The 144,179-nt window shown below is 38.9% G+C and overlaps 6 protein-coding genes and 2 long non-coding RNA genes across 11 annotated transcripts; 3 read left to right on the forward strand and 5 right to left on the reverse strand.

Annotated features, from left to right (window-relative positions):
• Positions 1-7,592: 7,592 nt before the first annotated feature.
• LOC110921935 (putative F-box/FBD/LRR-repeat protein At5g22670) lies at positions 7,593-9,649 on the reverse strand. The gene is made up of 5 exons (XM_022166260.2): positions 9,502-9,649; positions 9,349-9,390; positions 8,406-9,275; positions 8,146-8,277; positions 7,593-8,046 (listed from the first exon to the last, which is right to left on the reverse strand). Exons 3-5 carry the CDS (start codon positions 9,264-9,266, stop codon positions 7,786-7,788), a joined length of 1,254 nt encoding a protein of 417 aa, XP_022021952.1. The 5' UTR covers positions 9,267-9,275; positions 9,349-9,390; positions 9,502-9,649; the 3' UTR covers positions 7,593-7,785.
• A 25,258-nt stretch (positions 9,650-34,907) lies between these two features.
• LOC110925186 (sufE-like protein 2, chloroplastic) lies at positions 34,908-38,563 on the reverse strand. Its single transcript, XM_022169155.1, has 3 exons — positions 38,545-38,563; positions 38,242-38,336; positions 34,908-35,432 (listed from the first exon to the last, which is right to left on the reverse strand). The coding sequence occupies exons 1-3, from the start codon at positions 38,561-38,563 to the stop codon at positions 34,908-34,910; spliced, it is 639 nt and encodes a 212-aa protein (XP_022024847.1).
• Positions 38,564-39,241: 678 nt separating this feature from the next.
• LOC110922104 (F-box/FBD/LRR-repeat protein At1g78750) lies at positions 39,242-93,841 on the reverse strand. 2 transcript variants are annotated; one of them, XM_022166437.2, is made up of 4 exons: positions 93,708-93,841; positions 40,037-40,926; positions 39,778-39,909; positions 39,242-39,676 (listed from the first exon to the last, which is right to left on the reverse strand). In XM_022166437.2, exons 2-4 carry the CDS (start codon positions 40,916-40,918, stop codon positions 39,416-39,418), a joined length of 1,275 nt encoding a protein of 424 aa, XP_022022129.1. In that variant the 5' UTR covers positions 40,919-40,926; positions 93,708-93,841; the 3' UTR covers positions 39,242-39,415. The 2 variants fall into 2 exon arrangements, with proteins under 2 accessions (XP_022022129.1, XP_035842819.1); XM_035986926.1 differs by lacking the exon at positions 93,708-93,841 and adding an exon at positions 41,129-41,243.
• On the forward strand, positions 62,713-65,964 carry LOC110925936. Of its 3 annotated transcripts, none has more exons than XR_002584868.2 (7): positions 62,713-63,318; positions 63,471-63,770; positions 63,864-63,962; positions 64,092-64,167; positions 64,879-64,944; positions 65,034-65,352; positions 65,687-65,964. It is a non-coding gene; the product is annotated as an uncharacterized LOC110925936 (long non-coding RNA). The 3 variants fall into 3 exon arrangements; XR_004886812.1 differs by having other exon boundaries at positions 64,888-64,944; XR_004886813.1 differs by having other exon boundaries at positions 64,888-64,944; positions 65,690-65,964.
• LOC110922603 (FBD-associated F-box protein At4g10400) lies at positions 91,584-93,209 on the reverse strand. Its single transcript, XM_022166870.2, has 3 exons — positions 92,358-93,209; positions 92,098-92,229; positions 91,584-91,999 (listed from the first exon to the last, which is right to left on the reverse strand). Exons 1-3 carry the CDS (start codon positions 93,204-93,206, stop codon positions 91,694-91,696), a joined length of 1,287 nt encoding a protein of 428 aa, XP_022022562.2. The 5' UTR covers positions 93,207-93,209; the 3' UTR covers positions 91,584-91,693.
• Positions 93,842-110,946: 17,105 nt separating the features above from the next.
• On the forward strand, positions 110,947-111,375 carry LOC110925185. The gene has a single exon (XM_022169154.1). It carries the CDS (start codon positions 110,947-110,949, stop codon positions 111,373-111,375), a length of 429 nt encoding a protein of 142 aa, XP_022024846.1.
• Positions 111,376-126,477: 15,102 nt separating this feature from the next.
• Positions 126,478-127,230, reverse strand: LOC118489225. Its single transcript, XR_004886814.1, has 2 exons — positions 127,005-127,230; positions 126,478-126,913 (listed from the first exon to the last, which is right to left on the reverse strand). It is a non-coding gene; the product is annotated as an uncharacterized LOC118489225 (long non-coding RNA).
• Positions 127,231-131,869: 4,639 nt separating this feature from the next.
• Positions 131,870-133,856, forward strand: LOC110922496 (F-box/FBD/LRR-repeat protein At4g00160). The gene is made up of 4 exons (XM_022166789.2): positions 131,870-131,998; positions 132,302-133,162; positions 133,257-133,388; positions 133,508-133,856. Exons 2-4 carry the CDS (start codon positions 132,320-132,322, stop codon positions 133,739-133,741), a joined length of 1,209 nt encoding a protein of 402 aa, XP_022022481.1. The 5' UTR covers positions 131,870-131,998; positions 132,302-132,319; the 3' UTR covers positions 133,742-133,856.
• The last annotated feature ends 10,323 nt before the right edge of the window (positions 133,857-144,179 follow it).

Below are 144,179 nucleotides of genomic sequence, written 5' to 3' on the forward strand. Positions count from 1 at the left end.
AAGCATGCCCCAAAGACTGCTACCCCCTCCCGGAGATAGACACCCAGGTGGACTCCCTGTCCCAGTATCCGCTGAAGTGCTTCCTAGACGCCTACAAGGGATACCACCAAATAAAGATGTCAATAGAAGATGAAGAAAAGACCGCTTTCATCACCGATGAGGGGACATTTTGCTATACCAAGATGCCCTTTGGTCTTAAAAACGTGGGGGCGACATATCAAAGGTATATGAACACCTTGTTTAGGGAACAAAGGGGAAGGAATTTAGAAGTGTATGTTGACGACATTGTCATCAAAAGTCTGACAGAAGCAGCCATGATAGACGACATAGCTGAGACTCTCAACACAATGCAGGATGTAAACATGAAGCTAAACCCCGGGAAGTGCTGTTTTGGGATGGAGGAAGGAAACTTCCTGGGGGTGGTGGTAACTAAAGGAGGGATAAAAGCAAACCCAGAAAAGACCCAGGCTGTAGCCGAAATGCGCTCTCCCAGGTCCCTGAAGGACATCCAGCAGTTAAACGGAAGGCTGATTGCGCTAAATCGCTTCTTATCAAAAGTGGCTGACAAAACCCTCCCCTTCATGAAAGTGTTAAAAGACTGCCTCCAGACCAGCAAGTTCAACTGGACCACCGAGGCCGAAGCCGCCTTTCAAGAAATGAAAACCTACATCTGCAAGCTCCCGACGTTAGCCACCCCGGTGCCCGGAGACCCACTGCTCCTTTACCTATCCGCCTCTAAGAAGACCATAAGCGCGGTCATGATGGTGGAACGGGAGGGGAAACAGATCCCCATATATTTCATCAGCAGAACACTTAAGGGGCCCGAGGAGCGGTACATGCCTTTAGAAAAACTTGCGTTGGCCCTGGTTTTTGCATCTCGGAGACTCAGAAGGTACTTCCAAGGGCATAAGGTCACCTTAGTAACTGATCAACCCCTCCAGAAAGTGTTTAGAAAACCGGAACAGTCAGGGCGACTGGCTAAATGGGCCGTAGAATTGGGAGAACATTCTCTAGAGTTCAAGCCCAGGACAGCCATGAAGGGACAAATACTGGCTGACTTCCTAGCAGAAATCCCCGAGGACGAAGAGAGGAAACTACTAAGGTGGGAAGCTTTGGAGAAAGAAGAAAAGGGAAGACGAGGCTGTGTGGAGGTTGTTCACTGATGGAGCATCTAGTGAAGAGGGGAATGGTGCAGGCATCACATTGGTAAGCCCCGAGGGGGTTGAACTGACGTATGCCATAAGATTGGATTTTGAAAACACCAACAATATCGCCGAGTATGAAGCCCTCTTAGCAGGGATGAGGTTGGCACAGAAGATGAAAGCAAAACACGTGGAGGCTAGTACCGATTCACAGTTGGTAGTAAAGCAGTATCAGGGGGAATATGAAGCCAAGGATAGCATCATGGCCCGATATGTGGCGAAGGTTAAGGAGACAGCTAAGGCATTCGGAACCTTTAAACTGGAATACATCCCTCGAGGGAGGAACAGGAAGTTTGATGCACTCAGCAAGTTAGCTTCAGTAGCATTCGACCACCTTGCGAAGGAGGTCAAAGTAGAGGTCCTGACATCCCCCTCCCTGGACGTAACGGAAGTGGCCACAATCGAAGGTTCCCAAGAAACATGGATGACCCCGATCATTAAATTCCTCCGGGACGGGACCTTACCCGAGGGGGAATGGGCGGCCAGAAAGGTAAGAGTTAAAGCCCTACAATATGAACTGATTGGGGAAGAGCTATACCGAAGGTCGTACCTGGGTCCGTCCCTAAAGTGCATAGACATGGAAGAGGCCGAATATGTGATCAGGGAAATGCACGAGGGGATCTGTGGAATGCACTCAGGACCAAGAACGGTTGTAAGAAGGGCAATGAACGCAGGATTCTACTGGCCGCGAATGTACGAGATGGCATCTGAAGAAATCAAGAAGTGTGATAACTGCCAAGTACATGCACCAATGACCCACCAGCATAAACACCCTATGGTCCCGGTCTCGACATCTTGGCCATTCCAAAAATGGGCCATTGACGTAATCGGGCCTTTTCCAGAGGGCCCCGAGTGGGTCAAATACGTGGTGGTGGCCATTGATTATTTCACTAAGTGGATCGAAGCGAAACCCCTGGCAAAGATCACCGGAGATCAGATGAGACGGTTCGTGTTGGATAACATCGTGTGCAGGTATGGGGTCCCGAAGGAACTAGTGAGTGACAACGGGGTGCAATTCGCCGGAAGACCCTTCAAGCCGTGGTGCGAGCAGATGAGGGTTCAACAAGTGTTCACCTCTGTAACCCATGCCCAGAGTAACGGGTTGGTAGAGAGAGCCAACCAAAGCGTTATCAAAGGAATGAAGGGCAGGCTTGGGAGGAAACAGAAGGGCTGGCTGGAGGAACTTCCATTTGTGTTATGGGCATACCGAACCACCCCCAAAAGTTGCAATTGGGAGACCCCATTCAGCCTTACCTACGGGACAGAGGCCATGATCCCTGCAGAGATCGGATCCCAAACTGCCCGGATGAAGCTGAGGGATGAGGAGAACGAGCAAGATCTAAGGACAAACCTGAACTTATTGGAAGAAAGAAGAGAGATAGCAGCGGTGAAGGAAGCTCACTACAAAAAACTCCTGGCAAGTTACTACAACACCCGAATGAAGAAGCTCAACCTCGTCCCAGGGGACCTGGTTCTTAGAGCCAATGAGGCCAGTCTGCAGGAAAACACCGGAAAATTGGGCCCCAACTGGGAAGGCCCATACAGAGTCACATGGGCAAACGGGAAGGGAACATGCAAGTTGGAGACATTAGAAGGAAAAGAGGTCCCCAGGACCTGGAACCTCATGCAGCTCAGAAAGTATTACATGTAAGGGGCATACCCCCAGGGGAAAACGGCCAAGAGCCACTTTTGTTGTAGGAAAACTATGTGTACGGGGATTTTTCCCCCAGAAAGTAAACCTTTTTTGTAAACAGTCTATGAAGGGAAGTATAAATCCCCCGAAGATTAAATGAAAGACGGACGAAAACGTCCCATTTTGAAAACTATGGGTAACTATACCTGGGCAGACTTGCATATGAACACCCTTTAAATCTAAAACTAGAACAAACGAACACACGTGTATGAGGCATTCAAGACATGCCCAGAGCCCGGCCGTGGGGCTAATAAAGGTCTAGCTAACCTAAGACGGACAAAAGCAAGTCGAAAAGCATAATACCGCATTATAAACTTGTCCACCGATTGGCCTCGAACAGAAAATCGCAGTTTAACGAAGCAAACAATAAAAAACAAATAATGCAAACACACTCGTATATAGAAAACTACGAAGGGGAATCTGCTTTATTTAATACAAAATATACATACAAAAAGAAGCCCCAGTAACTTGGGCAAAAACTAAACAATATACAAAATTACAAACACAGCGAGAGAAAGTGAAGACATAGCTCCTCACTAAAGCAGCTTGAAAGTCTCCAGGGAATCACCAAGCTAGCCTCCGATAAAAGCCCCTGCAAAAACAAAACAAGCAAGACAAGGAACAGGCAACAAAGCAAAGGAGGAGCTATACATAACCATAGGTCATACGATTAGCGGTCAAGGTGGTCCCCAACACAAAGGGCCATCCAAAACAAAGTCAAGCAAAGCATACAAATATCCCAAAGTAAGTTAGAGTTATTACAACCATATCGAAGTTTGTCAAGTGTTCAGAATTCACTGGGGATCACCCCCGGAAAGGGACGGCGGAGACGAAGGACCAGCGGAGGAGAACAGGGCCTTCAGTTCATCAATTGAAATCAAGGGATGCTCAAGGATCTTGGCAAGGACGGCCGGGGTTTTACGCCCAAACTCCTCGTTCAGTTTGGACAACCTCTTCTTCGCTTTGGAATTATAAAGAGGAGTCTCTTTTCTGCCCAGGCCTTGGGCAGAATAAGCATAACCGTCCTTCAATCCCGCCTGATAGCCGACATCCCTATAGGCCATATAAACCTCCTCCAAACCGCTTTTAAAGTCTTCTGATTGAGCAACAACAGTAAGGAAAGCCCCAAAACCTTCAGTAATCAACCAGTGCTTCTCCCCCGCCAATCGTTAATTATCATCTGAAGTTATCCCATAATCTGCATACATAGCATTAAGTTGCTCCTGGGAAACGGAACCGACTTCCCTCACATGCTTCAGCTCAGCAGCAAGCTCTTCTTTCTCCCCAATCAACGACGACATCTCCTGCTCCCAAGCCCGCTCCTTCCTCTCAAGCGTAGCCCCAGCTCCCTAGACAAAAGATCAGTAAATACGTATGTATGTATATATATATATATATATATATATATATATATATATATATATATATAAAGGGGGGGAGAAGACTATGCACCTTCTCCTCCTGTAATCTCCTCTCAGCATCAACCACCTGGCCTCTAAGCCCAGCAACAGCCGACTGGGAAGCTTTAAGCTCAGCCTTGAGTCCCTCGTTCGCTCTCCTCAAATCGTCAATCCTTTGCAGCATCCCAGCACCCCTAAAGAAGCTTTCACATAAAGACATCCCGTATTGATCTTCAAAGAGATCATCCCTCAGGGCAGAGTTTACAAATTTATGCGAGGGGGGACAGCATGACTCAGAAAGTCCCTGGCAGCTTCCGGAGTCCCTATCACGGAAGAACTAGTTACCTTCCATTTGGGAACATAAGTGGTGGGGATGGCATCAGCAAACAGAGGGGCAAGGGGGGATCGACAAGCAAGGCCTTCCTGAAAAGTAGGTTTGCTAGTCCCAGTAGCATGCAACGAAGAAAGTTCATAGGCCGAAGAAAAGCGAGCTACCCCCACCTCAGAGGCTTTGTCCCGGATGCGAGAAGGAGAAGGACCAGTTGGAATTTCTATAGGCTCCCGGGAGCTCCCTAAGAAGAAAGAAAAAAGAACAATCAGAAATGACACGGAAAGAAGAAGAAGAAAAGGGATAACTTACCAGTAACGGAGCACTCACTAAGCTTGAGGACTTTAAATGTTTGGACAGGGAACCTTTAACCCCGGCAGGAGGAAGGTCAGAGGCAGCCTTGGAAGAAGGAGGAAGTTTCTGACCACTAGCGCTCCGAAGCCTCTGGCGAATGTTGCGAGGCGCAGGAGCCGGCCGAGGGCTGACAGACTTCCTCTTACGAACTAACTGTATCTCCACCTCTTCATCGTCGCTCTGACCGGAGGGATGAACAGGAGGAAGGTTGGGAGAACTTTCCTCCCCACCAGAAGGATCCTCCTCAGATCCACCCAGGGCAACAGAGCCTCCTGCCTAGACGGATCCCCCCGCAACCTGTGCCTCCGCATTCAACCGGGGATCAACCTCATCATCAACCACATATTTCACATCCTTGGAATCACCTTGAAGAAGCCGCCACAAAGTTATCTCTGCACAAGGCACCAAAGATGACTACGGGTCCCCAAAAGCACAAAAGAAAACGGGGAAATGATTATAAGAAACAGACCCGGAACAAAAGAGTACCTTTCTTGCCAAAGAAGGCTCTTGGACGAACTGGGTAGGAAGGGCTCAAACCGCCCATAGCAAGCATCCCCTCAGAGAAAGTAAAAGCCCTTGTTGGATTATCACACATTCTTTTCCACTGAACAGTCTTGCTTGCAGAAAGGGTGGGGACAACATCCTCAATGACGGCGTCAAGATCCTTTGGCACAGGGGACTCCGGTAACATAGCCGCAGAAACAAATATGAACCTACACTTCCAGTCCTTTGGGTAGGTCGAAGTCGCATGAAGTTGTAGCAAGACCTCGAAACACTGTTTTGACGTTTAGCAAAGGTGAACCAGTCACCATCGGAAATCAGCCGGTAAAACATACAGAACAGAGGGACAGAGGGTTCCCCCGAGATAGCGGCACAGGATAGTTCGAAATGAACTACCCTCATGAACCCCAAAGGGTGAATCTGTGAGAAATGCACACCAAAATGACGAAGCAAGGAAATCTTGAAGGCCGAAAGGGGGTATCGGATCCCACAAGAAGAGAAGGCAAGAGTATAAATGGGTATCCTATCCGGCGTGCATTCCGCCGATTCATTGGGGCCGGGCAAGGAAGGGGAAAACCGATCCGGTATGTTATACGCCTCGATAAAAGACTTCAGGTCCTTCGCCGTTAAAACGGGCCTTATCGACGACCGGCCACCACGACTCATTGTGTGAAGAAATGGTGAGTGGAGAAAGTGATTACAGAGAAAAGAATGGAAGATGGGGGATTTTAGATGTGAAGACCCATGAAATGAAAAGAGGGATATTTAAAAGGGGTGACCGCTGACATGCAAGTAACTGTCACATCAGCGGTCTCTTCAAAATTCAAAAAGAAGGCACGTGCTACTAGGGCATTAATTCCCGCCCCAGTAGAATCGGCGATGCCATGATTAGCAAAACTGCAACAAATCAAGAGTGGGCCCACCAAAAAAGAAACCGTCACTCTTAAGCGGTTGTGATTCAGCCCCGGATCATGAGCCTCGGGTCTCAGAACCAGGGACTAAAGATGACTTGACGACGGGCCAGTGGGGAAGCCCACTTTACCCGCTTTGGGCCTTTCTCTTTAGGAAGCCCAACCATTCAAATACCCACTAAGTAAATTACCCTTGCTTACCAAGGTTCCTTCTTCATGTGAGCGGGAAAACAACTAAGAGATAACAGGCTCATTAAATGCCTGATAAGAGAAGCATCCGGTCACCATCATCGTACTTATCCGGCTATGCATTAATGAAGAAAGGCATCGCACCGTTGGGGGTCAGACACGTGTCTGACCTTCCCAAGGTATCACAGTTACCGTTAGATAACATGAGGGACATTTCTCTTTGAGATAGGGGCATGCCATTATATAAGGGAGAGAAAGGATAAGGCAAAGGCAGGTATGATCTCCGGCCAATCTCTCATTCACTACTCTCATTTATTTTCCTCTCATTAAAGTCCGACCAACATTCCTCGCATTTACTACACACATAGCACATTAATTAGATTCACACCAAGATAGGAACTTTCCGGTGAATATCTTCACCGGAAAACACTCCTTACCTTATCCGGCAAGTTTACTTATCCTCACGCCGGAGCTTGGTCACGGATCCCCCTCCTGGGGTCCCCCGTGGCGAGGCTAACGGTTTATTCTTTTGTAGCAAGCAAGGACAGGAGCTCTCAACGTCACCGAAGATCCAGCTAACGTCATCCGGTGGTTGGGTATTCGACAAATAGGAAAGTCGAGTTAAATTGTGCTCTCCAAAAGAGCCTTAATGGCACCCGCCAGCCATATTGCGCTGGCCAACCAACCAGTTATCACAAATTGGGTCTCTTGTAAATAAGATACATTTGATGGTTTGATTTTGAAAATAGTTAAAAACCTTAACTTTTAATAGAAATTATATCAAAATTAAACAAAAAAGTTAACAGCTTGTAAATGTGTCAATATTAAAAGAAAAAAAATATATAGCAGAAAACATAGAAGAATAAATAAAATACAAAATGAAATTTTAAAATATCGTAATGTAAATGATAAAAGTGATTAGGGTGGAAGATATGCAGAGAACCACTCTCCATCCTTAAAACACTAGTAAACATTATAAGCTATGATCATTTGTACTATTATTTGTCATATGAATTATGAAACCTCAAAGATCTCCCTTGGAGCTAGTTGCAATCGACTATCATGTTATAACACAAAAACATTCCATTACAGCAACTTATTAAATGATAATCCAAACACCCCTATCAATAGGCAACACAAAGTAGATGGTTCACAATCCGAAAATAAAAGCCTCAGTATATAGGCCATTGCATCATATAAACGATGTTCACTTCACAAAACGGATCTCACAATACCTTGAAACCCTTGAAAGCTTAAGCAACTTTGCACGCAACCAATTTTCTTCTTTTATGGGATAGATTTCGCAGGTGATTGTTACTGTCTTCAAAACCTTTGCATTCCCCAACATGTATTCCAGAAACTTTATTTCAGGCCTTCCCCCTTTGCAACTTGAAATTTTGATGGTTGTAAGGTTTGTAAGCAAACAAGCGGGAATCAACTTTGGTTTAATCCAACGTTCATTTGTAAGCTTTTGTTTTGTTTTAGCAAAAATCACAAAATCCAAATGTTAGCATGCAAGTAAACAGGTACAGAAGAAAGTCATCAAAGCTCTAAAACAGCTCAATACCTCTTCAATATACAAATGTTTCAACTCGGGACAACTTTCAAGGAATTCAAGAACTAGTCTAGAATACCAAAGACTTGTAAGCTGCAAATGCCTCACATGTGGAAAGATGGGCAGAGCTGAATTGAATGGGAACTTCAACAAAGTATAAAGTTACAGTTGGTACATGAAATTGTAAATAAAAATCAATGAAAGAGTAAAAACTAACTAACAAGTCAACAACATTACAACATATTGAAGTCAATAAGAAGCTGGAAACTTACTTTTTTAATTGAAAGGGATTTAACTCCACTTATTCCCTTCAGAAACTCCAGCCACATACCATCAGACCATAGACAACGAAATGAAGTTGATGCCTCAACCAATGACGACAAATCTTCCATGACAAAAAGCGAGCCCAACATACCGCCAACAAATAGGTAATCAAGATTTGGGACATTTAATACAACTTTTTTGGTAACCGACGAATATACTTTTTGCACTATTAGTTTCAGCCGTTTCAAAGTAGGGATATTGAATATGTAGTCTTCTTCTTCCTCCATCTGAATAAATACCTCCAAAGATAAACTTTCAAGGATCGGGCATCCACGGATGAGTTCAAATACATTGACAAAAGGATTGTGACGAACAGCGATGTCAAGAGTTTTCAGACAAGGAAGATTAACTGGACACGGACACTCCCAAACACGGTAAGTAGGATTTCCAGGATTTATTCTTAATTTTGTGAGCGTCTTGCAAGTGAAAAGGCTTATAGGCAACTCAAAAGAGTGCACCTGCATGTCAATTTCGGAAACATTTAACCTAACTGCCTTATCAATCCAACTTGATACGCTTTCCCTTTTAACCTGTTTATTAGAAAAAGGTAAGCGTAATAAGCCGAGTTGGGACGATTTGCAATTCTCCATCACCCGGTCCACAAATTTTGACAATATTTCCTTATCATAAAAGGGGTGAATATCATCAAAGTCAAGGTTGGTGACACCCATCCAACTATACCTCCATCTTTTGGCTAAAATGCTAGTTCGCACAGCGAATTTTGTAGGCATTAGAGAGAGTATATGTGAAATAGTGTCTTCAGGTAACCCGCTAAGCCTGTCATCTACATCCTCACTGATAGAACTCATTTTCACTTCCTAATAGTTATGAACAAACATATAATTAATAAAGAGAAACTAGGGTTCAATTATACAAGCTGAAAAGTCTCACCTGTAAATTTAAAGATGAAAACTCGATCGATCTAGTTTTTACCTGTACGTATGACAAACAAAAGCAGTTAGGGTTTGGGGTTTGAAACTAAAATCCATCGGCTGAAGCTCCAATAGCTAAAAGCAGAATACACAAACGGTTAGAAGGTTTTACCAAGTTAAAAACGCAAAAGGAACACTGGAATGACTGCCGGTGCCGGAGGAGAATACGAGGACGATCACATGATTTTCAGTCGTAAAATGGCTCTGTTGCTAGCTAGGGCACGGATCCTGCATGTCACCGCTTTCTCTATTTTCGTTTAGCTGGCCCCTACAAGCCTACACTACACTGTTTCTCTTAATATATTCTGGCCCAATACATAGAAGCAGCCCAAACAAATATAAAAAATTCAAAATACTTGGCATTATTCTTGGATAATTTTCCCGCGCTTCACGTCTGAGCTTTTCGTTGTGATTTCAGTGTCGATTCCATTATTTTTTTTTTATCAGTGTTGGTTCAATTCGTTACCATGCTGTAACAACACTCAAAAACACCGTATAAGGAACCCTAATTGAGACCCCAAATATGTACGGAATGAAAAAAACTGGAAACAGGGACTCAGGAGACACATGGGGGTGGGGGGGGGGGTGTGGGGGTGGTACCCCTAAACCTCACGTCGGAGCTTTTCGTTTTGATTTCTGTGTCGATTCCAATATTTTTTTATAAGTGTTGATTCAATTTGTTACCATACATTATGAACAAATCTAAATTATTAGGAACAAATCACAAAGAACCTAAATGAATTTCTAAAAAGCACAATAAGATTGAAAAGTTAAATGAAGTGAAAATTACTAAACAAAAGCACACGGTGTGGAGTTATGAGGCCGATTTGATGGTGGTCACTAATGATGGTAAATTCATGTCGTAATCCTCGATCCCAATTCTGATCTCCATGTGCCGAAAAATATGATGTTCGAATCTGAAATTGAAATTTGGCCTTCGTTGCAATTGCAAAGCATTTTCGTTCAAAGTAAGTTAACATTCAACCGTGCCAACCATAGCTCCAATCTTCAATTGGATTTCGCATTCTTCAGAAATGGATACCAGAATCGTGAGTTTCACATAGCACATACTCTTTAAATCTCCGGTTTACACCATTGTTCCCTAGCTTTAAGATCGATCATCACTATAACCCATTTCCAAACTTGGCCAACAACAAAAAGTATAATCAATTGTACAAATTTATTCGGAGTGACATAGCTAGCAACCCAAGTGTTACACTACAAGAAAAAGGATCAATAGCGGCGACACTATTAGCGGCGACAGCCAATATGTCGCCGCTATTGGCCTTATCCGCACCCGGTGTCCCACGTTAAACCCTAGCCACACGTTTCTATCATCATCCAACGGTTGGGGATTCTCCAGGTCAATAGCGGCGACGGGTTTTAACCAATAGCGGCGACACGTTGTCGCCCCTATTGGTCCGACGAATAAACATCTGGTTAGCGCCATTTCTTTCACTTCCCTCCTTCCACTTTCCCAAAACCTTTCATCTCTCTCACGGTTCTTCTCCAAATCGGCTTCATCTCTTCGTTTTTACCGATTTCTTCTTCAAATCGGTTAGTGTTGTTACTTTTATGTTCAGTTTCTTGTTTAATTTGTTATATATGTTGTTAATCGGTTAGTGTATGCTAGATAACATCACCACCGGCGCCACCTCGTCTCCACGGCCACCACCTAATCTCCACCGTCACCATCTTTTCTCCTCCTTCAAAATCAGTTAGTGCTCCTTCTCTTTTTGTGCCCACTGTAGCAGAATGTTGTTTAGTTTCATAGATCTAGTGTGGTGTGAGGGGTACACCACAGTTGCTTAGTTTCTTAAACCCCACTCTAATTTTACCTAAAAGTGTGTTAATACAAAAATTCCTTGCTTAACTAAGACATTAAAAGTCAATATTTCTGTTAAATAATTAAAAAGAATTTAGTTAGAGAAGTTGAAAAATAAAAAATTTTAGTTAGAAATTGTAGGTCCCGTTTTTCCGGTGGATCGATAACGTAAACCTATCCTTGTTTATCACAAACACGGTAACGGGTGCGGAATCCCCGTGACGGTGCAAACCAAACAAAGTGTAAAATAAGAACACGCGTAACCAAAAGATTCAATATCTATTGATTAGGGATGAGAACGATACAAACATATACAAACAATGTCTAAAGACTGTCTCTCAAAGTCTCACAGCTCTCGTGTCTCGTCCGAGTTTCACACAGAAACTATGGGAGCTATATATACTAACACAGACACATACATGACGAAACAAAAAAGGACTCGGGGAAACAACTTTGGGCCAAACCTTGGGCCTGAAGAAGCCCACAGGCAACGAAACAGGCCAAGGCCACTAAAGAGATGACGAAACACAATTTGTGTTTCGTCATATGGCTTCACATATTCATAATTTCCAACATAAGACAAAATAGGTGACATCATCGTGACATCACTAAGGTGATGTCATGGTGATGTGTCGGCGGGAAATGCCGCGGCGCTTCGTGCTTCGCGTGTCGAACTCTGGGGCGCACGACGGAGGAATGTCGTGACGTCGGGCTTGAGCCGGACCTAACCGTGTCAAAACCAAGTCGTACCGAGCCAAGTCGCGTCCACACAAAGTATATCAACAAACTCCCCCTTGGACGCTACTCGTGATGGTTCGTCTTCTGTGATTGTTCGTCTTCTGTGATTGTTCGTCTTCTGTGTCTTTCATGTCGGAGGATCTTCAAAGTCTTCACGCTTCGTAAGAAGAAAGTGTATCAACAAACTCCCCTTTTCATGTAGGAAGTGTGTTAACAAACTCCCTCTTAGAATGAACTCTCCATTGAGTTATGCTCGTGAATCTTTTGACTTGTCAATTCTTCGAATCCTTGTGGTGTTGATGAAGGGTCAACGACAACTCGATCATCCTTATCTTTGGAGTGCCTTCACGTTCTGTCTTCATTCCAAAGCTTGTCATCGAACATGTTCTCCTCGCATATAGCATCTGCACATGCAAAAAATCTAAACGCATAATGAGAACAACCGCTTGGAATATAGTTTCCATAAACAAACGACACATGTGTCACCATTTTACGATCAACTACCGGCCGACAACAGTTTGAAAGTTTAGAAAAAGATCAACTTTAATCTTTTAACTTTCAAAACTTGTTAACTTCGAACATTTATGAAGATGCAATTGTTTTCAGACTTACTATCAAGATTTTGGGTAGGATAGACTCGAGTTCCAACATCGGTCAATCAAAAATAAACTAGAAGCAAAATCTTTTTGGCTTTTATAAAGTTTATATTAAAACACACCTAAAATCTTTTTGGAATTTTTCATTTTTCAAGTGTAAAGACGGAAAGCAATAAATAAATATATACAGAAATATAGAAACCGAAAGCAGTAAACAAATGTTTACAGACATTCTTTTTGTGAGTTTCGAGGGTAAGAGAATCATATCAGTGTACGGTCATGCCAAAAAGCTCTTGTTGTTCAGTTAGTTAACATTTAGATAAGAATCCTATAACAATTATCGGTATTGTTGTCAACATAAGCTCAACTTATCAGATGTAATCATGTTTAGGGGATACGATAATGTATGATTTATACTTACCGACCGGTGTTCATCCACACATGACACATTCCCGTATCAAGGTATGCACGAGAGTTCATCTTATCGGTGAGTATACCGATTATCATCGGTTTGACCGTATATGATGTGAGATTCTCACTTATTTTGATTGAAAACAAGCCCTATGTGATAGAATCACTTATTGATGAGGAACTTGATTTTCGATGCATGAGGGCACAGGAGCAAGTCCGTGAACAGGTCAGTACTTTCGTACAGCAGAGAGACGAACTTGACTCCCGGAAAGATGTGATATTTTATCACTTATTTGTATGGACATGTGATTGTTTATCACTTAGTGAGGTCGAATGCAGTGTGTACACGTATGTATAGTATCATGGAAGATCTAGACTTGCGTCCCCGTTTTTTTTCGGGTAAAAGATACAACCATGATACCCAGATGATAAGCAACATAAAGACCGAATATCTCAGAACCTCGGCAATCTCTCAAACGAAATTTCGGTACTAAGACCATATGCCAATGAATGGTTCCCACACAGTCTTCAGTCGATTTAAGATTTATATCACCCTGCACACTTTAAAATGATTGTGAGCCTACCGATACATCTTATATAGAGCTGCTTATCGTTTTTCATTTTGAGTTCAGTTTAAAGATGTTTCAACAGACCACTGATGTACTATCATATTCTCTTTTTCTCGCCAAGAAACTCATTTTTGATTTTCTATTGTTTTTGTGTTTTTTTAAATTTTTCGATGTTTTTGGATTTTTAAAATTTGGATTTACTCCCCCTAAAATCAACAAACTATGATAAATTAAGAAAACACAAACAAATATTTACAAAAATGATTTTCCGATGTCGGATTAACTCATGTTTTACCTCCATGCCGTTTACCAAAATTAATTTTAATCAGAATTGATTTGATCGAATTTTGGGAAAATGAGTTGGCACGTCGGTAATGTGGACCATGACAACATTGACGAGTTTCATAGTGAAACAATCACGTGTGAGGTGATATTTAAGATCAACGTGTCTGGACAAAGAGTGTTATACGAGATAATAATTCGAAAAGCAACTTAAAAATCGACAAGTATAGGAGAGATTAGAAATTCAAAACCGTAATCCTGCAACTTCTTCGTGCATTGCCAGGAATTTGAGCGCTTTCCAAAACTGGATATCCATCCGGTGTGGATTTCAAAGTCGATTTTTGTAGCTACTGAGATATCTCTTGACAACAACAAGATCATCAACCTTTGGTTCCGGCTGGTCTTCCACATTGCACCAGCGAAGGTCATTGACTTTCTCTTTGAGAAGTAGTGTGCGGTTATTCAATCCAAGCCAATGCATCCGCACACCCGGTTGGTTTGTTCAACAACACATTTTCTTGAATTACACCGCGAAGAAATGTACACTGCACGTTTATCTTGTGAATTTTTGAACTTCAGACGTGCTGCAGGTGTGTACATTTTGATTGAATCTATCCCGGGGACCCGATCAAAGCCTTTAACAATCAAACTTTGGGATGATTTTCATTTTTTCAAAGTTATCAATTTCTATCAACAGCCAACTCTGTTTCCCTTTTCATCTTCTCTCCATCAAAGGCAACAATTTCTTCTGTCGCCTATCTTGTGCAAGGACATTCCACTATCAATAATCCTATGACTATTGATAGTTCCTCCTGGAACTTCCTGCACACTCACTCAGAGATTAGTTGGAGAGGGGGACCCAAGCCTTCATAGACTTATGTTGCCCCTGAGAATCAAGAAATGTAATTTCAATCTCTTGATGATTTTTAAACACAGCACCTCCCCCTGAACTTTCACCCGATTTAGGTTTCCAAGTTTGTTTTTGTCTGCCAGATTGAGTTTTGTAAACAGATTTTGAATCTTTTAGTTTTAATGGCTGTGAAGAACTTGGTTCCCCTTTGACCGTTTTGACTTCAGATTTTAAAGCCTTTTCAACAGCTTTGATGTTCTGACGTCGTTGTTTCGTTTCTTGTTCCTTAACAGTTCTTTTATCATGTTTTGGTGAAACGGGACGACGTTGAGGGTGAACCTTTTCAGGTGGGGTTCTTTCAACAAAATTTGGTTTGGGCGAGTTTGTGCAGTCTTTAATGATGTGCCCAAACTTCCCACATTTAAAACACGTTCTCCTTTCAACAAACTTAGGAGAATTTGATCGACTAGCAGATGTCGAACCTGTAGAACCTGAGGTACTTGCTCTTTCATCACACCCGTTTGTGTCTTGGGTGTAATTGTTATCGCTATTACGTTTCAAAATCTTGACTTGTTGTACAAAATCGGTGTTTGATTTGTTTTCAAAAGTCTCAATTTTATCCGTAACAATTGATGCTACAAATTTAACATCTTTTGCTTTCTTCTTGTAACGAGTTCCTTTTGATTCAACCTTAGCCTTTGGCTTTGGAGCTCGTTGTTGTTGTTTACCCTTAAAAGCAATGGGTTGTTGCTTTGTCGGTGATTTCTGTTTTCCAAATTGTTTTCTGATTTCAGCTGTTGGAATTGGGTCACATTGAGTTACAACGACTCCTTGAATTGTCTTTCCTAAAAACTGGTTTGTAGTATCTTCAAACACTTTGTCAATCAAAGATTGATTGACGTTTTTTATTGGAAAATCTTTGTCTGAATAAATTTTACTATCACCGACTAAATGTAGGTCCCTTTCCGGAGGATGACGAACCTAAACCTTGTTATACAAACCTACTAGCGAGTGCGGAATCCAAGCTAGCAAGCAAACCGGGATGAAGCAAGTAGAGAAACAAACACACAAGAGTTCACCGATTAACACCACTGTATTAATACGTATGAAGGTTCCAGTTACAAGCACAATGTTTACAAATCTAACTTGCAAACTCTCACTATGTGTGTGTGTGTTTCGGACAGAATGCTCTCAAGCTCTCTCTATCTCTTGTCTGTGTGCATCTCTATCTGTCCTCAACACACTGCATGGATATATATACCCAGCATCTGATGTCTGGTCCGAAGGATCCGACAGATGGTCCGAAGGATCATCTATCGAATACATGGCTTTCGAAGGATCAGCAGGTACCTCGAAAGGTGACCTTTCGAGGTCCATCACTCGAAACATATCGAAGCATATCTTTCGAGGAGATCGAAGGATCTACATCATCCTTTGATCTCTTATCCTTCGAGACAGACAAACAAACATATTCTAACTGTTGGCCAAGTCAATCCGGAGGATGGTTGACTTGGTCAACTTACAGACTACCAAGGACATCGTTTACATACAGACCGAATACAGACAAAGTACAGACACAAGTGCACCAACAAACTCCCCCTTGGCTGTAGCTTTGTCTTTATCTTCTATAGTTGTAGACTCGTCTCGAACTTCGATGGTCTTCGAGTTCTCAAAACTCTGATGTCCTTTCAAGTCTTCAATGTCGGAGGATCTTCAAAGTCTTCACGTCTTGAAAGCAGAGAGTGTATCAACAAACTACTCGTATCATGTAAGAAGTGTGTTGACAAACTCCCCCTTAACATAAGCTCCCCCTTGAGTTATGCTCGTGAATAACTTGATCTTTATGAATTGAGATCCTTGTGGTGTTGATGATGGCCAGCGGCAACTCGATCATCTTCATCTTTTGAGCGCCTTCACGTCGTGTCTTCATTCCAAAGCTTGTCATCGACCATGTTCTCCTAGCCTTTAGAATCTGCACATGCAAGAAATCTAAACGCGTAATGAGAACAACTGCTTGGAATATGGTAAACATAAACAAATGACACACAGATGACCATGTCACAATCAAACACCGTCCGACAGTTTGAAAGTTTAATAAATTTGTCAATTTTAGTCTTTAACTTTCAAAACATGCAAATTTCGACCGTTTATGAAGATTTAGTCAATTCGGTTTTTGTTCAGGTTTCAGGTAACGAAGACTCGAGCTCCAACATCGTACGATCGAAAATAAAGTAGAAATAAAATCTTTTTGGCTTTTATAAAGTTTATATTAAAACACGCCTAAAATCTTTTTGGTATTTTTTGAATAGATTAAAAGGCAACAATTTTAATATCCTTTGAGTGTTATCAAACGACATCACCGCTAATGTCGTGCTGATATGCACCAAACGACGAAACTGTTTAAAAGAAAACAATAAAAGTTAAGCAGTAAATAAATAAATATATACAAACATTCTTTTTGCGAGTTTCGAGGGTAAAAGAATCATATCAGTGTACGGTCATGCCAAAACACTCCTGTTGTTCAGTTAGTTAACATTAAGATAAGCATCCTATAACAATTATCGGTATTGTTGTCCACTTAAGCTCAACTTATCAGATGTAATCATGACGAGAGGATACGTTAATGTATGATTTATACTTACCGACCGGTGTTCATCCACATCACGACACATTCCCGTATCAAGGTATGCACGAGAGTTCATCTTACCGGTGAGTATACCGATTATCATCTGTTTGACCGTATAAGCTGTGAGATACTCACTTATTTTGATTTGAAAACAAGCCCTATGTGATATAATCACTTATTGATGAGGAACTTGATTTTCATATGCATGAGGGCACAGGTGCAAGTCCGTGAACAGGTCAGTACTTCCGTACAGCAGAGAGACGAACTTGACACCCGGATAAATGTGATATTTTATCACTTATTTGATTTGGACATGTGATTGTTTATCACTTATTGAGGTCGAATGCAGTATGTATTATGTACACGTATGTGTAGTATCATGGAAGATCTAGACTTGCGTCCCCGTTATTTTTCGGTAAAAGATACAACCATGATACCCAGATGATAAGCAGCATAAAGACCGAATATCTCAGAACCTCGGCAATCTATCAAACGAAATTTCGGTACTAAGACCATATGCCAATGAATGGTTCCCACCTGGTCTTCAGTCGATTAAGATTTATATCACCCTGCACACTTTAAAATGATTGTGAGCCTACCGATACATCTTATATAGAGCTGCTTATCGTTTTTCATTTAAGGTTTAAAGAGGTTTGGATAGACCACTGATGTACTATCATTTTCTCTTTTGCTCGCCAGGAAACTCATTTTTGTTTTTCTATTGTTTTTGTGTTTTTGAAATTTTTCGATGTTTTTGGATTTTCAGATCTTTGGATTTACTCCCCCTAAAATCAATAAACTAAGATAAATTTAAAAACACACAAAGATATTTACAAAAATGATTTTCCGATGTTGGTTTTACTCTTGCTTGACCTTAATGCCGTTTACCAATAATAAGAAGTCAAATCTAGATTTGTCAAAAGCTTTGGTAAATAAGTCGGCACGTTGGTCATCGGTGTGGACCTTAACAACATCGATTAGTCTTTTCTCAAAGCAATCACGTATGAAGTGATATTTGATTTCGATGTGTTTGGTCTTTGAATGCTGCACAGGATTTTTAGTGATATTTAAAGCAGCAGAATTATCAACGTAAATAGGAGTAGTTAGGAATTCAAAACCGTAGTCCCGCAATTGTTGTTGAATCCAAAGAACTTGGGAGCAACAACTTGAGGCAGCAATGTATTCAGCTTCACATGTTGATGTAGCGACGCATGTCTGCTTCTTGCACTGCCATGTGACTAGGCGATTTCCTAAAAACTGACATCCAGCCGTTGTGGATTTGCCGTCGATTTTGCATCCGCCAAAATCAGAATCACTGAAAGCTACCAATTCAAAGTTATTATCCCTAGGGTACCACAGACCGGTGTCAGGGTACGCCTTCAAATAACGAAAAATCCTTTTGACAGCTGCAAGATGTGAGGCCTTCGGGTTAACTTGATATCTGGAAAGCAGGCACGTTGGGTACATTATATCTGGCCTTGATGCTGTGAGGTACATAAGGGATCCGATCATTGCGCGGTAGTATGAAGGACTAACAGCTTCACCCTTCAAGTCAGGAGTAATTTCGTGATTAGTTGGCAATGGGGTACCAATGGGCATTGCATCGGACATCTGGAACCGGCTCAAGATGTCACCAACATATTTAGTCTGATGGATGAATATCCCAGACTCCGTTTGTAGCACTTGTAGGCCCAAGAAGAAATTCATTTCCCCCATAGCACTCATCTCGAATTTATCCTGCATGATGCGCTCGAAATTCCTACACAAAACATCATTAGTAGAACCAAAAATAATATCATCAACATATACCTGTACCAGAAGAAGATCTCCATCTTGTTCTTTGATGAAGAGAGTACAGTCGATAAGACCTCTTCGAAAACCATTCTCCAGCAGATATGTAGATAAGGTTGCATACCAAGCTCGTGGTGCTTGATGAAGACCATATAGAGCTTTGTTGAGCAACCAAACCCGATCGGGATGGACAGGATCTTCAAAACCTGGAGGCTGTTCGACATATACCTCTTCTTCAACCACACCATGTAAGAATGCACTTTTGACGTCCATCTGGTAAACCTTGAATCCTTTGAATGAGGCATAAGCCAGAAAGATCCGAATAGCTTCCAGACGTGCAACAGGTGCATAGACTTCGTTGTAGTCGATCCCTTCTATCTGACGAAAACCTTGAACGACTAAACGAGCTTTTTTTCGAATAACCACTCCACGGTCGTCTTTCTTGCATTTGAAGACCCATCGAGTGCCAATCTTCTTGTAGTTCTCAGGTCTTTCAACAAGCTTCCAAACACCAAGCTTGTGAAATTGCTGTAATTCTTCCTGCATGGCTTCAACCCAAGCACTGTCTTTCAATGCTTCTTTCCACGATTTTGGTTCTTCTTGTGACACGTAACACGCGAAGGACCAGTCATTTTGTTGACCAGATTCTCTTATAGTTGAATACAAACCAGCATTCCGGTTGTTTCTCAGCTGATTACGCGTCTGCACACCGCGATGGACATCTCCTATTATGTTCTGCTGGGGATGGGTATCGTGAATCCTCATTTCAGGATTATCTGGCACACGAGCATTGATACCCAAGTTGGTAAGATTAAGATCAACAACCAACTCCACACCAGGAATGTGGGTAGAGGTGGATGCATTCCCTTCAGCAGTATCTATATTCTGCGTATGAGGTGTATCACCAGAGGCACCTTGAATAGGAGCAGCTGGAGCTGAAGATCCTTCGGCTGCATCATGATATTCATCATCTTCAGAAGAGTCATTATAATCAGCAGCATCTTCATAAACCTCATTTTGAACCATATTGTTGACAGACGAAGAAGCTTGAGGGTCAACAACAATAGGTCTAACCAAAGACGAGACAGCAGCGTTGTCACTTTCCAACAACATCCTAGCCGCTGCTGATTCTTCGTCAAAGGTTGGCAGATTGAAGGAGTCAAATAGACCATCATAATCGAACATCCACGGATCACCCGGAGCCCTAACAGGACTCGTGTACCTTTGAACCCTAACTTCGCTCCAAAGCTCAATCTTTTTGGTAGCTAGATTCCAAACACGAAAATTCGGAGTAGCATATCCAAGGAAGAAACCCTCGATAGCTCTTGCACCAAACTTTCCATCCGGCTCAATCATAGTACATGGAGCACCAAACGGTTCAAGGTAAGAAAGATCCGGTTTCCTTTTCTGAAGGAGTTCGAAGCAAGTCTTGCCATGTCTCTTTACTGTAAGAACTCTGTTTAACGTGTAGCATGCAGCCAATACAGCCTCCCCCCAGAATTGAATAGGGAGTTCCGACTCTACTAACATTGTTCTTGCAGTTTCTATAATCGTCCGATTCTTCCTCTCAGCGACACCATTTTGTTGTGGAGTATAACGAGAACTGTACTCATGAAGAATGCCTTTAGAAGTACAAAACTCATCCATAACTTGATTCTTGAATTCGGTTCCATTGTCGCTTCGGATCCTCTTCACTTTCAACGAATAGAGATTCTCCAACATTGTAAGAAGATCCTTGAGGATGCCAGGAGTTTGACTTTTGTGTGCCATGAAGGATACCCAAGAAAATCTAGAGTAGTCATCAGTAACTACTAAACAATAGGCATCACCGAACGTTGTCTTGTGCTTCATAGGTCCAAACAGGTCCATATGAAGACGTTCGAGAGGCATGCTGACAGTGTTGATTTTCTTCAAAGGGTGAGACTTCTTTGTTTGCTTCCCCTTTTGGCACGAGACACAGATATCTTGTAGATGAAAACTTCTCACAGGCACACCATTCACAAGATTATTTTTCACCAAATGGTTCATCTTCCTCAAGTGAATGTGTCCCATTCTTCTGTGCCAAGATATAGACTCCTTTTCCGTGGCTTTTGAGACAAAGCAAGTGACTTGTGCAGATGTTGTAATCGCCTGGCTCATGTCGAGAATATAAAGATCATTAACTCTCGGAGCCGATAAGAGAATCCATTCTTGTGGAATTTTGAATCCAGGTTTCAGCACATAGCAGCCGACATCATCAAAATGCACGGTGAATTTCTTATCGCAGATTTGCGACACACTGAGAAGATTGTGATCAATTTGCTTCACATAATTGATCTTATCAAAGCACACGATGCCATTGGAGATACTTCCCTCTCCAGTGATAAAACCTCCTTTGTCACCCGCAAAAGCAACATACCCTCCTCTAATATTTCTCACGTCGTATAGGAGCCGTAAGTCGCCAGTCATGTGCCTGGATGCCCCACTATCAACAATCCAATGACTATTAATAGTCCCTCCTAGAACATCCTGCACATGTCATTTAAAACATCAGTTGAGAATGGGGACCCAAGCCTTAGTGGTCTTGGGTCGTCCCTGAGCATCACGAAACGTGATATCAATCTCTTGATGGTTTTCAAGAATAATTGCTCCCCCTGAATTGTCACCCGACTTAGGTAACCAAGTTCGTTTTTGCCTACCAGTTTTTGAAGATTCTGGTTTTACAGGTTGTGACACACTTGGTTCCTTTTGAACTATTTTAACTTCAGATTTTAAAGCTTTTTCAACAGTTTTCATGTTTTTACGTCGTTGTTTAGTTTCTTGTTCTTTTACAGTTCGTTTATCATGTTTAGGTGAAACTGACCGACGTTGAGGGTGAACTGCTTCAGGTGGAGCTTTCTCAACAAATTTGTTCTTTGGAGCATTTGGGCAGTTTCTGATGATGTGCCCAATTTCTCCACATTTGAAACAAGTTCTCCTTTCAACAGACTTAGGAGAACTTGATCGACTAGCAGATGTTGAACCTGTAGAACCTGAGGTACTTGCTTTTTCATCACACCCGTTTGTGTGTTGGGTGTAATTGTTATCACTGTTACGTTTCAAAATCTTGACTTGTTGTACAAAATCAGTGTTTGATTTGTTTTCCAAAGTCTCAATTTTATCTGTACCTTTTGATGCTACAAATTTAACATCTTTTGCTTTCTTCTTGTAACGAGCTCCTTTTGATTCAACCTTAGCCTTTGGCTTTGGAGCTCGTTGTTGTTGTTTACCCTTAGAAGCAGTAGGTTGTTGAGTGGTTGGAGATTCTTGATTACCAAACTGTTTTCTAATCTCAACCTTAGGAATTGGATCACATTGTGTTACCACAATTCCCGGAAGTGTTTTTGCCAAAAATTTATTTGTGTTGTCTTCAAAGACTTTGTCAACCAAAGATTTATTTACATTTTTAATTGGGAAAACATGATCTGAGTAGATTTTATTATCTCCAACCAATGTATACAACACATTACTGCTTTTAACAGTAGTCACACCTGCCTTATCAGCTTTGACAGGATCAATCACTTGCTTCTTAACGGATGGAACATCAGGAGTATCAAGATCACAAAGAATAATCAACTGATTGGTCTTATGATATATCTCAGTATCGAGGATGATACCCAAGATCTGTATTTGTTTATAAACTCTCCTGGCGGATGGGTAATACCGGGAGTGGCTCTTTATGATACTATGCAATTTGTGCAACCAGATGTACATACAATATGCATGGGATCAGCCGCTTCAATGGGATCTTTTATCCTGGTCGGAGGAGAAATTACCAAACGTCTGTGATTCTCTCGTGGAATAACTACTCCTTTCATCTTGTTAAGTGATTTATCCCGTTCACCTACATCCACTTCTGACTCATCATCCGATGTCTCATAGTCCTCGATAATTGGAGGACTTTGCTTCACGGATGATGAAGTTTCCGGTTGCTCAGAAGACGTGTTTGAAGAATTGTCCGGTTTGAACCCTAGGCCAGCAGCAAATTCCTCAACATCTAGAGGCACACTGGGTTCATACCGTGGCATTTCCTCCTCATCAGGCATCTTGGTATAATTGTTCATCAAAGGGGGCGGACATTTCTTATACCCTATGCCTTTCTGATTTCCCTTTGGTTGTTGAACATCGATGATGTGATCAAGCACAAATTGGGAGTTAGAATAACTATCCAATTTCTGTTTGATCGCATCATGCTCGCATTGGGCAATGGCTAATTGCTTTTTAGTTTCTTCCACAATGTTAATGTATTCGTTTATACTTACTTGCTTGTGGTAAACTACTTTATTAACCTCGGACACATTTTTCTTTAATGTTTCTATTACAAATTTAAATTCTTTTTCATTCCGGGTTAAAGCCATGTTTGCCTCTTTGCATTTCGACAGTTCAATAACCAAATTCTGGTTATGACTATGAAGCTTTTCTGATTCAAGCTTCATCTCAGCACATGATTTACAAATACTAGGAGCAGGAGGTTCAGAATTTACCTGACTAGAAGAGGCTGAACCGTTTGCCATAAAGGCAGTTTGAAAAGAAAAAGCTCCATCTTCAGAAAATAGCTTCTCCATTTCCTTTGATGCAGTAGCAGCCTTCCTAATCAGAATTGATTTCTGACACTTAAGCTCATCAGCTTCATTCAGAAGGTCCTGAATATCATCATCTCCTTCCTCCTTCTCATCAGGCTCTGAGTGATTATCCCCAGAAACAGAGCCTTCTTCATCTGAGCTTCCAGAATAACCAGAACTATCATCACTTCCAGAAGACTCTTCTTTATGAACATGCTCAATGATCTTTGCATAAAGAGCTGTTCCACTTCCCTGATCACCTTCACCAAACTGCACTGACCAGTCACATCCCTCATCAGCTTGTACAGCCAAGGCACGATTGGTATTTGAAGATCCAGGCTGGCCCTGATTGTTATTAACTGCCACCATCCTCCGTTCACGGTTTTCTTGTTGGGCATTCACATTCGTCTGGTTTCTGAAAGGGTTGTGATTGCCGTGTTTTGTTGGTAGAGTGCACTCACGTTTGAAGTGCCCTTTATTACCACAGTTGAAGCATGTAACGGCATTGATATCAAACCCATACTTCGTATCTTTCTTTCCTTCTAACGAAGTTCTACCAGTACGAGCCATGAAGTCTTTGGCCCTTCTAACCGCACTTGCAAAAGCCCACTTAATATCCATCAACTCCATTTCTTCCTTGTCGATCTGTTGGTAGTCTTCATTGGTCATATTGATGTTTCCAAGCTGACCTGCTACCAAACCACAGTAAGCACTGACCATGGTGTTGATAATTTCCATATGCTCCTTAGCAACTTCAATGCTAAGGTGTGAAAGATTTGAGTTGTCGACTCGGATTGTGTTAGGATTTTGGGGTTGAGGTTTAGGATTGCTTGCATAATGAGCTTGCTGTTGTTGTTGTTGTTGAGGTTGTGGTTGTGGCTGTGTTGGGACAGGAACGTAAGACCTCGGATCAAATTGAGGTTGTGGTGGAGCAGCTGTTGACTGAGGAAATGGAAAGGAACTTGTGTTGGAGACAAATGCAGTCTGCAGTTTAGGTTGCTGGGCTGCAGCTGCTCTTGCTAGAGCATCGAAACCCGGAAGATACATTTCTGTATTTTGAGGGGCGGGAGCTCTCTTGGCTTTCCTGATTTCTTCATCATTTTTGTGTTCCAGTTTCTGAATGAACTCATAGATGTTGACTTGATCTAGAGTTCCAGTATGCTTCAACAGCTCAATGAAAGAGCTCCACTTTGGAGGTAAGGCGTCAGCAAACCTACTCACCATGTCTTGTTGAGTAGAGACAACTCCATAAGCACACATTTCACTAATCAAATGATAGAAACGTGTGATCATATCATTCAGAGTCTCGTTTTCCAAAAACTGAAAAGATTCGAACTCTTTCTTCAACAAATCATGCCGAGACTTTCGAGCAGCTGCATTGCCTTCTCCTCTAGCAACTAAGGCATCCCACAATGTTTTCGTGGTCTTGCAATATGAGAACTGATGGTAGATGTCTTTGTTGAGTGCTTGAGTAAGTGTGGCAAAGGCCTTTTTCTCTAATTCATAAGCCTTCTTGTCATTTTCAAGCATATTGGCATAACCCTCAGAAGTGGACGCAGCAGTCTCCAGATTTTCATTGAATGCATTGATGAAACACGTCCAAAGATCGGTGCTTTGCCCTTGGACATACGTGTGAAAGCGGTTTTTCCATGATGGAAATTCATTCATATGATTTAACTTTGGTGGACGATTGTTACTGCCCGTTTCGCTTTCACTGATCAAAAGGTTTTGAATGCTTTGACTTTGATTAGATACCAAAGCCCATTGACTTGGACTGATTGATGCAGGAGGAAACATACTCTTTGCCCAAGCTGCAGCAGATGTTAGTTCTTGACTATTAGATTGTGAGTCCAAACTCCAATCCCAAGGACTTGTACAGCTCATTTTGATCAAATAATAATTGAGAACCTTCACAAACACAAACTGTTAAGTTTAAACAGACAAGAATTGAAAGATACTGACTTGTTCGAAAGATCGAGACTTGTTCGAAGGATCAACAGTGATCGAAAGATTACTGTTGAGTTTCGAGCAAAGTCTTCGAAAGATTCACAATGAAAGATCCTTATCCTTCGAGCAATTATCACGAAAGATTCACAATGAAAGATCCTTATCTTTCGAGATGAATCCTTATCTTTCAGACAACTAACTTTCGAAAAGATTCCAGAAACGAAAGATAATGCTTAGACTTCGAAAGACTACTCGAAAGATGCTAATCTGTCAAGCTGTCTCTGATCGAAAGATGATCTTTCGAAATCGAAGGATATCTTTCGGAAGCTTCTGACACACTAACACGATAGGACAGGTTGGTGAAAAGGTGATGGGTTGGTGAAGTCAACTTTCGGCAAAAGGAATGGTCAGACCTCACCTTTTCCCACCAACTCTGATTTTGAAATAAAATATTCCAAAAATGGAACACCTTATCCAGAACCAGTTACCGGAGATATGACCGGAATTTTCGCCGGAAAATACCAAGTTACTTAAAAACAAGTTTTCAAGTTACCCAACCCAACCTTGAACACTCCCGAAAGTTTAGAACTCGTTTTTCAGTTTTAAGATGCAAGAAAAACCACCAAAACGGGTGCAAAACCTAGTGTCCAAACACACCAAGAACTCGAACAACCCGGTTTTAAACAAGGTAAAGAGCCAAGCTCTGATACCACTTGTAGGTCCCTTTCCGGAGGATGACGAACCTAAACCTTGTTATACAAACCTACTAGCGAGTGCGGAATCCAAGCTAGCAAGCAAACCGGGATGAAGCAAGTAGAGAAACAAACACACAAGAGTTCACCGATTAACACCACTGTATTAATACGTATGAAGGTTCCAGTTACAAGCACAATGTTTACAAATCTAACTTGCAAACTCTCACTATGTGTGTGTGTGTTTCGGACAGAATGCTCTCAAGCTCTCTCTATCTCTTGTCTGTGTGCATCTCTATCTGTCCTCAACACACTGCATGGATATATATACCCAGCATCTGATGTCTGGTCCGAAGGATCCGACAGATGGTCCGAAGGATCATCTATCGAATACATGGCTTTCGAAGGATCAGCAGGTACCTCGAAAGGTGACCTTTCGAGGTCCATCACTCGAAACATATCGAAGCATATCTTTCGAGGAGATCGAAGGATCTACATCATCCTTTGATCTCTTATCCTTCGAGACAGACAAACAAACATATTCTAACTGTTGGCCAAGTCAATCCGGAGGATGGTTGACTTGGTCAACTTACAGACTACCAAGGACATCGTTTACATACAGACCGAATACAGACAAAGTACAGACACAAGTGCACCAACACTAAAGTATACAACAAGTTATTGCTCTTAACAGCAGACACACATTCTTTGTCATCCTTGACATTCTTGACAGGATCTATCACTTGCTTGGCAACAAGTTGCACAGTAGGAGTAGGAGGATCACACAGAATATGATTCTCAATTGGAATTTCTACTCCTTTCGTCTCATCAAGTGATTCATCCTGGTCACTTACATCTGATTCATCATCTGAAGAATCATAGTCCTCAATGGTTGGAGGACTTTGATTTGAAGCACATGATGACTTTTCTTTGTTATCAAATGAGCCCTCCGATGAATTGTCCGGTTTGAACCCTAGGCCAGTAGTAACTTCCTCATAATCAAGAGGCACACTGGGTTCATACCGAGGCATATCCTCTTCATCGGGCATTTTAGTATAGTTGTGTCTCAAAGGGGGCGGACACGACTTATACCCAACGCCTTTCTTGTTTCCTTTCAGTTGTTGAACATCGATGATGTGATCAAGCACAAATCGGGAGTTAGAATAACTCTCCAATTTTTGCTTGATAGCATCATGCTCGCATTTGGCAATGGCTAGTTCCTTTTTGGTTTCCTCAACAATGTTTATGTAATCGTTTATGCTAACTTGTTTATGATAAACCACTTTGTTAACTTCGGACACGCTTTTCTTTAATGTTTCGATTACAGATTTAAATTCCTTTTCGTTCCGAACTAAAGCCATATTTGCCTCTTTGCATTTAGATAGTTCAATAACCAAACTTTGATTATGACTATGAAGCTTTTCTGATTCAAGCTTCATATCTGCACAAGATTTACAAACACTAGGAGCAGGAGTTTCAGAATTACCTGACTCGAAGAGGCTGAGACATTTGCCATGAAGGCAGTTTGAAAAGAAAAAGATCCATCTTCAGAGAAGAACTTCTCCATTTCTTCTGATGTAACATCAGCTTTCTTGTTCAAGTCAGATTTCTCGTTAGCATCATTCGACAAATTATCAGCTTCAGAATCCATTCTCTCCTTCACGTCCGATTCTGAACTGTAATCACTCACACCTGAGCCATCTTCATCAGTACTGCCACTATATCCTGAACTGTCATCATTTCCCGAAGATTCACCATCATTGACATTCTTGACAATTTCAGCATAAAACGCAGTTCTTGTTTGATCACCGTTTCCCAACTGTATGGCCGGACCACAATCGACACTTGGATTGAATTGAGGTTGTGTTGTGGAAACTTGAGGTTGAGGTTGGGCTTGAGGAATGGAATTCATTAAATATGCGGCCATCGAAGTCTGATTTTGAGCTGGTCGTGGGTCCGTACTCCAATCCCACGGACTTGTGCAACTCATGATTGGTGTATAGAAGTGAAAAAAAAATCCTTTTTATTTTTTTTATGAAACCGTGATATGTAGAAGCGCGATTCAAATCAACTCCGCGAATACCCGACCCCACCTTTCAAAGCTCTTAGAATTCTTGGCTCAAATATAATCCAAGCTACTATAGTTTGTGGCCCAAAGCTGAATCAAAACATGTGGCCACCAATCTTGTCGTAAAAACCTTTGAATTTGGCCCAAATAAAAATTGTCATCATGCATTTGGCCCACTAAAAATCACGACCCATTTTATTAGATGGCATCTAATAAAATCCAAAAGTCAACATCAGATGACAAAACAGAAAGAGATTTATGAAGTGAACGACGAAACAGGTTTGAAACCACTTATGCGACGAAACAGATTTATGATTGCTGATCGACGAAACAGGTTTGTGTGACTGGTCGACGAAACAGAATGAAGCCAAATGATGAAGCCCAATGACGAAACAAAAGCCCAATACTTATCGACGAAATAGAAGCCCAATGATGAAAAATAATTGATTAAGTTGGTTAGATATTTTGAAACAATTTAAAAACCTTATCTTTCTGACACTATGGTCAATTTTGTCAAACACAACCTTACTTTCGGCTCACTGTTTCCAATTAAACATCATCATTTTGCTTTTGTAACAATAGTCAAAGAATTGTTTTAATAATCAACAAACACTTTATTTCATACACAAATGCAGATCAAACATGAATATTATCAAGAACATTTTGAAGATTTGAAGAACTAGATGAAGATTCAAGTTTCCAGAAATTTTCCAACCACAATTTTGCAAATAAAGTTCAATAAAAACCCAAAACTAACATGTATACAAGAGTTATAACAAGGTTTTATATGAACAATAAGCAAAACAATCAAGATTTTCAAGGTTTTAACAAAGTTTTTTCAGAAAATATATGAACTTTAAAGATCAAAACTCAAGAAAAACACAATAACACACTTGTTTCAAACACGACAATGTTTGGTTTTAAACAAGGATTAGAGCCAATGCTCTGATACCGATTGTAGGTCCCGTTTTTCCGGTGGATCGATAACGTAAACCTATCCTTGTTTATCACAAACACGGTAACGGGTGCGGAATCCCCGTGACGGTGCAAACCAAACAAAGTGTAAAATAAGAACACGCGTAACCAAAAGATTCAATATCTATTGATTACGGATGAGAACGATACAAACATATACAAACAATGTCTAAAGACTGTCTCTCAAAGTCTCACAACTCTCGTGTCTCGTCCGAGTTTCACACAGAAACTATGGGAGCTATATATACTAACACAGACACATACATGACGAAACAGAAAAGGACTCGGGGAAACACCTTTGGGCCAAACCTTAGGCCTGAAGAAGCCCACAGGCGACGAAACAGGCCAAGGCCAGTAAAGAGATGACGAAACACAATTGTGTTTCGTCATATGGCTTCACATATTCATAATTTCCAACATAAGACAAAATAGGTGACATCATCATGACATCACTAAGGTGATGTCATGGTGATGTGTCGGCGGGAAAGGCCGCGGCGGTTCGTGCTTTGCGTGTCGAACTCTGGGGCGCACGACGAGGAATATCGTGACATCGGGCTTGAGCCGGACCTAACCGTGTCGAAACCAAGTCGTACCGAGCCGAGTCGAACCGAGCCGAGTCGCGTCCACACAAAGTGTATCAACAGAAATATTGTTAAAAAAAATTAAACAACTAAAAGAAAATATGAATCCTTAAATAAAAGATGAGAGTTATGGTCAAGGAGAGAGAAATGGAAAAGAGGAAAATGAAAAGAGTAATAATGCTCAGTGAAAATGGTGACAAGAGTTAAATGTGTACAAATAGAATTCTACCAAAATTGAATAGTATTACTCTTCACAAACAAAAGTTGTATACTAATATATAGAAAATTAGTATTAAAACTCTTAATTGTTATTTCCATTTTAAATTAACATTTTAGTATTAAAAATCGAATTATTCTTTTCCTATTTGTTAGACTGAGTCAAACTGAGAAACGGATTTTGGATTAAAGTTTAGTATTTACATATTTTTAGTCCTTGTTTTTGTATTATGATAATTAAAATATAAATAATACCTAAATGTATTTTTACTAATAATATTGACATATGGTTGTTATATTAGTAAATTAAGTGTCTATCGTATAATCATCTTAGTTTCGAATGCTTAAGATTAACAAGTATAACTTTTTTTTCTAAAGAATTATAATATCAACATTATATGGATACATGGTGCCTCACATACGTGAAGCTCCCGTCTCGCTTCATCGCTTGTAGTGCTTTGAGCTTCGACTTTTAGGACCAGATAACCTCGGAACGCCTCAAGGTTTTTTTCTTTTTTTTGAGCGTTACCCCTAAAGTTTTATTCTAAATCCACCACTGCCAAAGAGTGCTTGTTATATTACGGCTGCTGGAAGTTGTATTGTTTATTTTTAAGCTAAGATTTAATTGAGAACTGGGTTCATTTGTTGTTTATTTTTAAGTTGTATCGTTGAAATCTTTATTTGCATATTAGTTAAACGCGTTGTACTTTCTACTAATTTCTATTTGATATACTTGTTGTAACATTTGTAACTTTGTAGGAAATATGTTTTCTTTGTGGTTTGTATTTGTTTACCTCATGGCGGATGTGATGCCCCGAGGACATGGGGGAGACGGAGCTGGGGATCCACCAAATCCGGATCCTTTTCGGAGAGGGACTCACGAGACTGACGGTAAGTTATCAATTATTATTTAGTACTTTTATTACATTTATTATAAATGTTGTCACAAATTATATTTAATTTTATTTTAATTGTAGCGGTCCCCCCAAGGAAAGTTAGGGGGAAAGCCAAAAATCAAAAGCTTCGCAAGGGGGGGGGGGGCGTTTCTCTTACATTTGATAGGGATGTAACGTATACCCCCATCGGTGTACCGAGCGACCTATTTTCACGCGAGGCGGGTATGTACATGTGGCGGACCATCCCGTTCGATAGAATGGGTTGGGAAAAAGTTCCGACTCCTTACAAGGATGCCATCATGAACCACCTAAAGGTAAATAAGTTATTTCGCCTTAAACGTCTTCTTTTATATTATTACAATGGCAGCAAAAACGCATCGAAAACAACAAGGTTTAAGCTGCGTTTTCGCTGCGTTTTCTGCTGCGTTTTCTGCTGCGTTTGCTGCCATAAATGCGCTGCTATTGATCAACTTTTTTGTAGTGATACCTCCTACCTAGGACAAGGATTTTAATAGATAGTTATATGGTCCGTTGGTCATTGTCATTGACTAGATAACCTTGTGAATTTGCATGTTGTTTTAGCTTTGTATTCAATAAACACATACTATTTCTAACACAACATAGATACATCTGAATGAAATGCATAAGCTCAACCATATTTAAGTCAACAGAAGCGTAATTGAATAGGATCGAATAAATCAAGAACAAAAAAAATAAGTGCTGATGTTGCAAAATCAACTTTCACAGCCATCAAGACAAATGAGACATTATATATGTATATGATTATAAAATAAAGCTCTTAGCTTCAGCTATTTAAAAAAAAATAAAGATTTGTCTCTCTGTTGTGATATTTTTCTGACAAAAAAAAAAATAATAAGTAAAGATTTGCAACTTAGCCTTCCAATTTAAGCAAGCCTTGTAAATATTGACTGCGTGTTCAATAGCGTAAGCGATGACATTTATTTTGGCTGCTTTTTCGCCTTATAGAATATGCAAAGGGATTATCTTTTTTCGCTATTTATAACATTTTCCGAACATCGTATCCAAAAAAAATAAAGACCTTACTTTTTCCCCAAGAACTGGCCCATAAACGCAGCCGTTTGCAGCCGTTTAACGGCGCGTTTAAGGCTGCAAACGCAGCAGAAAACAGGTGTAAAAATGCAGCCGTTTGCTGCTGCGTTTGCAGCCGTAAACGCGCCGTTAAACGGCTGCAAACGGCTGCGTTTATGGCTGCAAACGCAGCAGCAAACGGGTGTAAAAATGCAACCGTTTGCTGCTGCATTTGCAGCCGTAAACACGACGTTAAACGGATTCAAACGCAGCAACAAACGGGTATAAAAACGCGGCCATTTGCTGCCGCGTTTGCAGCTGTAAACGCGCCGTTAATGTTTTAACGTTTTTATATAATGTTTTAACTTTTTTATTTAATTCCTAGGACAACTTCAATTTCGATGAAGTTGAACAGGATTTGGACGCTACCAGCATGAAAGGCGGCATTAGACAAGTGCTTATGAAGCGGTACTCCGACCGCAAACACATGGCTAAGGATGTATTTATCACTAATGAAGGTTATAACGGTGTCGAAAGAGCAAGGGCATACCACCCTAATGATATGCCTTATGAAAACTGGCTGAGAACCATTGATCACTTCTTGGATCCCAAATATATTTCAAGATGTGAGGCAAACTCAAGAGTCCGCCAACTTCAACGATTCCCAAACCGTGGGGGTACATCGTCATACAATAGCACCGCCTACAAACATGTAATGTTTTATATTTGTGTGTTTGTATGTTTATGTTTATTTAAATGTCTAATCTAAGTTTTAATGTTAAACAGGGTTTGAAACATCTTGATACGTACCGCAAAACTCACAACGACAAAGATGGGAATTTTGTTGACCCGGTAGCCGAGCAGAATTATGTAAGTATCTATCTCAAGTTTTTTTCTCTATAGTGTATATATATATATATATATATATATATATATATATAGAAAGTATAATGTACTTCACGCCTTAACGTACATTAACGTACTTCACGAAATATATAACATGCGTAATTATTTTTTTGACCAAAATAACGTGCGTGATTTTGGATCCCATGCGTGATTATGTGGTCTCATACGTGATTATATGTTCCATGCGTGATTATACCCCTGATCCAACGGTTACCATTGTCTCCTACGTGAAGTATGATAAGCCGTGAAGTATGTTAACCTCCCTCTATATATATATATATATATATATATATATATATATATATATAGTTAATCATCTTTGTAAAATACAGCTTAATTTAGAACGCGAGATTATGGGCGGAGAAAGCGGCGGTTCTCAACCGCCGAATGAGGTTGCCGTGTTTCAAAACGTGTTGGGTGATCGACGAGGATGGTACCGGGGGCTTGGGCATAAACCTTCGAATATGCCATCGAACCCATTTGGTGCACAATCTCCAACCCCACAACCCTTTTCGAAGGTAAACTATACAATTTGACCTTAAAAATATAGCATGTATCCAAACAATATCTAATATTACAATCTAATACTATAGGTTTTCAATATAATTTAGGCTTTTAGTTTTGGTTCTTTTTTTTATATAATTGATCTTGGGTATGTTTCTTATGATAACCAAATCAAATAAACCGAACAAATCTATGGGTTTTCAATATAATTTAGGCCACGTTCCTACTTCTTATTAGTTAGATGATTTTAGGTTTGTGGTTTACATATTGTTGAACCTTTAGCCGCTTTGAATACTCATAATATTGGTTTTGATATGTATTAATGTAGGAATACGTTTCGAGTTTGTTCCAAAGTCCGGCATTCGTAAACCAACTTGAATCCTATCTTAGAGCGAGGGGAAAGCAAGCCGCAACCGACGATGACTATGACGACCTTTTTGACAAGGATGATGAGTAATTAGTATTATCTACTTGTAGTTTTCGAATATTTTAGGATGTTATTGTACATATACATTTTATGCGATTTTAGTATGTAAAGCATTATGTTTGTTTAGTTTGTTTGTGTTGCGTAAAACTGGAAAATTGGCAGGTTTGTTTATAGCTGGAAATACTGCAAATGCAGCAAAATAAAAAAAAATTGACTTTTAGCGGCGACACATGTCGCTGCTAAAAGTCATAATCAATAGCGAAGACTCTATTAGCGAAGACATCTGTCGCCGCTAAAAGTCAACATCAATAGCGGCGACAAGGGTTAATAGCGGCGACATAGGGTTAATAGCGGCCAACCTTAAGCGGCGACCCTTTAGCGGCGACATGTCGCCGCTATTAACTTTAGCGGCACAGATCAGTACTATTAGCGGTGACATATGTCGCCGCTATTAATCGACTTTCTTGAATTAAGTTGGGAGTGGTGGAAGTCAATGTCTTAATTGGAGTGACAGCAGCCAATACCCAATAGTTGGGAGTGATAAAATTCAATAACCCTAAAATTTATATGTAATCCCATGTCATATGTTATATGTCAGAATCGTAAAATTATATTACTGGCATAAAAGTTTACTATTTTGTCTTTTGTTATTACAGATTGTTTGTTTTACTTTTGTTATTACAGATTGTTTGTTTTTTATTTGTATAACTGCTTTAAGGTGTCTTTGTGGTTTCCTGTTTAGTCTTTTTAATTTGATATATAGATTGAGGTTCCTGTAAAAAATAACAAAAGTGTGAGAAAGGTAAGAAAGAATCTCATCCATTAGATCTTTGATCTAATGGTTGTGATCAATAGGTACCAAATCGTAAAATGTGTTTTATTTTTTGGACTGATTTGAAAATTGCAGTGGTAATAGAGTCTATTATATCCACTTGAAAATAGGAAACTGTAAATCAAATCCATAGAATTTCGATTCCTCTTTCTTTTTCTAGGTATTAACCCTAGAATCAACCTTGGTTCCATGCAAACCAGCAACATTCAAATCCCCCAAATCTTCCGTCTTCATCCCCAAAACTTCCTCCGGCGTCGCTCCATCGAGCACCGAAATCAAGCACGAACAAAACCCTTTCGTAATCTCCGAATCACTATCCGCCAAAACCCTCATCATTTCGTCTAAATCCATCCTCACATCGAGCCACACCTGCGCCATGCATCCCATCACTCGGTTCGCCGGAACCCTAACCGAGTCGTCGAGTTGCGGTAGCTGACTCGCGTACTGAATAAGCCGCTTGACGCGGTCAATCGGCTCGGATATGGAATTGAATTCGGCTGTGAGAGTTTGAAGCTTTGAATTCGCAAATGTGACAGGAGTGACAGTAACGACGGAGCATGAAATAGTGGATCTAGGGTTTGTAGAAATTGAAATTGGTGGAGAAGAAGGAAGAATATCGAAGTTGACGGGTTTGAATAATGGGAGACGGAGTCTGGTGTCATCATCATCGATACTGCATGTCTTTAATAGTGTTATATACTTATTGAATGGTGTCATATAATTATTGAATGGTGTTATTTACTTATTGAATGATGTTATATATGTGCTGAATGGTGGTTTGCAGTGTTATTCGTAGTGTTTTTTATAGAGATCTTTAAAATGGTATTATATACTTATTGAATGGTGTTATATACTTATTGAATAGTGTTATATATTTATTGAATTGTGTTATATATGTGCCGAATTGTGGTTTGCAGTGTTATTCGTAGTGTTTTTATAGAGATCTTTAAAATGGTGTTATATAATTATTGAATGGTGTTATATAATTATTGAATGGTGTTATATATGTGCTAAATGGTGGTTGCAGTGTTATTTGTAGTGTTTTTATAGTGATCTTTAAAAAAAATCATGTTCCAATAAATAAGGTGGCGGTTATGGAAGGTTTTGAATTAATTGAATCAATAATAAAATTACTTGTTTACCCTTTTGATTTAATTTAGATTGACATGTCATCTCCACAATGTTTCTCACACTTTTAACCTTTTGTATAATAACCTTATCCTTTGATTTGCATTTTACTTTATTTTCTTAATAAATTAGACTCTCTGGATTTTCAATCTACAGTCAAAATATATTTATCACATGTTTTTTTCGGATTGATTCCCTGTTAACCATATATATATGTATATATATATATATATATATATATATATATATATATATATATATATAGTAATGAATTTTTGGATGATTTAATTATGTTCATTAGATCACAAAAAATGTTTTATATGAGAAACAACATATGTATTATGGCCTTCTGGGGGAGGGAGGGCTTGGGAGTCACTTGGGATGCCGAGGCACAACCCCCCCTCCCCTCCCCGTTCCGGCCCATCATGGGATGCTTGGTACCATGCTCCTGATCGTCCCAAGCTTTTTTTATTATTCTTTTTCTATTTAAATCTTTTATATTACAATCTTTAGATTTAGCTTGTGAAACTCTCAATTTCTTATGTTGAAACAAAATTATCTCAATTAGCTCTCAAAGGCTAAAAATGAACTTCAATAATGGGAGTGGCATTTTGTAGATTGTTAGTGCATATGTCCACATCTAGAAATCTTGACAGCAAGTTTTAAAGATGTTGGAAGATTGATCAAGACTGCGGCAACATCCAAGTGGAAGACTGTTATTGCATATGTTTTTTTGCCTATGTCTTGATGTCAGGGCTTAAATGTTATAACTGATTTTGTATTGTAAATGCTCATTCGTACGGATGAGGTCATCCTGCACACATAAATGAACTTTAATTAGTTTCGAATTGAAACCCAATCCATATTGGATTTAGGTTGACCAAATTCATCAACGTAAGAAACAACGTAGATGACAGGCTTAGCATGTTGCCAGAAGAAATTACTTCACGCATACTCTCTTTAATGCCTACGATATTTGCGATACGCACTAGCAAGACATAACGCTTCAGTTGCCTTTAAGCCTTTTCACTTGCAAGACACTGACAAGTTAAGATTGGATAACGAATTAAATCGTTATCACCCAGTTTGGCAGCGGTCGTTTCCGTGTCTTGTCAATCTTCCTTGTCTGAAAACCCTTGACATAGTTGTTTATACCAATCCTTTTGTTAATGCATTTAAATTCATTAGTGGTTGCCCAGTGCTTGAAAGTTTATCTTTGGAAGTAACAAAGTGCAATTCTGAAGAAGATCTCATATTCAATATCCTAACTTTGAAACGACAGAAGCTATCATTTATAAAATGTACATCAGTACTGAACAAAGTTGTTTTAAACGTCCCTAATCTTGAATGCCTATTTGTTCATGGAGTTTTGAGCTCGTCTTTTGTAATGGAAGATGTGTCGCCTCTGGTTGAGGCATCTATTTCATGTACTCAAATGAGAAATCCTCGTCTATGGTTTGAGCTTTTGAAAGGAATAAATGGAGTTAAATCACTTTCGGCTCATAAAGTAATTTCACACATTAACTTCAAGAGTCCATTATCTTCACCTCTGCCTGTTTTTCAGAACGTGAAGCACTTGGAGTTGAAGGGTGTTTGCGAATATTGACAAATCTCTCACTATCTTGAAAGTTGTCCCAGGTTGAAATATTTGTGTATCGGGAAAGTAGTTGAGCCATTTCTCAAGGTTTGATGATATTTCTTCTTTACTTGTTTAAATTCTTTTATCCTTGCATAAAGATATGGAGAATTTTTTTTAATCTTGATTGTTTTAAAACAGAAGCGTAAAAGATCTAGTTGGATTGATCCGAAGTTTGTTCCGGCTTGTATGCTAACAAATCTTACAACCATCAAGTTTTCAAATTGCAATGGGCAAAAGCCTGAAATACAGTTTCTGGAATATATGTTGGGGAAGCAGAGGCATTGAAGACGGTAACAATTACATGGGAAAACTTATGCATAGAAAAAGAAATGCAGTTGTGTGGACACTTTCTCAACGTTCCAAGGGCTTCCCTATATTGTGAAAGCCATTTTCTTGGAAATCGTTCTCTTCATCTACTGTAGTTAAATAGCTTTTGTTAAATGAAACTGTTTTTAATGGATTGAGTCTTGTCTTTTAAAATTATAAACCTTTCACAACGATTTACGGTTTGATGATTATGTCTAAGTAATTGCATCCCAATTTGTGTTTCCTGTTGTTTGGACTTTTATCAGATATTCATTTAATGGTTTTTAGTTTTATACATCATCGGGTATGTGGATTCAAAAGTATGATATTGCATTTCAAGGTGATTTTTAGTCTCTTTTATTGTTTTGAGAGCGAAATAGAGATTCAAATATTGTAGCAGCCCTCAATTACGCTTACAGGATCTGCCATAACCCTGAATTGGCTAGTTGTAGCATACTCGATTACGGTTACAGGGTCTCCTGGAAGAGTCTCAAATCCCGGTGACCAGGTTCCTTTTTTGAACATAAAAACTTTAAAAAGTCAATCCTATACTTTTAAACAACTTAATAGGTCAACCTTTTAGTTTTAGTACAACCCAAGCACAATGCGTTTATCAAACGGGTTTAAATCATCAACCCAATTTTTTGTATAGTTTACTACATATAAATAATTCCATGACCCCACCGACACCAACTCCTTGCCATTGTCAGCAGCACTTACCTAGCCATTTCCGCCCCATCTCAACCTACTGCCACTTGCCGTTGTAAAACAGTGTGTGAACCTATTTTGATACTTTTTTATTAAACGCTCATTTTAATTTTAACCTGAGCCCATTTTGGTCGGAATGCATTTTGACGCAAACCCTTTTTGACCGGATAGCATCAGACTTACCCATTTACTAGAGTTAGTGTTGTGGTATGTGCAGCAAATATGATCTGAATTTGGGATGGTTCATAGCAAATTATGGCTAATTCTAATCAATGTATGGCCCTTTTTGGCAAGTTATAATCTTCAGCCTACCAAAAGAGATTTTATGTAACTTCTATCATTTTGATATATCATTTTGATTCGATCTTTCGACTATACAAAATAATTCAGGTGACCCCAACCGGCGTAACGCCAAGCTCACTGAGATGTGTAAACAACTTAGCTTTTAATAAAAACTATATTGAAATTAAATAAAAAATTAACAGTTTGTAAATGTATCGATATTTATAGAAAAGAAAAATATAACAGAAAACATAAGAGAATAAATAAAATACGAAACGAAATTTCAAAATATCGTAATGTAAATGATAAAAGTGATTGGGGTGGAAGATGTGTAGGGATCCACTCTCCATCCTTAAACACTAGTAAAAATTATAAGCCATGATCTTTTATACTATTATTTATCATATGAAACCTCAAAGATCTCCCTTCAAGCTAGTTCCAATCGACTATCATGTTATAACACCAAAACATGTCAACATTCGATTACAGCCTCTAATTAAATGAAAATCCAAACACCCCTATCAATAGGCAATACAAAGTAGATGGTTTACAACCCAAAATAAAAGCCTCAGTATAGGCCATTGCATGATATAAACGATGTTCACTTCACAAAACGGATCTCACAACACCTGGAAATCCTTGGAAGCTTAAGCAACTTTGCACGAAACCAATTTTCTTCTTTTATGGCATAGATTTCGCAAGTGATTGTTACCGTCTTCAAAACCTTTGCATTCCCCAACATGTATTCCAGAAACTTTATTTCATGTGTTTGCCCTTTGCAACTTGAAATCTTGATGGTTGTAAGGTTTGTTAGCATGCAAGAAGGAACCACCTTTGGTTTAATCCAACGTTTACCTGTCATCTTTTGTTTTTTTTTTTAACAAAAAAGACAAAACCCAAATGTTAGCATGCAAGTAAACAGGTACTAAAGAAAGTCATCAAAGCTTTAAAACAGCTCAATACCTCTTCAATACACAAATGTTTCAACTCGGGACAACTTTCAAGGAATTCAATAACTAGTCCAGAGTACCAAACACTTGTAAGCCGCAAATGCTTCATATATGGAAAGATGGGCAGAACTGAAATGAATGGGAACTTCAACAAATATAAAGTTACAATTGGTACGTGAAATTGTAAACAAAAATCAACAAAAGAGTAAAAACTAACTAACAAGTCAACAACATTACAACATATTGAAGTCAATAAGAAGCTGGAAACTTACTTTTTTAATTGAAAGGGATTTAACTCCACTTATTCCCTTCAGAAACTCCAGCCACATATCATCAGATTGTAAACAACGAAATGAAGTTGATGCCTCAACCAATGACGACAAATCTTCCATGATAAAAATCGATCCCAACTTACCGCCAACATATAGGTATTCAAGATTAGGGACATTTAATACAACTTTTTTGGTAACCCACGAAAACACTTTTTGCACTATTAGTTTCAGCCGTTTCAAAGTAGGGATATTGAATATGTAATCTTCTTCTTCGTCCAGTTGAATAAATACTTCCAAAGATAAATTTTCAAGGATCGGGCAACCACGGATGAGTTCAAATGCATTGACAAAAGGATTGTTAAAAACAACAATGTCAAGAGTTTTCAGACTAGGAAGATTGACCGGACACGGACACTCCCAAACACGGGACTTAAGATTTTCCTCACCTATTCTTAATTTTGTGAGCGTCTTGCAAGTGAAAAGGCTTAAAGGCAACTCAAAAGTGAGAACCTGTATGTCAAGTTCGGAAACGTTTAACCTAACTGCCTTATCAATCCAACTTGATACGCTTTCCCTTTTAACCTGTTTCCTAGAAAAATGTAAGCGTAATAGGCCGAGTTGGGACGATTTGCAATTCTCCATCACCCGGTCCACAAATTTTGACAAGATTTTAGTATTATAGAAGGGGTGAATATCATCAAAGTCAAGGTTGGTGACACCCATCCAACTATACCTCCATCTTTTGGCTAAAATGCTAGTTCGCACAGCGAATTTTGTAGGCATTAGGGATAGTATATGTGAAATAGTGTCTTCAGGTAACCCGCTAAGCCTGTCATCTACATCCTCACCTATGGAACTCATTTTCACTTCCTTTGAACTCATTTCACTTCCTGATAGTTATGATTAATATAAACAAACATCAGAACATGCATTTTAACAACAGAAAGTAACCAATAGTAGTTCTATTTTAAACGTTCAATTAATAAAAATACAACAGGCTAATATTTAAAGAGAAATTAGGGTTCGATTATGCAAACTGAAAAGTCTCACTTGTAAGTTTAAAGGTGAAAACCTGATCGATCGAGTTCTTACCTGACAATAAAAGCAGAATACAAAAACTGAGAAATTAGGGTTCGATTAGTGTTTGGGATTTGAAACGAACATCCATCGGCTGAAACTCCAATAGCTAAAAGCAGAATACAAAAACGTTTAGAAGGTTTTACCAAGTTAAAAACGCAAAAGGAACACTGGAATGTCTGCTGGTGCCGGAGAATACGAGGAGGATCACATGATTTTCAGTTGTAAATTGACTCTGTGGCTAACTAGGGCATGGATCCTGCATGTCACCGCTTTCTCTATTTTCGTTTACCTGGCCCCTACAGGCCTACACTACACTGTCTCTCTTAATATATCCCGGCCCAATACATGGAAGCAGCCCAAAAAAAATTCAAGATACTTGGTTTGAATGCCACGATGAGACTCTGGTGAGAAAAGCAACTGAAGGAGCGTTCCAATCTCGATGCTCTCAGACGAAGAAAGAAGAGGAGATAAGAAATTTGGAAAGGAGAAAAGGTGATAGAAGATTACGGAATAAGTGTTGTATAATCGGTCTATAATAAGTAATTCGATAAATTAAACAAACCTGCAACTGAATTGAAATTGCAAAGTTATGATAAAATCTGGATTAATCTCTGAATCGTATGAGAACTATTAGATAAATCTATTTGCGGGTTACACCCACTGATTTATCGGATTAGACAAAGATCACTCTTGATGGGATTCAGATTTGATGATTCCATGATTGACTTAGCATGACGTTTATTTTGTTAGTGTTGTAAAACAGTTTGCATGTGTGCAACTGTTAGTTATGTGTGTGTTTTGAACTTACTGTTTGTTTGCTGCAAGTTGTTGCTTGTGTATAGGTTCCCCACAAAGTGTAGGTCCCTTTTTGTCGGATGACGAACCTCAAAACTTGTTATACTAACCCACTAGCGAGTGCGGAATCCAAGCTAGCGAGCAAACCGGGATTAAGCAAGTATAAACACAACACACAAGGGTTCACCGATTAACACAACTTGTATTAATGCAAATGAAGGTTTCGGTTACAAGCACAATGTTTACAAACCTAACTTGTAAACTCTCAAAGTGTGTGTGTGAGTTCCGGACAGAAAGCTCTCAAGAAGTCTCTCTTTCTTTCGGTGTGTGCACCTATGTGAACTCTCAGAACTGTCTAACACAACACACTGCATGGGTATATATACCCATACACAGCAGGTCTGCTCGAAGGATCCAATAGATGGTCCGAAGGATCATCTATCGATGACAATATGTTCGAAGGATCAGCAATGACCTCGAAGGATGATCCTTCGAGGTCTAACAATCGAAGCATATCTTTCGAGTACCTCGAAGGATCAACAGTATCCTTCGAGGAGCTATCCTTCGAGACAGACAACTATTTTCTATCAGTTTGACCAAGTCAAACCGGAGGATGGTTTACTTGGTCAACTTACAGACTTAGAACATCGTTTGTATACAGACCGAATACAGACAAAGTACAGACACAAGTGCACCAACAAACTCCCCCTTGGCTGTAGCTTTGTCTTTATCTTCTATAGTTGTAGACTCGTCTCGAACTTCGACGGTCTTCGGTCTTCGAGTTCTCAAAACTCTGATGTCCTTTCAAGTCTTCATTGTCGGAGGATCTTCAAAGTCTTCACGTCTTGAAAGCAGAGAGTGTATCAACAAACTACCCGTATCATGTAGGAAGTGTGTTGACAAACTCCCCCTTAACATAAGCTCCCCCTTGAGTTATGCTCGTGAAAAGACTTTATCTTTATGAAGTGAGATCCTTGTGGTGTTGATGATGGCTAGCGGCAACTCGATCATCTTCATCTTTTGAGCGCCTTCTCGTCGTGTCTTCATTCCAAGGCTTGTCATCGACCATGTTCTCCTAGCCTTTAGAATCTGCACATGCAAGAAATCTAAACGCGTAATGAGAACAACTGCTTGGAACATAGTATAAACAAATGACACACGAATGACCATGTCACAATCAAACACCGTCCGACAGTTTGAAAGTTTAATAAATTTATCAATTTTAAATTCTAACTTTCAAAATCTGCAAATTTTGACCGTTTATGAAGATTTAGTCAGTTCGGATTTCAGTCAGGTTTCAGGTAACGAAGACTTGAGCTCCAACATCGTACGATCGAAAATAAAGAAGAAAGAAAATCTTTTTGGCTTTTATAAAATTTATATTAAAACACACCTAAAATCTTTTTGGAATTTTTGAAATTAAAAGACAACAATTTAAAATCCTTTGAGTGTTATCAAACGACATCACCGCTAATGTCGTGCTGATATGCACCAAACGGCGAAACTGTTTTAAAAGAAAACAATAAAAGTTAAGCATTAAATAAATAAATATATACAAACATTCTTTTTGCGAGTTTCGAGGGTAATAGAATCATATCAGTGTACGGTCATGCCAAAACACTCTTGTTGTTCAGTTAGTTAACATTAAAATAAGCATCCTATAACAATTATCGGTATTGTTGTCCACTTAAGCTCAACTTATCAGATGTAATCATGTTTAGAGGATACGTTAATGTATGATTTATACTTACCGACCGGTGTTCATCCACATCACGACACATTCCCGTATCAAGGTATGCACGAGGGTTCATCTTACCGGTGAGTATACCGATTATCATCTGTTTGACCGTATAAATTGTGAGATACTCACTTATTTTGAATTGAAAACAAGCCCTATGTGATATAATCACTTATTGATGAGGAACTTGATTTTCATATGCATGAGGGCACAGGTGCAAGTCCGTGAACAGGTCAGTACTTCCGTACAGCAGAGAGACGAACTTGACACCCGGATAAATGTGATATATTATCACTTATTTGATTTGGACATGTGATTGTTTATCACTTATTGAGGTCGAATGCAGTATGTAATATGTACACGTATGTATAGTATCATGGAAGATCTAGACTTGCCTCCCCGTTATTTTTCGGTAAAAGATACAACCATGATACCCAGATGATAAGCAGCATAAAGACCGAATATCTCAGAACCTCGGCAATCTATCAAACGAAATTTCGGTACTAAGACCATATGCCAATGAATGGTTCCCACCTGGTCTTCAGTCGATTAAGATTTATATCACCCTGCACACTTTAAAATGATTGTGAGCCTACCGATACATCTTATATAGAACTGCTTATCGTTTTTCATTTAAGGTTTAAAGAGGTTTGGATAGACCACTGATGTACTATCATTTTCTCTTTTGCTCGCCAGGAAACTCATTTTTGTTTTTCTATTGTTTTTGTGTTTTTGAAATTTTTTCGATGTTTTTGGATTTTCTGATTTTTGGATTTACTCCCCCTAAAATCAATAAACTAAGAGAAATTTAAAAACACACAAAGATATTTTCAAAAATGATTTTCCGATGTTGGTTTTACTCTTGTGCTTGACCTTAATGCCGTTTACCAAAATTAAGTTTTATCAGAAAAGATTTAACAAATTTTGGAAAAATGAGTTGGCATGTCGGTAAGCGGTGCGGACCATGACAACATTGATGAGTTTCATATTGAAACAATCACGTGTAAGGTGATATCCGAGATCAACGTGTCATGTCAAAGAGTGCTGTACGAGATAATAACAATTCACAAAGCAGCTAAAATATCGACAAGTATAGGAGAGATGAAGAATTTAAAGGCGTATCCTGCAACTGTTCCGTGCATTGCAAGGAATCTAAGCACTCTCCCAACTGGATATCCACCCGGTGTGGACTTCAAAGTCGAATTTGCAACTACTGAAAAATCTCTTGACAGCAACAAGCTCATAAACCTCCGGGTCCGGCTGGTCTTCCACATTTCACCAGCGAAGGTCTTTGACTTTCTCTTTCAGAAATGGTGTGCGGATGTTCAATCCACGCCAAGGCATCGACACACATTTCACTTCATTCGTTCCTGTGGACCCGATCAAAAACCATAATGACCAAATTTGACACGTTCTTCATTTGGTCGAATTTTGCAACTTCATTCATCCAAATTTTCCTTTTCTTTTCTCTCTCTCCATCAAAGGCAACAATTTCTTCTGTCGCCTATCTTGTGCAAGGACATTCCACTATCAACAATCCTAAGACTATCAATAGTTCCTCCTGGAACTTCCTGCACACTCACTCAGAGATTAGTTGGAGAGTGGGACCTAAGCCATTGTGGTCTTGGGTCTTCCATTCTCATCAATGACAATAACTTCTTGTCTTTGATGGTTTGTAAATTGTGATGGTCCCCCTGATGCATTAACCGTTTTTGGTTTCCAGTTCTGTTTTGTTTTATCAGTGTCATTCTTTAAAATTTTAATTTCATTACAGTTTGAAGTTTTTGAATTTGCTGATTTTACAGAAACAGATTGTTTTTGAACCACATCGGTTTTAATTGCTTTTTCAATCTTTTTGATCTGTTGGCGTTTCTGCTTCTTTTCCCTTTCTTTTACAAGGCGGGGATCTTGTCTGACAGAAGCAGATCGCTTACGGTCATTGTGATCACGGGGAGCATCAACCTTTTCTTTCTGCTTATGAAGATAAGGGCAATTTCGAATTATATGCCCAATGGTTCCACACTCAAAACATGATCTTCGTTCAACATACCCCGAAGAATCATGTGTTCTCTTAGCCGATGATGTTGAACCTTGTGAACTCGAGGTACTAGGCTTTGAGCTGTTTTGTTCACTTCTTTTCAAAACAGTAGCTTGTTTGACAAAATCTAAGTTAGATTTATTTTGAAACGTCTCAATTTTGTCTGTTCCCGTCGATTTCACAAAGTTAACATTTTTCTTCTTCTTTTGATTCGGCTTCTTCTGGACTTGAGCCGGTGACTTTCCTTTGGGCTTGGTGTGATTTTGCTGTTTTGGCATTGCTGGTAATTTCTTGTTGCCAAATTGTTTTCGAACTTCAGCCTTTGGGATTGGAGGACATTGTGTAACTGTAACACATGGTCCTTTCTTTCCCAAAAACTTACTTGTCGAATTTTCAAAGACTTTACTGATTAAGGATTGATTAACGTTCTTAATAGGAAAATCTTTGTCTGAGTAAATTTTATCATCACCAACCAAAGTGTACAGCAAGGTCACACTCTCCGACTCCTTCTCAGACGAGGACTCAGTTGCAACAGTCTTAGCGGGTGTGGCAGGGGGATCACATAGAATGTGATTCTCAAGAGGTATGTCCTCATTTTTGACTACCGCATCAGACTTTGCTGGAGCAGCATCATCAGATTCATCATCTGAAGAATCAGCATCCTCAACCTCAACTGGAGGATCCTGTTTCTGTTCAGCTGTTACAGATGTATCTGCTGACACATTTGAATCTGAGGATACTTCTTTCTGGTATCCGAGTCCTGCTGCAAACTCCTTCACATCAAGAGGAACAGATGGTTCGAAGAACACTCTATCCTCCTCATCAGGCATGGCATCATAATTGTGTCTGACTGGTGGTGGACATTTTTTGTATCCTATGCATGTGACATCCTTCTTTTCTTTCTGAACGTCAATGATGTGATCCAACACGTAGCTAGAGCTCAAATAGCTGTCTAGCTTGAGTTGGATTGCCTCACTTTCCGTTTTTACACAGACCATTTCTTTTTGCATTGCCTCAAGACGTGAGATGTACAAATTAATGTCCGTTTGTTTTCTGGAAACCATTTTAGTCAATTCAGTTTTATCTTTCTTTAATGTCTCAATCATTGACTTAAATTCCTTTTCATGGTTTTCATAAAACATATTGGCTTCTGTGCATTTTGAAAGATCCACAGTCAACTTCTGATTGTGGATGAATGTCACATCATATTTTTCTTGCAAAGCCTCGTGTTTGCTTTGCAATGCACACCACTCATCATTCAAGGAACCATGTTTGTCTTGCAAGTCAAACAAACTAGCTTGTAAAGCATCATGTTTGGCTTGCAACTCAGACATGTTTGCCTCTAACTTAACACATTTAGCCTGCAAGCTATCACAGTTATCACAGTTTACAGCAATGGGTTCATCGACACATACCTGACTTGAAGAACTGTCGACATTAGCCATAAAGGCTGAATGGAGAGAAGACGAAGTACAAGCAGCTTGGTCCACCAGAATAGATCTTCCAACACTTAGTGTTGTAGCTTCATCCAAACGTTCATCAATATCAGCATCAGCCGAGACACCAGATGTCTCACTCACATTCTCATCGCCTGACCCAGATGAATCTTCATCAACACTCCTGCTGTACCCAGAAGAGTCTTCATCCTCAGAAGATTCACCACCACTGGCGGAAAATTCTCCACCACTGGTGTTAACTACATCCTTCACAACTTGAGCAAAGCAAGCTGTACCATTAGGAGCATCACCACCAAACTGGATTGACCAGTCGCAACCTTCATCCATCTGAACTACAAGTGCCCGGTTGGCTTGATTGTTGACAGGCACTAATGTACGTTCATTATTTCTGTTCTGGTTCTGCTGGTTGCCCTGGTTTCTGAAGGGGTTCTGGTTTCCATGCTGTGCTGGCTTTGCACATTCCCTCTTGAAGTGACCCCGTTCACCACAGTTGAAGCACTTTACTGCTTGTTTATCAAACCCATACTTGGTGTCTCTCTTACTTTCCAAGCTGGTTCTGCCAGTACTTTCCAACCAATCCTTTGCTCTTCTCACAGCGCTAGCAAAGGCCCACTTGATATCCATCAAGTCCATCTCTTCTTTATCTATCTGCCGATAGTCTTCCTGTGTCAGATTAATGTTGCCAATCTGGCCTTCTATCAACCCACAGTACGCGCTCACTATAGTGTTAAGTAGTTCCATGTGTTCCTTGGCTACTTCTACACTGACTTTAGAAAAGCTTGAAATGTCGAGCTGTACTGTATTTGGCTTTGATTGTTGATCAGCAGATGATGTTCCTCCATAACATGCACGTTGTTGTTGAGCAGGAGGAGGTGGAGGTGGTTGGATTGGATTTCCAAATATATCTGTGGTGGGAGGCGGCTTAACAGGAACTTGTATTGGATTGCCAAAACAATCTGTGCTTGTGACAAACGCCGTTTGAATTGGAGCATGTGAACCAGTTCTTGCAGACGAAGAGTTGGAAGTTCCATAATACATTTCTGGATTCTGTGGCAATGGAACTCTCTTCGCCTTCAATGTTTCCTCCTGATCCTTGTTTTCCAAAAGCTGCACGAAGTCGTTAAAACTTGTAGTTCTCAACGCTCCGTTATACTTAAGGATTTCCAAGAAACTACTCCATTGAGGAGGTAAGGCATCAGCAAACTTCTTTACCACCTCTGTTTGAGTTGTTGTAACTCCAAAATTGTTCAATTCAGTAAGCAGGTGATAGAAACGACTTGTCATGTCTCCCAGAGACTCCTTATCCATGCAAGCGAAGCTGTCAAATTCTTTCTTGAGTAGATCATGACGCAGCTGACGTGTTGCTTCATTCCCTACTCCTCTTATTTTCAACCCGTCCCACAACTTCTTAGTTGTCTTGAAGCTGACAAACTGGTGATAAATATCCTTGCTCAAAGCCTGGGTGAGAATGGCGTATGCTTTCTTTTCCAGATCATACGTTTTCTTTTTATCTTCGGGAAGATCAGCAAATGACGCAGTCTCTGAAGCAGCAACCTCTATGGCTTGATCGAAATCTGTGGTGAAACGTATCCACAGTTCCGTATTTTGACCAAGAACATATGGTTTAAACCTCTCAGCCCATCCTGGATATTCATTCAAATGCATCAGCTTTGGGGGTCGATTCAAGCTTCCTGTTTCACTTTCGCTTAATAAGATACTTTGTACACTCGGAGTTTGACCCGTTACTAATGCCCATTGATTTGATGGTAAAGCATTTGCTTGTGAAGATGTAGATACTGGAGATTCGGCCCATGATGGTGATAGACTTGTACACGTGTATTTTCCACTATCAGGAGCCGGTGTACCCCACCATGAAGGAGTAACTCCTGAACTTGTATATTTACCACTATCTGGAGCAGGATTCCACCAACTCGGATTCATGATTAATGAGCAAAATAAATGCTAAGTGAAAACTCCGAAAGATCACACAGCCGAAGAATCCTGGTCGAAAGATCTGAGATCACAGAAACTTGTTAGCAATAAACTGACCACAATCGAAAGATCAACTATTGTTCGAAGGATCAACAGTACTCGAATGATTACTGTTGAGTCTTGAACAATAATTTCGAAAGATTCAAGAACTCGAAGGATTCCCTTTTTGAAAGATCCTTATCTTTCGAGTTAAATATCCTTATCTTTCGTATATCTGTCTTTCGAAGGATCACACTTGTTCGAATGATCAACAGTGTTCGAAAGATCACTGTTGACTTTCGAGCAATGGCTTCGAAAGATTCAAAATCTCGAAAGATTCACACTTGAAAGATCCTTATCTTTCGAGATAAATCCTTATCTTTCGAACAACTATCTTTCGAAAAGATTCCCTTATCGAAAGATATGTTTCGGACTCAGGAGGACTACTCGAAAGATATTTATCTATCGAGCTGTCTCTGAACGAAGGATGGTCTTTCGATGTTGAAAGATATCTTTCGATGTCGAAGGATATCTTTCGAATGCTCAATGACACACTGACACAGATGTGACGGGTAGGTGAAAAGGTGATGGATTGGTAAGTCAACTTTCGGCGAAAGGGTATGGCAGACTGTACTATCTTACCAACCACGATTTTCAAACAAGAACTTACCCAAAATGGTAAATTTAACCCAGAAACCGGTGACCGGAACCTTAACCGGAATATTGCCGGAATTCACCAAATCACTCAAGAACAAGTTTTCAAGTTACCCAACCCACTTACGAACACTCCCGGTAAGTTTAAAACACGTTTTCCAGTTTAAAAGTGTAGAAAAACCAACAAAAACGGGTGTTAAACCAAGTGTTCAAACACACACCAAGAACTTGAAAAACCCGGTTTTAAACAAGGTAAAGAGCCAAGCTCTGATACCACTTGTAGGTCCCTTTTTGTCGGATGACGAACCTCAAACCTTGTTATACTAACCCACTAGCGAGTGCGGAATCCAAGCTAGCGAGCAAACCGGGATTAAGCAAGTATAAACACAACATACAAGGGTTCACCGATTAACACAACTTGTATTAATGCAAATGAAGGTTTCGGTTACAAGCACAATGTTTACAAACCTAACTTGTAAACTCTCAAAGTGTGTGTGTGAGTTCCGGACAGAAAGCTCTCAAGAAGTCTCTCTTTCTTTCGGTGTGTGCACCTATGTGAACTCTCAGAACTGTCTAACACAACACACTGCATAGGTATATATACCCATACACAGCAGGTCTGCTCGAAGGATCCAATAGATGGTCCGAAGGATCATCTATCGATGACAATATGTTCGAAGGATCAGCAATGACCTCGAAGGATGATCCTTCGAGGTCTAACAATCGAAGCATATCTTTCGAGTACCTCGAAGGATCAACAGTATCCTTCGAGGAGCTATCCTTCGAGACAGACAACTATTTTCTATCAGTTTGACCAAGTCAAACCGGAGGATGGTTTACTTGGTCAACTTACAGACTTAGAACATCGTTTGTATACAGACCGAATACAGACAAAGTACAGACACAAGTGCACCAACACAAAGAATCCCTATTCTTCGTGGGATTGCATGTCACGAACAATGTCCTTATCAGGTTGTTCACCATGAAGAACCATTCTTCGTGGTGATGGATTGTTCGCTGGTATGGTCAACGAAGACTTCCATTCTTCGTGGGCCTGAGGATTGTTCGTGAGCCTAGTAACCTTCTTCGTAGGGTTACTGGGTGTTAGACACTTGCTTCTCATTTCAGTAAGAGAGACCCTGAGAGTTGTAAGCACTGTGTGTATGTGTTGTACTGATTCTCTTTAGTTAATCTAGGATTGTGAATCTTCGGTTACTTGTGTTTTGCATTTCTTTGCTTCGGTTTGCATAATTACGTGGATTCCGCACTCGTATTTGTGTAAACAAACAAGGAAGTTGGTTATCTTGATCCTCCAACTGAACCTACACTTTGCGGCGTCACTTTGGTCGTTATCCACTTGACTCTTCGGAAACCATAAAAGCGAATATCGATGCCAGTTCTGATAATACCAATTAAAAAATAGGTTTTCATCCCTCACACGACACGACGCGAGTTTGATTGTTCTTTCCCATCCTATGCGGTGACTTTGGTCATTGTCGTCTTGACTCGTCGGAAACAATAAAAGTGAATACCCATACCAGTTCCGTTAATACCAATTAAGAAAATAGCCCCCCCCCCAATGCTACGCGCCTGGAGTTGATCTTTTTTGTGTTACACGGTGCGACTTTGGTCGTTATGGGCTCGACCCATATGAAACCATAAAAGCAAAGATCGATAAAAGTGAATATTGATACCAGGGTTTTCCGAGCGCCGAGTCGGGAGTATGATCGGTTTTCCCTCATGTTACGCGACGTGACTTTGGTCATTATCGACTCGACTCATCGGAATACCATAAAAGCGTAGCTCGATAAAAGCGAATATCAATATCGGTTTCAATAATACCAATTAAGAAAATAAAAATAGGTTTTTTCCCACCGTGCTATGCGGCGGGAGTTTGATCATTTTCACGTGTGCTACGTGACGTGACTTAGATTGTTATCGGCTCTGTTCATAGGAAACCATAAAAACGATGTTCAAGCGAATATTAATACCAATTCTAAAGAAATGAATGAAAAAGACAAAAAAAAAAAACTAAAAGTTAAAAACAATAAAAAACAACAAAAAAGCTGTAGGTCCGGCTAGGAGGATCTAGTCGCCTAATCCTTGTATACTAACCAACCCGGTTGTGCGGAATCCAACCGGAATGGCAAACCGAGATAGAACACGCACAAAACAACACACACAATATTCACCGATTAACACCACTTGTATTAATACGAATGAAAGGTTCGGTTACAAGCTCAATGTTTACAAATGTATTTTTCAAACTCTCTCAAACTCTCGTGTGTGTGTGCTCTCTGTGTTCTCTCTATGTGTTCTCTTACTTTCTTATCCACAGACAGTGTATTTATAGCACAGACACTACGAATCAGACTCTCACTTGACGAATCACAGCTTGGCGAATCAGGAGCTTGAGGAAACACATAGTCATTGACGAAACATGATCCTGCTCGACGAAACTGCTTTGTTTCGTCGATCCTTCTCTATTTCGTCAACAACATGGGCTTTGGCCCAACTGTTGAAATCCATACTGTATGCTGATTGGCCCAAGTTAATGAACCTCATGCACGTACATTCTACTTGATTCAAATATGTGCATTTTAGTCAAAGTCTTGACATCATCATGACATCATCATGATGATGTCATGATGATGTGTCAAGCGGGAAGTGTTCTCGGCTCTCCGTGCTTCGTGTGTCGAACTCTGGGGCGCACGACGGAGGAATGTCGTGACGTCGGGCTTGAGCCGAACCTAACCGAGTCGAACCGAGCCAAGTCGAACCGAGTCGAGTCGGGACCACATAATAGGTATCAACAAACTCCCCCTTGGGCGCTACTCGCGAGGTTCATCTTCCATGTCTTCCATGTCGGAGGATCTTCAATGTCTTCACGTCTTGAAAGTAGAAAGTGTATCAACAAACTACCCGTATCATGTAGGAAATGTGTTGACAAACTCCCCCTTAACATAAGTTCCCCCTTGAGTTATGCTCGTGAATGACTTGATCTTTAGTGCTTGAGATCCTTGTGGTGTTGATGATGGTCAGCGGCAACTCGATCATCTTCATCTTTTGAGTGCCTTCACGTCGTGTCTTCATTCCGAAGCTTGTCATCGACCATGTTCTCCTTGCCTTTAGAATCTGCACATGCAAGAAATCTAAACGCGTAATGAGAACAACTGCTTGGAATATAGTTAATATAAACAAATGACACACGAATGACCATGTCACAATCAAACACCCTCCGACAGTTTGAAAGTTTAACAAATTTATCAATTTTAGTTTTTAACTTTCAAAACATGCAAATTTCGACCGTTTATGAAGATTTAGTCAATTCAGTTCTCGTTCAGGTTTCAGGTAACGAAGACTTGAGATCCAACATCGTACGATCGAAAATAAAATAGAAATAAAATCTTTTTGGCTTTTATAAAGTTTATATTAAAACACACCTAAAATCTTTTTGGTATTTTTGAATATTTGAAATGTAAAGACTGAAAGCAGTAAATAAATATTTACAGACATTCTTTTTGCGAGTTTCGAGGGTAAGAGAATCATATCAGTGTACGGTCATGCCATAACGATCTTGTTGTTCAATTAATTAACATTAAGATAGGCATCCTATAACAATTATCGGTATTGTTGTCCACTTAAGCTCAACTTATCAGATGTAATCATGGCGAGGGGATACGTTAAGGTATGATTTATACTTACCGACCGGTGTTCATCCACATCACGACACATTCCCGTATCAAGGTATGCACGAGGGTTCATCTTACCGGTGAGTATACCGATTATCATCTGTTTGACCGTATATGATGTGAGATTCTCACTTATTTTGATTTGAAAACAAGCCCTATGTGATAAAATCACTTATTAATGAGGAACTTGATTTTCAATGCATGAGGGCACAGGAGCAAGTCCGTGAACAGGTCAGTACTTTCGTACAGCAGAGAGACGAACTTGACTCCCGGAAAAATGTGATATTTTATCACTTATTTGTTTGGACATGTGATTGTTGATCACTTATTGAGGTCGTATGCAATATGTACACGTATGTATAGTATCATGGAAGATCTAGACTTGCGTCCCCGTTATTTTTCGGTAAAAGATACAACCATGATACCCAGATGATAAGCAGCATAAAGACCGAATATCTCAGAACCTCGGCAATCTATCAAACGAAATTTCGGTACTAAGACCATATGACAATGAATGGTTCCCACCTGGTCTTCAGTCGGTTAAGGTTTATATCACCCTGCACACTTTAAAATGATTGTGAGCCTACCGATACATCTTATATAGAGCCGCTTATCGTTTTTCATTTAAGGTTTAAAGAGGTTTGGATAGACCACTGATGTACTATCATTTTCTCTTTTGCTCGCCAGGAAACTCATTTTTGATTTTCTATTGTTTTTGTGTTTTTGAAATTTTTCGATGTTTTTGGATTTTTTTTTTCAAATTTTGGATTTACTCCCCCTAAAATCAATAAACTAAGACAAATTTAAAAACACAAAGGTATTTACAAAAATGATTTTCCGATGTTGGTTTTACTCAGGCTTGACCTTAATGCCGTTTACCAATAATAAAAAGTCAAATCTTGATTTGTCAAAAGCTTTGGTAAAAAGGTCGGCACGTTGGTCATCGGTGTGGACCTTAACAACATCGATTAGCCTTTTCTCAAAGCAATCACGTATGAAGTGATATTTGATTTCGATGTGTTTGGTTTTTGAATGCTGCACAGGATTTCGAGTGATCTGTAATGCAGCAGAATTATCAACGTAAATAGGAGTAGTTAGGAATTCAAAACCGTAGTCCCGCAATTGTTGTTGGATCCAAAGAACTTGGGAGCAACAACTTGAGGCAGCAATGTATTCAGCTTCGCATGTTGATGTAGCGACGCATGTCTGCTTCTTGCACTGCCATGTGACTAGGCGATTTCCTAAAAACTGACATCCAGCCGTTGTGGATTTACCGTCGATTTTGCATCCGCCAAAATCAGAATCACTGAAAGCTACCAATTCAAAGTTATTATCCCTAGGGTACCATAGACCGGTGTCAGGGTAACCCTTCAAATAACGAAAAATCCTTTTAACAGCTGCAAGATGTGAGGCCTTCGGGTTCACTTGGTATCTGGCAAGCAGGCACGTTGGGTACATTATGTCTGGCCTTGAAGCTGTGAGGTACATAAGAGATCCGATCATTGCGCGGTAGTGTGAAGGACTAACAGCTTCACCCTTCAAGTCTGGAGTAATTCCGTGATTTATCGGCAATGGGGTACCAATGGGCGTTGCATCGGACATCTGGAATCGGCTCAACATGTCACCAACATATTTAGTCTGATGGATGAATATCCCAGACTCCGTTTGTTGCACTTGTAGGCCCAAAAAGAAGTTCATTTCCCCCATAGCACTCATCTCGAATTTATCCTGCATAATGCGCTCGAAATTCCTACACAAGACATCATTAGTAGAACCAAAAATAATATCATCAACGTATACCTGTACCAGAAGAAGATCTCCATCTTGTTCTTTGATGAAAAGAGTACAGTCGATAAGACCCCTTCGAAAACCGTTCTCCAGCAGATAGTTAGATAAGGTTGCGTACCAAGCTCGCGGTGCTTGATGAAGACCATAGAGAGCTTTGTTGAGCAACCAAACCCGATCGGGATGGATAGGATCTTCAAAACCTGGAGGCTGTTCGACATACACCTCTTCTTCAACCACACCATGTAAAAATGCACTTTTCACGTCCATCTGATAAACCTTGAATCCTTTGAAGGACGCATAGGCTAGAAAGATTCGAATTGCTTCGAGACGTGCCACTGGTGCATACACTTCGTTATAGTCGATGCCTTCTATCTGACGAAAACCTTGAACGACTAAACGCGCTTTGTTTCGGATAACAACTCCGCGGTCATCCTTTTTGCATTTGAACACCCAACGGGTACCAATCTTCTTGTATCCAGCAGGTTTCTCTACGAGTTTCCAGACACCCAGCTTCTGGAACTGTTGCAATTCTTCCTGCATGGCTTCCACCCAAGAGTTATCTTTCATGGCTTCTTTCCAAGTTCTTGGCTCTTCCTGTGAGACATAACACGCGAAAGACCAATCGTTTTGTTGCCCGGATTCTCTAATTGCTGCATACAGGCCTGCATTGTTGTTGTTCCGCAACATGTTTCTTGTTTGAATGCCACTTTGCACATTTCCTATGATGTTTTGTTGAGGATGGGTATTATGAATCCTTGTTTCAGGATTATCTCGAACTGGAATATTGATACCCAGATTGTTGAGATTAAGATCAACAACCAAATCAAGGCCCGGAATTGACGAAGAGGATGATGCAGTAGCTTCAGCTGTTCTGTGGGCATCCACTGGAGGAGTACCCTCTGAAGTACCATAACTGCTGTTGTAGGGACTTCTTGATCTGCATCTAGAAATTCATCATCCTCTGAAGATTCGTTCAATTCGGTTGCATCATGAAAATCCTCATTGTTGAGAGTATTGTTGTTCACCGAAGAAGATGGTTCTAGATTGACAAGAATTGGACGAACCACCGGTGAAACTGTTGCATTGTCACTCTCGAAAAACATTCTTTCCGCAACATTTTCTTCAACGGCTTCAACATTGATCGAATTGAAAAAGTCATCATACTCAAACATCCAAGGCTGACCAGGACATTTAACTGGCAAGGTGTGCCTTTGTACTCTGACTTCAGACCATTCCTCGACCCTTTTGGTCTCTAGATTCCAGACACGTAAGTTAGGGGTGGCATACCCAAGAAAGTATCCCTCAATTGCTTTTGCCCCAAACTTTCCATTAGGATCGATCATTGTGCATGGAGCTCCAAACGGTTCAAGATAAGACAAATCTGGTTTCCGTTTGTTAATGAGCTCAAAGCAAGTCTTGTTGTGCCTTTTGACTGTAAGGACTCGGTTCAATGTATAACATGCAGAGGCTACAGCTTCAGTCCAGAATGGAATGGGCAACTGTGACTCTACCAACATTGTCCTAGCAGTCTCGATCAATGTGCGGTTCTTTCGTTCAGCGACGCCATTTTGCTGAGGAGTATAAGCTGCACTAAACTCATGAAGAATACCCTTTTCAGTGCAAAACTCCGCCATGGCATGATTTTTGAATTCAGTACCATTGTCGCTACGTATCCGCCTAACCTTTAATTTATACAAATTCTCAATCTGAACGATAAAGTTTTTGATAATTCCAAAGGTTTCACTCTTGTGTGCCATGAACGCCACCCAAGAAAATCTTGAATAATCATCAGTAATCACGAGACAGTATTGATCACCCCGAATACTTTTGTGCTTGACAGGACCGAACAAATCCATGTGCAAACGTTCAAGGGGAACTGCCACCGTGTTGATCTTCTTTGTAGGGTGCTTCTTCTTTGTTTGTTTACCCTTTTGGCACGAAACACAAACGTCTTGAAGATGGAAATTTTTGAGAGGAACACCATTCACCAATTCATTTGAAACCAAATGATTCATTTTGCGCAAGTGAATGTGACCCATACGTCTGTGCCAAGAGATAGTGTCTTTTTCTGTGGCTTTAGAAACGAAACATGTTGCTTGTGCAGACGTAGTAATAGCCTGGCTCAAATCAAGGACATACAAATCATTTATCCTTGGAGCAGACAAGAGAATCCATTCTTTTGGAATTTTGAAGCCGGGTTTCAGCACATAACATCCATTAGCATCAAAGTGTACTGAGAACTGCTTGTCACAAATTTAAGAAACACTAAGAAGATTGTGATCAAGTTGCTGCACAAAGTTGATCTTGTCAAAGCTGACAATCCCGTTGGATATTATTCCTTCACCCGTAATATATCCACCCTTATCTCCAGCAAAAGCAACATAACCGCCTCTAATAGATTTGACGTCGTAGAGAAGCTTCATGTCGCCCGTCATGTGCCTGGATGCCCCACTATCAACAATCCAGTGACTACTGATAGTTCCTCCTGGAACACCCTGACTTGATGAACTGCCGACATTAGCCATAAAGGCTGAATGAAGAGAAGACGAAGCATAAGCAGCTTGATCCACCAAAATAGATCTTCTATCAGTTCTGGCTGTAGCTTCCTCTAAAAGTTCATCAATATCAGCATCAATCGAAACACCAGATATCTCACCCACATTCTCATCACCTGATCTTGAGGATTCTTCATCGGAACTCCTGCTATAACTGGAGGAGTCTTCATCCTCAGAAGATTCACCACCATTGGCGGAAGATTCTCCACCACTGGTGTGAACTGGATCTTTCACAACCTTAGCAAAACATGCAGTACCATCCGGAGCATCACTGCTTAACTGAATAGACCAGTCACAGCCTTCATCAACCTGAACCACAAGTGCCTGGTTGGCATTTGATGGTCCCGCTTGGTTGTTAACCGGTACCAATGTACGCTCATTGTTCCTTGGTTGGTTCTGGTTTGCCCTGTTCCCTTGACTTCTGAAGGGATTTTGGTTCCCATGTTGAGAGGGCCTTGTACATTCACGCTTAAAGTGGCCACGTTCTCCACAGTTAAAGCACTTTACGGCCTGCTTATCGAACCCATACTTGGTATCCTTCTTGCTTTCCAAGCTGGTTCTGCCTGTTCTCTCCATGAAATCCTTTGCTCTTCTAACAGCACTTGCAAAGGCCCACTTGATATCCATCATTTCCATCTCCTCTTTATCAATCTGCTGATAGTCTTCCTGTGTCAGATTAATGTTGCCAATCTGACCTTCAACTAACCCGCAGTACGCGCTCACCAAAGTGTTAAGCAGCTCCATGTGTTCCTTAGCTACTTCCACACTGACTTTAGAGAAGCTTGAGGTGTTGAGCCGCACTGTATCTGGCTTTGATTGCTGACCAGCAGATGATGTACCTCCATAACAAGCTTGAGCAGGAGGAGGTGGTTGAATGGGATTTCCATACATGTCTGTGGTTGGAGGAGGCTTAACAGGAACCTGCACAGTATTACCATACATATCTGTGCTTGTGACAAAAGCTGTTTGCAGTGGAGCATGAGAACCATGGTTGCTTGGCACAATGGCTCTTGAAGAAGAAGTACTTGTAGTTCCATAATACATTTCTGGATTCTGTGGCACTGGAACTCTCTTTGCTTTCAAGGTTTCTTCTTGATCCTTGTTCTCTAACAACTGCACGAAGTCATTGATGTTTGTAGTAGCCATAACCCCATTATACTTCAAAATCTCCAGAAAACTGTTCCATTGGGGTGGCAATGCATCAGCAAACTTCTTCACTACTTCTGTCTGAGTTGTTGCTACACCAAAATTGTTCAACTCAGTAAGCAAGTGATAGAACCGGCTTGTCATGTCTCCCAAAGACTCCTTATCTAAGCATGCGAAACCGTCAAATTCCTTCTTGAGGAGATCATGACGCAATCGGCGTGTTGCTTCATTCCCTACTCCTCTGGTTTTCAACCCGTCCCACAACTTCTTCGTAGTCTTGAAGCTGACGAACTGGTGATAAATATCCTTGCTTAACGCCTAAGTGAGAATGGCGTAAGCTTTCTTTTCCAGATCATATGTTTTCTTCTGATCCTCTGGAAGATCGGCAAAGGTAGCAGTCGACAAAGCAGCAACCTCGATAGCTTGATCGAAATCTGTGGTGAAACGTATCCACAGTTCCGTATTCTGACCAAGAACATACGTACGGAATCTATCAGCCCAACCCGGATACTCGTTTAAGTGCATCAGCTTTGGAGGTCGATTCAAACTTCCTGTTTCGCTTTCGCTTAAAAGAATACTTTGAATACTTGGAGTTTGATTCGATACTAATGCCCACTGATTGGCTTGAGAAGATGTCGACACCGGAGACTCGGCCCATGAAGGTGATAGACTTGTACTTGTGTACTTTCCACTATCGGGAGCCGGTGTACCCCACCATGAGGGAGTGGAACCTGTACTTGTATATTTTCCACTGTCTGGAGCCGGAGTTCCCCACCAACTCGGGTTCATTTTTTATTAAGAAAGATGATCACCTGAAAATCACACTTAAATTAAATAGTTAAGTCACACTTGTACACCTTCTGTTTAAATGTTTTGACGAAACAGAATGTTTGATGAAATATGAAGGCCACACACAATGTTGACGAAACAAAAAAAAAAAAATAAAAAAAAAAAATAATAATAATAATAATAATAATAATAATAATAATAATAATAATAATAATAATAATAATAATAATTTTGTTTAAATGACGAAAATGGCTCAAAATCACTTTCGGCCCAACTTCACCTTTAGGCAAAACAAGAATAAAGGCCCACCAAGTCTTGTTTTGGGCTTATATGTCAACGAAACAGGAGAACAATTTTTGTTAGGCTTGAAGGTCAACGAAACAAGTATTATGGATCTTTTATTTAAGTTTGACGAAATAGGTTTAGTGCTTTTGGACTCTTTGACGAAACAAAGTCCACAAATCAGTTTCGTTGAATATCCTGTTTCACCAAAAATTAATAAAGTTGTGTTTCGCCAAAGATTCTTGTTTCGCCAAAGATTCTTGTTTCGTCAAAAAGGATAACCGGGTTGGTGAAAAGTTGGTGTCAGGTTTGACCTTATCTTCCTGACACAACACACATGCTGCTTTCGGCTAAAGCATGTTTGTTTCACCAAACAAGTAAGACTTCTAATATTTTAATCAAATAACACTTTTCAATGCACAAACAACTTAACAAATGATTTTAAATGGATCAAAAAGTTGTGTTTATGAAGAACAAGTTGAAGATAACAAGAACACTATGAATTTTTCCGGCGAACCTTCAAATTCCGAACATAATATTTTGCTAAAATGTTTAAGAAAAACCCATAACTAACATGTAAACATGAAAAATAACAAGGTTTTTAACAAAACACAAAGCAAAACAACAAGATTAAACCCGATTTTTAGAATGTTTTTCCAGAAAATATGAATTTTAACACCCGAAAAACAAACCAAGAACACACTCGGTTTTAACAAGGAGAAGAGCCAAGGCTCTGATACCACTTGTAGGTCCGGCTAGGAGGATCTAGTCGCCTAATCCTTGTATACTAACCAACCCGGTTGTGCGGAATCCAACCGGAATGGCAAACCGAGATAGAACACGCACAAAACAACACACACAATATTCACCGATTAACACCACTTGTATTAATACGAATGAAAGGTTCGGTTACAAGCTCAATGTTTACAAATGTATTTTTCAAACTCTCTCAAACTCTCGTGTGTGTGTGCTCTCTGTGTTCTCTCTATGTGTTCTCTTACTTTCTTATCCACAGACAGTGTATTTATAGCACAGACACTACGAATCAGACTCTCACTTGACGAATCACAGCTTGGCGAATCAGGAGCTTGAGGAAACACATAGTCATTGACGAAACATGATCCTGGTCGACGAAACTGCTTTGTTTCGTCGATCCTTCTCTATTTCGTCGACAACATGGGCTTTGGCCCAACTGTTGAAATCCATACTGTATGCTGATTGGCCCAAGTTAATGAACCTCATGCACGTACATTCTACTTGATTCAAATATGTGCATTTTAGTCAAAGTCTTGACATCATCATGACATCATCATGATGATGTCATGATGATGTGTCAAGCGGGAAGTGTTCTCGGCTCTCCGTGCTTCGTGTGTCGAACTCTGGGGCGCACGACGGAGGAATGTCGTGACGTCGGGCTTGAGCCGAACCTAACCGAGTCGAACCGAGCCAAGTCGAACCGAGTCGAGTCGCGACCACATAATAGGTATCAACAAAAGCCACTATTCATAAGGTCTTTCATCAATTGTTATTGTTATGTATAGTTTTAAGCCCTCTGCGTTGTGGGGCGGGGTACAAAATCGTGCTATCAGTTTTTTTCCTTTTTGTTGGAAGGGGAAGGGGGTAGAACCGTGCTAAGTAGCAAACCAATGACAATGTAAACCAGGAAAAAAATATAAAAAACCACGTAATTATAAAACTAACTAACTCACATGACGTAAAAGGTAGGCAAACTCGCGATTATACTACACATATTTTAAAGTCGATGGGGGGTAAAAAACAATTAAGAAATATAGATGGACAAAAGTGACATCTTTCATGTTATGTAACTTAAAAAGGGATAAAATAAAATTTAATAAAAAAATAAAGAATAAAGATAAAAGTTGAGGTACCACCAAATAAAGTTTGATGCTCAAAATCAGCTAGCTGTTGGTAGCGCTTTTGGTAAATAACTAAAAAAGTTACAATGACATAGTCAGGGGCGGACCTACGTTACGAGGAACGGGGTCCCCGGACCCCAATCTTTTTTTAAAAAGTAGTAGAAACGGTATATAAAATTGTCTATGGACCCCATAAAATAATTTAGTTGGACCCCATAACAATAAAAGTCAGCCTAGTGCAGTGGTAAAACCCCTTGTTAACACACAAAAGGTCATGGGTTCGATACCTGTTTCTCCGTTTTTTTGTGTTTTTTTTTTTGGACCCCATTGTCCAAAAATCCTGGGTCCGCCACTGGACATAGTTGTAATTAACTTTTCAAAATTGACCAAATAACATAGTGTATTGAGTAATGGGTTTAAGTCCTCAACCCAAAAAATATTTTTATAGTACATTATATATTGTTATATTCATCTTAAAGTCAAAGGGAACAAAATACAACGATGAAATCAAATCCTAACCCTTATAATTCAGAAAAAGAAGGGGAGGTTTTTTTTGTTCACTTTGACTTTCTCATACCCCACGATCTATCTATAACGTAACATATGTTTTAATTACAAACATAAAACCCACGATCCACATAAAATAACTGACCTAAACAAGTTATGTTCCCATTAATCTTAGATTTTTGGGTTGATCTTGACCATTCAAATTCCCTAACTTTTAATCTGGACCGTGTAAATTCACATATTTCTTCTAGAAGGAGCAGTTCAGAGAGGTTTTGCTCTCCTCCTTAACCTGCGGTGGTTTCCTGATTTCTCGTGGATTAACCACGTTCTCCCTCTCCATTTTTTCTCCATAATCTCAGTCTCCTTCTCTCTTCATATCGCTCCTTTAATTGCATAATCTACCCTGAGAAAACACGCAGGAGATATTGGCAATAACCCTAACCCTTCTCTATAAATTGCAAAATCTCAATGCGGGCTAATCTCTTTCATACAATTGCTGATTGGATTTGAATCTCATCTTCGTAATTACCTTGTAAATATGTTGCATACTTAATTAAAGGATTTGAAATGTCAATTTTGGGTTTTTTATGATGTGCATATATTCACTTGTGAACTGTGTGTTAGTTATTATTTCTTTTTTTTTATTATTACAAGATTGATCATGTTCATATACTAACGATAATGTGTTACAGGTCGCACAATCGATAATTTTTTTTCCTTTTTATCACTTTTGTTTTCCTTTTTATCTGAGTTTAGTTTTCGGTTTTCGACCAACACTCACCGCCCCATCGGGGATCCCAGCATTTATTTGAATACTCGATTAGTGGGAAAAAGGCAAATCCGTTATATTCAGTCAGCTCACTCCGATAATCAAAAGCCTCTGGATGTTCAATCGCTACACCATGCCTTACTGGTTTGTGTACTGTTACCTCCATATTTTGGTGATGTTAATATTTTTCGAATAGCTTTTCGTCTTTTAATGATTGTTTAGTGTTTGTGTTTGCTTTGTGAATAATATGATTTGTAGACTTTTGGTATGCTTACACACTAATTTAATTGTTTCAGGGAGGAAATAAAGGGTGTCTTGTGTGCAAGAAAAAGATGGCAACTTCTCCCAAAACACTTTCTGGATTCTGCCCTGCCCCATTTAGAAATCTTTTGGAATATGTTGTTAATTTGAAGTTTGATGAGGAGCCTACGTATGCAAAAATTTCCATTTGATCGTCTGAAAGTTCTAATCGTGTGACGAGGAGCCTAATCATTTAGGTTTCGTCGAATGCTAATGGTCACACATTCTTTGGTACCCACAAAGTTTATTACCTCCTAAAGTCATAATTGCATTAACTTTATCTTCAAAAGGGGAAGGTATATTATAGTAAAGAAAAAAAAAGTTTTTATCCCTGAGTTATGTAGTTTTATCCATTTAGTTTTTAACCATAATTATTTTTGAAATTGTAGGTCAAACTGATTTCTTGACCAAACGTCAACTGGCATGGGAGACTTCATTTTGTAGCCTTAATTTCATGTTAAAGAAGAACATTTGTTACTTATTTTATGGTACTTATTTTAAATTAACTAATGTTACTTATTATGTATGTGTGTTACATCTCCTTAAAGTAGCTATTTTGCTGAAATACATGTCAAATCTTTGTGTTAATTTGTTGGCTTATTATATGGTATTTGTAGGTTCACGAAGAGAACTCACATCATAGTACTTTGGCTGTTTGTTTGAAGCCGTGAAAATGAAGCCCTTTAATGGAAGGTCTGTTCTTTTCACTTAAGTCATGTATGCAATCAACAATTATCATAGTGGTTAAATTGCATATACTGAACAAGAATTTGTACTCTCTTTTAATAACTTGTGTCACGAATATGTAAGTTTATCTAAAGTTATTAGGCCAACTTGCTATTTGGTCTTAGGGATTACATCAAACAAACATACTGAACATCATCGCTATAAACTAATGATTATTAGTAGCGTTAAAAGCTGTTTTTACATTTGTTGTTTTCATGGAAAAAGAGAAGCTTGAATTCTGAAACTTTGGCATATTTTATTTAAACTATTTTGGGTTATATTTCAATCTGATGGTTTATATACGACTTCACTCTGGTTATGTTGAGTCGAATGTATTTTTAATGCATAGAACTTCTGAAATTTGTTTTTTGAAAACAAGATTAATTGTATTGATATAGCTGACACTCTAATTTTATATAGCAAAATTTAAAAGTCTTGATAAAATTTGCTTGGAGTTAAAAAAAATTGGGATTCCGGCTTGCGTTGGTCCATAAAAAACCTTGCATTTGGATCTGAACATGCCCATACTGCGACCCATAGAAGTAATTCAAGTCACCATGCATGTAAGCATGTTGCACGAATAAATCTTTTTATAGTTATAATCATTTTGATTCTTTTTTGTTTCCAGTTTCTTTAATTGTTCTCTTTTCTTTATATATTTATTGTGTGACTCAAAAGTGTCATCAGGTAGATGTCGAGACCAATGAGGTTTATGCTCAAATGACGTTGCCACTACGGAGCTTGGTATGTTCTTCCCATTTAATCATTTTATGAATGTGGAGGTTTATTACCAATTTCTTAATTATGTTTCAATTGTTTTGCAATATATGTAGGAAGAACAAAAAGAAGCATTTCTTCCGATAGATTTGGATGCCCCGGGCAAACAACGTACAAATTATTTTTGTTAAATATTGACTGCAAGTGACGCTAGCACTCACAGTCGAATTTAGTTCACCGTCACTCAGCTGAGAAAGTGTCTCCTCCACTATTAAGCTAGAACATATCCCAAAGAAAGTAGCATAAAGTTGGTGCATTTCTTCCACTCCCCCACTTACACACCTAATTCTGGGTATGGGTATCAACCATTTCTTAATATTATACAAGACAGTGATTTGGAGCTTGAGTGTCAAGAGGATATTTAGCATACTTAAGGTTTGTATATCTTTTTTCTAATATAATGGTCAAATTTGTTAAGGTTTTTTTTTTTTTTTTTTTTTTGTTCCTACACATGTGATTTCTTATTTCTATGCACTTCTTTTTCACATACTTGGCATATACGTGCCTCTCGGCCTGCGTATGACCTTTATCGTAGAACACGTGTCTTCTGAAATGGGTGGTTTCGAAAGGAATAACAATGAAACTATATTAGTATTTGGTCTTGGGGCGCTGTACCTGATCTAACCCCTTTGGATTTTAATAGTTATATAATATAATATATAAACGACTTTAAGTTCTCATTAACATATCTGTGTGTGTAATACAATAGCAGGACCACCCGATTAGCATGGAGAAGCTAGAGTTATTTTCCGGGTCAACACTCAACCCATTAAAAGAGAAGTCGCAGCTTATGTTGGGTTAGAGGGGAAGGAAGTTATGAGCAACAGTTATCTCTATTTTCCACTTTACTATTTAGACTAGACTATCGTTGTTTTGTTCTTTGTCTTTGAAAAACTTAGTATTAGTTTCTTGTATTTGGATATTAGCCCATCTCAAGTAGGCCTATTATCAGTCGTTTTAATTTTAATCAAGCCTATTTCAAGTTCTTATCAGAGTGAGAGAGTGTGTGTTTGTGTGTGTTCGTCCTGATGACCTTAAACTACCCGCCGGACGGGTATAGAACTAGTTTATATTAAACGGGTTTAAATCATCAACCCAAAAAGTATTTTTATAGTCATAGCAAATAAAAAATTTGATTCCTTCTTACACCACCTCCTCGCCATCGCCACCCTAGCACCCGGCCTCGCCATCTCGCCCTGTCGCCACCACTAGTTGCTATAAAACAATCCGATGGGTGAACCTATTTTGATACTTTTTTTTTCCAAAACGACTCATTTTAAATGGAGCCCATTTTGGTTAGAACCGCTTTTGATCTAAACCATATTGAAACCCTTTTTGACCTGAAATAAAATTCTGCTTCCGTTTACAATATTATTAATGTTCAGTAGTTCTGTTCACGTGAAAAAAAAAATTAAAATATTTTCATTACTTTCATTAAAGTATAGTTTTTCAACTTCTGTTTACCATATATTATCTAGCTTTCGTCTTTTAACTCTATAATAATGTTTCATTTAAATCTGATACTTCATATACATATTGATCTAGGTATTATCACAATCACAAATTGGGGCGTGTACAGTTTGTAAATGTGTGTCATATTTATAGGAAAGATGTAGGTCCCTCGGAGGATGAGGTCAAACCTTAACCTTGTTATGTGAAACACACTAGCGAGTGCGGAATCCAATCTAGAGTGCAAACCGAGATGAAACAAGCACAAACACAAGACACACAATATTCACCGATTAACACCACTTGTATTAATACGTATGAAAGGTTCGGTTACAAGCTCAATGTTTACAAATCTGTTTTGCAAACTCTCAAAGTGTGTGTGTGTTCTTGACAGAATACTCTCTCTATGTATGTCTATCCTTCTGTCTATATGTGTCTGTCTATCGAAGTCTAAATGAAGTGAACACACTACATGGGTATTTATACCCAACACAGGTTGTATGGTCGAAGGATCAAACAGACCAATCGAAAGATCATCTGTCGATTCACAAAGCCATCGAAGGATCCACATATACTTCGAAGGATGGCATATCCTTCGAAGTCCATCTGTATCCATCGAATGATATCTTTCGAGTACATCGAAGGATATACACAATCCTTCGATGTCTCATCCTTCGACACAAGACATTTACAACCATATACTAACTGTTTGTCCAAGTCAAACCAGGAGGATGGTTGACTTGGTCAAACTTACAGGACTAACAAGGACATCGTTTTACATCATGACCGAATACAGACAAAGTACAGACACAAGTGCACCAACAAACTCCCCCTTGGTTGTAGCTTTGTCTCGATCTTGATCATCTTTGATCTTCGGGTCTTCTAGACTCTGATGTCCTTTCAAGTCTTCAATGTCGGAGGATCTTCAAAGTTTTCACGTCTTGAAAGCAGAGAGTGTATCAACAAACTACCCGTATCATGTATGAAGTGTGTTGACAAACTCCCCCTTAACATAAGCTCCCCCTTGAGTTATGCTCGTGAAATACTTGATCTTTATGAATTGAGATCCTTGTGGTGTTGATGATGGCCAGCGGCAACTCGATCATTTTCATCACTTGAATGCCTTCACGTCGTGTCTTCATTCCGAAGCCTTGTCATCGACCATGTTCTCCTTGCCTTTAGAATCTGCACATGCAAGAAATCTAAACGCGTAATGAGAACAACTGCTTGGAATATAGTTAGTATAAACAAATGACACACGTATGACCATGTCACAATCAAACACTGTCCGACAGTTTGAAAGTTTAATAAAATTTGTCAGTTTTAGATTTTAACTTTCAAAAACTTGCAAATTTCGACCGTTTATGAAGATTTAGTCAATTCGGTTTTCGTTCAGGTTTCAGGCAACGAAGACTTGAGTTCCAACATCGTACGATCGAAAATAAAGTAGAAATAAAATCTTCTTGGCTTTTATAAAGTTTATATTAAAACATGCCTAAAATCTTTTTGGTATTTTTGAATATTTCGAATGTAAAGACTGAAAGCAGTAAATATATACAGACATTCTTTTTGCGAGTTTCGAGGGTAAGAGAATCATATCAGTGTACGGTCACGCCAAAACGCTCTTGTTGTTCAATTACTTAACATTAAGATAAGCATCCTATAACGATTATCGGTATTGTTATCCACATAAGCTCAACTTATCAGATGTAATCATGTTTAGGGGATACGTTAAGGTATGATTAATACTTACCGACCGGTGTTCATCCACATCACGACACATTCCCGTATCAAGGTATGTACGAGAGTTCATCTTACCGGTGAGTATACCGATTATCATCTGTTTGACCGTATATGATGTGAAAACAAGCCCTATGTGATAGAATCACTTATTGATGAGGAACTTGATTTTCATAAGCATGAGGGCACAGGAGCAAGTCCGTGAACAGGTCAGTACTTTCGTACAGCAGAGAGACAAACTTGACTCCCGGATGAATGTGATATTTTATCACTTATTTGTTTGGACATATGATTGTTTATCACTTATTGAGGTCGAATGTAATATGTACACGTATGTATAGTATCATGGAAGATCTAGACTTGCGTCCCCGTTATTTTTCGGTAAAAGATACAGCCATGATACCCAGATGATAAGCAGCATAAAGACCGAATATCTCAGAACCTCGGCAATCTATCAATCGAAATTTCGGTACTAAGACCATATGCCAATGAATGGTTCCCACCTGGTCTTCAGTCGGTTTAAGATTTATATCACCCTGCACACTTTAAAATGATTGTGAGCCTACCAATACATCTTATATAGAGCTGCTTATCGTTTTTCATTTAAGGTTTAAAGAGGTTTGGATAGACCACTGATGTACTATCATTTTCTCTTTTGCTCGCCAGGAAACTCATTTTTGTTTTTCTATTGTTTTTGTGTTTTTGAAATTTTTCGATGTTTTTGGATTTTCACATTTTTGGATTTACTCCCCCTAAAATCAATAAACTAAGACAAATTTAAAACACAAAGGTATTTACAAAAATGATTTTCAGATGTTGGTTTTACTCTGGCTTGACCTTAATGCCGTTTACCAAAATTAAGTTTTAATCAGAAAAGATATATCGAATTTTGCAACTGCTTCGTGCATTGCAAGGAATCTGAGCACTCTCCCAAACAGGATATCCACCCGGTGTGGACTTCAAAGCCGATTTTTGTAGCTACTGAGAAATCTCTTCACAGCAATAAAATCAAACACCTCCGGGTCCGGCTGGTCTTCCATATTCCACCAGCGAAGGTCTTTGTCTTTCTCTTTCAGAAGTAGTGTGTGGTTGTTCAATCCACGCCAAGGCATCCGCACACATTTCATTGGAATCTTTCCTGAGGACCCGATCAAAAACCATAACAACCAAATTTGGCACGTTCTTCGTTTGGTCGAATTTTGCAACTTCATTCAACCACATTCTTTCATCAGACATTTTTTGTCTTCTTTCCTTTTTCCTTCCTCTCCATCAATGGCAACACTATTCTCCTAGATGTAACAACATTTTGGAGCCTTATGTCGCCAATCTTGTGCATGGACGCTCCACTATCAACAATCCTAAGACTGTCAATAATTCCTCCTGGACCATCCTGCACACTCATTCAGAGATTAGTTGGAGAGGGGGACCCAAGCCTTCACAGACTTGGGTCGTCCGTCATCATCGAGAATTGTAACATCCATTTCCCGATGATTCGGAAATGATGTAGCTCCCCCTGAAATAGTTACCGGTTTTGGTATCAAAATCTCTTTCTGTTTTTCATGTTTAACATCAGATTTAACAGATTTTGTTTGGATAACCTCTAGTTTTAAAACCTTTTCAACTTCTTTACTTTGTTTCTTTTTCTGTTTCTTTTCTCGTTGTTTAACAAGACGAGGGTCCTGTTTTGGTGAAACAGATCTTTTATGGTAATTTTTACCATGGGGGGGATCAACTTTTGACTTTCCCTTGGTGAGATATGGACAATTCTTAATGATGTGTCCATACTCACAGCATTCAAAGCATGATCTCCGCTCAACAAACCTCGGAGTATCATAACTGTAATATCTGGATGATGAACTTCGTGATCTTGAGGTACTTGGTCCTACATCACAACCGTTTGTTTGTTGTGTATAGTTGTTTTGACTGTTTCTTTTCAAAATTTTACTTTGTTTAACAGAATCCTTGTTGGATTTGTTTTCGAAAGTATCAATTTTATCAGTCCCTCTTGATTTCACGAAGTTTATCTTCCGATTTTCGCCCTGTTTGCCTTTTCTATTCTCTTGGGCGGCATGATTTTGTTCACGGGGATCATCAATCTTTGCTTTCAACTTATGAAGATATGGACAATTCCGAATTATGTGTCCAATTGTACCACATTCAAAACATGATCTTCGTTCAACAATCCCCGAAGTATCATGTGATCGTCTTGCCGACGATGAACTTTGTGATCCCGAGGTACTAGGTTTTGAACAGTCTGGTTCATTTCTTTTCAGCACTGTTGCTTGTTTAACAAAATCTAAGTTAGATTTGTTCTCAAAAGTTTCGATTTTGTCCGTTCCCTTCGATTTCACAAAGTTCACATTCTTGTTTTTCTTTTGGGTCTGATTCTTCTGACCCTGAGTCGGTGCTTTTCCTTTAGGTTTGGTATGATTTGGCTTCCTTTTCTCTGTTGGTAATTTCTGATTGCCATATTGTTTTCGAATTTCGGCCTTTGGAATAGGAGGACACTGTGTAACTGTAACGTGTGGTCCTGTCTTTCCCAAAAACTTACTTGTCGAATTTTCAAAGACTTTACTTATTAAAGATTGATTAACATTCTTAATAGGAAAATCTTTGTCAGAGTAGATTTTATCATCACCAACAAGAGTGTACAGCAAGTTCACACTCTCCGACTCTTTTACAGACGAGGACTCAATTGCAACAGTCTTAGCGGGTTTTGCAGGAGGATCACATAGAATGTAATTCTTGAGAGGTATGTCCTTTGACAACCGCATCAGACTTTGCTGGAATAGCATCATCAGATTCATCATCAGAAGAATCAGCATCCTCAATAATGACAGGAGGATCCTGATTCAATTCAGCAGACGACACACATGTATCTGCTGATACAACTGAATCTGATGAGACTTCTTTCTTGTATCCGAGTCCTGCTGCAAATTCCTTTACATCGAGAGGAACAGATGGTTCAAAGAAAACTCTATCCTCCTCATCAGGCATTGCATCATAATTGTGTCTCACTGGTGGTGGACATTTCTTGTAGCCTACGCATGTGACATCCCGTTTTTCTTTCTGAACATCAATGATATGATCCAACACATAGCTAGAGCTCAAATAACTGTCTAGCTTAAGTTGGATCGCCTCACTTTCGGTTTTCACACAAGCCATCTCTTTTTGCATAATCTCAAGGCGAGATATATACAAATTAATATCAGTTTGTTTTCTGGAAACCATTTTTGTTAATTCGGTTTTATCTTTCTTCAAGTTCTCAATTACCGATTTAAACTCTTTTTCATGGTTCTCATAAAACATGTTGGCTTCAGTGCACTTAGAAAGATCCACGGTCAACTTCTGGTTGTGGATAAACGTCACATCACATTTCTCTTGCAAAGCTTCGTGTTTGCTTTGCAATTCACACCACTTAGCATTCAATGAAACATGTTTGTCTTGCAAGTCAAACAAACTAGCTTGTAAAGCATCATGTTTGCCTTGCAACTCAGACATGTTTGCTTCTAAATCATCACATTTAGTACGCAAACTATCACAGTTATCACAATTAATAGTAGTGGGCTCATCGACACATACCTGACTTGATGAACTGTCGACATTAGCCATAAAGGCTGAATGGAGAGAAGACGAAGAATAAGCAGCTTGATCCACCAAGATAGATCTTCTTTGAGTTTCTGTTGCAGCCTCCTCCAAAAGCTCATCAATATCTGCATTGACTGACGCACTTGATGTCTCACCCACATTTTCATCGCCTGAACTTGAGGATTCTTCATCTGAACTCCTGCTATAACCCGAAGAGTCTTCATCCTCAGAAGATTCACCACCATTGGCGGAAGATTCTCCACCACTGGTGTGAACAAGATCCTTTACAACCTCAGCAAAACATGCTGTTCCATCTGGAGCATCACCACTCAGTTGGATTGACCAATCACAACCTTCATCAACTTGAACCACAAGTGCCTGGTTGACATTTGATGGTCCCGCTTGGCTTTGGTTGTTGACAGGTACCAATGTACGCTCATTGTTCCTTGCTTGGTTCTGATTTGCCCTGTTCCCTTGACCTCTGAAAGGGTTCTGGTTCCCATGTTGAGATGGCCTCGTACATTCACGTTTGAAATGGCCACGTTCACCACAATTAAAGCACTTTACAGCCTGTTTATCGAACCCATACTTGGTGTCTTTCTTGCTTTCCTAGCTGGTTCTGCCTGTTCTCTCCATGAAATCCTTTGCTCGTCTAACAGCACTGGCAAAGGCCCACTTGATGTCCGTCATCTCCATCTCCATCTCCTCTTTATCAATCTGCTGATAGTCTTCTTGTGTCAGATTAATGTTACCAATCTGACCTTCCACTAGCCCGCAGTACGCACTCACTAAAGTGTTAAGCAGCTCCATGTGTTCCTTTGCTACTTCCACACTGACCTTTGAGAAGCTTGAAGTGTTGAGCCGTACTGTATCTGGCTTTGATTGCTGACCAGCAGATGATGTACCTCCATAACATGCTTGAGCAGGAGGAGGTGGTTGTATTGGATTTCCATACATGTCTGTGGTGGGAGCTGGCTTAACAGGGACTTGTATCTGATTCCCATACATATCCATGCTTGTAACAAAGGCCGTCTGCAGTGGAGCATGTGAACCAGGGTTGCTTGGCACAATGGATCTTGCAGAAGAAGTACTAGAAGTTCCATAATACATTTCAGGATTCTGTGGCACGGGAACTCTTTTTGCTTTCAAGGTTTCCTCCTGATCCTTGTTCTCCAAAAGCTGCACGAATTCGTTGATGTTTGTAGTAGCCAAAACCCCGTTATATTTCAAAATCTCCAAGAAACTGTTCCATTGGGGAGGCAACGCATCAGCAAACTTCTTCACCACCTCTGCTGTAGTTGTTGCTACTCCAAAATTGTTTAACTCAGTAAGCAAGTGATAAAACAGGCTTGTCATGTCTCCCAAGGACTCCTTATCTATGCACGTGAAACCGTCAAATTCTTTCTTGAGAAGATCATGACGCAATTGGCGTGTTGCTTCATTTCCTACTCCTCTGGTTTTCAACCTGTCCCACAACTTCTTCGTTGTCTTGAAACTGACAAATTGGTGATAAATATCCTTGCTTAACGCCTGAGTGAGAATGGCGTACACTTTCTTTTCCAGGTCATATGTTTTCTTTTGATCTTCTGGAAGATCGGCAAACGTAGCAGTCGACGAAGCAGCAACCTCTATAGCTTGATCGAAATCTGTGGTGAAACGTATCCACAGCTCTGTATTTTGACCAAGAACATATGTACGGAATCTATCAGCCTAACCCGGATATTCGTTTAAGTGCATCAACTTCGGAGGTCGATTCAAACTTACTGTTTCGCTTTCGCTTAAGAGAATACTTTGAATGCTCGGAGTTTGATTCGATACTAATGCCCATTGACCTGACGATATGGCATTTGCTTGCGAAGATGTCGACACTGGAGACTCGGCCCATGAAGGAGATAGACTTGTATTTGTGTACTTTCCACTATCTGGAGTCGGTGTACCCCACCATGAGGGAGTGGAACTTGTACTTGTGTATTTTCCACTATCTGGAGCCGGAGTTCCCCACCAACTCGGATTCATGTTTGATAAGAAAAATGAATTCTATATGAATATCCCGAAAGATAACAGCCAGTCGAATGATCCAAGCTCGAAAGATCTGAAAAACACAAACTTGTTAAATCTAAATAGACAACAATCGAAGGATCAACTCTTGTTCGAAGGATCAATAGTGTTCGAAAGATCACTGTTGAATTTCGAACAATGATTTCGAAAGATTCACAATTGAAAGATCCTTATCTTTCGAATATATATCCTTCAAATAGATTCCCTGGATTGAAGGATAAGTCTCAGACTTCGAAGGACTGTTCGAAAGATGATTATCTATCGAAACTCCCTTGATCGAAAGATGATCTTTCGATTTCGAAGGATATCCTTCGATCACTACTGACACAACTGACAGAAAAATGACAGGTTGGTGAAAAAGGTGATGGGTTGGTAGTCAACTTTCGGCAGAAGGGTATGATCAGACCATGCTTTCTACCAACTCAGACTTTTCAAATAAAATATTGCCTAAAATGGAAAGTCTTATCCAGAAAATCCGGTTACCGGAGCACACCGGAATTTTGGCCGGAAATCACCAAGTTTCTTAAAAACAAGTTTTAAGTTACCCAACCCGTTCTTTAACACACCCGGTTAGTTTAGAACACGTTTTTATGTCTATAAGTGCAAGAAAAACACCAAAAACAGGTACTAAACCAAGAGAGTTTTATCCAAACACTCCAAAGAACTTGTACAAACTCGGTTCTAACAAGGAAAAGAGCCACGGCTCTGATACCACTTGTAGGTCCCTCGGAGGATGAGGTCAAACCTTAACCTTGTTATGTGAAACACACTAGCGAGTGCGGAATCCAAGCTAGAGTGCAAACCGAGATGAAACAAGCACAAACACAAGACACAAAATATTCACCGATTAACACCACTTGTATTAATACGTATGAAAGGTTCGGTTACAAGCTCAATGTTTACAAATCTGTTTTGCAAACTCTCAAAGTGTGTGTGTGTGTGTGTTCTTGACAGAATACTCTCTCTATGTATGTCTATCCTTCTGTCTATATGTGTCTGTCTATCGAAGTCTAAATGAAGTGAACACACTACATGGGTATTTATACCCAACACAGGTTGTATGGTCGAAGGATCAAACAGACCAATCGAAAGATCATTTGTCGATTCACAAAGCCATCGAAGGATCCACATATACTTCGAAGGATGGCATATCCTTCGAAGTCCATCTGTATCCATCGAATGATATCTTTCGAGTACATCGAAGGATATACACAATCCTTCGATGTCTCATCCTTCGACACAAGACATTTACAACCATATACTAACTGTTTGTCCAAGTCAAACCAGGAGGATGGTTGACTTGGTCAAACTTACAGGACTAACAAGGACATCGTTTTACATCGTGATCGAATACAGACAAAGTACAGACACAAGTGCACCAACAAAAGATATAGCAAAAGATTAAGAGAAAGCAATTTATGAAATTTTGAAGTAAATGATAAAGGTGGCATGTATGTATGCGGGAGTAAGCGGGACGAGATGAAGGGGCCATGATGTGGAAGGTGAGTTGGGATGGAGAGGGATTCTCAGCGTCAACGGGTAGTAGTTCCCGACTTTAAGAAAGGGGAGAGAAGTAACCCCGATCCACCTTAGGGATGACCATTCCGTGTACCTTTTGGTGAGAACGGTGTTCCCACTCCCCCCTTCCCGCTTCTCGCTCGCACACCTATCCATATTCTTCTTTGCTTCTTTCCCTAACCAGGAATGAGAACCCTGTCCCTCCTAAAATGCTAGTAAACGCTATAAGCCTGTAGGTCCGTTTGCGGATCGCCGGACAACTACGAGATCTTGTTTATAATACCGTAACGAGTGCGGAATCCATGTTACTATACAAACCGAGCGAGAGACAAACACAACACAAAGGATATACCGTTTAACAATTGTATATTGATACCGATAGAGTTTTTGTTACAGAAAGATAATACAAGAAATACAAATAAACTCTCGGTTCTCTTTCACTTGTCTCTAGTGTGTGTTCTCAGTGCTCTCTGTGTTCTCTAAAATAGTTCTGTGTTGAGACTATCAATTTATAGAGTACCAGTAACACATCCACCACGAAACGGAAATGAACTCGGCGAATCAAATGAAGATCGACGAAACAAAGGACTAGGCGACGAAATGGAATCAAGTCGACGAAACAAGACTTGTTTCGTCGACATCTTGTCTTGTTTCGCCGTTATGGGCTTAAGCCCAACAGTTGAGGCCCATTATTGTGTTTCGTCGACTTTGGTTTAGCCCAGATCTGCTATCTTGATCAATTTTCAATGTTTGGCTCCAATCTTCAAGGTTTAGCTCTCAACTTCTTGTATCGATCCTTGAACGGACGACGGAGGAATGTCGTTGCTCAAGCCGAGATGCGTCAAGTCGAGTCGCGTCCACATATCATGTATTAACAAACTCCCCCTTGGACACTACTCGCGAGATCCGCCTTCCATGTCTTCTATGTCGGAGGATCTTCAAAGTCTTCACGTCTTGAAAGCAGAGAGTGTATCAACAAACTCCCCGTTTCATGTAGGAAGTGTGTTGACAAACTCCCCCTTAACATAAGCTCCCCCTTGAGTTATGCTCGTGAATGACTTGATCTTTAGTACTTCAGATCCTTGTGGTGTTGATGATGGTCAGCTGCAACTCGATCATCTTTATCATTTGAGTGCCTTCACGTCGTGTCTTCATTCCGAAGCTCGTCATCGACCATGTTCTCCTTGCCTTTAGCATCTGCACATGCAAGAAATCTAAACGCGTAATGAGAACAACTGCTTGGAATATAGTTAATATAAACAAATGACACACATATGACCATATTTCAATCAACTACCGTCCGACAGTTTGAAAGTTTAACAAATTTGTCAATTTTAGTTTGTAACTTTCAAAACTTGCAAATTTTGACCGTTTATGAAGATTCAGTCACTTTGGTTTTGAATCAGGTATCAGGCAACGAAGACTTGAGATCCAACATCGTACGATCGAAAATAAGATAGAAATAAAATCTTTTTGGCTTTTAGAAAGTTTATATTAAAACACACCTAAAATCTTTTTGGTATTTTGAATATTTGAAATGTAAAGACTGAAAGCAGTAAATAAATATTTACAGACATTCTTTTTGCGAGTTTCGAGGGTAAGAGAATCATATCAGTGTACGGTCACGCCAAAACGCTCTTGTTGTTCAATTAGTTAACATTAAGATAAGCATCCTATAACGATTATCGGTATTGTTGTCCACATAAGCTCAACTTATCAGATGTAATCATGTTTAGGGGATACGTTAAGGTATGATTAATACTTACCGACCGGTGTTCATCCACATCACGACACATTCCCGTATCAAGGTATGCACGATAGTGTTGGTGCACTTGTGTCTGTACTTTGTCTGTATTCGGTCTATATGTAAACGATGTCCTTGGTAGTCTGTAAGTTGACCTAGTCAACCATCCTCCGGATTGACTTGGCCAACAGTTAGAATATGTTTGTAAAGTGTCTGGGTCGAAAGATGGGGATCGAAGGATAAGGTCTATCCTTCGATGAGCTCGAAAGATGCCCAACGAATGATATTGTTGAACCTCGAAGGATATACCATCCTTCGAGGTAAATATGGATCCTTCGATGCCATTGTAATCGACAGATGATCTTTCGGTCATGCTGTTTGATCCTTCGACCAGACCTGCTGTGTTTGAGTATATAAACACATGCAGTGTGTTGTTTTCAGTAGACTTAGAAGACACTTTTGGCAGATGCACACCCGAGAGATAGAGGAGTTGAGAGCATTCTGTCAAAATACACACACACACTTTGAGAGTTTGCAAAGCTTATTTTGTAAACATTGTGCTTGTAACTGCAACCTTCATTCGTATTAATACAGTGGTGTTAATCGGTGAACCTTTGTGTGTTTGTGTTTATACTTGCTTCATCCCGGTTTGCTTGCTAGCTTGGATTCCGCACTCGCTAGTGGGTTTGTATAACAAGGTTTAGGTTCGTCATCCTCCGTAGAGGGACCTACAAGTGGTATCAGAGCTTGGCTCTTTACCTTGTTTAAAACCGGGTTTGTTCAAGTTCTTGGTGTGTTTGGACACTTGGTTTAGCACCCGTTTTTGGTGGTTTTCTTGTATTTTTAAACTGAAAAACGTGTTCTAAACCTTCGGGAGTGTTCAAGGTTGGGTTGGGTAACTTAAAAATTTGTTTTTAAGTGTTTTGGTAATTTCCGGCCATATCTCGGGTTATATTTCCGGTGACTGGTTTTGGATAAGGTGGTGTCCATTTTGGGTAAACTTTTCAAAGTTGGTGAAAAGTTGAGTCTGCACATACCTTCTGCCGAAAGTTGTGCACCAACCCATCACCTTTCCCACCTACCGGTCAACTCTGTGTCAGTTGTGTCAGAAGCTTCCGAAAGATATCCTTCGACATCGAAAGACCATCTTTCGATCAGAGACAGCTCGACAGATTAGCATCTTTCGAGTAGTCTTTCGAAGTCTAAGCATTATCTTTCTGGAATCTTTTCGAAAGATAGTTGTCCGAAAGATAAGGATTTGTCTCGAAAGATAAGGATTTGTCTCGAAAGATAAGGATCTTTCATTGTGAATCTTTCGAGATCAGTATTCGAAAGATAAGGATCTATCAATTGTGAATCTTTCGAAGACTTTGCTCGAAACTCAACAGTAATCTTTCGATCACTGTTGATCTTTCGAACAAGTCCTGATCTTTCGAACAGGTCTATATCTTTCAACTCTTGTCTGTTTGAATTTAACAGTTTGTGTTTGTGAAGGTTTCCATTAATATCTCATCAAAATGAGTTGCACAAGTCCTTGGGATTGGAGTTTGAACTCACAATCTAGTCAAGAACTAACTTCAGCTGATGCTTGGGCGAAGAGTATGTTTCCATCGCCTTCAATCAGTCCAAGTCAATGGGCCTTGGTATCCAATCAAAGTCAAAGCATTCAAAATCTTCTGCTTAGTGAAAGTGAAACGGGCAGCAACAATCGTCCACCAAAGTTAAATCATATGAACGATTTTCCATCATGGAAAAACCGCTTTCACATGTATGTTCAACGGCAAAGCACCGATCTTTGGACGTGTTTCATCAATCCATTCAATGCAGCTCTTGAGGTTGCTGCATCCACTTCAGAAGGTTATGCTAACATGCTCGAAAATGACAAGAAGTCTTATGAATTGGAGAAAAAGGCCTTTGCTACCCTTACACAAGCACTCAATAAAGATATTTATCATCAGTTCTCCTACTGCAAGAACACGAAAACATTGTGGGATGCTTTAGTTGCTAGAGGAGAAGGCAATGCAGCTACTCGAAAGTCTCGTCATGATTTGTTGAAGAAAGAGTTCGACTCGTTTCAGTTTTTGGAAAACGAGACTCTAAATGATATGACAACACGTTTCTATCATCTGATCAGTGAAATGTGTGCTTACGGGGTTATAGCTACTCAACAAGACATGGTGAACAAGTTTGCTGACGCCTTACCTCCAAAGTGGAGTTCTTTCATTGAGTTGTTGAAGCACACCGGAACTCTAGACACGGTTAATATCTATGAGTTCATTCAGAAACTGGAACATAAAAATGATGAAGAAATCAGGAAAGCTAAGCGAGCTCCGGTTCCTCAGAATACAGAAATGTATCTTCCAGGCTTCGACACCTTAGCAAGATCCGCTGCAGCTCAGCAACCTAAATTGCAAACTGCTTTCGTGTCCAACACAAGTTCTCTTCCTTTTCCTCAATCCAATCCTGCTCCGGGTTTTGATCCGAGATCTTATATTCCAGTTCCATCACAGCCACCAGTTCAACCACCACAGAAAGCTCATTTCACAAGCAATCCTCAACCTCCAAACCCTAACACTGTTCGTGTTGACACTTCAAATCTTTCCCAAGTTAGTATAGAAGTTGCAAAGGAGCATGTAGAACTGATCAATACTATGGTCAGTGCCTACTGCGGTTTAGTTGTGGGTCAGATTGGAAACATCAACATGACACATGAAGATTATCAACAGATTGACAAAGATGAAATGGAGTTGATGGATATTAAGTGGGCGTTTGCTAGTGCAGTTAGAAGGGCCAAAGACTTCATGGCTCGTACTGGTAGAACTTCGTTGGAAGGAAAGAAAGACACGAAGTATGGGTTTGATATTAATGCAGTCACATGCTTTAATTGTGGCGAGAAAGGGCACTTCAAACGTGAGTGCACTCGGCCAACAAAACAAGGCAATCATAACCCATTCAGAAACCAAGACAGGAGGATTGTGGCAGTCAACAGCAATCAGAACCAGCCTGGATCATCAAATACCAATCGGGCTTTGACAGTTCAAGGTGATGAGGGATGTGACTGGTCTGTGCAGTTTGGTGACGGTGATCAAGGAAGTGGAACAGCCTGTTATGCAAAGATCATCAATCAAAGGTCATCTGAAAGTGATGACAGTTCTGGTTATTCTGGAAGTTCTGATGAAGAAGGCTCTGTTTCTGGGGATAATCAATCAGAGTCTGAGTCTGATGTGAAGGAGGAAGCAGGTTCTGGTATTGAGGAGTTATTGAAGGAGGCTGATGAGCTGAAATGTCAGAAATCAATTCTGATTAGAAGGGCTGCTACTGCATCAAAGGAAATGGAGAAGTTCTTTTCTGAAGATGGAGCTTTTTCTTTTCAAACTGCCCTTATGGCAAACGTCTCAGCCTCTTCGAGTCAGGTAACTTCTGAACCTCCTGCTCCTAGTGTTTGTAAATCATGTGCTGACATGAAGCTTGAATCAGAAAAGCTTCATAGTCATAATCAAAATTTGGTTATTGAACTATCGAAATGCAAAGAGGCAAATATGGCTTTAACTCGGAACGAAAAAGATTTTAAATCAGTAATTGAAACTTTAAAGAAAAACGTGTCCGAAGTAAACAAAGTAGTTTACCACAAGCAAGTAAGTATAAATGAATATATTAACATTGTGGAAGAAACTAAGAAGCAATTAGCCATTGCCAAATCTGAGCATGATGCGATCAAACAGAAATTGGAAAGTTATTCTAACTCCCGATTTGTGCTTGATCACATCATCGATGTTCAACAACTGAAGGGAAATCAGAAAGGCATAGGGTATAAGAAATGTCTGCCCCCTTTGATGAACAATTATACCAAGATGCCTGATGAGGAGGAAATGCCTCGGTATGAACCCAGTGTGCCTCTGGATGTTGAGGAGTTTGCTACTGGCCTAGGGTTCAAACCGGACAATTCTTCAAACGCATCCGCAAAGCAGGAAGAAACTTCAACTTCCATGAATCAAGATCCTCCAATTATCGAGGATTATGAGTCATCGGATGATGAACCAGAATTGGATGTAGGTGATCAGGATAAATCACTTGGCAAGATGAAAGGAGTAGTCATTCCCGTTGAGAATCACATCTTGTGTGATCCTGATACTCCTGATGTCTCATCTGTCGAGAAACAAGTGATTGATCCTGTTAAGGTTGAAAAGAAGTCGGTGTCTACTGTTAAAAGCAGTAATGTGTTGTATACATTGGTTGGAGATAATAAAATCTACTCAGATCACGTTTTTCCAATTAAAAATGTAAATCAATCTTTGATTGATAAAGTCTTTGAAGACAACACAAACAAATTTTTGGGAAAAACACTTCCAGGAATTGTGGTAACACAATGTGATCCAATTCCTAAGGCTGAGATTAGAAAACAGTTTAGGAATCAAAAATCTCCAACCACTCAACAACCTAGTGCTTCTAATGGTAAACAACCAGTCAAACGAGCTCAAAAGCATAAAGTCTCTCAAATGAAATCTGAAACAAAAGGAGCTCGATTTCAAAAGAAAGCAAAAGATGTCAAGTTCGTGTCATCCAAGGGTACTGATAAGATTGAAACTTTTGAGAACAAATCTAACACAGATTTTGTAAAACAAGTCACAATCTTAAAACGAAACAGTGATAACAATTACACTCAACCTACAAATGGGTGTGATGAAAAGGCTAGTACCTCAGGGTCCACGACTTCGACATCTTGTGGTCAATCAAGTTCTCCTAAGCTTGTTGAAAGGAGAACATGTTTTAAATGTGGAGAAATTGGGCATATCATCAGAAACTGCCTAAATGCTCCAAAGACCAAATTTGTTGAGAAAGCTCCACCTGAAACAATTCATCCTCAACGTCGGTCAGTTTCACCTAAAAATGATAAACGAACTGTAAAAGAACAAGAAACTAAACAACGACGTAAGAACATGAAAACTGTTGAAAAAGCTTTAAAATCTGAGGTTAAAACAGTTCAAAGGGAACCAAGTGTGTCACAACCTGCAAAACCAGAATCTTCAAAAACTGGTAGGCAAAAATGACCTTGGTTAACTAAGACGGGTGACAATTCAGGGGGAGCAGTTGTTCTTAAAAACCATCAAGAGATTGATATCACGTTTCGTGATGCTCAGGGACGACCCAAGACCACTAAGGCTTGGGTCCCCATTCTCAACTGATGTTTTAAAATGACATGTGCAGGGTGTTCCAGGAGGAACTGTTAACAGTCATTGGATTGTTGATAGTGGAGCATCTAGACACATGACTGGCGACTTACGGCTTCTGTACGACGTGAGAAATATCAGAGGAGGCTATGTCGCATTTGCGGGAGATAAAGGCGGATATATCACTGGAGAGGGAAGTGTCTCCAATGGTATTGTATGTTTCGACAAGATCAACTATGTGAAGCAAATTGATCATAATCTTCTGAGCGTGTCGCAAATCTGCGATAAAAAGTTCACCGTGCATTTTGATGATGCCGGCTGCTATGTGCTAAAACCCGGATTCAAAATTCCACAAGAATGGATTCTCTTATCGGCTCCAAGAGTTAATGATCTTTACATTCTCGATATGAGCCAGGCGATTACAACATCTGCACAAGTCACTTGCTTTGTCTCTAAAGCCACGGAAAAGGAGTCAATATCTTGGCACAGAAGAATGGGGCACATTCACTTGAGGAAAATGAACCATTTGGTGAAAAACAATCTTGTGAATGGTGTGCCTGTAAGAAGATTTCATTTACAAGATATCTGTGTCTCGTGCCAAAAGGGGAAGCAAACGAAGAAATCCCACCCTTTGAAGAAAATCAACACGGTCAGCATGCCGCTTGAACGTCTTCATATGGACCTCTTTGGACCTATGAAGCACAAGACAATGTTCGGTGATGCATATTGTCTAGTAGTTACTGATGACTACTCTAGATTTTCTTGGGTTGAAGCCATGCAGGAAGAATTGGTGCAATTTCAAAAGCTTGGTGTTTGGAAGCTTGTCGAGAAACCTGAGAACTACAAGAAGATTGGCACTCGATAGGTTTTCAAATGCAAGAAGGACGACCGTGGAGTGGTTATTCGAAACAAAGCATGTTTAGTCGTTCAAGGTTTTCGTCAGATAGAAGGCATCGACTACAACGAAGTGTATGCACCCGTGGCACGTCTCGAAGCGATTCGGATTTTTCTAGCCTATGCGTCCTTCAAAGGATTCAAGGTTTATCAAATGGACGTGAAGAGTGCATTCTTACATGGTGTGGTAGAAGAAGAGGTGTATGTCGAACAGCCTCCAGGTTTTGAAGATCCTATCCATCCCGATCGGGTTTGGTTGCTCAACAAAGCTCTCTATGGTCTTCATCAAGCACCGCGAGCTTGGTACGCAACCTTATCAAACTATCTGCTGGAGAACGGTTTTCGACGGGGTCTTATCGACTGTACTCTCTTCATCAAAGAACAAGATGGAGACCTTCTTCTGGTACAGGTATATGTTGATGATATTATTTTTGGTTCTACTAATGATGTCTTGTGCAGGAATTTCGAGCGCATAATGCAGGATAAATTCGAGATGAGTGCTATGGGGGAAATGAACTTCTTTTTGGGCCTACAAGTGCAACAAACGGAGTCTGGGATATTCATCCATCAGACTAAATATGTTGGCGACATCTTGAGCCGGTTCCAGATGTCAGATGCAACGCCCATTGGTACCCCATTGGCGATCAATCACGGAATTACTCCAGATTTGAAGGGAGAAGCTGTTAGCCCTTCATATTACCGCGCTATGATCGGATCTCTTATGTACCTCACAGCATCAAGACCAGACATAATGTACCCAACGTGCCTGCTTGCCAGATATCACGTCAATCCGAAAGACTCTCATCTTGCAGCTGTAAAAAGGATCTTTCGTTATTTGAAGGCTTACCCAGACACCGGTCTGTGGTACCCTAGGGATAATAACTTTGAATTGATCGCATTCAGTGATTCTGATTTTGGCGGATGTAAAATCGACGGTAAATCCACAACGGCTGGATGTCAGTTTTTAGGAAATCGCCTAGTCACATGGCAATGCAAGAAGCAGACGTGCGTCGCTACATCAACATGCGAAGCTGAATACATTGCTGCATCAAGTTGTTGCTCTCAAGTTCTTTGGATCCAACAACAATTGCGGGACTACGGTTTTGAATTCCTAACTAACCTATTTACGTTGATAATTCTGCTGCATTACAGATCACTAGAAATCCTGTGCAGCATTCAAAGACCAAACACATCGAAATCAAATATCACTTCATACGTGATTGCTTTGAGAAAAGGTTAATCGATGTTGTTAAGGTCCACACCGATGACCAACGTGCCGACTTATTTACCAAAGCGTTTGACAAATCAAGATTTGACTTTTTATTATTGGTAAACGGCATTAAGGTCAAGCAAGAGTAAACCAACATCGGAAAATCATTTTTGTAAATACCTTTGTGTTTTTAAATTTGTCTTAGTTTATTGATTTTAGGGGGAGTAAATCCAAAAATATGAAAATCCAAAAACATAGAAAAATTTCAAAAACACAAAAACAATAGAAAATCAAAAATGAGTTTCCTGGCGAGCAAAAGAGAAAGTGATAGTACATCAGTGGTCTATCCAAGCCTCTTTAAACCTTAAATGAAAAACGATAAGCAGCTTTATATAAGATGTATCGGTAGGCTCACAATCATTTTAAAGTGTGCAGGGTGATATAAATCTTAAACCGACTGAAGACCAGGTGGGAACCATTCATTGGCATATGGTCTTAGTACCGAAATTTCGTTTGATAGATTGCCGAGGTTCTGAGATATTCGGTCTTTATGCTGCTTATCATCTGGGTATCATGGTTGCTTCTATAAATAGACTAAGTCTAAGATCTTCCATGATACTATACATACGTGTACATAATACATACTGCATTCGACCTCAATAAGTGATCAACAATCACATGTCCATATCAAATAAGTGATAAAATATCACATTTATCCGGGAGGCAAGTTCGTCACTCTGCTGTACGGAAGTACTGACCTGTTCACGGACTTGCTCATGTGTCCTCATGCATTCGAAAATCAAGTTCCTCATCAATAAGTGATTTTATCACATAGGGCTTGTTTTCAAATCAAAATAAGTGAGAATCTCACATCATATACGGTCAAACAGATGATAATCGGTATACTCACCGGTAAGATGAACCCTCGTGCATACCTTGATACGGGAATGTGTCGTGATGTGGATGAACACCGGTCGGTAAGTATAAATCATACCTTAACGTATCCCCTCGCCATGATTACATCTGATAAGTTGAGCTTAAGTGGACAACAATACCGATAATTGTTATAGGATGCTTATCTTAATATTGACTAATTGAACAACAAGAGCGTTTTGGCATGACCGTACACTGATATGATTCTCTTACCCTCGAAACTCGCAAAAAGAATGTCTGTATATATTTATTTACTGCTTTCAGTCTTTACATTTAAAAAATTCAAAAATACCAAAAAGATTTTATTTCTACTTTATTTTCGATCGTACGATGTTGGAACTCGAGTCTTCGTTGCCTGAAACCTAAACGAAAACCGAAATTGACTATATCTTCATAAACGGTCGAAATTTGCAAGTTTTTGAAAGTTAAAGGCTGAAATTGTCGAATTTTATTAAACTTTCAAACTGTCGGACGGTGTTTGATTGTGATATGGTCATCCTTGTGTCATTTGTTTATACTAACTATATTCCAAGCAGTTGTTCTCATTACGCTTTTAGATTTCTTGCATGTGCAGATTCTAAAGGCAAGGAGAACATGGTCGATGACAAAGCTTCGGAATGAAGACACGACGTGAAGGGACTCAAAAGATGAAGATGATCGAGTTGCCGCTGGCCATCATCAACACCATAAGGATCTCGCTTCATAAAGATCAAGTATTTCACGAGCATAACTCAAGGGGGAGCTTATGTTAAGGGGGAGTTTGTCAACACACTTCCTACATGGTACAGGTAGTTTGTTGATACACTCTCTGCTTTCAAGACGTGAAGACTATGAAGATCCTCCGACATTGAAGACTTGAAAGGACATCAGAGTTTTGAAGACTCGAAGATCGAAGACCATCAAAGTTCGAGACAAAGCTACAGCCAAGGGGGAGTTTGTTGGTGCACTTGTGTCTGTACTTTGTCTGTATTCGGTCTATATGTAAACGATGTCCTTGGTAGTCTGTAAGTTGACCAAGTCAACCATCCTCCGGATTGACTTGGCCAACAGTTAGAATATGTTTGTAAAGTGTCTGGGTCGAAAGATGGGGATCGAAGGATAAGGTCTATCCTTCGATGAGCTCGAAAGATGCCCAACGAAGGATATTGTTGAACCTCGAAGGATATACCATCCTTCGAGGTAAATATGGATCCTTCGATGCCATTGTAATCGACAGATGATCTTTCGGTCATGCTGTTTGATCCTTCGACAAGACCTGCTGTGTTTGAGTATATAAACACATGCAGTGTGTTGTTTTCAGTAGACTTAGAAGACACTTTTGGCAGATGCACACCCGAGAGATAGAGGAGTTGAGAGCATTCTGTCAAAATACACACACACACTTTGAGAGTTTGCAAAGCTTATTTTGTAAACATTGTGCTTGTAACTGCAACCTTCATTCGTGATAATACAGTGGTGTTAATCGGTGAACCTTTGTGTGTTTGTGTTTATACTTGCTTCATCCCGGTTTGCTTGCTAGCTTGGATTCCGCACTCGCTAGTGGGTTTGTATAACAAGGTTTAGGTTCGTCATCCTCCGTAGAGGGACCTACAGAGAGTTCATCTTACCGGTGAGTATACAGATTATCATCTGTTTGACCGTATATGATGTGAGAAACTCACTTATTTTGATTTGAAAACAAGCCCTATGTGATAGAATCACTTATTGATGAGGAACTTGATTTTCGATGCATGAGGGCACAGGAGCAAGTCCGTGAACAGGTCAGTACTTTCATACAGCAGAGAGACGAACTTGACTCCCGGATAAATGTGATATTTTATCACTTATTTTGTTTGGACATGTGATTGTTGATCACTTATTAAGGTCGAATGCAATATGTACACGTATGTATAGTATCATGGAAGATCTAGACTTGCGTCCCCGTTATTTTTCTGTAAAAGATACAACCATGATACCCAGATAATAAGCAGCATAAAGACCGAATATCTCAGAACCTCGGCAATCTCTCAAACGAAATTTCGGTACTAAGACCATATGCCAATGAATGGTTCCCAACTGGTCTTCAGTCGATTTAAGTTTATATCACCCTGCACACTTTAAAATGATAGTGAGCCTACCGATACATCTTATATAGAGCTGTTGATCGTTTTTCAGTTTAGGTTTAAAGAGGTTTGGACAGACCACTCAGAGATTAGTTGGAGAGGGGGACCCAAGCGTTCACAGACTTGGGTCGTCCGTCATCATCGAGAATTGTAACATCCATTTCCCGATGATTCGGAATTGATGTAGCTCCCCCTGAAACAGTTACCGATTTTGGTTTCCAAATCTGTTTTTGTTTTTCATTTTTAACTTCTAACTTAACAGACTGTGTTTGGATAACCTCTGGTTTCAAAACCTTTTCAACTTCTTTTCGTTGTTTCTTTTTCTGTTTCATTTCCCGTTGTTTAACAAGACGAGGGTCCTGTTTTGGTGAAACAGATCTTTTATGGTAATAGTTACCATGGGGGGTTCAACCTTTGACTTTCCATTGGTGAGATATGGACAATTCTTAATGATGTGTCCATACTCACAGCATTCAAAGCATGATCTCCGCTCAACAAACCTCGGAGTATCATAACTGTAAGAGCTTGATGATGAACTTCGTGATCTTGAGGTACTTGGTCCAACATCACAACCGTTTGTGTGTTGTGTATAGTTGTTTTGACTGTTTCTTTTCAAAATTTTACTTTGTTTAACAAAATCAGTGTTGGATTTGTTTTCGAAAGTTTCAATTTTATCAGTCCCTCTGGATTTCACGAAGTTTATCTTCCGAACCTTTTTCTTGTTTTGGCTCTGTTTGCCTTTTCCATTTCCTTGGGCAGCATGATTTTGCTTTCGTCGATTGTTTTGTTTTTGCAATTTTTGATTCCCATATTTCTTTCTAAATTCGGATTTTGGGATAGGAGCACACTGAGTTACTACAACTCCTGGGCTCGACTTTCCCAAAAACTTACTGGTAGAATCTTCGAAAACTTTATCAATCAAAGATTCATTGACATTGTTGATTGGAAAATCATTGTCTGAGTATATTTTATCAGATCCAATCAACGTGTAAAGCAAGTTCACGCTTTCACAGCTTCCAGATGAGGATTCAACAGACTTTGTTGTATCAGTCACAAACGGTTTTGCAGGTGGATCACAAAGAATATGATTCTCAAGAGGTATGTCCTCTTATTTGATTACCGCATCAGACTTTGCTGGGTTAGTATCATCGGATTCATCATCAGAAGAAACAGCATCCTCAATAATAATAATAACTGGAGGATCCTGATTCGGTTCAGCAGAAGACACACATGTATCTGCCGATACATCTAAATCTGATGATACTTCTTTCTTGTATTCAAGTCCTGTTGCAAATTCCTTAACATCTAAAGGAACAGATGGTTCAAAGTAAGTTCTGTCTTCCTCATTAGGCATGGCATCATAATTGTGTCTCACAGGTGGTGGACATTTCTTGTAACCAATGCATGTGACATCCTGTTTCTCTTTCTGAACATCGATGATGTGATCCAACACATAGCTAGAGCTCAAATAACTGTCTAACTTAAGTTGGATCGCCTCACTTTCAGTTTTAACACAAGCCATCTCTTTTTTCATTATCTCAAGACGAGTGATATACAAATTTATGTCAGTTTGTTTTCTGGAAACCATTTTTGTCAGCTCGGTTTTATCTTTCTTTAATTTTTCAATCACCGATTTAAATTCCTTTTCATGGTTTTCATAAAACATGTTGGCTTCTGTGCACTTAGAAAGATCCACGGTCAACTTTTGGTTGTGGATGAATGTCACATCATACTTGTCTTGCAAAGCCTCGTGTTTGCTTTGCAACTCACACCACTTAGCATTTAACGAAACATGTTTGTCTTGCAAGTCAAACAAACTAGCTTTTAAAGCATTATGTTTGTCTTGCAACTCAGACATGTTTGCCTCCAGATCAGCACATTTAACACTTAATCTAGCTCAATTATCGCAATTAACAGCAGTGGGTTCATCGACACATACCTGACTGGAATCACTCTCAGATGTTGGCCTTTCTGCATCAGAATCAATAACCTCCCTTGATGATTCACATTCAGATCCATGCTCGCTTGAACTTGAAGTTGTATCATCCTCAACTGAAGTTGAAACATCTTCATCTGAACTACTGTCATGTTCAGAACTGTCATTATTTCCCGAGGATTCACCATTGCTGGCATCTTTGACAATTTCAGCATACAACGCCGTTTTTGTCTGACTACAGTTCCTTGGGTCAAGAGATGATGGTGCTACAGTGGAACGATGGCGTTGTGAAGCAACTGGTGGTAATGGATTTCCATACAAGTCTGTTGTTCTTTCTGGTTTGGGAACTCATTGTATTGGATTTCCGTATATGTCTGTTGTCATTTTCGGTTCACTTTGCTTTTGATTGGTAACCGATGCCCATTGTTCTGCCGTAATTCAAGATCGTGTGGGAGATTCGGCCCATGATGGTGATAAACGCGTGTTTCTATACTTGCCTTCATCCGTAGACGGATTACCCCACCAACTCGGATTCATGTTATATATGCAAAGAAGAATTCCACTTTAAAACACAAGAGACAGACAGTTAAAACAATTTTGCAACCCTTCTGATATAAACTTGACAACACCCACGATGAAACGGTTTCCACGAAACGAATTTTGTTTCGTCGACGAAACAAGATCCCCTTTTGGGCTTGTGAGAGACGAAACGGCCCAAATATTTATCCACGAAACAAGCCAAACCCAATGTTCTACGAAACCGGCCCAAGGTATGACGAAACGGATTTAATAATCTTGAGCGACGAAACAATCTTAGCGACGAAACAGGTTGCCTTTTGATGATGGTCGACGAAAATAAAGGATTGATATATGAAAAATGACAAAACCCTTTTAAAAATTCATTTCGACGAAACTGATGTGTTTCTAGGCGAAATCGTTGACTGATTTTGTTGACTAATGTGACATGCAAATAAAAAAAAATATTTTCCAATTTAAACCTTATCTCCTGACACACTCTACTTTTGTCAAAACCCACACCTCACTTTTGTAGTGTGTTTACCAACCCTTTACCAACCCATCACCTTACTGAAACTATCCATCATACTTTGTATGTCACAATTTTCAAACAATATTATTTTAATCACAAACACAATAATCTTAATCCAACAAGATCCAATCACAGAAATATGTCAAGAACAACTCAAGAACACTATGAATAAATGAAGAACACAATGGGTTTTCCCGTAAAAATTATGAGTTTTCCGGTGAACCGAAAATTTCCGAACACGAATTTTGATGACGAAACTCAAAACAAATTGTACCTATGATAATCTCCAACAATTTTAAACAAGTTTTAATCAAATACGACACCAAAACAACAAAGATTTTCGGGTTTTGATTCAGACTTTATGAACTAGAACTGGGTTTGTGAAAATTTTACACAAAACACACTCAAAACCCACTCGAAAATCACACCGGTAACTCGGTTTTCAACAAGAAATCGAGCCTTAAGCTCTGATACCAATTGTAGGTCTGTTTGCGGATCGCCGGACAACTACATGATCTTGTTTATAATACCGTAACGAGTGTGGAATCCACGTTACGATACAAACCGAGCGAGAGACAAACACAACACAAAGGATATACCGTTTAACAATTGTACATTGATGCCGATAGAGTTTTTGTTACAGAAAGATAATACAAGACTCTCGGTTCTCTCTCACTTGTCTCTAGTGTGTGTTCTCAGTGCTCTCTGTGTTCTCTAAAATAGTTCTGTGTTGAGACTGTCTATTTATAAAGTACCAGTAACACATCCACCACGAAACGGAAATGAACTCGGCGAATCAAATGAAGATCGACGAAACAAAGGACTAGGCGACGAAATGGAATCAAGTCGACAAAACAAGACTTGTTTCGTCGACATCTTGTCTTGTTTCGCCGTTATGGGCTTAAGCCCAACAGTTGAGGCCCATTATTGTGTTTCGTCGACTTTGGTTTAGCCCAGATCTGCTATCTTGATCAGTTTTCAATGTTTGGCTCCAATCTTCAAGGTTTAGATCTCAACTTCTTGTATCGAGCCTTGAACGGACGACGGAGGAATGTCGTTGCTCAAGCCGAGATGCGTCAAGTCGAGTCGCGTCCACATATCATGTATCAACAAAGCCGTGATCATAAATACTATTAATTGTCATATGAAACCCCAAAGATCTCACTTGAAGCTAGTTGCAATCAACTATATTATATAATATCGCAAAAACATGTCAACATTCCATTACAGCCGCTTATTAAATGATAGTCCAAGCACCCCTATCAACCGGAAACACAAAGTAGATAGTTCACAAACCCAAAATAGAAGACTCAGAACAGGTCATTGGATCATACATGGATCTCAAAATCTAAATAACCACTAGCAGAATGATACCGGCTACCAATAAAATGGATATCACAATACCTGGAAGCTCTTGGAAGTTCAAGCACCTTTGCACACAACCGCTTTTCTTCTATTTGATAGATTTCCCAAGATATTGTTACGGCCCTCAAAACCTTTGCATTCCTCAACATGTATTCCAGAAACTCTATTTCAGGCTCTCGCCCTTTGCAACTTGAAATCTTGATGGTTGTAAGTGTTGTAAGCATACAAGCGGGGACCAAGTTTGGTTCAATCCAATGTTCACCTGTCAGCTTTTGTTTTGTTTAACAAAAATGACAAAACCTAAATGTTAGCTTGCAAATAAACAGGTACAGAAGAAAGTCGTCAAAGTTTTAAAACAGCTCAATACCTCTTCAATGCACAAATGTTTCAACTCGGGACAACTTTCAAGGAATTGAAGAACTCGTCCAGAATACCAAAAACTTGTAAACCGCAAATGCTTGATATTTGGAAAGATGGGCAAAGCCGGAATGAATGTGAACTTCAACAGAGTATAAAGTTATAGTTGGTACATGAAATTGTAAACAAAAATCAATAAAAGAGTAAAAACTAACTAACAAGTCATCAACATGACTACATATTGAAGTAAAAAAGAAGCAGGAAACTTACTGTGTCAATTGTAAGGGATTTAACTCCACTTATTCCCTTCAGAAACTCCAGGCACATATGATAAGATGAAACTGATGCCTCAACCAATGACGGCAAATCTTCAACGACAAAAACTGAGCCCAACGAATCACCAACAAATAGGTATTCAAGATTAGGGAGATTTAATACAACTTGTTTGGTAACCGAAAAAAATACTCTTTCCAATATTAGTTTCAATCGTTTCAGAGTAGGGATATTATTGAATATGTAATATCGTTCTTCCTCCTTGTCAATACTTACTTCCAAAGATAGACTTTCAAGGATCGGGCAACCACGGATGAGTCCAAATGCATTGACAAAAGGATTGTCATGAACGGCAATGTCAAGGGTTTTCAGACAAGGAAGATTGACCGGACACGGACACTCCCAAACACGGGAATTAAGATTGCCATCATCTATTCTTAATTTTGTGAGCGTCTTGCAAGTGAAAAGGCTTAAAGGCAACTTAAAAATGAGAACCTGTATGTCAAGTTCGGAAACGTTTAACCTAACTGCCTTATCAATCCAACTTGATATGCTTGCCCTTTTAACCCGTTTACTAGAAAAGTGTAATCGTAACGACCTGAGTTGGGGCGATTTGCAATTCTCCATTACCCGGTCCACAAATTTTGACAAGACTATCTTACTATGGAAAGGGTGAATATCATCAAAGTCAAGGTTGGTGACGAACATCCAACTGTACCTCCATCTTTTGGATAAAATACTAGTACGCACCGCATATTTAGTAGGCATTAAAGAGAGTATATGTGAAATAGTGTCTTCAGGTAACCCGCTAAGCCTGTCGTCTCCATTCTCACCTATGGAACTCATTTTCACTTCCTTGGAACTCATTTTCACTTCCTAATAGTTTTTAACAAACATCAAAACATGCATTTTAAACATTTTTAATCAATAAAAAAGAGGCTTCTTTCAATTATGCAAATTAAAAAGTCTAACCTGTAAGTTTAAAGATGAAAACCTGATCGATCAAGTCCTTACCTGTATGGATGACATATAAACGCAGTTAGGATAAATATAAACAAACAACAGAACATGCATTTTAACATCAGAAAGTAACCAATAGTAGTTCTATTTTAAACATATACTAGTAATTAACTATAAAAAAACATGAGGCTAGCTAATATTTAAAGAGAAACTAGGGTTCGATTATGCAAACTAAAAAGACTCACCTGAAAATTAAAGATGAAAACCTGATCGATCGAGTACAAAAGTTAAATAAAAGCAGCTAGGGTTTGGGGTTTGAAACTAAAATCCATCGGCTGAAGCTCCGATAGCTAAAAGCAGAATACAAAAACGGTTAGAAGGTTTTACCAAGTTAAAAACGCAAAAGGAACACTGGAATGACTGCCGGTGACGGAGAATACGAGGACGATCAGATGATTTTCAGTCGTAAAATGGATCTGTGGCTAGCTAGGGCATGGATCCTGCATGTCACCGCTTTCACTATCTTCTTTTAGCTGGCCTCTACAGGCCTACACCACACTGTTTCTCGTAATATATTCCGGCCCAATACAAGGAAGCAGCCCAAAAAAAAAAATCAAAATATTGTACTTGGTTTTATTTCACACGGAACTAGTGTGATTCCCGTGCTTCGCTGGCAGAGCTTTTCGTTGCGAGTTCAGTGTCAATACCAATATGGTTTGAATGATGTTGGTTCAATTCGTTACCATACCGTTGCTAATTAACCTTTTAGCGAGTTAAAGCAAATACATGTTAAGATAAGATGACAAATCTAAATTAGAAAAATATCGCAAAGTACCTAAATGCATTGAAAAGCTAAATGAAGTGAAAATTACCATAAAAAATTAAATTGCACAGTGTGAAGGAGTTATGAGGCCGATTTGATGGTTGTCACTGACAATGGTAAGCTCATGCCCTAATCCTAGCTCGATCCCAATTTTGATCTCCTGTGCCGAAAAATATGATGTTTCGAATCGAAAATTTGGCCGTCGTTGCAATTGCAAAGCCTTTATATGGTTGCAAACGGTGACATGATCTTTGGTTTTACCTTCCTTCCCGTTCAAAGTAAGTTAATGTTGGTGCACTTGTGTCTGTACTTTGTCTGTATTCGGTCATGATATAAAACGATGTCCTTGTTAGTCATGTAAGTTTGACCAAGTCAACCATACTCCGGTTTGACTTGGTCAAACAGTTTGAATATGGTTGTAAATGGTCTGTGTCGAAGGTTGGATCATCGAAGGATTATGTCTATCCTTCGATGAGCTCGAAAGATATCCCACGAAGGATACTGTTGGACCTCGAAGGATATACCATCCTTCGAGGTATATGTGAATCCTTCGATGGAAGAATGATCGAAATATGATGTTTCGATCAGTTGTCCTGATCCTTCGACCAGACCATCTGTGCTGGGTATATATATACCCATGCAGTGTATGTTCAAAGATAGAAGCACACAGACAGAAAGAAAGACACACACACTTGAGAGACACTTCTGTCAAGAACACACACACTTAGAAAGTTTGCAAAACTGATTTGTAAACATTGAGCTTGTAACCGGAACCTTTCATTCGTATTGTTGGTGCACTTGTGTCTGTACTTTGTCTGTATTCGGTCACGATGTAAACGATGTCCTTGTCAGTCCTGTAAATTGACCAAGTCAACCGTCCTCCTGGTTTGACTTGGGCAACAGTTAGTAAACTGGTTGTATTGTCTGTGTCGAAGGGTAGCTCATCGAAGGATAATGTTGATCCTTCGATGTGCTCGAAAGATGAACCTTCGATGGATGATCGATAGATCATCCTTCGAGGTAGATGCTGATCCTTCGAAAACCTTGTAATCGATAGATGATCCTTCGACCATCTATCGGATCCTTCGGACAAGGCAACCAGTGCTGGGTATATATATACCCATGCAGAGTGTTGGACAAAAAGGGGATGCACACAGAAAGATAGAGAGAACTTTGAGAGCATTCTGTCGAAACACACACACACACACTAGAGAGTTTGCAAAACTGATTTGTGAACATTGTGCTTGTAACCGGAACCTTTCATTCGCATTAATACAAGTTGTGTTAATCGGTGAACCTTTGTGTGTTTGTGTTTATACTTGCTTCATCCCGGTTTGCTTGCTAGCTTGGATTCCGCACTTGCTAGTGGGTTAGTATAACAAGGTTTAGGTTCGTCATCCTCCGAGAGGGACCTACAAGTGGTATCAGAGCCGTGGCTCTTTACCTTGTTTAAAACCGGGTTTTGTTCAAGTTCTTGGTGTGTTTGGACACTTGGTTTAGCACCCGTTTTTGGTGGTTTTCTTGCATCTTTAAACTAAAAAACGCGTTCTAAACCTGTCGGGAGTGTTCAAGGTTGGGTTGGGTAACTTAAAAACTTGTTTTTAAGGCTTTTGGTGATTTCCGGCCAAAATTCCGGTCAGTATTCCGGTGACCGGTTTCTGGATAAGGTTGTGCTTTTTGGGTAATATTTTATTTGAAAAATCAAGTTGGTAGAAAGGTACATCCTGACCATTCCGTTTTGCCGAAAGTTGACTTACCTACCCATCACCTTTTCACCAACCTGTCACATCAGTGTCAGTGTGTCAGAATCATTCGAAAGATATCCTTCGACATCGAAAGACCATCTTTCGATCAAAGACATCTCGATAGATAAGCATCTTTCGAGTAGTCTTTCGAAGTCTAAGCATTATCTTTCGAACCAGGGAATCTATTCGAAAGACAGTTATTCGAAAGATAAGGATATATACTCGAAAGATAAGGATCTTTCAAATTGTGAATCCTTCGAATTTGTGAATCTTTCGAAATCATTGTTCGAGATTCAACAGTGATCTTTCGAGCACTGTTGATCCTTCGAACAAGATTTGATCTTTCGATTGTGGTCTGTTTATTGTTAACAAGTTTCTGTTTTTCAGATCTTTATCCTTCGGCTGTGTGTGATCTTTCGGAATATTCATATAGAATTTATTTTTCTTATCAATCATGAATCCGAATTGGTGGAATCCGGCTCCAGACAGTGGAAAATATACAAGTTCAGGTTCCACTCCCTCATGGTGGGGTACACCGGCTCCCGATAGTGGAAAGTATACGAGTACAAGCTTATCTCCTTCATGGGCCGAGTCTCCAGTGTCGACATCTTCTCAGGGAAATCAGTGGGCATTAGTATCGAATCAAACTCCAAGTATTCAAAGTATTCTCTTAAGCGAAAGCGAAACTGGAAGTTTGAATCGACCTCCAAAGCTAATGCATTTAAACGAGTATCCGGGTTGGGCTGATAGATTCCGTACATATGTTCTGGGTCAAAATATAGAGAGCTGTGGATACGTTTCACCACAGATTTTGATCAAGCTATCGAGGTTGCTGCTTCATCAACTGCTACTTTTGCCGATCTTCCAGAGGATCAGAAGAAAACATATGATCTGGAGAAGAAGGCCTACGCCATTCTCACTCAGGCGTTAAGCAAAGACATCTATCATCAGTTTGTCAGCTTCAAGACAACTAAGAAGCTGTGGGACGGTTTGAAAACCAGAGGAGTAGGGAATGAAGCAACACGTCAATTGCGTCATGATCTGCTCAAGAAGGAATTTGACGGTTTCGCATGCTTAGATAAGGAGTCTTTGGGAGACATGACAAGCAGATTTTATCATTTGCTTACTGAGTTGAACAATTTTGGTGTAGCAACAACTCAGACAGAAGTGGTGAAGAAGTTTGCTGATGCATTGCCACCCCAATGGAACAGTTTTCTGGAGATTTTAAAGTATAATGGGGTTATGGCTACTACAAATATCAACGACTTCGTACAGCTCCTGGAGAACAAGGATCAGGAAGAAACCTTGAAGGCAAAGAGAGTTCCAGTGCCACAGAATCCAGAAATGTATTACGGAACTACAAGTACTTTTTCTGCAAGAGCCATTGTACCAAGCAATCCTGGTTCACATGCTCCATTGCAGACAGCCTTTGTCACAAGCACTGATATGTATGGCAATACAGTGCAAGTTCCTGTTAAGCCTCCTCCCACCACAGACATGTATGGAAATCCAATTCAACCACCTCCTCCTGCTCAAGCTTGTTATGGAGGTACATCATCTGCTGGTCAGCAATCTAAGCCAGATACAGTGCGGCTCAACACTTCAAGCTTCTCAAAAGTCAGTGTGGAAGTAGCTAAGGAACACATGGAGCTGCTTAACACGTTAGTGAGTGCGTACTGCGGGTTAGTTGAAGGTCAGATTGGCAACATTAATCTGACACAAGAAGACTATCAGCAGATTGATAAAGAGGAGATGGAGATGATGGACATCAAGTGGGCCTTTGCCAGTGCTGTTAGAAGAGCAAAGGATTTCATGGAGAGAACGGGCAGAACCAGCTTGGAAAGCAAGAAGGATACCAAGTATGGTTTCGATAAACAGGCGGTGAAGTGCTTTAACTGTGGGGAACGTGGCCATTTCAAACGAGAATGTACGAGGCCATCTCAGCATGGGAATCAAAATCCCTTCAGAGGTCAAGGGAACAGGGCAAATCAGAACCAACCAAGGAACAATGAGCGCACATTGGTACCGGTTGGCAACCAAGCGGGACCATCAAATGCCAATCAGGCACTTGTGGTTCAAGTTGATGAAGGTTGTGACTGGTCTATTCAGTTAAGCAGTGATGCTCCGGATGGTACTGCATGTTTTGCTAAGGTTATGGAGGATACTGTACACACCAGTGGTGGAGAATCTTCCGCCAATGGTGGTGAATCTTCTGAAGATGAAGACTCCTCAGGGTATAGCAGGAGTTCCGATGAAGAATCCTCAAGGTCAGGTGATGAGAATGTGGGTGAGACATCAAATGTTTCGGTTGATGCTGATATTGATGAGCTTTTGGAGGAAGCTGCAGCAAGAACTGATAGAAGATCTATTTTAGTGGATCAAGCTGCCTATGCTTCGTCTTCTCTTCATTCAGCCTTTATGGCTAATGTCGGCAGTTCATCAAGTCAGGTATGTGTCGATGAACCCACTACTGCTAATTGTGTTATATGTGATAGTTTGCGTGCTAAATGTGATGATCTAGAAGCAAACATGTCTGAGTTGCAAGGCAAACATGATGCTTTACAAGCTAGTTTGTTTGACTTGCAAGACAAACATGTTTCTTTGAATGATAAGTGGTGTGACTTGCAAAGCAAACACGAGGCTTTGCAAGAGAAATATGATGTGACATTCATTCACAATCAGAAATTGACTGTGGATCTTTCCAAATGCACAGAAGCCAACATGTTTTATGAAAACCATGAAAAGGAGTTTAAGTCAGTAATTGAAACATTAAAGAAAGATAAAACTGAACTGACTAAAATGGTTTCAAGAAAACAAACTGATATTAATTTGTATATATCTCGCCTTGAGATTATGCAAAAAGAAATGGCTTGTGTGAAAACTGAAAGTGATGCAATTCAACTTAAGCTAGACAGTTATTTGAGCTCTAGCTATGTGTTGGATCACATCATCGATGTTCAGAAAGAGAAAAGGGATGTCACATGCATAGGCTACAAAAAATGTCCACCACCAGTTAGACACAATTATGATGCCATGCCTGATGAAGAGGATAGAGTGTTCTTTGAACCATCTGTTCCTCTTGATGTGAAGGAGTTTGCCTCAGGGCTCGGGTACAAGAAAGAAGTATCACCAGATTCAGATACTTCAGCAGATACAGGTGTATCTTCTGCTGAACTGAATTAGGATCCTCCTGTCATTATTGAGGATGCTGATTCTTCTGATGATGAATCTGATGATGCTGTCACAGCAAAGTCTGATGCGGTGGTTAAAGATGAGGACATACCTCTCGAGAATTACATTCTATGTGATCCTCCTACAAAACCCGCTAAGACTGTTGCAGTCGAGTCCTGTTCTGAGAAAGAGTCGGAGAGTGTGAACTTGCTGTACACTCTTGTTGGTGATGATAAAGTTTACTCAGACAAAGATTTTCCTATTAAGAACGTTAATCAATCCTTAATCTGCAAAGTCTTTGAAAATTCGACGAGTAAGTTTTTGGGAAAGGCAGGACCTCATGTTACAGTTACACAGTGTCCTCCTATTCCAAAGGCTGAAATTCGAAAACAATTTGGCAACAAGAAATTACCAACAGTGCCAAAATAGCAAAATCACACCAAGCCCAAAGGAAAATCACCGGCTCAAGCCCAAAAGAAGCCGAATCAAAAGAAGAAGAAAAATGTTAACTTTGTGAAATCGACGGGAACGGACAAAATTGAGACTTTTGAAAACAAATCTAATTTAGATTTTGTCAAGAAAGCCATTGTACAGAAAAGAAATGAACCAAGCAGTTCAAAACCTAGTACCTCGGGTTCACAAAGTTCAACATCATCGGCTAGACGAACACATGATTCTTCGGGGTTTGTTGAACGAAGATCATGTTTTGAATGTGGAACCATTGGGCATATAATTCGAAATTGCCCATATCTTCATAAACAAAAAGAAAAGGTTGATGCTCCCCGTGACCACAATGACCGTAAGCGATCTGTTTCTATAAAACAAGATCCCCGCCTTGTAAAAGAAAGGGAAAAGAAACAGAAACGCCAACAGGTCAAGAAGATTGAAAAAGCGATTAAAACCGATGTGGTTCAAAAACCATCTGTTGCTGTAAAACCAGAAAATTCTAAAACTTCAAATAATCAAGAAGTTAAAATTTTAAAGAAAAACACTGGTGATATAAAACAGACTTGGAAACCAAAAACGGTTACTAAATCAGGGGGACCATCACAATTCACCAATCATCAAAGACAAGAAGTTATTGTTATTGATGAAAATGGAAGACCCAAGACCACAATGGCTTGGGTCCCCATCTCCAACTAATCATTTGAGTTCATGTGCAGGGTGTTCCAGGAGGAACTATCAGTAGTCATTGGATTGTTGATAGTGGGGCATCTAGGCACATGACAGGCGACATGAAGCTTCTCTACGACGTCAAATCTATTAGAGGGGGTTATGTTGCTTTTGCTGGAGATAAAGGTGGATACATTACGGGTGAATGAATGATATCCAACGGGATTGTCAGCTTTGACAAGATCAATTTCGTGCAACAACTTGATCACAATCTTCTTAGTGTTTCTCAAATTTGTGACAAGCAATTCTCAGTACACTTTGATGCTAATGGATGTTATGTGCTGAAACCCGGCTTCAAAATTCTAAAAGAATGGATTCTCTTATCGGCTCCAAGGATAAATGATTTGTACGTCCTCGATATGAGCCAGGCTATTACTACGTCTGCACAAGCAACATGTTTCGTTTCTAAAGCCACAGAAAAAGACACTATCTCTTGGCATAGACGTATGGGTCACATTCACTTACGCAAAATGAATTATTTGGTTTCAAATGAATTGGTAAATGGTGTTCCTCTCAAAAATTTCCATCTTCAAGACGTCTGTGTTTCGTGCCAAAAGGGAAAACAAACAAAGAAGAAGCACCCTACAAAGAAGATCAACACGGTGGCAGTTCCCCTTGAACGTTTGCACATGGATTTGTTCGGTCCTGTCAAGCACAAAAGTATTCGGGGTGATCAATACTGTCTCGTTATTACTGATGATTATTCAAGATTTTCTTGGGTGGCGTTCATGGCACACAAGAGTGAAACCTTTGGAATTATCAAAAACTTGATCGTTCAGATTGAGAATTTGTATAAATTGAAGGTTAGGCGGATACGTAGCGACAATGGTACTGAATTCAAGAATCATGCCATGGCGGAGTTTTGCACTGAAAAGGGTATTCTTCATGAGTTTAGTGCAGCTTATACTCCTCAGCAAAATGGCGTCGCTGAACGTAAGAACCGCACATTGATCGAGACTGCTAGGACAATGTTGGTAGAGTCGCAGTTGCCCATTCCATTCTGGACTGAAGCTGTGGCCTCTGCATGTTATACATTGAACCGAGTCCTTACAGTCAAAAGGCACAACAAGACCTGCTTTGAGCTTATCAACAAACGGAAACCAGATTTGTCTTATCTTGAACCGTTTGGAGCTCCATGCACAATGATCGATCCTAATGGAAAGTTTGGGGCAAAAGCAATTGAGGGATACTTTCTTGGGTATGCCACCCCTAACTTAAGAGTCTGGAATCTAGAGACTAAAAGGGTCGAGGAATGGTCTGAGGTCAGAGTACAAAGGCACACTTTGCCAGTCAAATGTCCTGGTCAACCTTGGATGTTTGAGTACGATGACTTTTTCAATTCGATCAATGTTGAAGCCGTTGAAGAAAATGCTGCGGCTAGGATGTTTTTCGAGAGTGACAATGCAACAGTTTCACCGGTGGTTCGTCCAATTCTTGTTAATCAAGAACCATCTTCTTCGGTGAACAATAATACTCTCAACAATGAGGATTTTCATGATGCAACCGAATTGAACGAATCTTCAGAGGATGATGAATTTCTAGATGCAGATCAAGAAGTCCCTACAACCGCAGTTCATGGTACTTCAGAGGGTACTCCTCCAGTGGATGCCCACAGAACAGGTGAAGCTACTGCATCATCCTCTTCGTCAATTCCGGGCCTTGATTTGATTGTTGATTTTAATCTCAACAACCTGGGTATAAATATTCCAGTTCGAGAAAATCCTGAGACACGGATTCATAATACCCATCCTCAAGAAAACATCATTGGAAATGTGCAAAGTGGCATTCAAACAAGAAACATGTTGCGAAACAACAACAATGCAGGCCTGTATGCAGCTATTAGAGAATCCGGGCAACAAAACGATTGGTCTTTCGCGTGTTATGTTTCACAGGAAGAACCAAGAACTTGGAAAGAAGCCCTAAAAGACAACTCTTGGGTGGAAGCAATGCAGGAAGAATTGCAACAGTTCCAGAAGCTGGGTGTCTGGAAACTGGTAGAGAAACCTGCTGGATACAAGAAGATTGGTACCCGTTGGGTTTTCAAATGCAAAAAGGATGACCGCGGAGTTGTTATCCGGAACAAAGCGCGTTTAGTCGTTCAAGGTTTTCGTCAGATTGAAGGGATCGACTACAACGAAGTGTATGCACCAGTGGCACGTCTCGAAGCAATTCGAATCTTTCTAGCCTATGCGTCCTACAAAGGATTCAAGGTTTATCAGATGGACGTGAAAAGTGCATTTTTACATGGTGTGGTTGAAGAAGAGGTGTACGTCGAACAGCCTCCAGGTTTTGAAGATCCTATCCATCCCGATCGGGTTTGGTTGCTCAACAAAGCTCTCTATGGTCTTCATCAAGCACCACGAGCTTGGTATGCAACCTTATCTAACTATCTGCTGGAGAACGGTTTTCGACGGGGTCTTATCGACTGTACTCTCTTCATCAAAGAACAAGATGGAGATCTTCTTCTGGTACAGGTATACGTTGATGATATTATTTTTGGTTCTACTAATGATGTCTTGTGTAGGAATTTCGAGCGCATTATGCAGGATAAATTCGAGATGAGTGCTATGGGGGAAATGAACTTCTTCTTGGGCCTACAAGTGCAACTTTGAATTGGTAGCTTTCAGTGATTTTGATTTTGGCGGATGCAAAATCGACGGCAAATCCACAACAGCTGGATGTCAGTTTTTAGGAAATCGCCTAGTCACATGGCAGTGCAAGAAGCAGACGTGTGTTGCTACATCAACCTGCGAAGCTGAATACATTGCTGCCTCAAGTTGTTGCTCCCAAGTTCTGTGGATCCAACAACAATTGCGGGACTACGGTTTTGAATTCCTAACTACTCCTATTTACGTTGATAATTCTGCTGCATTACAGATCACTAGGAATCCTGTGCAGCATTCAAAGACCAAACACATCGAAATCAAATATCACTTCATACGTGATTGCTTTGAGAAAAGACTAATCGATGTTGTTAAGGTCCACACCGATGACCAACGTGCCGACTTATTTACCAAAGCGTTTGACAAATCAAGATTTGACTTTTTATTATTGGTAAACGGCATTAAGGTCAAGCCAGAGTAAACCAACGTCGGAAAATCATTTTTGTAAATCCTTTGTGTTTCTAAATTTGTCTTAGTTTATTGATTTTAGGGGGAGTAAATCCAAAATCTGAAAATCCAAAAACATCGAAAAATTTCAAAAACACAAAAACAATAGAAAAACAAAAATGAGTTTCCTGGCGAGCAAAAGAGAAAGTGATAGTACATCAGTGGTCTATCCAAGCCTCTTTAAACCTTAAATGAAAAACGATAAGCAGCTCTATATAAGATGTATCGGTAGGCTCACAATCATTTTAAAGTGTGCAGGGTGATATAAATCTTAATCCGACTGAAGACCAGGTGGGAACCATTCATTGGCATATGGTCTTAGTACCGAAATTTCGTTTGATAGATTGCCGAGGTTCTGAGATATTCGGTCTTTATGCTGCTTATCATCTGGGTATCATGGTTGTATCTTTTACCGAAAACAAAAATAACGGGGATGCAAGTCTAGATCTTCCATGATACTATACAAACGTGTACATAATACATACTGCATTCGACCTCAATAAGTGATAAACAATCACATGTCCAAATCAAATAAGTGATAAAATATCACATTTATCCGGGAGTCAAGTTCGTCTCTCTGCTGTACGGAAGTACTGACCTGTTCACGGACTTGCTCCTGTGCCCTCATGCATCTGAAAATCAAGTTCCTCATAAATAAGTGATTATATCACATAGGGCTTGTTTTCGAATCAAAATAAGTGAGAATCTCACATCATATACGGTCAAACAGATGATAATCGGTATACTCACCGGTAAGATGAACCCTCGTGCATACCTTGATACGGGAATGTGTCGTGATGTGGATGAACACCGGTCGGTAAGTATAAATCATACCTTAATGTATCTCCTAAACATGATTACATCTGATAAGTTGAGCTTAAGTGGACAACAATACCGATAATTGTTATAGGATGCTTATCTTAATGATAATTAATTGAACAACAAGAGTATTTTGGCGTGACCGTACACTGACATGATTCTCTTACCCTCGAAACTCGCAAAAAGAATGTCTGTATATATTTATTTACTGCTTTCAGTCTTTACATTTGAAAAATTCAAAAATACCAAAAAGATTTTATTTCTATTTTATTTTCGATCGTACGATGTTGGAACTCGAGTCTTCGTTGCCTGAAACCTGAACGAAAACCGAATTGACTAAATCTTCATAAACGGTCAAAATTTGCAAGTTTTGAAAGTTAGAAATTAAAAGTGATAAATTTATTCAACTTTCAAACTGTCGGACGGTGTTAGATTGTGACATGGTCATATGTGTGTCATGTGTTTATGCTAACTATATTCCAAGCAGTTGTTCTCATTAGGCGTTTAGATTTCTTGCATGTGCAGATTCTAAAGGCAAGGAGAACATGGTCGATGACAAGCTTCGGAATGAAGACACGACGTGAAGGCACTCAAATGATGAAGATGTTCGAGTTGCCGCTGGCCATCATCAACACCACAAGGATCTCACTTCATAAAGATCAAGTATTTCACGAGCATAACTCAAGGGGGAGCTTATGTTAAGGGGGAGTTTGTTAACACACTTCCTACATGATACGGGTAGTTTGTTGATACACTCTCTGCTTTCAAGACGTGAAGACTTTGAAGATCCTCCGACATTGAAGACTTGAAAGGACATCAAGGTCTTGAAGACATGAAGATCAAAGATGATCAACATCGAGACGAATCTACAACCATAGAAGATCAAGACAAAGCTACAGCCAAGGGGGAGTTTGTTGGTGCACTTGTGTCTGTACTTTGTCTGTATTCGGTCACGATGTAAACGATGTCCTTGTCAGTCCTGTAAATTGACCAAGTCAACCGTCCTCCTGGTTTGACTTGGGCAACAGTTAGTAAACTGGTTGTATTGTCTGTGTCGAAGGGTAGCTCATCGAAGGATAATGTTGATCCTTCGATGTGCTCGAAAGATGAACCTACGATGGATGATCGATAGATCATCCTTCGAGGTAGATGCTGATCCTTCGAAAACCTTGTAATCGATAGATGATCCTTCGACCATCTATCGGATCCTTCGGACAAGGCAACCAGTGTTGGGTATATATATACCCATGCAGAGTGTTGGACAAAAAGGGGATGCACACAGAAAGATAGAGAGAACTTTGAGAGCATTCTGTCGAAACACACACAAACACTAGAGAGTTTGCAAAACTGATTTGTGAACATTGTGCTTGTAACCGGAACCTTTCATTCGCATTAATACAAGTTGTGTTAATCGGTGAACCTTTGTGTGTTTGTGTTTATACTTGCTTCATCCCGGTTTGCTTGCTAGCTTGGATTCCGCACTTGCTAGTGGGTTAGTATAACAAGGTTTAGGTTCGTCATCCTCCGAGAGGGACCTACACGTATTAATACAAGTGGTGTTAATCGGTGAACTTTGTGTGTTGTGCTTGTGCTTGTTTCATCCCGGTTTGCTCACTAGCTTGGATTCCGCACTTGCTAGTGGATTAGTATAACAAGGTTAAGGTTGAACCTCATCCTCCGAGAGGGACCTACAGTTAACTTTCAATTGTGCTAACCATAGCTTCAATCTTAAATTGGATTTCGTCTTCTTCAGAAGTGGATGCAAGAACCGTGAGTTTCACATAGCGCATGTTCTTTATATCTCGGGTTTACACCATTGTTCCCCGAGCTTTAAGATCGACTTTAGTATTGTCACCATAACCCATTGCCAAACTCGGCCAACATAAAAAAAGTATAATCAATTGTATTAATACCAAATAAGAAAACTTTGTATGGATTTAGACATTGAGGAACTAGGTCACCTGAAATTTTCAATATGAAGAACTAAATCATTTGCCTTTTCCCCTCCGTTAACTCCCTTTTTACCTATATTTCAACAAAAAAAATCAATAGGCCATTGTAGTATTAAGAACGAAATAACAAAATATTGACCATTTACTTGTCTTTTCCTATTTTTGTTATTACGTTTTCATCTTACAGTGCAATAAATTTGGGCCTGAAACATATTTTTTGCACAGCTCACACCTTACATGTCCTAATAAACCAAATAATAAACCTTTTAGAATCTGTGTACTTGTGAAAACCACATTACACAATGGAGTGAAAATCAAACTGCAATAGCTATATGATCACAAAATCACTTTCGTCATAGCCATACCCCAATAATCATAAAGTCACTTTCAAATCTCAATGTTGCGTACGTCAACAATGATGGATTCAAATCTCAATGTCGCGTACCTCATCAATGAAGGAGCTGGACAATTGAAACCAATTTAGTTTGGCAGAAGTAATTAAGGCTCAGATCTATTTCACCATCAGAGCAATACCATTATACCACCATGGCTGCAACAGAGGTTGCAAGTGGAGTACCCAAATGTATCTCTCACTTGTCATCCTCCAAATTCTGCCACGTTAATCTATGGAGAATATGAGACCCAATCTGGGATCAGGTTATGTTCATTCGTCATATCCTTGTGTTTGGACATTTAAAGAACTTCATTGGAACAAAAAGAGAATGGTAATCAAATAAGTGGAATCACTTTCATCATACCTATACACTAATAATCACAAAATCATCCGGATCTTGTGCTTATAGATAAACTAAAATTAGTAAAGAAAGGGATAAGGGCATGGTTGTGCGCAGATAGGGAGATGGTAAATGCACATAGTAGGCAAATAGAAACAAAATTACGAGATTTGGAGGGGATATTGTAACAATGTCCATGTAGTGATGTTAAGAAACTTGAGTGGACGAATTGCCAAAAACAACTACATGATATTCTTTTAGCTAAAACAAGTGATTTAAAACAGAAATCAAGAGTTAATTGGGCAGTGGAGGGTGGAGGGTGATGAGAACTCAACATTTTTTCATGGTCTTATAAATAAAAATAATATTGATAAACGTTTGAATGGGGCGAATCTAAATGGGGAATGGGTAATGGATCCGGAAAAAATAAAAATGGAAGCGAGAAAGTTTTTTGCCTATAAATTTCAGGAACCCATGCAACAAAGACATGATTTTGTGGTCCGTATTTAAAACAACTTTCGAACGATGAAGCTAGTACTTTGGTCGGTCCTTTTAACGCTAACGAAATCAAGAGGGCAGTGTGGGATTGTGATAGTGATAAAGCCCCCGGGCCAGACGGGTTTAATTTTGGCTTTTTAAACACTATTGGGAGTTGTTTAAGGAAGACTTGGTGAAGATCATGGACACCTTTCATGAGGATGGCATTATAAATAGAGGATGTGGTTCGTCTTTTCTAGCGTTAATTTCAAAAGGTACAGATCCTATCTGTTTTAATGATTACAACCCAATTATCTTGATTGAGTGTATCTCCAAAATAATTTCTAAGGTACTCGCTAATAGGCTGAAAGGGGTGGTGGGGTCGGTAATTTCGGAATGCCAGTCTAGTTTTTTAGCTTCACGAAATATTTTAGATGGACCACTAATTTTAAACGAAGTCATCTCATGGGTGAAAAAGAATAAAAAGAAAGCTTTTATCTTAAAAATCGACATCGAAAAGGCTTATGACACAATAAATTGGAATTTTATCGACTGTGTTCTCCAACAAATGGGCTTTCCACCGGTTTGGAGGAGATGGGTTAGGGTCATTTTGGTCTCTTCTGAAGCATCGGTTCTAATTAATGGCTCTCCATCGTTAAAATTTCAACGCTATAGGGGGGTTCGTCAAGGTGATCCGCTCTCACCTTTTATATTCATAATCGCAATGGAAGCTCTAACTGGTATTTTGAAAATGCTTTGGAATTAAGGAAAATAAAAGGCATCTCACTTTCTAATAATGGGCCGGTAATAACACATATGATGTATGCGAACGATGTGGTATTTATGGGGGATTGGGAAGAAAGTACCATTTGCAATATCATAAGGCCATGAGGTGTTATTACTACATTTCTGGCAGCCACAAGAAAACAAATCTCTTTGGGGTTGGGGTGGGGAAAAATTTGGTTAATCTAATGGCTTCAACAATAAATTGTAATGTCGGGAAATTCCCTTGCAAGTATCTTGGGGGACCTGTTGGGGCGAACATGAATCAACTTCGACATTGGAAGTGTTTAATTAACTGTTTTAAAAATCGATTGTCCTTATGGAAGTCCAATATGCTTTCCTCGCATGGGAGACTAACTCTTTTGAAAGCAAGTTTAGACAGTCTTCCTCTATATTTCTTCTCTCTTTTTAAAGCGCCGCAAGGTGTGCTGGATAAGTTAGAAGCAGTTAGAAGGAGGTTCTTTTGGGGAGGTGATGTGTGCAAAATGTAACATATAAACTAAATCAAATGAGGCATAAAACTAACTCTTTTTTAGTACTAATGTTGGAAAAAGTGAGTTTTGTCTTTCTTTTGAATTTATAGGATCAAATGAGCTTAAACGAACAAAAGGAACAAATATACAAACAAAACCAACATAAATACAAAGAAAAGTAATAAACGTGACATGCCCGACCCCTCAGCAGCATCCCCAAAGCAAAAACAAGACAACAGAAGACTGACAACGGGGTCGTGCCCAGCCGAGCACGGGGGCGTGGTCAGGATCCTACAGAAAAGACAAACATGTAGAAGCTTCTACGCCCACCACGGGGGCATGCCTAGCTCAGCACGGGGTGTGGTCAACGCAAAGATACGCAGAATCTTGCAAAATCTTGATAGTACAGATACGATGTTGACTACAGGGCCATGTGGGACCCTCTGCTGACACTTGCATTTAATGAAGGAAGAGAAAAGGCTGGCCACGGGGGCGTGCCCGCTAGAAACGTGGTCGTGGCAAGAGCTCTGTGCAGGCTATAAATATGGGTGTTTGGTTCACTTCAAAGGCATCCCTTGGCAAACCACTACTCTCCCACTTTGCCACCACTCCACCACCACTACAACACCAACACCCACCACGATCATCCATCATCCATCTTTAGAGCGTGTAGTAGTCTCATGATCCAAGATTGATCGTAAGGGTTCTTGCCAATCAAAGGTCATGTTTGGTTAAACCTCTTACATCACGTGGTGAAGACAAGTCTTTATTGTATTACTTATGATTTTTTATATTTCACCACTTTTTATTTGGTTTTGTACTAATGACTTTAATAACTAGTTTCTTATGTTGAAGGTGAATTCTTCCTATCATTTTTCCGTGGTGTCTTGACGTTACTTTACTGTCTATATAAAGTAAAAGATTGCATCATTCATGTTTTTACGGTCTATATAAAAGCATGTTGACTACCTGGTTGGGAGTTAGGGGAATGGTTTGGTAAGGTTCTTGCCTTTTTCAGTGTATAGATCCTGCAAGGACCTCGTTCAAGCTTACTAGGACCTTCTTCAATACCCACTGATATTGGATGGCGGGGGTGCGAATAGCTTGAACCCCTCATATGTAAACTACTATTAATACATTAAACCGGCTACTTGGGATTGTATCCCCACTAACTCAAACCACTTACCCGAGGGTAACGGCACCTTCAAAAGAGGGGCCTACCACTTTTCACATTAATAACTTAATTAATTATCTTTCAATATTCCGACCCTTTGGGATTGTATCCCTGCTGACTCAAGCCACTGGGTTGAGGGTAACGTCACCTTCAAAAGAGGGGCCTATTACTATAACTAAGATAATCTCTTAAAAAGTCCGAAAGTGCGAAAATCATCAAAGGAGACATTAAAGGCGAGTCGGATCCAAGTGATTCATCTTGTCTATTTGTTTTTATTTTATTTTTTTTGCATTTTTAGTTTTTATTTTCATGTTTCAAAACTTTTCCAAAAAAGAAAATTAGATTGATTAGATGTTGAGGATAAGCCAGTACTAAAAGCTCTTGTGTCCTTGGACGAACTCGGTATCTTACCAACGCTATACTACGCTCACGATGGGTGCACTTACCCATGTGTGTGTTTAGTGTTAGTAGAATATCATGTTTTATAATTTTAAAACTTGATTAATGCGTAAAATGAGCTCAAAAAATAATAAAATCATATCACACCTAACTCACACCAGAGTAATGATGAAAAGGCAAAGACAACATGGGTATGTTGGGAAAGGGTAATTAGTCTCACTGAAAAAGGGGGACTTGGGTTGGGGTCACTTAAAGATATGAACATGAGCTTATTGCTGAAATGGTGGTGGCATTTCAAGCACGAAAAGGATTCACTTTTGGGTAAAACCGTCAGGGCAATTCACGAACATACTCATTCTTATTCGTATGTCCCAACTAAGGAAGTTATCCCTGGTACTGGAAAAATATCGTTAGGATCCGGAAAGAATTGGAAAACAATAATGTTCTTGTTGAAAGTTTGATAAAAGGAAAAGTTGGTAATGGAAAAGAGGTGCGATTCTGGTTGGACGGTAGGTTGGGGATAACATTTTGAAGGACAAATTTCCTTATATCTTTGAAATAGAAAAACATAAGCGAGCAACAGTCGAGGAGCAATTTGCTGATTTGGAGTAGAGGGCGGTCCCGAGTACAAACGAATAAAATAATCAGCTACAACAATTATTAACTTTGAGATAAAGGATAAGTTTGGAGAACCGAGCTGATAAATGGTGGTGGGTTCCTTCCGGTAATGGGTGGTTCTCGGTTTCGTCAGCCCGGGCAGTTCTAAACAGGTTTGCGGTCCCTTACCATCCTTATGAATGGGTCAAGTGGGTGCCAAAAAGGATTAATATTTTTGGGTGGTGTGGAGTACAAGATCGATTGGCAACAAATGATCGGGTTAAAGAAAAGGGGTATGCTCTCAGGTGCGCCACTTTGTAAGCTATGCGGAGATCAAGAAGAAGATGCAGATCATCTGTTTACGGGGTGTTATGTAGCAGCAGTAATGTGGCATAAGGTGAGTTTGTGGTGCAAAATCCAGCCAATTTTTGCCTTCTCTATGAAAGATTTGCTGGAATTTTATAAAACACAACCTATTGAAGAACCGAAGAAGAAATATATTCAAACCATCGTACTAGCAACTTGTTGGAGCATGTGGAAAGCAAGGAATGAAGGAATTTCTAATGGGAAGAGAGAAAATACATATGGGATCTTTGTAGAAATGCAGGCAAATACGTTCCTGTAGATTAAATGCAGAGCAAAGAGAACGGATTTGGACCGGAGGAAGTGGGTGAACTTCGAGTTTTATAATGGAGTATGATACATTGTTTACTGTTATGTTTTTTATGGTTTTGAATTTTCGACTTCATAGGGTAATTGTGTAATAGGTGATTGGCTTAGTAGCATACTAACCATTTGTACTTTTGAATATTTGGGGTGTTGAATAAAAGTTGTTGTTCAAAAATAAAGCTATTATGCCACTAAATTTGGTTTTTAATGACAGTTTATGTGTGCCATATTTGCTTAACACAAACTTATAGTGTGGTATTTATCTTTTATGTCACTAATCTAAGTTTTTAATTTCCCTCTTACCCCATTCAAAAGTTTTAGCAAAAAAACTCTAAAATTAAAATTTCCCTTCGCCTTAAATTTTTGTTCCCTCCCAACACCAAATTGCACTTCCAAATAAACCCTAAAGCTACTTTTATCTTTTGAAACCTTCCCCAAAATTGAAATCAAAGACTTCTCTTCTTGAAATCCAAGATCCAGCAGAGAGCAAGGCCACCCTCCCAATTGTCGTGCTGGTGTCGTGGTGTCGTGATGTGAAGGGACTCTTCAAGTCAAAGCTCAAGACGCTGGAAAAAGGCTCTAAATAGTAACTTAGGTTAACTCTGCTATTCCATTGCATGCCATTCCATTCCATTTTGTTACTTTATTGAAATTTATTTTGTTTGCTTCATTTTTGTTGATACATGCGATTGTTATTCCATTAATATTCTTTTTTTTTTCATTTTTTCAATTAATAGATTGATTGGGATCTTATTTATGTCATATTGCCCCAAATCTAGTTCATTCCTTTTGATTACTAGTTTAAGTGTGTGCGTGTTACGTGTAAAAATGGTAATCAAGAGATTATGAGCTAAAGAATTGTAGAAGAAGAAGAATCACAGAAGAGGAGGAGATTATCTCTCAAATCAATAGCTGACCTTCTCATTACACTATCTATTCCTTAAGTACATATAGACTACTACAATGTACAAATGTAACCCTTATACTTTGTTTCTATTACAAATACCCCCCTCTACTATTATTTGATACCTAACATTACTCCCCCGTTAAAAGATTTTTGTCCCCAAAAATCAAAACAACAGGAAAAAATGTTCCTAATCAAAACTATCAAATCCAAACTGAGACATGGCGGTTTTTGCAAATCGAACTACCACTGTATTTTCACCAGCTTGCTGCCCATAAGAATGAGTTGTTGTTGGAGATCTTACAACCACATTACCATCATTACTTTGATTTCCGTCTTTAACGCCATTCAGAAAAGGCCCAAAATACCCTTGTACCATGTTAGATACACTTGTTCTGCTATTATTAGACTGATTATAACCATCATTTGGACTGCAACTAGGAAGAATATCGGCCACTCCAAGCTGTTGACCAAGAGCACTCAACCAAAAAACATTATTCTGATTCAAAGAAACATTTTCAGCTCTAACGGAAGCATTAGAGAAATTATCAGCTTGATCATGTAGATCATTACCCAGCTTATTGAATCGATCGCTTCCTATTTCTTTTGGAATTTCCAATACTTCAACATTAGTTGGTTCTTGAATCACATTTTCAATTGACATTTTCAATTATGACAACAATGAAACTATCTATCATATCGGTATGACTTTCTCTAGTCATGAAATCAATTATACCCGGTTCCCATTCAAATGTATCAAACCAACGAAGCATCTTTACCCAGCCCCTAACTGAATTTGTCTTAATTCACATGTTCTCTTGATCACAATGAAACTTAGGGACTGTTGTGCTGCTGTCCACACTAACCCCTTCAACTTCATTACTAATATCATCATTTGCAATTGCCTCCTTCGAAAAATCAGATGCTAACATCTCATTATCACCTCCTAAATTTTTACCCAACTTATTCAATTGCTCAAAACTGATAATGGAATCATTTACCTCAAAGTCCCTTTCATTGCGACTCATTTCATTTATAGTACCCTCCATTGATTCTTGAATCTCACTAGGCATTTCATTAAATTCACATGGTTCTTGACTTAAAGAATTCATTTCCTGTTCATTTTCTTCTGATTCACTAGCATCAAATGAGTCTTGACTAATGGTTTCTTGAATCTTAATTCCATCTTCAGATTCATCAGGTTGAACCTTAATTCCATTTTTATTATTTTCCAGCATTTCCTCAAACACCTTGGGTTCACAATTGGCTTGTATAAAAGATTGACCTTCTACCTTTTTTAATTCTTTATTACGAAAGCAAATGTTAAGGAAATCATCTTGTACCTTCGCCCTTTTATAAGCCTCTTCAAATGTTTTAGGTCTTAAGAATTGAACCCAACTCCTAATTTCAGATTTGAGACCCCTTACAAATAATTTTTTAGCATAATCCTCACTAAGAATTACTTTCATAAGAAGGAAATCAATTGAGCTACAATGATCTTCAAATGAACTTGTTTGCTCGAAGTAGAAGTTCTTGATCTCTTCCATGGATGATGTAGTATTTAGAATTCTTGTTTCTTGATTCTTGGTTCCGAATAAGCTAGGGCTTCGTTTTTCCATGTTGGTGATCCTGTCCATTCATCCAAACTTCTGTAACCCGTGTAAAGTTCCCAATTAGTTGGTGGTCTTGAATAATCCGGTATGTAGCCACAACAATGACCCCTGCCTTCATATTTCATCCCACCACAAGAACACCTAATAGTTCCACAAACATGAACTTTGTTCTCCCATACCAAACCCCACACGAACACAAGAACACCATTCTTATTATTGTTGTAGAAATCCAAGATTGGTTGTTGTTTATGTAGTTGAACCGAATTTCTGAGTTGCCACCTTCGATTGTTGATTCATGCCTTGAATTTCTAGTTTCTTGATCGTTGCCTCTTTCTGGTTTATGTGAATTGCTGATGATGAACATTGCTTTGCTGATGATGAACATTGCTTCAAACAATCGTGGAATGTTGTTAATTGTTGTTGCCCTAATTCTGGAAACGTTGGTGTTGATGTTGCTCTAATTGATTCCGTCAATTGATTCTGATTGATTCACAACCCTCAGGTCAATAGGAAGGAAAGCTCTAATACCATTGTTACATGTAAAAATGGTAATCAAGATATTATGAGCTAAAGAATTGTAGAAGAAGAAGAATCACAGAAGAGGAGGAGATTATCTCTCAAATCAATAACCGACCTTCTCATTACACTATATATTCCTTAAGTACATATAAACTACTACAATGTACAAATGTAACCCTTATACTTTGTTGCTATTACAAATACCCCCCTTCTACTATTATTTGATACCTAACAGTGCGTAGTATACTGATTCTCTGATTATGTTTGCCAGAATAATAAACCTTCTTAACGGTATACACTTAGGCTCCTTTATTCATCTAATCTTTTGTTATTAATTGCCAATTTGCATCATTGAGTCGTGAGCTAAAGAAAATTCTGTTATAGAAATAGTGAAGTTGCGCACGTCTTTGAAGCTTGTGCTCAACTTACACATGAGTTTATCAATGTACAATAGGTATGTTTTGTTTTATATACTGTTGAGTGGTTATCTAATTACTTTCAGATTATACTTACCGCACTTGATTTATTAATTTGATTGTTGAGATGCACTTTGGTTCTAATATTTAAGGGTTGTGTCTAGTTTTAGTGTTTTGAGATATCTGAATGTGAGCTCTTTGAACTGATTTTACTTAGTGATCTTAGCATGGGTTTATTAGGTTATTACTGTAATTGATAATTATTGGTTGGTTGACTGGTTGAGTGAACAAAATTGAAACTTGGGACTACTATTTTTTTATGGATGGATTAAAATCAATAAAATGTTGTTAGTTTGCTTAGTTAATTGAATTGCCCGCAGAAGGATTAATCACCTAATGAATAAAACATTCAGGAATTCACTAGATTTAATTAGCTAGTGTGTTCAAAAAAAATTATGAGTTCCAATATTTAAATGCAACTTAGCAAATGATTAGTGGAACAAATATAAAATGCAAAGGTTGTAAATATAAAAATACACTCTTAATAAGCATTTTACAATTAATTACTACTCCGTTAGACCCTCACCCTGAATATACAATGATATTAATGCAAGTTTTTGAATTTTTTTTTCAAATACCTAACAACACCACCTAAACTGTAAAACAAACACTAGAAAACTCAAATTTTGTGTAAACTTTGTTTCTTTACATGCAGGGTAGTAAATAAACACTTGAAAGTATATTTCATGTTCTTGGATTTAGTGGGAATAGCTCGGTTGACATGATTGACCTTTTTTTTCTAAAATCCTTTTTTCTAGTAGCCTATTTCATAACCCGAACAATATAATTGAAATATCTAATAGCCGAAGATCGCGGATTACAACAGCTGCTGAACCAGTAAAGTATGGTGATGACGATCATGTATCTAGTTCTACTCAAAAATGGTCTTATACTTTCTATATATGTGGGTAAACTGTGATATAAATGATTCATCATAATTTTATGGTCTTTCAGGCTGCAGCCTAGGTGTTGCTCTAACAACGTTGGTCTCGTCTTCTAATAAGGTAGTTATTAGTAAATATTATCCTTCAATTTGAAATAATATTTTAAAAACTGGAAAAAGGTAAACGAGCCGAGCCCGAGTTCGATGGGATCGGGCTTGAACTTGTTTAACGTATAAGAGCTCAAGCTCGAGACTGGCTTGGTTCGAGCTTTGTTTATAAAGCTCGAGGCCGACTCATAGGTAGTTTTCAAGCTTGAGCTCGGCTTAGTGTCACTCCCAAATATTTACAACACGTCTTGGTGGGGCCCGTGTAGGGAGTATCATGACGTAAGATTGGTATCATGATAAGCAAACACAGATAACACAGCGGAAGTCTTGGAGTTTAAAATATTATTACAAACTTAAGTGTCCAAATGTTCGCAATAATATACAGACGGTTTGTAATAAAGATCCACAGGCGGATCAACAATGTACAAAAATGAGATCAACAGACTACTAGGCATTATGCAAAGGAGTTGCAAATTTCTCTTCTAGCATTACTGAGCAACTTCCAGCCTATTTATGTATCGTTGCAACCTGTAACTTAGTCTTTTGAAAATACATCAGTTTACACTAGTAAATACAATCAACCGACTCATTTTGAAAAATTTTCAAAATCATTTTAAGTGCACATGGCACATGATTTTATAAATAACTTGGGAAAATTTAAAATGATCTTTTATACATTTTTACATATCTGTCAATACTAATGGGGCCCAGTACTAAACACCGAGACACGATTAACCGACACGCCACTTAAACCCACAAAGGAGTTATCCCCAACTAGTGGGTAAGAAAAACATTTTATAATAGTATTAGCATCTGTTAGGTGTATGCCTACACCCCGTGCTCGGTCGTGGTCATTAGTAACTTAAATGAGCCATGGATATCCAGGACACGGTCGCGTTAACCCCCATAGTTTAAGTTATCAGACAAAACATATTAAAACGGGTTATGAAGATTTTGTAGTCACAATCCGACATATAATCCCATACCCGACTAAGCGGTAATAATTTACCGTATCCCAAACCCGTATAGGGAAAATAGGTTAAGAGTATTTACATGGGCTAAAACTCGTCTTAATATGCAAGAATTATATATTGCTCAGCTGTAATCAATTAACTAAGGTAGGTTTCAATTTACCGGAAGGCCCTAGTGAGAAGAATATTATTTTATTTAATGGGAAAGAACCAACTAAAGAAATATAGGATGAAAAAAGGTGTGAGTAACTAAACTTATAATCATTTCATGTCCGATTTTAAGATTTATAACACAAACGACTTGATTGAAAATAATGATTGGGTTCAACTAATTCATAATCACATATCTATAAATGTACATCCCAAATTTTAGAGATTTATATTTGAATAATATATACATATATATAAAGTATATATGCCTGATAGGAGTTCTAAAAAAATATATAAATATATCATTATATGGTATTATGTTTTATTCAGAAGTGTAAAATATTCTAAACCTATCGAGGTATATATATATTAAAAAAATAATGCTGGAAGTCTAAATTTTAAGACTATCAAATTGGATTTCGTAGTCAGTAAAGCCATAACATGTGGTTAGAATATTACACCCTTGAATTGTGGGAGGGTTTAAATCGTAAAATTTCCAAATAAATAAGAAATCAGATTGTGGATGTTTTATTCATCCAAAATTGAAGAACACTTCTGGGAGCAAAGAGGTGTCTATAAGAACTCAAAATCAAAGGATAAAACTTGTATGGATCTCTTGAACAAACGGTTGCATGTCAAAATTGAAGATAGATTAAGATCTAGACGCCATTGTGAGTCGAGGTATGTATTTTTATTGATCTAATCGTTAGATGAAGGATGGGTTACATTTATGTATTCAGAATAGCGATTTATGATCTGAAATCTTTATGAATAATGGCTAGATATGCTTTTCGCGTGATCAATTATGTTTTAAGTTCATACACTCTAGTGTTGGTACATGATAATATATAAATTGGTTTTCTATATGGCAAATATCGAAACCTATATGTTATATAACTCAATGTTTGTATTTTAGTTATGTTTTCAATTGGAAGTCTGGATTAACAAAATGATTATATTTATGTAGTAGAAATATTGATGCACACCTGGTGTTCGATAAAATGCCACAAAGAAACCATAGTTACTAAATTGAGTGGTTTCATATAAACTCCATGTACTGGGTCAAGATAAGTGAAATGGAATATAATGTTATCTGGTGTATTATGTAAATATTTATATTGAAAGAATCATGACCCGTATGCTAAGTGTGTGATATTGAACTTGCAAGTTAGCATTATTGTTGGAGTTTGCCAGCCAATGGGTCGGACAAGGAAAGCAAGATACGGTAAAACCTACGGGCAAAGGTGAGGGTTTTATGACTCGTTTGAATTGTAAGTTTGTGTGTCTATGACTATATAGTAACACTTAGTAAAATATTAATTGTCGAGTTATAAATGTGAGGATACTTGATGCTTTGAGTTATGATTACTAGCTGGTGAATATTGTAATTACCATCGCACTATCAATGTGTATGAGAGCCACAACTATTTAGTTATTGACTGTAATGTACGATTAAAGTGGCTGTTAACATTCGTCCAATCAGTCAATGTGAAATTGGTAAAATCCATGGAAGAAAATGAAGGGGAATTATGGCCTATAACGTCTATTCATATAAGATTTAGAAGTGTCGAGTTGTGAGAGCATAAATACGAACTTAAATTAATGTTGACTCAAGAAACACGGGAAAGTTGTACTTTTAAGTTACTGATGTATACTTATAAGTAAGCAGGTTCAGGTGTTTAGGTGTTACTGTATTATATTGTGAATCATTAAAGTTGAGTTTAGATATAAAACTGTAGGATCGTGAGACGATCTAAACGAGTCTATCAGAAGAGTTCTCGGTCTAATCAGAGGCGGAATTCATTGATTAGTCTTTGTAACAGCTTGATTCATTCTTAATTGTCTTTGTTTATTGATTTAACACTGTTACAGATCAGATGACACGTAGGCAGCACTTCGGTACCGGAAACATCAACGTTACAAATGACTCGACAACTTGGGTATTTATAGATGTGGGTATTTCGTACGAAATAGCCAAGAGTCATTTCGTGCGAAATGACCAAATGTCATTTCATACGAAATCAACCATTCACACATAAACCCTATTTTCCTCGTACTACGTGCCCTGATCTAACATTTCTATTACAAGACTCGATACAAGATGAAGTCGACAGACATATGCACCAACAGACTCCCCCTTGGATGTTGACGAAGTCTTCGGTGTCGAGTCTTCACAGTCTTCAGCCTTGATCAGTCTTTGGGCTTTTTTAAAGTATCTGACAGTGTAAGCATCCTCAATCTTTTCTTCTTCTTCTCTTTATCAATTAACCTCCCCCTTGGATGTTGATCTAAATTTCAATCTCTTCTACCTCAATCATTTTCCGAATCATAATCCTGGCTCTATCTTCTTTTATCAACTTCTATCTTTAACAAACTTTCAGGATCAGAGACTGGCTCTGCATCTACAGACTCCCCCTTAAAGTGTGCTAGAATCGTGGTCTGGCTCATGCTCTGCTCATGCTTTGTAGTCTTTGGCTCTCACATAGTTGTAACCTGCACATTCTCTACCTCAAAGTAAATTTCACAAATTTAAAAATTTAACAAATTTAAACTTTTGCAGGTGTCGATCTAAAAGATTTAACATTTAACATTCTCACTGTACTTGTAAGAAAAACATTTAAATTTGGTTTCAACTTAATGAACCATTTTAACATTTCAAAATCATTTCTTATTCCAAACAGACTCCCTCTCACTTGATGTCCATCATGTTTAGCACTTGGAATTTTGAAAATCAGCTTTTCATCATCAGTTGTCGAAAATCTTTTTGGATTTTTGATTTTTAACAGAAAGCAATAAAGAAATATTTACAGACAATATTTTTGTGAGTTTGTATAAGTGGATCATATCAGTTTATGAGATAAATCACAACACTGTTAAGCTTTAGACATTTTAAGTTCTAAATGATTCACGTAGATTGTCAGTATACTGATCCACTTAAATTTTTACACAAAGTTCAACTGTTTCGAGATACGAGATTAATGTTTTAAGCTGATGTGCACAAAATGCAACATATAAATTACATCAAATGTGGCATAAAACTAACCCTTTTTTAGTACTAATGTTGGGAAAAACATGCTTTTCTCTTCCTTTTGTATTTTCAGGATTAAATGAGCTCAAATGAACAAAAGAAGCAAAAAGGCAGCTAAATCTAACATAAATACAAGAAAAGGAACAAACGTGGCATGCCCGATCCCCCGACAGCATCTTCCCAAGCAAAAACAAGAAGGCAGAACTGAACATGCCCCGTACTCAGCGAGCACGGGTCCGTGCCCATGTGTCAGCAGAAAAGACAAACTCGTAGAAGCTTCTACTGCTCACCACGGGGCACTGCCCAGTGGACACGGGGGCATGGTCAAACCTCCTGCATGCGCATTTATTGTAATTGCGAATTACAATTAATGAAGAGAGAGACAAAGTTGGACACGGGGCCGTGCCCAATGGACACAGGGCCGTGCCCGAGCTGCTGTTCAGCATTAAATAGGAGTGCTTGGAGCTCTTGCAACTCATCCCTTGGCACACCACCTCTCTCACACTTCATCCACCACCTACCACCATCACAACACCATCATCCACCACCATTATCCATTGTCCATCATAGAGTGTGTGAGTCGTCTCGGGATCCAAGATTGATCGTAAGAGTTCTTGACAATCAAAGGCCATGTTTGCCTAAGTCTCTTACATCACTTGGTGAAGACAAGTGTCTAGTGTAATACTTTTTATTTTTAATCTTTTGCACTTTTTAATTGGTTTTGTATTAATGACTTTAATTACTAGTTTCATATGTTGAAGGTGATTCTTCTTTATCGTTTGTCCGTGGTGTCTTGGCATTATTTTACTGTCTATATAAAATAAAAGATATTCACCATTCATATCTCCACGGTCTGGTCTATATGGAGGTATGTTGGCTACCTGGTCGGGGGTTAAGGGAACAGTTTGGTAAGAGTCTTGCCATTGTTCAGTCTATAGATCCTGCAAAGGACCTGGGTCAAATTTAGTAGGATCTCCTTCAATACCCACCGGTATTGGATGGCGGGGGTCCAAAATCTTTGATCCCCTCATAAATTAAACTACTATTAAAACTTTAACCCAGCTACTTAGGACTGTATCCCTCCTAACTCAAACTACTTAGTTGAGGGTAACGTCGCCTTCAAAAGAGGGGCCTACCACATTATGCATTAATAACTTAATTAATTATCTTTCAATAATCCGACCCTTTAGGATTGTATCCCTGCTGATTCAAACTACTGGGTTGAGGGTAACGTCGCCTTCAAAAGAGGGGCCTACTACAATAACTATGATAATCTCTTAAACAAGTGCAAAAGTGCGAAAATAATCAAAGGTTACACTACACACGAGTCGGATCCAAGTGATTTATCTTGTCTATCTGTTTTATTTTTATTTTTATTTTCAGCATTTTAGTTAGTTTTATTTTTCTAGTTTAAAAACTCTTTTTCTAACATTTTGATTTGATTAGACGTTGAGGATAAACCGGTACTAAAAGCTCGTGTGTCCTTGGACGACCTCCGTATCTTACCAACACTATACTACGTCCACGATGGGTGCACTTGCCCATATGTGTGTTTAGTGTTAGTAAATATCGTGTTTTTTAAATTTAAAACTTGACTAAAAAAGTGTAAAAATGGCTTAAAATATATACCTAAAATATATACACACCGACACACATCATAAGCACTTAAACTTATTCGCGTGTACCATCTCAGAATATACTCCCGTATCCAGATTTCTATATTCAGTCTTACAGGTGAGTGTAGACTAATGATATCTGTAAACAGGTAGTGCGAGACCATGAGAGCTCAGGTTAGAACTTCCGTTCAGACAAAGAGATGATGGCTCATCTTTTGGTGTGTCCCGTTTGGGGATCTTTTCTTCAACAGCACATGATTTGCATTTTCAAAGTTTCATCATTATTTATGCTGAGGGCTGGCTTTATGAACAAAGCTTTGCAAAGTATTATACGAAGACTAGGCTATTGCTCCCGCAAAATCAGAAGTCCTTGTATAATACCAAGATATCACCACACACAAAGACCTAGTATGTCAGAAATAGAAAATCTTTCAAACAAGATTCCGGGGGTTACCCATATATCCGAGAGATGTTCCCCACGAGATAATTAAGTTATTCGAATTTAGGTTTATATCTCGAAAACAATCTACTAAATGAGTAAAAACCTACTGACATATCATCAGTGAGATCGATTATCACATTTGACTTTCCAAATCTTTAGCGTGATGTGATAGTCCACTGATGTACTATCATTTCCTCTACAATACAACAAAACTCGTTTTTTTTATAATTTTTCGATGTTTTTTGTTTTTGAAAATTTTATCATGTTTTTGGATTTTTGAAATTTTCGGAATTTCCTAAATTTTTACTCTCCCTAAAATCAAAATATATTTCAATTCTGATTTTTCAGGAAAATTTGAAAACAAACTGTACAAATAACATGACAACCTGATATGAATTGCTTCAAATCTCAATCCACTTGGCATAAACACTCAGAACTTCCCCTTACAACAAACTATTTTCCCATTATGATTTCAAAACATTTAAGTTTGTTTCAATCAAAATGGTGCAGTTGGTGCCGTGGCAAATGCATTATAAAATTCCTCTTCCATGATTCAATAACCTGTATCACAAAGTTAACAAAGTTCACACAAAAAGTAAGTTCAAACGGAATGCCTTTTATGCGAAATGAGTTTGGTGCGGAATGAACAGTTTCACGCGAAAACAACTTTTGGTGCGAAATAGCCTTTTCAAGCGAAATGCTCTTTCACACGAGATACAACTTTCAAATTAAATAAACCTCTATTTCGTACGAAATGAAATTTAATCGACTGATTTCGTGCGAAATGAAGTCTAAGAAACTGATTTCGTGCGAAATGAAACTCAAGAAGTTGTTTTCGTGCGAAATGAATTCCATAGAGGTGATTTCGTACGAAATGAGATTTTAACGATTGATTTCGTGCGAAATGATATGACAAATTCACACGAAATAGTCTATTTCTCGTGAAATGTTGCTGACGTCACAAAGATCGATCTGATTTTCGAGCGAAATGAACAAATTGAACAAGTTTTAGGTCGATTTTAACTTTAATTCTTTCAAGGATTGACTAAAACTATGTTACGCGTGTGATATGTGAAATTCAATCCATTTTAGCTGTGAAGTTTTGTTTAATTTTGAAAAGAAGGTGTAGAAGTTAGAATTTTGAAGAAAAACAAGCTGAAGTCGGTAAGAACTCTTCCTCCTGAGCTCTGATACCACTTGTAGGATCGTGAGACGATCTAAACGAGTCTATCAAAAGAGTTTTCGGTCTAATCAGAGGCGGAATTCATTGATTAGACTTTGTAACAGCTTGATTCACTCTTAATTGTCTTTGTTTATTGATTTAACACTGTTACAGATTAGATGACACGTCGGCAGCACTTCGGTACCGGAAACATCAACGTTACAAATGACTTGACAACTTGGGTATTTATAGATGTGTGTATTTCGTACGAAATAGCCAAGAGTCATTTCATGCGAAATGACCAGATGTCATTTCGTACGAAATAGCTTATTGCTATTTCGTGCGAAATCAACCATTCACACATAAACCCTATTTTCCTCGTAATATGTGCCTTGATCTAACATTTCTATTACAAGACCCGATACAAGACGAAGTCGACAGACATATGCACCAACAAAAACATAATGATCTAACTGTAAATGGAATGTTTAAGAAAAAGTGTCATGTAAATCACTCTGATGCTTGAAGCCATATGTCCCCAGCTCCCCGTCTTACCCTGCAGCATACATTGGTGATGAAGAATGGACCAACGTACCATACGCCAAAGCGGTGTATAATACGCCCACAACTAGTTATACCTTATACCTGATGTGTTATTCTAGATACTACGTTATACCTTATATCTATCGTTATTAAAGAAGTATAAATTGATGTTAATAAATTATACCTTCTCTAATGGGTCGGATATGCGGCGTAGGTTACGCCCAAGCAGGGCACCACACGTTGGATCACATTGTGTACACTTGTAATCCTTTGTCCTACTTTAATGTCATGCTAGGAAAGAAAATGGTCCAACATACCGTGTGACGGATCAGGTGCGTACTGTGCACGGAGATGTGTTACAGCCATGGTGTAAAAAAAAAGAGAGCGGACTGGTGTTTTTCACTTGGGTATGATTGTGTACTTATTAGGAACTATTAACCTGTTAATATACATGTATTTTCAGGTTCTTAAAGATGGTTTAATATGGAGTTCAGTACGGGATCTCGAGACGGAAGCATATAGTAAATAATAATTGTCTAGTGTGGTGATGATAGTTTGTTTACTTAAAAACGCTCATTTAGTTATACTAATTGAAGTTGTTTATGTCCTTTTAGGAGTGGGAGTATATTGCAAGAGTTTTCATGAGGATGTCAAGATCGAAAGAAAAACATTCGGAGTTGAAAGAGAATCTGAATATGAGAAGAGGAAGGGAAGTTCTGGAGATCAAGATGTTTACATTAATATGATTATCTGGTACCAGTAAAAGTGGTAAACTCGTTACATTATACCATTAAGTTTATGCGTATCAAAAGAATTTATTAGTAGACATACAATAGTGATGATCAAAATCTCAGGACTAAAATAAGGTTTATACATTTTCAAAGTGTAAATCAAACATTTGTGAAGAAGTAAGGGCCATGTAGATTACAAGTATGGTATGGATTTAATCTATAATATTTAAAAGCGTATCTTTAAAGTTATTATGATTTTATTATGGTGAAACCCTATGTATGAGGTAATGTTGATAAAAAAAATTATTAAATCTTTTGCGTTTAAACATCCGCATTATATGTATATTTAAGACTTTTAAATTATGGATGTTACAATAAAAGTTAATAATGAGAAAGGATCCACTAAAAAATGAGTTTTGCTTAAGTATTATAAAAAAAATTGTAGGATGACATATGACACTTCGTATAAGTAGAAGGATAGAAGGGTATTTTGGTCCTAAAACACAACTCTCATCCTTTTGTTTTCTTAAAAAAAATTAGCAGAAAAACTAAACATACAAAAAAAAAGAAAAATCAACACAAAAAATATAGCACAAAAATGTTATTAAATATAGAAATCTAAGACCTTTTTTTTGGATTTTTTTAGTTTTCATATTTTATCTAGCAATTAAGTTGCTCAAATTAAAGATAAAAAAATACTCAATTCTATAATACAAACTTTTTTTTAAATATTATCTTATGAAAAAGTTACAAACTTTTAAAAAATAGGGGAATATGCATATGTCTTGAATGTGGAGAGTAAAAATCAACAAATACACTATTTCAAAAATATACTCTTAGATAGGGATGTAAACAAGCCCAAAGGCTCGAGAGTTACTCATGATCGGCTCGGTTAAAAGCTCGAACGAGCCGAGCCTTAACGATCCCGAGCCCGAGCCCGAATTACAGCTCGAGTCTGAAATACAAAGCTCGTTTGGGCTCGCGAGCACAACTAAAAATAGAGTTTATTCTAAATATATTATATATGATATGATTATTTATAAGCCGATCCAAGCCCAGCTCTATATAAATTAAGCCCATCTGATTATTTATAATAGATTTATAGTAAAAAAAAAAGCCTTTTAGTCTTTTACCCTAATAACGTATTCATATATTAGGCCATGTGTAGTCATAAAGCCCTTTTAGGGGCGTTATGCGACATGTGGCATGCCACGTCAGCAAGGGGCTTTATGGGACGTTATGCAATTTGAGGCCGTAGTCATAAAGCCCCTTTGTCATCATTACTCAATTAATTTAATTTTCATTTTTTTAAATAATTTATAAGTTTTATAAAATAAAAAAAACATTCCATTAAATAAAAAACACTACATTAAAATTAAAAAAAAAGTTACACAAAAAAAAAATTACACCTAAAAAATAAATTTATTCTTCGGTTTCATTTTCGTTCTCTCCTTCTTCCTCTTCGTTTTCTCCAGCATCCAAACCTACGTCTTCAAAGTTCCCGTCTTCGAATTCCTCAACCACTTCTTCCTCGGAATCTTCGTCGTGATCACTGTTGAATCGAATTGGGCGAATCGCCCAAGCATGCTCAACCAAATCCGCCTTCAACGTGTTATGTATTTCTCTAGATCGCAGTAGTTGAGCATTTACGAGTCTCTCTTCCATTGTCGCTTGGGTTCCTTCGACCAAATCTTCGGGAATATAGTTTTGGCATATCGCTCTTCCATCATCCTCAATGATCATATTATGCAAAATGATGCAAGCATACATGGCCATTCGTATTCTATCCTTATGCCACATGCGACAAGGATTTCTGATAAAATGCTATCGTTGTAGAACCCCAAAACACCTCTCGATATCCTTTCTCGAAGACTTTTGTAATTTTTTAAAATACTTTCTTTTTTCATCGAAAGTTTCAGAAAACGTTTTAACAATAATCGAATACTCAGGGTAGATACCATCGGCCAAGTAGTAGCCATGCTCGTAATCGTTCCCGTTTGCATGAAAACCGGCCTTTGGTATAGTTCCAGAAATGTAGCCCTCTATTAATGGTGAAGCCTCTAACGTATTAATATCGTTAAAACACCCGGCTACACCAAAGAAGGCCGACCAAACCCAAAGGTCGTATGATGCAACACCTTGTAATACCAAAGTTGGCCCTTTTTGATCACCCCGTGTATGTTGACCTCGCCATGCGGTTGGACAATTATACCAACGCCATTGACGACAATCCAAGCTACCAATCATGCCGGGCATTCCATGCTTTTCTAGATGCACCTCATATATTTTTTGAAGGTCGTTTCAAGTGGGGTTTCTCAAATAACGTTTTCCATATAACTGGCATATTCCTAAAATATAATTTAATATACAAAAGTTTTACTAATAAGCTACTAAAAATAAATATATAAAAGTAAATAAATAAAAGACAATAAAAATTACCATAGCAAAAATGTTCCAAGCAATCTCGGGTTGTTTTCTCCGCCATCTTCAAATACTCGTCGTTGATGTCGTACGTGTTTCCGTATGATAATACGCGTAAGGCGGATGTGACCTTTTGAATTGAGGTGAAGCCTAGATATCCTCGTGCGTCCATTCTTTGCTTAAAGAAATCATACCTATTTTCCAAGTCATTATTAATGCGCAAAAATAACCTTTGGCTCATCCGAAAACGTCGTTTAAAAACATTCGGTCCGTGAACCGTGTCGCATCAAAATAGTCTTTCATCAAACGCTCGTTCGCGGCTTCACGATCTTGCAAGATATAGGTGCGTCGCAAGATGGGTCGTGGAGGGGGAGTAGGCCGAATGTGCTCAAATGCTTGTAGCACAAAAGTACATGCACTCGTAACCGCTTCTTCCTCGGCCGCGTCTTCGTCGGGCGAAAAAAATTTTCGGTGAATTTCGGTAAAAGAGTCTTCCGACGGGGAACCCATTTTCGGTAGCTTCAACACTTTTTTAAAAATATATAGAGAATGAGAGTGGGAAATATATAGAGAATAGAGAATGAGAGAATGTATTGATTTGTAAAAAAATGGAAGAGTAGGAAGGAATTTATAGTGGGAAATTAAAAAAAATTGAATTTTTTTTAATATATTACCGTTTGACAACGGTCAAAAAATCAAACATTTCATCGCACAACGCCGCGAAAATTATCGCGCTGCAACAATTTTTTGGGCCATAGCGCCCTTCGTGATGGTGTGCCCGGCGCTATGCCGGCGCTATGGTGGGCTAAAACGCCCCACTACGTTCAACCTTATGGTTTCTTGTTTTTATTATTCCTCATTCATTCATCATCGCCACTGTACTGTTGTTATTTTTGTTATACTTTATGTTTTTTGGTTAAATGATTAGGTATCGCAGATTTATTGTTGTATTTTTTTTATGGTTTAATGTAGTTGTCCACCGATACTAATGATGATTTAGTGTTATTTATGATAGTGGCAACAGTTTTTGTGGCCTCTGTACTGTTGTTTTTTTTTTGTTAATACTTTATGTTTTAGCTGCATATTAACAAAGGATATTTTTTATAGAACACTTGGACTCGTACTCTTGTAGCTTTATGTGGTTGACATTATTTTATCTTTGTCTCGTAATCAATTTTATTATGGTGTCGTTTTTTATTTATCTTCGTATGGTTTGTATGTTAGTTTTTTCTTTATTTGCAATCTATGATGCACTGGGACGGGTACGGGAACGGGATACGAGGACGGGAACGGGAAACGGCAAAACTAAAAAATTCAAGAAGCGGGAACGCGACGGGTACGGGAATAAAAACATATAAAAAATAAATATATTCAAATTTAAGTAAATATCATGGGTGCTGGAATTCACAAAATTATAATTGTTAAAACACTATATTATTTGATCAACGTATATCATGATAATTATTAATAATACATTGCATTTATCCAATTTTTTTAATGTAAATACTAATTTATCCAATACTAATTAATAAATCGTGCATCCTAATTTTCACCACTATTAGATGTATATTATGGGTTTTGTAATTAATTAATAACTAGAATTGAGACCCGCCGCAATGCGGCGGGGATTCTTTAGTTATAAATTAGTCAATCTAGAACCCGTACGTTATGTTAAACCTGTTAAACGGGAAAAAAATAGACGATATTCACCCACGCACGCACGTTGCGTCGTGTTAACTCGTAAAATTTAGAACGAAACGTAAAAAGGTTAAATCAAAGATGCACGTTGCGGTGTTAAGTCACAAAATTTAGAACCAATCATAAAGCGAAAAATTTGCGAAAATTGAAAACTATAAAGGACCAAAGTTGAAAGTAAAAAAAGTCGTGAGGATATATTGCCAAAGACAAAAAGTTTTGGGTTAAAAGTAAAAAAAAAACAAATAGTTTTGGGTTAAAAGTAATTTGTGAAATACTTTTGGGTGAAATGTAAAAAAAATCATTTTTTTTTTGGAAAACCCCCAAAAGCTTACGACAACCATATGCATAACCATTTTTTCTTTGGAAAACCCCCAAAGCACACCCCGCGTTGCGGCAGAGCGTAAAACGGTGTCAAATAGTACTAATGTCACACAACCGTTATCGACCACCAACACTGACTCGACCTAGGATTTGCGTGTTGCGACGAACTTGTCAAACATGAAAAAATTGAGGTAAAAACGTTGAACCACACATGTACGTTGCGTCGTGTTAACTTGCAAAATTTGAAAAAAAACAAACATAAAAAAAGTTGAACCAAACTCGTATGTTGCGTCGTATTAACTTGGAAAATTTAGAACTATACGTAAAACGAAAATTTGCCAAAAATGAAAAGTATAAGTGAGAAAAATTACGAAGTTAAATTGCAAATAATGAAAAGTTTTGGGATAAAGTTAAAAAAATAAATTATGTAGGGTTAAATTTGAAAAAGTTAGAAACTTTTGGGTTAAAAGAAAAAAAATCAAGTTTTTTTTGAAGAACATCTAAAGCCAAAAGTACAAGTCACCCAAGCTCAAATTAGTTGCAAATTTATATAGTTTTTAATATTATAATTATAATTCCTTAACTAACATAACTTTATCACAAAGCTGGTATGTAATACACGAATTCAATGTAACCCGTCCCGGATTCATACCCAAGCCCATATGACATCATCTGAATAAGAAGAAAAGGCCGGCCCACATTTATTTAAAAATTATAATTAAAACCCTACTTCTAACATGAAACGTACCTGACTCTCAGAACTGTCGTCCCTGTTTTTCCCGAAGCGTTGCGTTGTCATATCCTTATTCCCGGAAACGTCTGGGGGACGTCCTCATGGCGTTTCCGGCGCGTTTCTTTCCCACGCCGTCCCTGGAACGGGTGATCAAGGTGATATGACGTCCCCGTGCTTCAAAGTTTGCAATTCTACCCATTTAAATAGATTTTAAATAAAATAACATTGACGAGCCGAGCTTTGGCTCATTTAAAGGATATTGAAACGAGCTCGAGCCAAAACGAGCTCGAGCTCGAGCTTTTTGTTTTACTCCCGAGCCGAGCTCGAGCTCAAATTAGTATGCTCGAACCGAGCTGCTCGAGCTTCATGAAAACATGACGAGCCGAGCTTAAACATAGTCGGGCTCAGGCTCGGCTCGGTTACACCGCTACTCTTAGATCCCTCTTTTTACCTACACTTTCGTAAAAACCATTGACTTTCTTTTCATGCAACCTTATATTGTTTCATTCCAATTATCAGGGAAAATTACATAAGAATAGTAGATGAGTAACAAACTGCGCCACCATCCCATTCTGAATATAAAATAATAATCTACTAAAAAATAAAATATCAAGATTCTTTTTTATCTCATTTAGGTAAAATCAACTGTTTTTATTTGTTCTGCCGGTAAATTATACTTTAGAGTAAATTACAAGTTTTGTCCTTTGTGTTTGTACCAAATTACAGGCGCTGTCATTTACCTTTAAAATTGATGAGTTTTGTACTTAATGTTTCAAAATCTTGCACATTATGTCCTTTAGCCCTAACCAAGTTATTTTTTTTGTTAAATCTGATCATGTGCAAGGCACATGAGGCCATTTTTGTAATTTCGTTTTTTAATAAATAGAAACAATATATAATTATCATATGTTATATACATAAGCACACACCCTCTCTCTCCTCAATTAACATAAGAGCATCCTGTTTCATGATATATAGTTTGAGTCATCATCTTCCCCAAATATGAACCCTAATTTGCGCATCTTGTTTCACGTCAAATTCGAGTTATATGATCACAATTAACGAATAAAACCTTAGGGCTTTTGAATGGAAAATGAAAACGAGTAGGATGGTGGCTTTCTTACCTAAAATCGGTGCATAGATTACAACGGTGGCTCGCCGGAAAAGGTTACAGCGGCGACAATGACAACAGAAAAAGAGAGGTAAGAGCGGTGGCTTTCTTACCTAAATAACCCCTAAGCAACCATCGGTGTAAACACAAAAGTCCCTTGAAACCCTCCTTCTTTCTCCTCTGAACCAAGCACAGGAGGAACACCCTGTTGACTCCATCCGAAAAACGACGCCGTACAGCTCGCGAGCAAGGCTAACATGAAGACGAAGCTGATTAACAGTAACAACTTGACTTTGAGTGATCCAGCGGCGGAGATCGCCGTCTGCCGGAACTTCTGAATCGTCCGACGGCAAATTAAACTCGTTCTTGCTACCATTAGTTCCGTACGAACTACAAATGACCTAATTTCCGATGTGATCTCATATCAACCAGTTTTTCACTAATTTGTAGCGTTGATCTTCCTAATTAGTGTAATTGTTGTGTGTCTCTCAATCTATATATTGTTATTGAAGGTTTTCTCTCTCTAGATGGAGATGGACGTCGGAGATTGGTAGTGATTCCGGTGAAAGAAACGATGGTGATTCAGTTAGGAGGGTGGGGATCTGTGTTGGTGGGTTATCAGGGTATTAAAAGGGGATAAACACAAGTCGGAAGGTGAAATGACCGTTCTACCCTCATGTGCAGAGCACATGACATAACTTAACTGAAAATTCTAACTTGGTTTGCCCTAAAGGACATAACGTGCAACATTTTGAAACATTAAGTACAAAACTTATCAATTTTAAAGGTAAAGGACAACGCCTGAAATTTGAGATAAACATAAAGGACAAAACTTGTAATTTACTCTATACTTTATGATTTTTATTAAACAATGTTTTAGATTCAGATTAGGACTATACCAATTACCAAATATGGCAGTTCAAGAAAAAAAGTAAAAAAAACTTACCAAATATTTTGATACAGTTTTGGGCTTATTCCAGTTTTTGGGCCGGGATACATTAACCATGGGCCAGAATCACAGGGCAAAAGGTAAATAGAGATACGTACCGGCCACTGAAACAACGGCGTCTTTTATCTAGTGATCGTATTTCATTTGGGATTTTACTTTGAAATCCAAAACCCTAATTGCTTTCGTTTCCATCTGTACAGGTAAGGATTCGGTTGATTAGGTTTTCATCTTTGAATGTCCATTAACAGTTTTTTATTTTATAATAAAACACTAAATTACACGTATATAATACCCTGTTTTGTATTAGATGATTAAAATACAACCACTATTGGTTACTTTCAGCGGAACCAAAATATATAATAATACCCTAATTTACATGTCAATAGGTGCCTGTTTTTATTGAGTGTTTTAAGATAGGATTACTATTGGTTACTTTCTGATGTCAATATGCATGTTCTGATATTTATTTATTTATTTGTTTGTTTGTTTGTTTGTTTGTTCAGAACTATTAGGAAGTGAATATGAGTTCTATAAGTGAGGATGTAGACGACAGGCTTAGCGGGTTGCCCGAAGAGATTCATTCGCACATACTCTCTCTAATGCCTACAAAATATGCGGTACGAACTAGCATTTTATCCAAAAGATGGAGGTACAGTTGGATGTTTGTCACAAACCTTGACTTTGATGATATTCATATTGATCCCATCCATATTGTGGATCGGGCACTTGAGTCTTACCAAATGTCCAAAGTTGAATTATTTCGGGTACACTTTTCTAAAATTCGTGCCCCTGAGTCAAAGGTATCAAGTTGGATTGATTGGGCGGTCAGGTTAAACGTACGTGAGCTTGACATACACGTTATCCGGCTTGAGTTGCCTTTAAGCCTTTTAACTTGCAAGACACTTACAAAATTGAGCATAGGTCTTAGTGGCCGTCGGTACAATGTTTTGGGGCCTCAGTCGCCTGTCAATCTTCCTTGCCTGAAAACTCTTGACATTGTTTTGTGGAAGACTCCTTTTCTCATTGCGTTTAACCTTATTCATGGTTGTCCGGTCATTGAAGATTTATCATTGGAAGTAAAAGACTGCGGTGATGAGAAATTGTTCAAATACAATATCCCTACTTTGAAACGGCTGAAACTAACATATGCATATGTTATCAACGATGTTAAAAACACAGTTGTTTTAAATGTCCCTAATCTTGAATACCTATTCGTCGGTGGCGTATTGTACTCGTCTTTTGTCATGGAAGATTTGTCGTCTTTGATCGAGGCATCTGTTTCAATTCGTGAAACAACAGATTGTTCTCTGTTGGTTGATCTTCTTAAAGGAATTAGTGGAGTTCAATCGCTATCACTTCAATATGTAAGTTTCCTTTAAAATGTTGTGTGTTAGATAGTGTTTAATTCTAAGGGTATTCATTTTCTTGCACTAACTGTAACTTAATTCGTTGTTAAAGTTTCCACATCGTCAACGTCTGCCCGTCTTTTCGAATACAAAGCACTTGGAGTTGAAGGATCTTTGGGAGCCTAAACTAATCCCTAAATTACTCGATCGTTTTCCCCGGTTGCAACATTTATGTATTGAAAAGGTACTTGATTTAGCTATATTGATATCTTTTACAGTTTTTCCTATATATAATTTATTACTTTTTACCCCTATATAATTTCTTGTTTTGTTTTTCTTATAATTGGTAAAAACTTTCAAAAGCCGAAAGAATGTCTTTGGCGTGACCCGAAGTGGGTTCCTGCTTGTATCCGGACGAGCCTTACAACCTTGAAATTTTCAAAATGCAACGGTAGGAAGTATGATATGGAGCTTCTGAAATACTTGTTGAGGAATGCAGAGGTTTTGAAGACGGTAACAATCACTTGGGAAGACTTACACAAAGAAGAAAAACGGCGGTTCGCTGCACAAATGCATAATTTTCTTAGGGCTTTCTAGGTATTGTGAGATCCATTTTATTGGTAATTAGTTTCATTCTACTCTACTTGTATGAAATGATTGTCATATTCATATATAGATTATTGAATGGCCCCCTTATTTTTTGGAGCTTAAACCATCTCTCCATCTATGATTGATATCAGTAAAATTTAAAATATGAAAAGGGTATTATTGTATGATTGAAGGAGTCTGTGTGAGGTAAGACTATTGTATGGATACTGGAGATAAGATTGGCAGTTTTTTTTTTTTTAGTAAATTGCCAAAATTGTCTTTAAGGTTTGGGCATGTGCGCCAGTTTTATCCAAAACAAATTTTTTGTACCATATTATCCTTCATTTTTAGGATTTTTTGCCATTTTCATACAAACGTTTAACTTTTTTGCTAAAATCGTTCATGAGGTTTGAGTATGCAATGACTGATTATCTAAACCGACATGCGTTACGAGTCAACTTTTTATAAGCTAGATTCAAGTTCGTAATTCAGGGTCCGAGTTTATCTTCTTGTTTTGGATTAATTCCGTTTTGTTTTAGATAAATGTGTATGGATCTAATAATCGTTAGTTAAAGTATGAATTTTCGATAAAAGGCTTAATTTTGTTCCAATGTCAAAAAATTTGGTTACTAACCAAAAAAACTGAACCGACCTAATCGATAACTGAATCATGTAACCAAAACGGTGAAGTGTTCGTTTATATTTGCCTGTAACATAAACAAGTCAATTCCGAGCTAAGATTGGACAATCATAACGAGTCAGGCTTCGAAATAATAATGGGCTGAACTTGAGCTTAGATGAGCTCAAGCTCGGCTTGGCTTTTCTACGTTGTGTAATTAAATGAGTAATAATTTCTCTTGGTAAGGTAACATTATGATTTATGGTAATGGTTATCAAGTATAAGTTTTAAATGCCATTGCATAACTAGGTCTTTTATTAAAGCGAGCCGAGTTGAGAACTTTTGATCAAGCTCACTATCTCATTTCCGTTATATGTTCACACACTTAATTGAAATAGTTGTTTGATTTTAAAATTTATAACAAAATTGCCAGGGTCGAATCAGATCGGGTCGGGTCCATTACAATTTTCAAACAATTAAACCTTAGTTTCTAACTTCTTATCACATTAACAATCAGATCGGGTCGCGTCCATTTGAATTTCAAGCCATAGTAATTGTTATTTACCAACCAACAATCATATATCAACAAAACCACCCAACTAAAGACTAGAACAACTCAAAAATACATAAAAACATATAAAATTTTAAACCTTTTTAACAAATATATATCTGTTTCTATTGAAAACACCCAATAAAACATCAAAACAAATCAAATTACCTATTTAAGTTCAATTTTTGAATTTCATCTTTTCAAACCCTATACTAGAATCATATAATCAATAAGAAATTAAGAAACAACAAACTCATACTATAAAGACTAGAATAAGCCCAAATTACCTCAAAACATATAAAAGTTTAAACTTTTTTAACTCATCCTAAAATCCTATTATCTCATGGCTCTTGAACAAAATCGCATAACATCAAAATAAAAAAATAAAAAAAAAACAAAACAAAACTTGTACCTGTCAAGGGCGGCCTGAATTAACCAGTTTGCTGCCGGAATTTTGTAGTCGCCGGCCGGAATTATGCTGGTGAGGCAGAGGGAGGGCGGGAGTCGCTGGTAGGTGGCAGCGATTTGTTTTTTTTTAATTATGTGGACTGATTTTGTTTAACAAAACTAGTAGTTGGGTTGGGCTTGAATGGGTTTTAACTTATTGGGGTTGATGGATTGAATTTAAGTTTTATTAAAGAAGTTAGTGGGCTAACTTATTTACATAATTTAATCGGGTTACAATCCGTGTTCACAATTTTTTTTATATAAATTCCTAACATTTTTTTTCTAAGGGGTGCGGACGAAAATATCCAAGGGGTGCGGTCGGAATTTTTCAAGGGGTGCGGACGAAAATTTTCAGGGGGTGCGATCGGGATTTTTCGTGAAAAATACCACTAATTTTTTTTTTCAAGGGGTGCGGCCGCCAACCCACCCCATAGGGTGAGTCCGCCACTGTAAATAAGTAGGGGTGCAAACGAACCGAGGCACCAACAGGTTATTGGATTTTATCACCATCAACTATTGGTCATTAGCCGCTCCACCTCTAACTATCACTTTGACGCCCACCACCTCCAACTTAACACTTCAGTTGTCCTGTCACCCCGTCGTTAACCAAAAACTAACTTAGTTTTTTTGTCACCCCGTAGGATAAAAAACTAAGTTAGTTTTTGGTTAACGACAGGGTGACATGACAACTGAAGTGTTAAGTTGGAGGTGGTGGGTGTCAAAGTATTAGTTGAGGTGGAGCGGCTAACAACCGATAGTTGGGGTGATAAAATCCAATAACCCGTATGAAATTGAGTTAATTATGTTTTCGTCCCTGTGTTTTGTCAAAAATCACTATCTCAGTCCATTAGTTTAAAAATTGCCAAAACAGTCCATGAGGTTTCACTTTCGTAACTATTACAGTCCATCCACACTAACGTCATCCAGTTATTTTGATAGTTTATTTGAAATGATCATAATTCCCCTGTTATTAAAATTAAAATAAATAAAGAGTTAGTTACGTTTTTCGTTCCTGTGGGTTGCTAAAAATAACCATTACTGTAACCATGGTTGTAAAAGTCCCGCCTAGGCTCCGAATACTCTCCGAGTACTCACTACAAGGTAGGTTGCCGAGGCACGAGTACTGGTCTCCCAGGCCAATTACTCCCCGAGTAATCTCCGCCTAAGCCGAGTACTTCCCGAGTACTCCCGAATCCGACTAGGGAGCGCCTAGCGACTTTTGCAATCATGACTGTAACACCTTGAAAATTCATGTCCAATAATGTATGAACACGTGTCATAAGCTCCTTAACGTGTTAAAGAATACTTTAGAGGGACTAAAGTTGACCAACAAGGAAACTATGTGAATATAAGGGCCCAAAGTGTCAACAATGGATAAATATATTGAAAAATAGCGCTACAAGATGTTTATACCTTCAAACGAATAAATCATGGATCATACGAAGCTAAATATGAAAGGAAGCGAGGAATTACAAACCACAGGGGCTAAATATGTCAACATGTGTAAAGCATACCTCTGAGTGACCTTTTAGCAGACCCGAAGCTTTGTAACGGTAAATTATACTCACTAGAATATGTGGTAAAAATTTCATAAAGTTTCGTTATCGTATGAGAAAGTTATGGTCAAATTCGTGTACGAAGGGTTAAAAGCGTCAACGTTGAAATTTATGACTTTTCGGGTGATTACAAGTTGATCAAGGACTTGCCTATGTTTATACATGTTTTGGAACCCTAATAAATAAGTTTAAAATGGCAAAAATGCAAGAACAAGAGTTAAAACCACGTAACAAAGGACCAGGGACCAAAATTGCAAAGTTTGAAACTTGTTTGGCTGGTCATGGCAGGCTAGGCGGCCCGCGTAAGAAACCCTTAAGGGTTATGCGGCCCGCGAGAGAGACACAGTAACAGAAAAAAATGCACAGCTGCCAGTCAGGTCTGTTAACCGTCTTTAAAGGGTTGTTTTCTTATACCAGAGCTCCCTCCAATGGTTTTTCATGCATAGGGGCACCTGTAAACATCTGGTAACAATTGTAGACCATTGTGGCATCATCTTGTGAGATTAAATTGGCTATATATGGAGCTCAAGTAGTAACCATTTTGTGCACTCATTTGCAAAAGTTCACAACTTATTTTCTGGAGCTCTCTGGTCAGCAATCAACCTTCTTAGTGATCCCTAATCCTAATTAGGACTCTTGTAAGTACCCTTAACCTTTCTAAATTCGTTTTAGCTTCGTTAATTAGCTAAAAGTCAAACCGTCGTAATTAAGGTTTGATTTCGTGATTAATTAAAATTCGTCCAGTCAAATCATGAATTAAAAATACCTTTGAGTAGGTAATTATGTGGGTAACAAATCCTTAAAATGGTATTCTCAGATTCCCACTCTAACTATGTTAATTGTCGAGTCAAAGCTTACTATAAAAAGTCACCAGAATGTTTATTTTCAAATTAATGCATAATTAGCAATGTAGGATACATGAAACCTGTTTGATCATTAATATAACTTGGTAATTAATGTAAGAACATGTCCCAACATGTTCAACTCGACAATTTTCAGTTTGGGCTCGGTTTGGAACCGAAAGTCGCATAGTTTGACTTCTGCTTTGACTTTCAGTTCTGACCCGTTTAAGCCAAGTTTAGGATTTCCTTAGAGCTTCTTTTGGACCTATTTACATGTTAGTATAACCCTCTGTGATTATACAACTTGGTTCATTAGATATCCTATTCACATGCATGTTTCCGTTAAATGCTTATATGTTGACCATTATGCCTAAATGACCTTAAAATATGATTTTTGAAAATATAAAAGGGTAGACACCTTAGCTACTGATTTATAAGGTTGCACCTAAAATTTGAGGTCAGTTGGAGGTATAGATTAAGAGTTATGCTCATTAGCGTAATTAGGAGCTTCTTTAGTAATTAAATGGCGTAAATTGCATATAGCCTATCTAAACCCAAATTTTTATACAAATCTTTGTACATACTGATATAAAATAATATTTTGGAATTTTAAAGATTTTTATTCAATTTTAGGCTGAGCATAACTTAGTGTTCTAAGCTTAATTCGGTTAATGCCGGTTTTGCCCTTTTAGGCTATAAAATGGGTTTTATAAATGCTATTGACCCCAAACCTTTTTCTATTGATCTAATATGTTTAATAAAGTATTTTGAGCCTTCTGGAATTTTAAAAATATCAGCTTTCTATACCAAACCCGGAAATGGCTCCAAATTGCCTTTTTAAGTGTTTTTAACGCATAAGTATGTATTAGAACCTTTTTAAGCATATGGGGATGATACCTACTGATGTATTCAGTTAAAATTTATATTTTAATAGTAGGCAAATATTTTAAACTCAGAATTCCAGTTTTGACCTTTTAGGCCTAAGTGAAATTACCAAAATGCCCCTACAGAGCATAGTATGGTTTAATTACCTCGATACGCGGAATAAATCTTAAAATATATCCGTTGGAGTTGGTATACCAACAGATATATTTTGGGGACAATTGTTATGGGCCATTTTCTGAACGTGTATCTTGACTAATATTCTGATTATGATTGTTTATTTGTAATCAGGATACTGGACAGGGATATTGCTAACATCCTGGATGATATCCCGAGATGTTTTAAATTAATCACGTGCAGGTTGGAGGCTGGAACTTGCTAACGGTCAATTGGACTTCTTCTCCTCAAGACTCGGACGAATCTGTTAAGGGAGAGACGTTGAACCCGAAAGACTGGGTCTACAACGTTCGGCTAAGGAATATTCGTTGGATCCCGGTTTTAGAGGATAGTTAGTTGCTTTATCTTTACTATAAATAGATGAGGGCGGATCAGTTTAAGGCACATAATCTTTCACTAACACTCTCGTACACTCTCACTCTCTAGTTCACAGCAATCACCACACTTGTATCCAAATTATATTGTAACACTTCGTTGATCCGCACCACATCCTGGACTATATCCTGATATTTGAAGCAATAGAAGAACAAGGCAGCTGCGATTGTCAGCTCCCGAGGTTTTATGCCGGCGATCTAGATTGATCAAGGGCTTTCCTCGTACATCTCGTGTCGTTTACTTTACTTTCTGCTCATTGTTTGATCATCGATACAGCTCGATATCCTGTGCCGTATCCTGAACACTGATTTTATAAACAACTTAACAAGCACATTTTCAACAACACTTTCTAGCACACTACCTCACTTAACTAATTTGATCACTAAATTGCTTAGGTAATTTTTGACCAAAACAGTTGGGACGAGAGAAGTCTCACGGCAGAACTATACTAAGTGGTGTGTCTATTAATCTTTAACCCGGCATGACCCGGACAACTGAACGCATAACAAACATGTAATCCTTTTACAAGATTATAAGCAAATAATTATCCCAAGTTATAAAAAGTTTTGTGCCGCGGGCATTCAAATAAATTTTTAAACCTTTTCAAAATGAGTCAGTTAAATTGTATTTACCAGTGAAAACTGTCGTATTTTCCAAAAAGGCTAAGTGCAGGTAGTACGCGTAATAGGCTGGCCACTCCTTAGCATCAATAAAAGTCTCGCAAGCTTGAGATGCATGATGTCTGTTGAATAAAAGTTTCCTCTTTGTTTTGATCCGCATGTGGATCTATTTCAACTATTGTGATACTTGATATTACAATTTTATTCGGTTGAAATAGATCTATCTTTTGCTTCCGCTGTGCATTTATATTTTGTATTGTTTGACTATGACGATATCAACAATTTGGAGCTTGACAAAGCGGGCTACATTGAAACAACAAACGGTGAACGGTCACCGGTTGAAGCCATACTTGGAGGGGAACGACATCAACAATTTGGAGCTTGACAAAGCGGGCTACATCTTGCACCCGGTCGATGAGGAACAACCATGAGAGGCCCAGGTTTGGTAGTGTACATAGTAGTGTTTTGTTTTGTTTGCTTTGTATAGGTTGCACAATTGCCGTATTTCCTCGAAATCCATGTTTGAAACAAGTGTGGGGACGTTCGGGTCACGAATTACTCTAACATTGTGTTGAGGACAACACGGGACTTTTGAGGGGGTAGGGTGATGTTTACACGTTTTTGAAGAAATTAAAAAAACATAAAAAATCGAAAAAATTAAAAATATATATAAAAAATTCACTCAAAAATTCAATTTTTGGAAAAACCTCAAATGCCAGTTCTTACCGTAAATTACGGTGTAGAAATGAAGAAAATTGGAGCTTTATGGTGTAAACCTACTGGTTTACGGCGGATTTTTGATGTCCAGGTCTCACCGTAACTTACGGTGGGACCGTAAGTTACGGTGCGCAGAAAATGTTGACGGGTCGGTTGGGGTTCCGCAATTTACATAAAAAAAACAAAAACACAAATCATAACATCTGGTCACGTGACATAACCCCATCCAAACAATTCTTCTTCATCTATCACCATCACCATCTCTTTCAAAGACCCACAACTTCTTCTTCTTCTCCAACCTTCAAACCTCCATAACTTCATCAATTCTTGTCCAAACTAAGTGAAATCGGAGTCTATCTTGACTAATTTTTCACGTAGTTTCTGATTTTGCCAAAAGATTTACAAGAAAACGCTGCTTTTGGGTCCGAATTTCAAACCCTAGTCCGAAAGTTTTTGGGGGGTTTTTGGAGTTTTTGTTTCACAAGCACTCTAGCATCTTCAAAACAAGGTATGGAAGTTTAATTTGTGTATTTATGATGATGCATTGTGAAGATTGAGGTTATTGTTGATGTTTGTTCATACCCACTTGCTTGTTCATAGTGTTACTTGTTACTTGTTCTTGAACATGAGTATGGTTGTAGATGTAGGATGGTTAGTAAAGTAGCGAACTTTTGGGGATTTCTACATTGTAGAGACACCATGCCCAAATTTTTGAAAAACTTATACACTTATAGTTCACTAACATCTACAACCATAGTAACAAGCAAGTGTGGGGATGTTTTGGAGAAAGGAGCCTAATTTTGTTTTGTTTGCTTGTGTTGTTTGTTCTAATGTGTGTAGGAAAATGGTTAAGACGAAAGAAAAAGCGGGATCTAGTTCGTCATCATCGAAAGGGAAAGGCAAACAAGTGGAACAACAACCGCGAAAAAGGCAATATGTGGGTCGGATAAGTGAAAGTGAGAGTGGGAGTGAAGAAGAAATGGAGTTGGATCCACATGATAAGCCGATATGGGATTCGGGTCCTCTGGATGATCAGCCAGAGGAGTGGCAGCCAACATTATATCATGATAGAATGAATAAGCTCAAGAACAAGGCAGCGGCCTTCATTTGTGAACGAGAAGTTCGGGAAGTGGAGTTCCAACAGTTTGGGGTGTTTGATAAATTTAGAGTGTTAGGATGGGAATCGGCGCTTAAATGTTTCGATAAGGACAAAAGCAACTTGTTTATGACCGAGATACAAGAATGGATGGCGACTTTGAAATGTAGCAATTATGACAAGCCATCACAGATGAAGTTAATCGGTGAGGTACACGGGGTACCGGTGGAGATGTCCTTTGACACATTGAAGAAACTCGGGAAGTATGACAGTCTCCCGGCTCGTGATTACGTGATTCCCACTCTCGATGATCTGTTAGTGAAACCGGAGAAGCATCCGCGGTGGAACGATATCTTAGCAACATTATTTTTGCCGGGTACATATCATGGAATCTTGTACCGGAAAAATTTAAGAATCGAAGCAAAGATGTTGCTAGCTATTTGTTTGTTGAATGTGATACCGCGAAGAGGAGATAAGGAACAGGTGAGATATCCGGAGGTACCTGTCCTCTATTCGCTAATGCATGGGTCACCCCGTTTTCCGATACGCTATCTCATCATGCACCACCTGTGGATCAGCCGGAACAAATATGGAAGGGACATTGTCCCATATTGTAGGATCATCACGGGGTTGATGAAACAGCAGAAAGCTCTTACTTCGGAGGATCGAGGGGTAACGAAGAGGCACCAACCGTTTACGTTAGACAAAATGGGAAGTGGGACATATACCCAATCGGAGCGGTATCACAAGTTAAAATCCGAGGGTCAAAGGTGGAGAGCACTAAAGGTGGGTGCAAGAGATTTGTTACCGGGTGAAGCGGATGAAACCGAGAGTGAGGCAGAGGTCCCAAGTGGGGATGAAGATTATGAGGAGCAACCGCAAGGCGGTGTGAATTTGAATGTGGGCCAAGGGGGTCATGGTGGAGGTTTTGGTGGTGCTTTCTACGATTATACTGAGCGATCTTATGTGCCCGGGTGGGCGTATGAAGGTACCATGCAAGAAGTAATAGCAAACCAACGTCCTCCGGCTTCTGTCTTCGATACATGGTCGGGTCCGGAGCGAACGTTATATGACCAAAATACCATGATGAGTGCAAGTATTGGGCATTCTTTGAAGCAAAATTTTGATCGTAGTGAGGCATGGAACCGCACATTTGCGTATTCCCGAGAGGTGGAAACGAATAATCGGTACTACGACGATCAATGTAACACCTCGAATTTTTGTGTCCAATGATGTGTTAACACGTGTCATTTGATTACACGTGGCATCCATAATAAATAAAGGACTAATTTTGACAAACCTTGAAAGTATGTAAATTCGAGGGTTATAAATGTCAACAAGGGTAAATATACTGTATAGTAACCCTAAATGGTGCTTGTACCTTCAAACGAATAAATCATGAATCGTACGGAAGCGAAACGCGGGAGAAAGTGAGAGATTACGAGCTACAGGGGTTAACTGTGTCAACATGTTTAATTATACCTCTGAGTGACCCTTTAACGTTCCCAAGGCTTCATAACAGTATTATACGCTCACTAGAATATACTGTATAAATTCCGCGAAGTTCCGTTTTAAAACGAAAGAGTTATACTCGAATTCGTATGAGAAGGGTTAAAAGCGTCAATAATGAAAGTTAAGGCTTTCTGAATAATTAACAAACTAAACGGGGACTTAATAACGCGAGTAAATAACACGAGGTCCTTAATTGTAATTAACCGAGGGCCAAACCGTAAAGTTACCCCTTCAAACCCGAAAGGTCAGGTAAATCATTACGAAAGATTTCGTTATTAATTACCAGATTTTGTCATCATTACAAAAGATTCAAAAATTCTGAAAACATAACCTCTCGCGGCCCGCGTGAGGTTAGGGATTAAGTTGAGGCGGGCCGCGAGCCACCTCATTAACTCGCCTGATTTTCTTAAACTCAGGCGGCCCGCGTAAAAATGCATGGGAACTCCCATGCGGGCCGCGTGGGACGCCCAGATGCAGAATTCTTGTATTTTCTTGCCTTTTGAGCATTATGAACGATCAATCTCCAATAAATGAGGCATGGGCGCCCCCTACTCGACCCATAACACTCTAGGCCACCTGCCCATCATCCATGGTCACTTGTAGACCAATGTGTGATGATCTTGGAGCTTGGTTTGCACTATAAATAGGCATACTTATTCACAACTTAGAACAGACCTCAAAACTCATTCATCTGATCATTCCAAGAGCTCTAAAGTGTTCCTCTATGTTCTTAAGTCTTGCCTTAAACTTCTGTAAGTAATCTAACCCTTTGTGGTTTCACATTTCCTTAGTAAATAGCTAAAAACCAAACCGTCATAAATACGGTTTGACTATAAAATAAATCAGTGATGGTTCAGTCTTATGACGAATCAAAAGTAGTTTTGAGTTGGTATTTATGTGGGTAATAAACCCCTAAAAGGGTTCCCTCTGATCACCACTCTAACTATGTCAAATGTCGAGTCAAACGTGCGGTTAAAAAGTCAACAGAAAGCTATTTTAACGATTTATGCATAATCTGTAATGTACATACTATGAAACCTGTTTAGACACTCAT

The sequence above is a fragment of the Helianthus annuus genome, chromosome 17 (genome assembly GCF_002127325.2).
Source record: "Helianthus annuus cultivar XRQ/B chromosome 17, HanXRQr2.0-SUNRISE, whole genome shotgun sequence".
NCBI lineage: Eukaryota > Viridiplantae > Streptophyta > Magnoliopsida > Asterales > Asteraceae > Helianthus > Helianthus annuus.

What these genes read in the sequence shown, in the direction of transcription:
- LOC110921935 (XM_022166260.2), bottom strand. Translation starts at nt 9,266, where the DNA reads ATGAGTTCTATCAGTGAGGATGTAGATGACAGGCTTAGCGGGTTACCT. An exon ending in AATCCCTTTCAATTAAAAAA is followed by an intron (nt 8,278 to 8,405) that starts GTAAGTTTCCAG and finishes ACTTTGTTGAAG; the next exon opens with TTCCCATTCAATTCAGCTCT. An exon ending in AACATTTGTATATTGAAGAG is followed by an intron (nt 8,047 to 8,145) that starts GTATTGAGCTGT and finishes ACAAAACAAAAG; the next exon opens with CTTACAAATGAACGTTGGAT.
- LOC110925186 (XM_022169155.1), bottom strand. An exon ending in TCAGGGTTATGGCAGATCCT is followed by an intron (nt 35,433 to 38,241) that starts GTAAGCGTAATT and finishes ACACTATTAAAG; the next exon opens with ACATGCAGTATCGATGATGA.
- LOC110922104 (XM_022166437.2), bottom strand. Translation starts at nt 40,918, where the DNA reads ATGAGTTCAAAGGAAGTGAAAATGAGTTCCATAGGTGAGGATGTAGAT. An exon ending in AATCCCTTTCAATTAAAAAA is followed by an intron (nt 39,910 to 40,036) that starts GTAAGTTTCCAG and finishes TATTTGTTGAAG; the next exon opens with TTCCCATTCATTTCAGTTCT. An exon ending in AACATTTGTGTATTGAAGAG is followed by an intron (nt 39,677 to 39,777) that starts GTATTGAGCTGT and finishes AAAAAACAAAAG; the next exon opens with ATGACAGGTAAACGTTGGAT.
- LOC110922603 (XM_022166870.2), bottom strand. Translation starts at nt 93,206, where the DNA reads ATGAGTTCCATAGGTGAGAATGGAGACGACAGGCTTAGCGGGTTACCT. An exon ending in AATCCCTTACAATTGACACA is followed by an intron (nt 92,230 to 92,357) that starts GTAAGTTTCCTG and finishes ACTCTGTTGAAG; the next exon opens with TTCACATTCATTCCGGCTTT. An exon ending in AACATTTGTGCATTGAAGAG is followed by an intron (nt 92,000 to 92,097) that starts GTATTGAGCTGT and finishes ACAAAACAAAAG; the next exon opens with CTGACAGGTGAACATTGGAT.
- LOC110925185 (XM_022169154.1), top strand. Translation starts at nt 110,947, where the DNA reads ATGAATGGGTCAAGTGGGTGCCAAAAAGGATTAATATTTTTGGGTGGT.
- LOC110922496 (XM_022166789.2), top strand. Translation starts at nt 132,320, where the DNA reads ATGAGTTCTATAAGTGAGGATGTAGACGACAGGCTTAGCGGGTTGCCC. An exon ending in AATCGCTATCACTTCAATAT is followed by an intron (nt 133,163 to 133,256) that starts GTAAGTTTCCTT and finishes TCGTTGTTAAAG; the next exon opens with TTTCCACATCGTCAACGTCT. An exon ending in AACATTTATGTATTGAAAAG is followed by an intron (nt 133,389 to 133,507) that starts GTACTTGATTTA and finishes AACTTTCAAAAG; the next exon opens with CCGAAAGAATGTCTTTGGCG.